Raw genomic sequence first — 115091 nt, forward strand, 5'->3', positions numbered from 1 at the left:
TTCAGTGTTGTGTCCTTTATTTTAATTTTAAAATGTAGTTTTTTTACCCAATTAGTGGTTTTAAAACTATATAAAACAGTTCTTAAAACATTTTTGTTCATAATTTACATAAAAATGTTTAGATTTTTTTTCGTAATCTTTTTTTTCCAGTACTTTTCCTACAACTAACCTTACCCGTTAACTTTAATTGTTTTCAGTGTTTGTTTACTATTAGTAGTTTTTCAAGTGAGAAGGTAATGGACAACTTAAAATTTGCCCCTTCAAACAACTCAAACTGTTTGGATTTTGATACCATAACTAATGATCACAATTTATTGTTCTAATAAGCAAAACAATGAACATCATTTCAGGAAAAACTATTTCTAATGACGATGTCAATAATCAAAACGAGTGGCAAATCGAAAACAACTAGAAACAAAAGACATTTGTCAACAGCCAACGTTTCAGATGTTAAGAAACCTTGTAGACCTACAGAGTACGTTGCAAAAACTGCTAGACCTATTGAATTGCACAACAGAATTTGAAATGCTGAGTAACGCCAACCTAGGCTCTGAAGAAGAAACTATGAATGACGACAAATGTAGGACGAAGGTGAGGCCTCCACCTATATTTGTCCCCAACATTGTCAACATAAGTAAAATGATGGTAAACATTGAACAAGTAATTAAAAAAGAGTCATATTCATTTAAATGCATAGCTAGAGATAAAGTAAAAATTAACACTGATACTATTGAAGCCTACCGCGCATTAGTCAAAACATTTAACTAACATGAAAGTAAACTTCCATACATACCAAATAAAGGGTGACAGAGCTTATAGAGTAGTGCTTAAGAATATGCACTTCTCTACGGAACCCCAGGAAATTAAAACAGCTATAGAAGCTTATAACCACAAAGTTAGGAATGTGTCGAACCTTAGAAGTAGCAAATCTAAAGATCCACTGTCAATTTTTTTTGTAGACTTAGAGCCAGCATCAAACAACAAAGACATTTTTAAAATTGAATTCCTACTAAATGCCAAAATTGTGTTTGAGCCCCCTTACAAACGTAATGATGTGGTGCAGTGCAAGAAGTGTTCAAAGATATGGGCACACAAAGGCTTACTGCTGGTACCAAAACCGCTGTGTAAAATGCGGCTCAGATCATGATACTAGCAGCTGTAATAAATCTGTAAATGTTCCTCCCAAATGTGTATTATGTGGTGTGAGCACCCAGCCAACTATAAAGGTTGCTCTATTTACAAAGATATTAAGAAAAAGGCTTTTCCACCTCTAAGACCAGCGTTAAAAAAAGACACTCCTCCTCCAGTGCAAGATCGAGAAGTAGATAGACCTATATCTGTTCGTACTCAAAATTCAACAGGTAATCAGTCTCAACCAGTATCACCAACCTTAATCTTATGCTAGAGTGGCATCAGGTCAATCAAATGTAGAAGCAAATCACAATCTGAATCAAATAATTGATGGATTTTTAAATAAGTTCGAAATGATGATGTCTCAACAAGCCCAGCAAATAGGTACATTGATTAACCTATTGACAACTGTCATATCAAAACTAAAATGAATAGATTTTATAGGATTGGACTCTGGAATGCCAATGGCTTGGCCCGACATGGCCAAGATATTCAACTTTTTATTTCAATACACAAAATAGATATTATGTTAATTTCTGAGACCCACTTTACAAACTTAAATTTTTTTCAAAATCCCAAATTTTACTTTTTATTCTACAAACCACCCTGACAATACGGCGCATGGAGGTAGCGCTGTGCTAATCAGAAAACAAATAAAACATTATGAATTACCTAGATTTCAAGAAGATCATATTCAAGCTACAAGCATAGTGGTTGAGGACTGGATGGGACCACTTACATTTTCTGGTGTTTACTGTCCCCCGAGGCACAATATTACCAAACTTCAATTCAACGAATTTTTCGAAACTTTAGGGCCTCGTTTTGTAGCAGGTGGTGACTTTAATGCCAAACATGTCATGTGGGGTTCAAGGTTGATTAACCCTAGAGGTAGAAATTTGTTAAATTGCATGAATGACAATCACTTGAGTTACGTATCTACAGGGGAACCAACCTATTGGCCTTCAGATCCCAACAAAATTCCAGATCTTCTTGATTTCTTTGTTACGGGAGGTATTTCTCCTAACTATATGGAGGCTGTTTCATCTCTTGATTTGTCGTCCGATCACTCTCTCCGGTCATCCTTATCAATAAGTTCAATCATTTGTATTGAAAGAAAAGGCACCGTCCTTATCGAATAAAGGCACAAACTGGGTGAAGTTTCGTGAAAACGTTTAAATGACAGTTTAAGTCTTAATATATCACTTAAAACAAGAGAGGAAATAGACAACGCTGTGGAAATTTTTAATTATACTGTTCAGAAATCTGCTTGGAGTGCAACGCCTGAACTTAATAATACAACGTGTGGCAATATCAATTACCCAATATATATTAAGCAGCACATTGCTCAAAAACGTCGCTTACGAAGAAATATGGCAAAATTCTAGAAATGTAAGAGATAAAACAATGTTTAACAGAGCATCAAGACAGTTAAAAGATTTTGCTTAAAAACTTAAAAAACATATGGTTTCAAGAATTCACTTCAAAATCTCTCCCCAACTGAAGCAACAGACTATTCTTTATGGAAAGTAACAAAAAGCACAAAGAAACCGCAAGTGCCCATTCCTCCAATATCTAAACCAGATGGTTCTTGGGCGAAAAGTAACAGAGAGAAAAACTGATTTGTTTGCTGCATATTTTAGTAATGTTTTCAAACCATACCCTGTAGATAACAACTTTGATAATAGACATGTTGTAAGGGAGTTTCTTGATTCACCTAACCAACTCTCACTACCTATTGGCTCCTTTAAACCCATCTGAAATATATGATGAGATTAAAAATCTTAATCCCAAAAAGGCCCCTGGTTATGAGTTAATAACAGGTAAGATACTACAAGAGCTTCCTAGGAAAGCCATACTCTTTCTTACCTTCGTATTTAATGCTATTTTGAGGCTTGAATACTTCCCATCACAATGGAAGGTGGCTCAAGTTATTGTTGTTCCTAAGCCAGGAAAACCTCAAAACGAAGTAATGTCGTACAGGCCAATCAGTCTACTACCTATACCTTCTAAATTATTCGAAAAGTTATTTTTAAAACGACTTCAGGTTTTTTTAAACTGAATGCAATTTAATTCCCAATCATCAGTTTGGTTTCAGAGTGCACCACTCCACTATCGAACAAGTCCATAGAGTAGCTAATATAATAAGGCAAGATTTGGAATCAAGAAAATTTTGTTCTGCAGCATTTCTCGATGTGAGTCAAGCCTTTGACAAAGTGTGGCATGAAGGGCTTCTATTTAAAATAAAAAGTCATCTACCTCACACTGTTTACAACATTATAAAATCTTATTTAGAACGAAGGTATTTTCAAATCAAGTTTGATGATTGTCTTTCAGATCTGAAAGAAATAAACTCTGGTGTACCTCAGGGAAGTGTACTAGGACCAGTGCTGTACTTAATTTTCACTGCAGACATTCCAACTAATCAAAATTCTTTGACAGCAACATTCGCCGATGACACTGCCGTACTGGCATCCCACTCCAACCATGTTTGTAGCGTCACAAATTCTACAAACTAACTTATAAATTCTATCACAGTTTGGCTTAAAACTTGGAGAATTAAAGTGAATGAAACTAAATCTGTTCACGTCACATTTACGTTGAAACATGACACCTGTCCACCAGTGTTTTTAAACAACATTCAAATTCCTCAAAGAAATGAAGCTAAGTATCTGGGTGTACATCTCGATAGGAAGCTGACTTGGAAACCACACATATGGAACAAAAGGCTCCAATTAAATTCAAAATTCTCAAAAACTAAATTGGCTTTTTGGGAACAAATCCCATTTATCAATAGAAAGCAAACTGTTGTTGTACAAGACTGTTCTAAAGCCCATCTGGACGTACGGAATTCAACTGTGGGGAGTTGCTTCTACATCAAATATTGAAATTATACAGCGTTTCCAATCTAAAGTTCTCCGAAAGATATTACAGGCCCCATGGTATGTTCGTAATGAAGTCATTCACAGAGACACGAATATCCCCTTTTGTTACTGAAGAAATTCCAAAGTTCTGCATCAAGTATCAAAACAAATTAAACTCTCATCCTAACTACTTGGCTATTAATCTGCTGGACAACAGTGACCATCAATTTCGGCTAAAAAGACATGATTTCTTTAAACTTAGCTGAATCGATTTTAAAGATGAACAATCTCTTAAATGTTTATGTTAATTAAGGTTAATGATCTTTGATTAACCATGTCCTTAAGATTTATCATCAAATTTACTTATTGTTTGTTGTATATATAAACAGATTGTAAATAAATTAAAGTCAAAAAAAAAAAACTGTGTATATGACACAAAGAAAAATGAGACACCACAACAAAGACTTGAAAAGTTATTAAAGTACCAAGATCTTTTTACAATGTTGTGGAGTTTGGAATCACGATAAAAATTATATAAATTATGACACCGAATATACCTATTTAATTAGAATTCGATTAAACTACAAGAGTAGTTAATTTTTATTTCCTGAAAATCGTTTGTAAACTCTCTCCTTAGGTATACTACATTCGATTTGTCGACAGAGGAACCGTAGACATTATCACGATTTAGGAATATATATTCCTTTGAGGAAACAAGCAAGCGCAGCGCTCCATTTACAATTGCAATTGTAGTTACAAAGAAATACAATATACACAAAGTCAATTTTTTATTGAAAAAAGTCTCGAGGGGGCAGCGGGTCCTTTTATACTGTTGAGGGATATGATCAGTGCCGTATTTCTAATAAAGCCGTCTAGGTCTGGGCTTAGGGGGGAAAGCAAATCTCCGATCATTAGCTGCTAAAATACTACAGCATGTAGCAGGATCAACGAGTAGTGTCGTAAATATAATAGGTGACTCATTGTAAATTATTAATAACTGATGTACGCCAATCAGAACGTGGTACTATTATTGGAGCTCTTTCAGTGTGGTACGCAACTAACGGCCACACTTAGAAAACATTGATCATGTTCCCCACAGCCAGGTTCCATATGTGAGTTAACTGTGGCCGTACTGATAACTAAACAAATTTTAATAAAATAAAGCTACGCTTTTCTTAACAAAGACAAATAAATCACATTTTAATAATCCACGACGGCTTTTCAACTAAGATTGGCATGGTTGTAGTAAAGTTACCAACACTGTAGTTGTGCTGTAACTTTAATAGAGATTTCACAATTTTATAATACTATTAACCTTCAATTTATGCTTTAAGGCATTCAGAGACAACACAGAAAAGCCGTATTCCACCGTAGATCAATTTTCTCTCAAAGGGACTGTATATTCATGTTGAGATTTGAGGGTTGATGGAATGTTTCAGTCAATAAAGAGTAAGATTTAAAACATGTTTTAAACTACTTATAAAGTTTGTACGAAAATTAAACAGAAATATATGTAAATGTTGAAATATATATGCATCTTCTTGGAAAATGGGATGTGCGAGATAAATTATTAAACCTGTTAAGAATTGCCCTCAATACTATTTTCTCGAATTAATCAATCGACTCCGTACATGTACTTCCGTTAAGCACGGCGCCCACTGCGATCGGCTTGGCCCAGCCCACCCGGGCCGGCCTTTTATACTATGTCAAAATGCATACGATCAAATGGACCCCCTCCCACTGCGACCAGTCCGGGCTGGGCTGGGCCGGGCCGGTCGCAGTGGGCGGGTATCCATTTCATGGATTGTATTTCGACTTCACAAAAATGCCGGGCCGGTTGTAGTGGGGGCCGTGCTTTAGTCCAAAATGCCAACATCATATAACAAGGAGTACAGTTCTTCTTCCTGTGACGGGCTTTGAAATGTCTATCGCAGCTGACAACTTCACAAACTATTTTCGATTTCGCACTTGCAGAAGCAAATCTGGTTCGCATGAATGATAGTTTTAGTGGCATGGTGAAGGCTGTCTTGTTACAAAAACTATATACGTTGGCCCTGGAGGACTGGATGGAACGATGAATGTTCCTCTCCGCCTTCTGCCGGTCAGCAAACTGCACGCTGCGCGAAGTAATGCACAGACGGTCCAATTCAGAAAAGGTGGAAAGGCGACCAGCAAAAACCAGACCGGACCTCTCTTCAGGATTGAGACCTTCAAGAATGGTGGTGACCACAGTACTTTCGGGGATATCGAGCCTTAACACCCTACCAGTGTCCCTCACCTCGGCCACAAACTTTGCCAAACTCTCTTCGTTGCCCTGAGGCCTAAAGAATTTCTCCACACGGAGACGTTCCCTCAACGGACCAGGAACAAAGAAATCCAATGCCTTCTTATGAAAATCATCCAGGGTACCACCCCTCTGGAGAACTCGAACCAAACAGTCACCCAAAGGTGGCCTACAAAACGGAGAGATAACATGCAGGAAGCTTGCTCCCTGAAGGCCAGGCAAGTCATGCAGTCGCAGGATCTCAGATAGAAACCGCAGCAAGGCTTCAGTATCTAGACCATCCACCGTTGGTAGTCGCTGCAGCAACGGGGTAAGTGGGTTTGGAAGCTTGTGATACTGAACAAAGGATCCCGTCACCACAGTCCCCAGTCCTCCAGATCCAGCAGGCATTTCAGTCACAGGCCCCCGGGCCCCGTCCACACCAGACACCCCCGACGCCACACCCACATCAAAGTCCGCAACGACTGACCCAGGGATCTGGCCTTCACCCTTAACAGCCGCAGCAGAGTCAACCGCAGTCAAAGTTTTTTCAGGAGCCTTCGCCCCCTCGTCCCTCTCGAGTACAGTCAGCAGGCCGTCAACCAAGGTGATGCGTTCCTCCAACCTCTCCTTATCACAAGAACTAGTAAGCTTGGCTCTAAGTAGCGACAGCCTCATATGTAGATGGGTAAGCCGGGACAAATACCTAGCCCTCTCTCGGCCAGTGGGCGGCGACTCCAACCAGTCCTCCTGACTATTCTCAAAAGTCTCCAACTTAGCCTCCAAAATAGGCCTCTGTTTCTGGAACGTCAAATCTCTAGGCCAGGTAGTGTCCAGGTTCATATTATCTCGCAGTTGCTTCCGCATAGACTCGCAGTCGGAACCCGGAGTAAGCCCACGAGCCAACAACTCAAAATGGAGATCCTCCTTCAATAAGTACTCAGGCACCAGAGATACAGGCATGATAACAAAGAAAGACACAGACTAACAAGCAACACACTGACTCGAAGTCAACGACTAACAAAGCAATTTAACTAAGGCGACAAGTGAATAACGCAGAGAACAACACTCTCAGCAGGGTCCCCAGAATTCCTGCCGTCCACGAAACACGGCAGCGAATCAAAAATACACAACAAAACACTACGCCGTACCAGAGCAAAACCAGGAAAAAAACAACGATGACAAGATATAACAAAAACACACAAGTAACAATAATCAGAAAATAATAAACAAGTTCACACACTTCATGTTGATCGGCGATAAATAGCACAGCGAGACGCCACAGGCGCAAGAAGTCACAATCTAACAAATCCAACTCATCCCTCTCACCACCAGTGGCCAAAAAAAACCCCGGGCACGCAGAGGGTAAAAACACGTAACCACGCTCTGCTACCATTTTGTCCCGAGTTAGCGAAACTAGACTTCACCGGAAGTCTCCTCAACCGCAACAGGAGGTCTCGGAAGCGCGCCCCTCCCAAACTCGGAGCAAGGCATGAAAAAAAACCACATGCCACTAGTGGGAAGAGAGACAAAGAGAGACAAAAATTCCAGTACATAATATAATTAATTAGGTGGCAAACATTTTCACACAAAATACAATTAACTGCAGCACCACGGTGCACCGCGTAACTTACAAACTAAATAACAAAAATAAATAGAAATCCAATATTGACAATAACATAATAAATAGAAATTTGACATATAAATAACATAATTTCAGGTACGGCATGTAGTAAATATAAATTTTGAACTGTTAATTATTATAAACTGAGGGGAGGGAAAAGGTTGTAGAATTTCTAGGCCCACTAGTTTTTAAAAAGTAATTTTGTTTCAAGTTTGTAGCCAAAAAATAAAAAAAATATTTAAAGCCGATTTTCGAAGGAGGCGGGGGCTTAGTTGCCTCCACGAATCCGAATTAAAGATGAAATCCTCCCCTTCAGATCATGTCACTAAACTAAATAAATACTAGTTAATCTTAACACTGGCCCTCCTCCAGATATAATATCTGGCAGCGCTCCATAAAACCAAATCCTCTCAAGTTCAGTACAAGAAGAAGGAAAAAATCATTTTCGCTCCAACCTTGTTCAAGACGAAATGAAGTACAGACAGTCCAGTTGGATGACGGTACAGTAGCGCTGGCAGGGCGCGGGCATTCAATTTTGGGTTTAACAGTGCTGTTTCCATAGGGCAGACTCGCCGCACCAGTCATGTCGACGGCACCCCCGTGAATGCCAACATAACCAGTAGATATTCAGATAAGTTTTACTGTAACCCGAGAAATAATAAAAAATTAATTATGTTTGGCACAAAGTGTATATAAAATATTTAAATTTAACAATTAAAAATAACCATCTGTAGCTAACAGTACCTTTTAAGTATCGAAAAACTGTTTCCCGAAAATAACTCAAGACACCAAGTATTATAAGATACACTACTTGGTGACAGTATTAAATATTACATACAAAACAAATTTTCAAATATTTAAACATTTACTTATAGGCTAGAATAACCATACTAAATTATTCAGCTTGGTAACATTTACTTGTAAAAATAATTCACTGTATTTTATTCAGTCTGTAATATTAATTGTAATGTATATTATGTAATTTACAAATAATAACAGTACATTATTTCCCAAATAACAATAATTAAATTATAATCCAAAACAAAACTAAGCCGTTCACGCTACTATAAAGCAAATAATTAATTAAACAATAAAATAGAAATCATGAATGTTGCCACCCAATTTTTGCACGCAACACAAAACACGAGGTAACAAAATTTACAAAGTCTGTACCGTCTCGCTTACACTAAATAAAGACAAAGTGATTACTAAATAAATAATTTCCGTTCGCCGAACGGATCAATTAGAAAGCACTAGCGCAAAATATAATAAATTTAACTGGCATGGATAAATAAAATGACAATTTAGAACGTTACGAAATGACAGGATAGAACACTTTGCGACAAGAAAACGTACACAAGGAACACAAATTACAAAATAATAAATAAATTAGTTTTAACGGATCAACGAAAATATCTGTCTGCGTGGGAGAGAAAAACCGCCAACTATGTTAAGAGAGAGAATAAGCAAAAAACAATTACCTGCCGAAAGTCGGAGAACTAGCCAGCCATGGGCATCAGGACGACCAAGTAGACAGCACGAGATTCACGTCGCCTCTGCCGAACGTGTCCGACCGCACCGATCAGTAGCCGCTGCCGGCAATCAGCTGGTCGGTAATCAGTCAAGGTCAAACACCTGACCTCGACCAATCAGTCCATCCAGGCATAAAATAATCAATACGATGACGGAATCACTCCCCCACCGACTGACAAAAGTGGCCGAGGTGGGAAAAATAATAGACAAAAATATCCAAACTGAGCCCCGGCTCAGTTTGAGAGACCTACTATCATAAGCTTTTACTTCTCGTATTATAATTTATTTTCGGTGTAGCGTTGGAGTGAAAAGTTACAACTTCCGGATATTCCTGATTATTTTATATAACAACTACATTAGCCAATGCTTTCCGCTGTACGTCTAATTGTGCAGACAAAACTAAGCGAACACAAAAATCGTGCGTATGCTCGCTGAAAACGTTTTGGTTTATTGACTGCTTAACTTACTAATACAAACTATGCGTAGACTAACTAACACCGAGAGGGAATCAGCTGACCTTAGAAATCCATAATTGTAAGAATATTGCATCCGTACAGACCAAGTCCAACCTTATAAATAAGGTAAGATCGAGATCAATGGACATAAAAGAAATAACATTATTTTCGTGAAAAATTGCAGAATACTTCACACATTTTTAAGAAAAGCACACACACACACACACACACACACACACACACACACACACACACACACACACACACACACACACACACACACACACACACACACACACATATATATATATATATATATATCAAAGGAGGTCTTGTTACGGAAAACGGAGTTTAAAAAGTTACCCACCTGGAAATATGGATTAATGAGATATTAAATCAGTAGATCAATTTATGTCATTTAATTGTTTATGTGGCTTAGAAGAGTCTACCATATTTACAGGATAGCTTGAACTTTATCGTCTTTCTTAAACCAAAGACTTCAATAAACAAAAATATTAATTGGTTACGACATTTATTCACTGCAACTTTGAAACACACACAACATTATAAAAAGAAAGGAATTTATTCTGGGAATAATTCTTTGGTTGTAATGTTCTATGTATACTGTTAAAAATCAAATAAATTTAAAATATTAAGAATGGGCATACATGAGCCTATTGATATTTTTTAGAGTTTTGGATGGCGTAATTGTATCTGACTGAAAATTAATATTTATAAGTTAAAACGGAATATTATGGGGATTGATCCTCCATATCTTCCCTAGGCACTAATTGTGAAAGTATCTGCATGCAACTATATCCATCTATTAAAGTAATATCGCAGTTCTTTATGGGTTGGTTGATTTCAGTCATTATAATTCCTCACATAGCTTTCATTTTATTAAGGATGTTTGACAAACTTACTCCATAGGTTGCATGATTTGATGATTCGGTTTACATTTCTATATTATTGTCCAAATCCGTGCGGAAAGCTTGCCAAGAAGTAAATGGGGGCCATTTTGAGCATTTACTTTGAGCTTAAAAAGGTTGAGGTAAGATTTCAACTGTAAGTTTAATTATTTTATTTTAAATTTAATTTAGCACTACTTAGTATTAAGAATAAGTCTGAACATGAGTTAAGAAAAATAGTGTTTTTTAGCGTAACTTTTCAATAAAACTTTGACAAGTCGTTGTTTCGTACTGGATTGAGATCGAGACCTCTAGTCTGTGGCATTGTTCTTCTTTTATAAATACCTTTAAAATGAAGTGTCATTTGATGGGGGTTTGCATTTAAAAATTTTGAATTGACCCCTTAACCCCCCATTTTGGGTTGAGGGGCTAAGTTCTCATGTAACGCAAAAATCATCATTTGTCATTATATAACTACCCCCCCCCCAAAGGATATTGGTTTGTTTAATTCCGTTCAAAAGTTAGAAGGGGGTGGGACTTTTGGGATACCCGGTATATTGAACGACTTCTTCCACATACTATTGCAAATACTATATTGAAACTAATAATGGTGCTACATATAACATGTGTACATATAAATGAACCAAAATAGATAAATAGCATATTCAATCTTTGTTTTAAAGCATCCTGTGATGTACATCTGTAATGTAAAATCGGGTCAAGGCTTTACTATAATTCTATCGAGTTCATTAACATATCGGCAAAAAGGAGCATAATCAGCGACGTTTTTCAATTTCTTAGTAAGGGTAAGTTTTCCTTACAAGGACGTTTCAGTCAAAGATCTAATAACAATCTAGCGGGAACTCCAATTCCCGACTGAATGCAAGAGAAGTAATTATGATGTTACCTTCATTCTTAATTTGGACACCTTCCTCCTCAATAAAATTCACTAGGTTAACGTATTTATTCGTGAGGACGTAGAATTGCACCCAATACGAACTATGGTGCTATTATTCAAATAGCGGAGTTCCAGGATCTCAGGGTTACCAGTGGTTCCGGGGTTATCAACACCTTCAAGCGCCAATCACTGTCGGAAACTCCAGAAAAAATTGCTGAACATTTTTGTTTATATTCTCAGTTAATTATTCAATTCTTGTTTCTTGTTACCATTGTCTTTATACTTTGAGTTTTGTGTTTTCTTGAATCTAAATTATAATTATTGATCTGTTCTCTTTTGTGGTTTATACTGAGAAAACATTTGTAATGTTTTGTAGCGTTGAAAAATAAATAAATCGGCAACCACAAGATGTGTAAATTTTAATTTTGTAAAAGTACTGCAATCACTGTACTTAATATTTGAGCTTCATGTATGATTCAAAAGTCAAAGTGAAATGAGAAATTCCATTAAATGCTGAACTTTAGGCTACGTCATAGCCTACCTTTAACTAATCAATAGACGGTCAATATTATTGCGCAATATTTCGGGTCAAGCAATAATATTGATGGTGTGTAGACAATATTGAAAGATTGCGCAATGTAAAGTGTGATTGACGAAAAACAATATATTGTGCCGGCTGTTGCCAGTATTGCGCAATATCAGTCAGTTTGTAGGATTCACAGTTCAAAGTAACGATGTCATATTGACTGAGTTGAAAACTTGAGGTCTTCAAAGCTATTTTCTGTCGTGAAGTAATGTAGAGATATAGACAAACGTTGATTTTCAGGAATAGGATCATGCAAGGCAGTGTCCATTTTTGGATTTGAGGAATGACCAAAGCGAGGAGCCATCGAATAATTTATTATCCATTCATCCGTGAATCAGGTCCAACGATTCTGTATACCTCTCCCAATCGATAAACCATTGTTGAGCCTATTTCTTTCCTCTCCTTGGTTTCGTTTTCTTTTTTAAGCTTGTCCCCACAGCAATTAAAACACAGCACAGTTCGGTATTATCACCGTGACCTCACAACGTCAATGCACTCATGAGACTCTCCAGCGCGAATGAGCAGTATGAGAAGTTTGCACAGCATTCCCAGGAGGTTACACAATATACCTTTTGCGGTACTTTGGGATTATACCGACCACACCAGTATGAAGAACACAAAAATATAAATTTATAGAAACAAACATGATAGAACGGAAAAAGAACTCTTTAATTAAAAAATTACAAACTTACAAGCATTTCCACGTATTGTGATCGGTATTGTTGTTGCTGTTATCTTATCTTTCTCGAGAATTCCGATTACGGCAGGCCGCGCGGCATCACATGATTTGCACGGTACATAATTGCCTTTCCATTACAATTCAATTTATATTTCTGATCAGACCCTCTAGAATTTGATAATTTACTGATAGGTACTATTTCGAGGGATGTTTTTCTTTCGCTGATGGCCGGAGGCACTCGCATTTTGGGTGGCGGAGTGTGATCATGAATAAAAACAAGTTTTGAGTGTTTTTTCAATAAAGAGTTTAGTTTTAGTTTGGTAATGTTTGTTTTTATTGAATATTTGTGTTTGGAGAAATGTAGAGGTAAAACACGGAAGTACAAAAAAGCGACGCACCAGCTGAACGGGCGGCGAGACTCTGCAATCACGTTATCTACTAGACCACTCGACTTTGACCTCTGTCTGAGGATGGGGAGCGGTTTGCGATAAGACAATTCTTGTTTTATATTGACGAAATATTGTTCTACGCTAATCTAGTAATCGGTAGAAGCAAAATGTCAAATAACGATTCATGTCTGGGTGTGGTCGGTATAATCCCAAAGTACCCCTTTTGCCAAATATTGTACAACCCATAATATCGCCTGCAAGGAGTTCCAAGGTATTGCACAAACCAAAAAGAAATTCATGTTAATGTACTGCTTTTCCTTGTTTATTTCCTCTTTCCTGTTTGACGTTTGTAACGTACATGGGGTTGTTCCGATACCACGAAAGTATCGATACCAGTACTTGTATCGGTATCGGTAAATAAGCACTCGATACTACTCAGGTCTTGGATGAAAAGTATAGATACCTGATACGGTACAAAGAGTCAATCCACGTCCGTCTGTAGTCATTGGTGGTAAACTTCGTGTTAAGGAGTTGTCTTCATACTGCTGGTTAATACACGGTCCGGCGATAAAGACTGTAGCCATTAGATCTTTTAGTGATACAAATTTCCAGTGGTTTTTGGAATCTGTGGCAGTCCAGTTCAGTTCTTGGCACGAACTTGCTCTATGTTTTCCTGCAGAAGCTGTATTTACTAGTTTTTTCTTAGCTTTAAGAATTGATACTTGTTTTCCTGTGAAGCTGAAAAAACGTATTCCTACTGAAGGCAAAAATGGAAAAAGGCATTTTGCAAACTGGTATACGCCGGATTTAGCTGACCTACGTAGTTTCGCTGGCATAATGTGTGATATGTCTAAGAGTAGGCTCAATCTGAAACCTTGGGTGCAATATCTGAATCTGAGGAGGGAATACCGTGCTAAGGTTATGGAGGCCAAACAGTCTGCCGTGGGAAAAGTTATTGCACAGTCTCAAAATCTATGGAAGGCAGCCTGGGACTATATCAATAGGAGTAAGCACCGAGTGTCTGCCCCTGACACCAATTTTGCCACAGCAAAAGTAGCAAAAAGTTCTACTGCTGTACTGCTACGCGACCTTTGACGTACCTTCGATTGCGTGTCGCACAAGATCCTCTTGAAGAAGCTGGAAAGGTACGGCGTACGGGGTTGCGCTCTGAAAATCTTGAAATCTTACTTACATCAAAGGAAACAATCTGTAAGCTGGGATGGTACAACCTCAAACCCTTGGTTGTTGAGCAAGGAGTGTCTCAGGGCTCAATTCTGGAGCTATTATTTCTGTTTATCATTTTTATTAATAATATTTATTACAATGTAGCGGGTAATATTCTGTTGTATGCCGATGACTCGACCCTGTTTGCAACTCATAAGGACTGTACAACCGCAGAAACACTTGTTAATAAGAACCTTTTTACAATTGCTTCATATTGGTTCAGTCATAACGGTTTGTGCCTAAACCAGGACAAGACTCAGGCAATTACTTTTAGCTTGTGCGACAATGGTGCTAATGTGGAGGGAGTGAAGTTGCTTGGCTTTAATCTTGATTCGAAGCTTGTCTGGGATAAGCATGTTGATGCCTTGTGTAAGCTAAATAAGGTAATCTTTTTGCTTCGAAAGCTTAAAGCAGAAATGCCCTTTGAGTTTGTTAAGCTAGCTTACTTTGCCTTTTTCCACTCCCACATTGTTTATGGTACCAGGCTTTGGGGACACTCTGCCAATGTAATTAGAGAGTTCTTCGGTTAAAGAAAAAAGCCCTTACAGGAAATGCCGTGATATAGATGTAAATAGATCTAGGGTACAAAAGGTTTCAAATTGCTTCTCTATTATAGGCACTAAAATGTTCAACTCCATGCCCCTTGCAGTTAGACAGCTCCCGTTACAGAAATTTGGTCCTGTCATAAAATACTGGTCGTCAAACACCCCTTTCAACAGCATAACTGAATATTTTGAATCTGACCATTCCCTTCTGCTTGGCTATTTAAATGGACTTGTTTTATATTTCTGCATGTGTTTAGTGTTATTATCTGTATATTGGTATACTCTTTCGATTGATATATGGACTTGAATTAATGAGCCCTGATTAAAATAGTGGTTCTTAGTCATATCATGACTGTTTTGTATTCTTAGATATACTAGTCTTTGACAAAATATATGCCTAGTTTTAGTTTTAATATTCACATTTATGCCTAGTTATATTTATATTTGTACTAATGAAGGGCCTGTTATATATTAATTAATTAATTATTCCAGGGACATGAACTAATGCACATTGTTGGTAACTATTAGCCAAATCTTTATTTTCTTACATGTAGTCATTTTTTAAATGTTGGTTAGTGTTTAATTTTAATACCTGCATGAATGCTTAGTTTTATTTATATTTTTAGTAAATAACATGATGAACATTTTTTTGTGCACGACCTCTAATTATTGCACGCAGGTAAGTTTTGTAGTTGAATGTTGGTTTCTCTAGACGTAGCCTATTGCAATGTGTAGATCGGCTGAATAAATCATTTGAATCTTTTACAAGGGGGTTTGTTAAGAGATTTTCTTGGAGCCATTTTTAAAAGTTATTTTTGGCAAACAACTCAACTATAGCAATTTACAATAAAAATTCAAGTTGCAAGTGTTCAAACATTTTAAACAACACTAACAACAGGCAAAAGTACTCTTATGATTCGATAACAAGTACTGTATTTCCGATACCAAGTAAGTATTGAAACAAGACTATCGATACCAAATGTACTTGGTATCGGAACAAATGTATCGATACTTTACTTGTATCGGAACAACGTTAGACGTAGATTGACGATTGACATTTATTGTTGTTGGTCTCAACTTCTGATACTGTTTACGTTGATCGTGCTTTTGTAAAGTTATAATACAGTACAGGTACTTATATCAATTAATTGAGATATTAAGTGTATTGTTAGCATAATGCTATAACTCAGTGACAATGTTTGTGATAAAATAGAGAATCTTGATGTACATTGCAAATTGAAAGAAATTATAATAATTTAAGCAATCTAGTTGTGCAATATCACCTGGGATACTCATGTTCTCAATTTGACTAGGAATAAGCTATCAGGTAAGATTAAGAAATGTTATAAGTAGGCTCATATTGTTGCTTAGTTTGGAATATAGTCTAAGGCAATATTTAGGTTAATCACTTAGTTAAAGCTTAGCCTGTATATATTTTTGCATTTATATGGCACCTTGTATATTAGAAAAATAGTGAGAATCCTATCTTGTTTCAGACGAATTTATAGGACATTTTTAATAATGTTTACATTAGCTTGTTAGGCCTAGCTGTAATGATCATAAAGTAGTGTTTTCATTTCCAGAAAGAACTTTTAGACTGTTGCAATTTGTTGTGCAATAATTGATATATTTGTAATTTATGTTATATCCTGAATAATCCATCAATCTAGACAAGGTCAGGTGTGGTTGCTGGCTGGTTGACTGGAACACTTTGGTCCTGCGACTGTCTAGCAGCTGGTTGATGTGCCGCTGTGGGGGACAGTTACTTCGAAGAGCCGGGTGAGGGAGGTTAGATGAACTGCTGTCTCGGCCAAGACGGCTTGTAAGCTGTGCTGGGCGGGGAAGGCTGCCGCTGCTCCCGTCACCTCTGCTTGTTGTGGCGGAATAACTGTGGTGATTCGCCACTCCAGTTTCTGCCTAGGCGTCGCTCTGGGCCTCTGTGTGACCGGCAGGTCAACCACAGGTGGCAGTGAGCAAGGCATTCTTATCGCCGGATTCTGATGTTTCCTCTGGTGCCTCTTCCTTTACAGTGTGTCATCCTGGGCCTTGCCCTCCTGGTCGGAGGCCACTGGGGTGACTTTTGGGCTGGTCGAGCCAACTGGGCTTTTGGTCGCCTCGCCGCCGGCTTGTCTCGCTTGGACTTGTGGACCGGTTTAACAGCTGTCATTCTGGCCTCCTGGCCTCCTTGTAAGCTGTACACCCGCGATAGGTATCATTGTGATCACCGCCGTACTTGTAGCAGTGATCCTTCTCTGTCAGGCCTTAGGCTACTCAGGTGGTTCTCCCTACAGCGTACGCATTGTCATTGCCTCCCACAGTTGCCGGAGCCGTGACCTAAATCTTGGCACCTGTAGCACTGCGGTGGGCCGGCGGGATTCTTCTAGGGCGTGATAGAGACCCTGACGTAGAGCAGGTTTCTTTCATTGTAGATTTCACAAGTCCGCTTCATGTCAGAGTTCTCTCGCTCACTGTCACTGGTCAGAATGATCAGCCAGCTCCCAGTATGTCCTCTGGCCGTCTGTAGTCTTACAACCTTGCTGACTGCGAAGCCCTCGTCTGTTGGGACATCGAGGAGCTCCAGGTCGTCAGTGTCCTTAAGGCCGCTAATCACAATCTTGAGTGTTTTTCCATGCCCCATGTTGTGAGTATAGAAGGGCAGTTTTTAGACGTAGAGATACCACTGGACTGCCCTGAAGTCCTCCACAGTGGTCACTTTCAGGTGATAGTGAGCATCGCGGAATGTAATCGTTAGGCCGCCCCTCGCAAACTCATTAACTTCTTGGCGTGGGTGGGCTAGTCCAGAAATCGTTGGTTGTCTAGTCCAGTGCGTACTTGTTGGTTGCCTTAACAATTCCCTCTAAAAAAACTATCCGCAGGCAGTGTGAAAAATCTAATTGGAGATTTGTCGTCTGGCAAAGGAACTAAAAATCCTTTCTGTCTATTAAAGGGAATATCTTTCATTCCAATCCGGTTGTAAGAGCTCTATTGGGGTGGGTTGGTCTCGTATTCAGGATCCTCAACTTCCGTGTCTGTCTGGTACTTCATATCATCCATGTTGTCATTCTCAGTATCTAAACTGGCTCTGTTGTACGCCTAGAACTTGATTATTGTACACCACTTGGTCTAGGGTTTTTTTTCCTCAGGAGGAAATGCGTTACGCACCTAGGGTCTCCGCTTTAGAGCTCCCCGTGTTTGGGACTCCCTTTTCTTCTCTTTCTCTACGATCCCTAGGTTTAACCACTAAAACCTCCTGCGCTTCATCTACTGGAACTGGGATCACCAAAAGGCATTACTTCAGTCCAGCAGGGTCTCAGCAGTATGACATATACTACTCTACTCATTCTAGTCTATTGATGTCCTTCCTCCATCTTCTTTTGCATCATGATCTTCTCAACCATTTCTGCCACCATGTCCTACTGATCTTTGGTTTCAATCATCTTAGTTATGATGTTGCCACTCGTCAGGATGCCAAGCTCCACCAAGTACGGTCTTCTCAGCTGGTCCCACCTCTCACAATCTAGTATGGTATGCTCTGCCGTGTCTACATCCTGACAGTATCTGCAGTTCTCGGATTCTCTTTTCTGCATACGAAATAGATATTTTTGGAAATCCCCATGCCCAGAGAGAAACTGTGTAAGGAAGAAATTCGGTTCGCCATGTCTTCTTTTGACCCACTGAGCAACATCAGGGATGACTTGGTCTTGGGTGAAGATCCATTATGTTACACAATCACTTACTACTAAAAAAACTTTATAAATCATTAAAAATAATGAAAAAGTGTAATGTGAAAACAAAGTGCATAAAAACACGGGAAAAGCACCTCCTAAGTAGCGAGAAATTCGGCGTTGTGATAGCTCGAGTGCTGGCCGCACATTGACCTCATTTCGCAACACTCTATGGTAACCATAGTTACCACCTGCTCCTAGCACAGCGTAGCAGTGGTAACCAGAGTTACCGCCCGCAGCGAAGGTGTTAAGTACCATGAACTGTCCCGTGTAGTACCCTTCATTGCCTCCTCGATAATAATGGTGTCTGTTACTAATCACGGCGTGTTAACTCTAATACAGTTAATTATTAGTTTTGAAAGTTATTTAAGTGTTTTATTGTGGTTACATGAGTAGTATTGGGAGTCTACAGTATAATAAGCATCCAACACTCGAGTGATCGATAATATCAAATCATCAATATTCATGAGTAAATAATCCTTGCTACAACTATTTATTCCAAATTACGTTGTATTTTAATTACATTTTATTTCAAATTACAGTATAAAAAGTAATAATGTTATGGTGAATAAAAAACATCTAGGATTTGTATTTATTAAATAGGTACTTTGATATTATCCGGAGGCCTCTATTTTTGATGAGTTTTCTTTATCAGGGACAAACATAAATTACAGTATTAATAAACAGACTTTAACCTATTTTGAAATTTACAAATCATTATAATGAATGTTTATTGGCGATGTCGGTAAGAATTGAGTTGAATGCATCGCCACCAGTCGCCGCTACTCACGATTGTTACATGTATACTGCCAATAAAAAACTTTCTTCTCCAGTTCGAGGTAAAAACCAGAGGCGATGATAATTATTCATGATGAAATTATAAATTAATTAATCACGTGACAATCAATGAAAAAAAAAATTAAAGAAAACAATTAATGACAGATCATTTGTGTGTCTTGGCCTATTTGGAGGCGATTTTACGACAGGAAGTATTACTCATTGGGTATTTTTCGATTCATTATGAAACAAGGAAAGTACTAGTAACATATGTTGTTTATTTTGGTCTCCAATAAAGAAAACTCGTCCAAAAATATTGGCCTCCGGATCAGCCGCAGCATGCTTTGAATAGGTGGCCTCCTTTTAATCAGAAAGTACCGGAAATTCTGTGGTAACCCATTACCGGGATACAGCTGTTTCAGTAACAGCTGGGCTGAATGATTTGTTCTCATAACGGTTTTTGGTGTTGGTTTACTCGATAGTCTGGTAACAGTCCAGACCATTTCGTGTAAGCAGTGAGGCATATATTAGCAATGTTGGAAATATTACTACACTACACAATGTTATTATGCAATATAAGTAGGTTTACATGAGGTTAGTAGGCCACCCCATAAAAGGAGAAGTACCAAATTTAAACATAACCTGACCAAGCACTTACATATAATCTGAGCTTGTATTTGGGTACTATCTAGAGGGATGTTCTTCTTCTTCCGCCAGAAGTGCGGGGTGGCACTAACGAAGCCCGTACTGACGGCAAGATGCATTTCCAACCATTTTTAATACGGTTAGGTGAGTTTATAATATTTAGTAAAAATTATTTATCACCCTTTTGAAATTTTATATTTTACTGCTGCAGCACATGATTGTGGCCGGGATGCAATACTGTTCGCCCGTTCTACTAGATGCCTTTATTTTACAAGATTAATATTTTTCTAAAATTTTATTGTTATATTTTTTTATTTCATTTTAAGCATTTTCCTTTTGAAAAATTAACAAATATTGTGAATTGATCAAAGTAAACAATTACAGTTTTGTTATATATAATGTTTACTTTAACCACTTCCCACTATTAGTTGTTTTTTCAAAGGGAAAATGTTTAAACCTAGAACTGGTAATGATAAACCTCTATACCAGTAAGTCATTTTTGGCAACTTTGCAAGGTATATTTCAAATTCATAAAAAAATATAGTTTTCATACTCACCCGATCGAGTTGCATACGGCTTTATTCATAAGGATATGTTTTTTCGTTTTATATCATAAATAAAATTATTTTTAACTGTTTGGGACTCTTCGGTACTTTGGTATTATCCGGAGGCCCCTCTGTTTCTATCTATTGGTGTCTGGCTATGCAAGTAGGTAAATACCTATGTACGTATTATAAATAGAAAAAGTTAACTTATACAAGCACACGTGATCTGAGCTTGAATTTAGGCACTATATCAAGCGATGTTTTTCTTTTTTTGCCAGGATTGTGGGCCGTTGAAGTCCGCACTGATGGCCAGGTGTATTTCCGATCTATACTTTTCTAACCTCAGATCACATCCTAGATTGTCCAACTTTTCCGACATTAGATCATGTTGGACGATCTGGCATGTAATCTAACGTTTGGAAAGTACTAAGTGGAAATGCCCCTTGCCATCAATGCAGACTTCAGTGGCCCACACTTCTGGCAAAAAAAGAAAATATACTTCAAGATCGTACCCAAATTCAAGCTCAGATCACGTGAGTGCTTGTAAAGGTTAAATTTTTAACTTACTAGTTACATATTAATGATAACTTATTCCAAACCTACTTTCATCGCATAAACAGCGACAGAGTGACCTCTATAAAATACCGTAAAACCCACTCTTCTTATGTGTAGAACAAAAAAATATTTTGTTGAATGAAAATTCCTAGTTCTACTCGTTGAAAAAAATAGTAAGAAATGTTGTTACTATTTTGCCTGTGTTTATGTAAAATTTATTATATACAAAGATAGTAAAAAATGTATATTTATAGGTATAAAAAATAAATTTATGTGGTTTTATATAGTTAAAGTAAACTTTTAAAATTATTAGAAGTCTACCATAGTACCAAAAAGTACATATTTTGTTACAAATTTAAAAATATAAATTATTAACATAATTATTATTATTATTTATACATTTCAATTTGAAGAAAATTAGTTGGTCCACAGGAGCCATCGTAATTATACTGGATAAATTTGTATTTTTTATTTCATTTTCACTGCTAAGTCAGAAGTTTGATTTTGTTTAGGTAAAAAACAAAATAATTCTTTTAAAGAATTTCCATATTTATTGGTTTGTGGAACTGCTGAAATCATAGATTGGTAGGCCTCATGGTGTGCTTCCGGGGTGCGCAATAGGCCCTTGAGACTTAGTGGATGTGAGGCTAGGCCCTTGGGTTTCGTGCATGGCAATAGGCTGCCCCATAGAAGAAGAAGCAAACAATAAACCACCTTTCAATCCTGTCTTTATTACTTGTTTTAAAACTTACCAAAATGTATTAAGTAATTGTATTACAATGGTGAAAAAGGACTATTTTTTTAATAATATTAACTTAAACAAAATAACAAGAAATTTATTTGGAAAAAAATAACAACATTTCTGATAATGCTAAACAATAAGTAGCTACTCAAAATAGAATCATTTTTGGAAGGAAAAGGTCAAGCTGCAAAAAAGAGAGGCGTTTAAGGTTGCTGACTTCTTCAATTATGTTTACAAGTGTTGGGGCAGGGCCGGCCAGTGCTGTCTCTCCCGTAATTGTACAAGTCCCTGATTGTTGATGATAGAGACTGTTGTCTACTCTGCCCTCTGGCAGGTTACTCTCTCTGATGGTGATCTATTACAAATTAATAGGACTCCTACAAAAATTGTGAAAGATAATATTAACATATTTTTAAAAACCATTGATGCATATATTTAATTGTAGTATTTCAAAAGGGATTTATCTAAATGTCTTTAAAGTGGGTAAAATTGTTCCGATTTATAAGGGGGATCCAGAACATCAATGGTGAGCTAAATATCTTTACACTAGCAATATGTGCACTAGCAAAAATCTTATAGAATGTTATTGAAAACCAACAACTTCAGTTATATTTAACAATTAACAATACAAATGATCAAAACCAATTCAGATTTAAGAGCGATAGAAATTTGAATTGCAGTTTATTGTTGTTGACAAAAATTTACATAATACTACGGACAAAAACAGAAAGTGCCTGTTGGGTTTTATTGATTTTGCCAAAGCATTTGATACAATTAATCAGGATTTGTTAATTGAGGAACTAAATTTATTGGGAGCTGATGCTACAACTTTGGATTAGTTTAAAGACAACTTCTGAGATAGAAGTCAGGTGGGCATAACCTTTCCATCTCAGACATTTTTTTTTAATTTGTTCCAAAAATTCCAAGTATTTTTACTATTGACATACCCAAAAATCCCAGGCTCTTTTAGTTAATTTTGTCGCGTTTTACTAGAAAACCCATAAAAAAATAATTTATGAAGTAAATGTATTAGGTTAAGTGTTATTAGCTTCCTAAATATATTATATATACTATAAAATAAATATAAAAGGACATGCAAATATTTACAATAACTTTTTTTTAATAATATGTACTTACCAACAAATATTTTGAGAATCTTTTTACTTTGTTGCGTTGTGGATGGGCATAAAAAAATTATTTTACCAACATTGATAACACTTGACAAAACAACATTTAACAATCTTCAAAAAAATCTATACTTCACACTGATATGTTGAGAAATAAAAAAGTTCTGGCTTTTTTAAAAATCACTCTAGTTCGGAGTTTTCCCCAGTTATAACAACAATATGGCAAATCATGCTCCACTTCTACATAACATATACTTCTAACCAAATATATTGAATGTCAATAGGCAAACAATAAACTATTTCATATATTTAACTTATAAAACTCCAAATCGTAACAAAATAAAAACAAAAAATTACCACCCGAATCAATAAAATTTTGTTTTTGTTTACAAATATCTGTGAAAAGGATAACATTTAGTGTGAAGGCCTTTTTTGCAGTTAACACATGTAAAAGTAGACTTTTTTCTTTTCCCTCCATTTCTTGTACTTACTGCACTGCACACACAGCAGTTTTTTTCTTTATTTTCTGGTATTTTTTCAAAAATTGTTTTGGTACCACTGTTGTTTGCGTTACTGGCTTCATTTTGATGAGTACCTAGGCCCACTCCTCTCACATGTGCCCATTCAACTTTTAGTTCATCAACCAAGTTTGATATATATTGAAGCCTACTTACAGTATTATCTGTGTTGTTTTTGTACAATGTATATGAATTTAAGACCATTCTAGAGATTATATTAGGTGTAAGTTTCTTCCAAAATTTGATGGTTTTCCTTTAATTGAAATAATGATATAGCATCTGATCATTTCCATCAATCTCTCCCATAAAGTCATTGTACTCCCTTATCATTTTTGGTTTACTTGTTATACTTATGTTATTACCCCTCTTCTTTGACCTCACTTCACATTATCGCCTTTGTATTGGTAGACAGTAAGAGAACAGGGTTTTTTACATTGTCTCTGTCTATAACCTACCATTAGCATATTATTTTGTCTGTAGTATTTTTTTTCTCCTACCTCGTAGGATGTTTTTAGTCCATCAGGAATACCTTTTCTATTATGCCGGATAGTCCCAGTAATGAAAGTGCACTTAGCATACAATTCTTCAACAAGTGTGATGGATGTAAAGAAATTATCAACACAAATGTGATATCCCTTATTCAAGTAGTTTCCTAGCTCTAAGAGCTTCATCACAACTGTGTAGCCTAGGCCATTTTCATGTACCTGTTGCCTGTCAGAGTCCATAGCTCCCTTATAAACTAAGAAGCTTAAACAATAATGTGTCAGCGCATCGCAAATCATCCATAGTTTCACCCCAAATCTGTGGCGCTTACTCGGAATGTACTGCATCGTAGGGTTGTGTGATTTTGTGGAAACAATACTCTCATCAATAGATAAATATTTATTAGTTGTAAAATGGTGTCTTGAAACTGTATTCATGTGGTCTATCACGGGTTGAAATCTTGAACATGGGTCATAATTAGGTTCTAGGTTTGGACAAATTTGAAGTATCAACCAAATGAAAATAACTTAAGATATCCTGAAACCTATTTCTTGTAAATTGTTTACCAAACCATGGTATGCTTTGATTAGGATTTGTCCACCAGTAGCTAGCAATAGTTGGTTTTCGTGTGACACCCATGTTGATTAGAACAGAAATAAAGGCCTGAATTTTATCAACTGTAACTTTTAGCCAGGGTTTTGCATTTGGACTGATTGGGTTATGTTGGATTTTGGCAGATACAACATTTTGAGCATGTAGGTTAGTGTACTTGACAATTCTTTGAAGCAATGATAAGGTAAAAAAGAGTTTGAAATATGAAGTTGCATTTGAGTTGCGAGGTGGGCAATGTTTGACTCCAGGTTTGAAAACTAAAGTTAGGGATACACCCTGGATCATTATCTTCATTTACATTGGACTATTGTACATCATTATCTGAGTCACTAGAATTATTAGGGACTGGAATATCTTGCCTTCTTGGGCGTGGTGTTGTAGAGTTCAATCCATTATCACTGTCCGCATCAGAGTCACTACTACTAACCAAATGAGGTTTAGTAGGCCTTTTAGGTACATTAGACAAAAGTAAATTTATACCTGAAGTGCTAGGCTGATCTAGATTCCAATATCATAAATAAAATTATTTTTAACTGTTTGGGACTCTTCGGTACTTTGGTATTATCCGGAGGCCCCTCTGTTTCTATCTATTGGTGTTTGGCTATGCAAGTAGGTAAATACCTATGTACATATTATAAATAGAAAAAGTTAACTTATACACGTGATCTGAGCTTGAATTTAGGCACTATATCAAGCGAGGTTTTTCTTTTTTTGCCAGGATTGTGGGCCGTTGAAGTCCGCACTGATGGCCAGGTGTATTTCCGATCTATACTTTTCTAACCTCAGATCACATCCTAGATTGTCCAACTTTTCCGACATTAGATCATGTTGGACGATCTGGCATGTAATCTAACGTTTGGAAAGTACTAAGTGGAAATGCCCCTTGCCATCAATGCAGACTTCAGTGGCCCACACTTCTGGCAAAAAAAGAAAATATACTTCAAGATCGTACCCAAATTCAAGCTCAGATCATGTGAGCGCTTGTAAAGGTTAAAATTTTTAACTTACTAGATACATATTAATGATAACTTATTCCAAACCTACTTTCATTGCATAAACAGCGACAGAGTGACCTCTATAAAATACCGAAGTACCCACTCTTCTTTATGTGTAGAGCAAAAAATATTTTGTTGTTGAATGAAAATTCCTAGTTCTACTCGTTGAAAAAAAATAGTAAGAAATGTTGTTACTATTTTGCCTGTGTTTATGTAAAATTTATTATATAGAAAGATAGTAAAAAATGTATATTTATAGGTATAAAAAATAAATTTATGTGGTTTTATATAGTTAAAGTAAACTTTTAAAATTATTAGAAGTCTACCATAGTACCAAAAAAAAGTACATATTTTGTTACAAATTTAAAAATATAAATTATTAACATAATTATTATTATTTATACATTTCAATTTGAAGAAAATGAGTTGGTCCACAGGAGCCATCGTAATTATACTGGATAAATTTGTATTTTTTATTTCATTTTCACTGCTAAGTCAGAAGTTTGATTTTGTTTAGGTAAAAAACAAAATAATTCTTTTAAAAGAATTTCCATATTTATTGGTTTGTGGAACTGCTGAAATCATAGATTGGTAGGCCTCATGGTGTGCTTCCGGGGTGCGCAATAGGCCCTTGAGACTTAGTGGATGTGAGGCTAGGCCCTTGGGTTTCGTGCATGGCAATAGGCTGCCCCATAGAAGAAGAAGCAAACAATAAACCACCTTTCAATCCTGTCTTTATTACTTGTTTTAAAACTTACCAAAATGTATTAAGTAATTGTATTACAATGGTGAAAAAGGACTATTTTTTTTAATAATATTAACTTAAACAAAATAACAAGAAATTTATTTGGAAAAAAATAACAACATTTCTGATAATGCTAAACAATAAGTAGCTACTCAAAATAGAATCATTTTTGGAAGGAAAAGGTCAAGCTGCAAAAAAAGAGAGGCGTTTAGGTTGCTGACTTCTTCAATTATGTTTACAAGTGTTGGGGCAGGGCCGGGCCAGTGCTGTCTCTCCCGTAATTGTACAAGTCCCTGATTGTTGATGATAGAGACTGTTGTCTACTCTGCCCTCTGGCAGGTTACTCTCTCTGATGGTGATCTATTACAAATTAATAGGACTCCTAACTACAAAAATTGTGAAAGATAATATTAACATATTTTTAAAAACCATTGATGCATATATTTAATTGTAGTATTTCAAAAGGGATTTATCTAAATGTCTTTAAAGTGGGTAAAATTGTTCCGATTTATAAGGGGGATCCAGAACATCAATGGTGAGCTAAATATCTTTACACTAGCAATATGTGCACTAGCAAAAATCTTATAGAATGTTATTGAAAAACCAACAACTTCAGTTATATTTAAACAATTAACAATACAAATGATCAAAAACCAATTTAAATTTAAGAGCGATAGAAATTTGAATTGCAGTTTATTGTTTGTTGACCAAAATGTACATAATACTACGGACAAAAACAGAAAGTGCCTGTTGGGTTTTATTGATTTTGCCAAAGCATTTGATACAATTAATCAGGATTTGTTAATTGAGGAACTAAATTTATTGGGAGCTGATGCTACAACTTTGGATTAGTTTAAAGACAACTTCTGAGATAGAAGTCAGGTGGGCATAACCTTTCCATCTCAGACATTTTTTTTTAATTTGTTCCAAAAATTCCAAGTATTTTTACTATTGACATACCCAAAAATCCCAGGCTCTTTTAGTTAATTTTGTCGCGTTTTACTAGAAAACCCATAAAAAAATAATTTATGAAGTAAATGTATTAGGTTAAGTGTTATTAGCTTCCTAAATGTATTATATATATATATATATATATATATATATATATATATATATATATATATATATATATATATATATATATATATACTATAAAATAAATATAAAAGGACATGCAAATATTTACAATAACTTTTTTTTAATAATATGTACTTACCAACAAATATTTTGAGAATCTTTTTACTTTGTTGCGTTGTGGATGGGCATAAAAAAATTATTTTACCAACATTGATAACACTTGACAAAACAACATTTAACAATCTTCAAAAAAATCTATACTTCACACTGATATGTTGAGAAATAAAAAAGTTCTGGCTTTTTTAAAAATCACTCTAGTTCGGAGTTTTCCCCAGTTATAACAACAATATGGCAAATCATGCTCCACTTCTACATAACATATACTTCTAACCAAATATATTGAATGTCAATAGGCAAACAATAAACTATTTCATATATTTAACTTATAAAACTCCAAATCGTAACAAAATAAAAACAAAAAATTACCACCCGAATCAATAAAATTTTGTTTTTGTTTACAAATATCTGTGAAAAGGATAACATTTAGTGTGAAGGCCTTTTTTGCAGTTAACACATGTAAAAGTAGACTTTTTTCTTTTCCCTCCATTTCTTGTACTTACTGCACTGCACACACAGCAGTTTTTTCTTTATTTTCTGGTATTTTTTCAAAAATTGTTTTGGTACCACTGTTGTTTGCGTTACTGGCTTCATTTTGATGAGTACCTAGGCCCACTCCTCTCACATGTGCCCATTCAACTTTTAGTTCATCAACCAAGTTTGATATATATTGAAGCCTACTTACAGTATTATCTGTGTTGTTTTTGTACAATGTATATGAATTTAAGACCATTCTAGAGATTATATTAGGTGTAAGTTTCTTCCAAAATTTGATGGTTTTCCTTTAATTGAAATAATGATATAGCATCTGATCATTTCCATCAATCTCTCCCATAAAGTCATTGTACTCCCTTATCATTTTTGGTTTACTTGTTATACTTATGTTATTACCCCTCTTCTTTGACCTCACTTCACATTATCGCCTTTGTATTGGTAGACAGTAAGAGAACAGGGTTTTTTACATTGTCTCTGTCTATAACCTACCATTAGCATATTATTTTGTCTGTAGTATTTTTTTTCTCCTACCTCGTAGGATGTTTTTAGTCCATCAGGAATACCTTTTCTATTATGCCGGATAGTCCCAGTAATGAAAGTGCACTTAGCATACAATTCTTCAACAAGTGTGATGGATGTAAAGAAATTATCAACACAAATGTGATATCCCTTATTCAAGTAGTTTCCTAGCTCTAAGAGCTTCATCACAACTGTGTAGCCTAGGCCATTTTCATGTACCTGTTGCCTGTCAGAGTCCATAGCTCCCTTATAAACTAAGAAGCTTAAACAATAATGTGTCAGCGCATCGCAAATCATCCATAGTTTCACCCCAAATCTGTGGCGCTTACTCGGAATGTACTGCATCGTAGGGTTGTGTGATTTTGTGGAAACAATACTCTCATCAATAGATAAATATTTATTAGTTGTAAAATGGTGTCTTGAAACTGTATTCATGTGGTCTATCACGGGTTGAAATCTTGAACATGGGTCATAATTAGGTTCTAGGTTTGGACAAATTTGAAGTATCAACCAAATGAAAATAACTTAAGATATCCTGAAACCTATTTCTTGTAAATTGTTTACCAAACCATGGTATGCTTTGATTAGGATTTGTCCACCAGTAGCTAGCAATAGTTGGTTTTCGTGTGACACCCATGTTGATTAGAACAGAAATAAAGGCCTGAATTTTATCAACTAACTTTTAGCCAGGGTTTTGCATTTGGACTGATTGGGTTATGTTGGATTTTGGCAGATACAACATTTTGAGCATGTAGGTTAGTGTACTTGACAATTCTTTGAAGCAATGATAAGGTAAAAAAGAGTTTGAAATATGAAGTTGCATTTGAGTTGCGAGGTGGGCAATGTTTGACTCCAGGTATTTCTTGAAAACTAAAGTTAGGGATACACCCTGGATCATTATCTTCATTTACATTGGACCATTGTACATCATTATCTGAGTCACTAGAATTAGGGTTAGGGACTGGCATATCTTGCCTTCTTGGGCGTGGTGTTGTAGAGTTCAATCCATTATCACTGTCCGCATCAGAGTCACTACTACTAACCAAATGAGGTTTAGTAGGCCTTTTAGGTACATTAGACAAAAGTAAATTTATACCTGAAGTGCTAGGCTGATCTAGATTCCAATGAGGATCGGGATCTGAATCATCCATGATATTGGAAGAACTACCGCTATCTTCAAACAAGTTGTCTGATTAGTCAATCTCATCAAAAATACAATTACTAGTTGTATTATCACTAATTGGTGACCTACAACGTTTACAGCTGACAAAAGTTAACACAGTTGATGACGCAACACAAAGAGAACGAACTAAATAAGTTGATGTGCAATAATAAAACATTATAGCATAATAAATCAATGTTTTTATAACAGTAAATGTTATTTCAAACATTTATATATAATTTATATAAATATTCCGACTTAATAAACATTAAAAAAAATTCTAAACGTCCGGTAAACAGGACACTGGGATTTTTGGAACATATTACAAACTTCCTGAAAACCGGACGCTGGGACGGAAAGGGTTAATCCGTGGAAAAGCCAAGATCGAGGAGGACCATGCAGTACAGAGTAGCTCAATAAGCACCTTAGGCCCTATTTTATTTTTGAAGTGTCAGAACAATTCAGGTAAAATTAATGTAGAAAATAATATATTTTTTATATAAATCCTTTGTTTTAAGGAGTACAGCTGGAGGAAGATATTTGGCACGGCCAAGCATGAACACTGCATGGTGATGGTTTGGACTAAAATGGGCTCACCCTCAATGTAAAAAAAAAATTTTTGCAGTGGCACTGTGGACAGTTCGTGATCCAGATGATTTAAACCTGAGGCTACACACCTGTGGCAGTATGGCTGGCTGTATGTTGTGTGAATTGTATGGTTAAGGGTTGAGATTTTGTAAGTGAAGTTATCCTCCCTAGTCACCTTATTTAATACAATTTTGTATTTTGATGATTAGGTTCTCAAGTGACAAAATGAAGTATGGATTGAGTAAAACAAACCCACCTCCAGAGGAGGATGAACGATGGAAAACTGTAATGAAAAACAGTATAGACTTTCTCAAATTTGAGATAGGTCTCTTGAAACTAGAACTTCAAAAAAGCAAACTGAAAATAGAAGAGCTCACTCCCAATTATCCAGGTATAGTAAATAAGTATATGATTTGTAATGTATTATAGATTTCTACATCCATATTTTTTACATGTTTATCTTTATTTCTACTATTTCTACCTTGTATAGTACAATACTGGCAATACAGAACATATAAAATGTATAATATTTGTGATATTATAATCACTTTGTTGCTCTATAATCATAATTTCACAGTGATAAAGGCCCATTCTGTATATTTGTATTATATTTGCACTTTTCTGTTCAAGTGTATAACATTAAGGAAGCAGGCATACTTGTAAATAATTTATGCACATGTTTAAACTAGTGTCTTTTTATACAACAGATTTAATTTTTTCATCTCATTTATTGATCTAACACTGGTTTTACAGAGTTTTAGCTTCATCATGAGATCCATTTTTAACCCATTGCGGATCACTGACGAGCTGGGCTCGTCAAGCAGCGGCCGGGCCTAATGGCCGTAGATGACGAGCTCAGGTTGCAAAAGCGGTCTGCTTTTAAGTTTCCCTCCAAATAGTTCTATTAATGTCTGATAGATCGGGCGATCGTCTTCACTTGTCAACTAAGAGTGTTTAACAACGGTCTACGTTTATAGTTTTCAAAAGTGTTATAAATATCCTACAGATCGCAGTTGTATGTCGAAGTTGAAAAATCATTCATATGAGTTTACTCTCTGCTTTTTAGCGCTTCTGATTGGGTGGTTTCCTCAGTTGTTATAATACTTTTGAGGTTAGTTACACAAATAGACGACGCAGACATACATGTTGGCAGGTTTAGTCTAGACTCTAGACAATGGCCCGGATGTTTTAATCGCTTCGCCCGACCCGCTTTATTTAGACTATGATTCAGACATCATCCCTGCCACCCCGGAACCGCATGTTATCGTTCCTACATCACGTACCATCACCCCAGCAGGCCCATGTTCCATCTGAACGAATACCTTCACAGCTGAATTTTCTAGTATACAATAGCGAGCGATACTGTGACGCACCATTGCTTTTCGTGCGGCCGCTGACCGTAAATTAATTCGTGCCCGCTGGTGCCTGCGTGCCAAAACAATACGATCCGCAATGGGTTAATATTTATTTGAGTTAAAATAAGTCAATTGACATATTGAGATAATGAGCTGAAATAATTTAATTTCTGTCTTTTCGCACGGTATTTCGAAAAGGAATGGCCTATTGAAATTATGCATGACTCAATATTGCATATTGCATGATATCATTTCTATACGAGGAACACTGAGTATGGTTATGGTGCATGTCACTTCATGGGATTTGGGTGAGCGTTAGTGAATAATTTTACATTGGCCTTATGGATAATCATGACGCCAACAAGAAAATGGCAGAATAAATAAATTTGTAAACAAACTCACTATAACCATACGAGGTTTTAACATCTGACATATAAACACATTTTGTAATCTAATTATTCTAACACATCCAACATCACTTTATCGTAATTTGGTCTGTGTAGACTTTTACTAGTTAAACACTGATGTGGAACACAATTTAATGAATAAATATGGAAATGTATTATGTTGCAAGATATCTCAAAGGATTTCATTTGTAGAATAGAAAAGAATGAGTTCTATGATGGTTCATACCTAACCACGGAATTTGGCTGAGTGTCATTGAAGATGATCGCTCACTCAGTATACTAACACAATTTCTTTTTTGTTTGCTTTGGAATATAAAAATCTCTTTGCCGTATGATTGTATGTTGTGTCAATAATGAAATGAGCTATAGTATTGAAATTTTACAGTGAAGCGTGGTGTTACATGACATATGGTGTGGTATACTCCTACCTTGTATATATTTATAGACCTTTGTGGTGAAAATTCCAAGCTTAATTAATAATCATTTTAGTCTAATTTGTTGCTCTTTAAAAATGACAATCATTTTTCATACGGCAGCTGATACAAGGTCTGAGACAAACGTCAATGGCCAGACTGAGGTAGCCAATTGGTAAAAATGGTGAGGGGGTTAGGTGACTCTGTGGTGTAGTGTTTGACCTTGAGGCCCACGCTATTGTCTGGCCAAAAAATCCGTCCTTGTCAGATTTTAACTCGCCCTCGTATTTCATACTGAATATAAAGGAACAAATTATTTATCTTTTAACAAGGATATTTCTGTTGTTAGTAAAAAAATGGTGAACTGTGCATTCAAAAGAGGTTTCAATATTCGTGACACCATTAATTTTTACAACTATTTTATTTTATTGAATGAAATTATTTAATTAAAATATTTGATGTAAATAAGCATAATAATTTGTTTTACTTCATATAATTATTACTATCCAAGAAAAAGGAACAACAATTTTTCAGGAAAATTCATTGACAGTGTTAATTTTTAAAGGACTAGCTGTTGCCCGCGGCTTTGGACGATATTTTCAAAATCAAAGTCCTTATACTACTTAGTAAATGAACTTATGATATAATATGATGGTCTTCGGAAATTGTCCAAACTTAAGTAAGCTTGCATCAGGTACATATTATTGCAGTGTTAATTGTTAAGTGGATCAGAGTTGGACCTGACCCTGATATCATGTTTTGTATTACTACAGAGGCATTGTACCATAAATTTACTTGAATTTGACACTGTTGTCATAGTCAATGATTGTTAAGTATTTTTTGTGTCACTAGGTTTTCAGAATTACGGCTTCCACCACCGAGCACCTTTTCAAGTTACAAATGCATGGCCTCAAAAACCATCAATTGACATCAGACCTTCTTGTAAGTACTGGGAAATGTGTGTTCATGATACAACCTCTATATATGTATATATATAAAAAAATATACTAGCATCTACCCGTGGCTTCACACACAATTTCCTGTTGAAAAACATGAATGTCATAGGCACGTTCCTTTTTAATGGCATAACAAACTCTGGAGATAAGTAGTAGTGACCGAACAAGTTTGTAATTTAAGTTAATTTAAAAACCCATCTTCAGAACATCACTGAATCAAATATAACAGAACTCAAACTCAACAAATAGGTTAATTAATAATAATAAGCATATGAATATCATAACTGCAATATCAAATTTCCACCAGCTATTATGTAGAATTATTTATGTTTCGACATAAAATACATGATACAAACAATATACAAAAAATAAAATTTTGAGAGGAAAAATAGAGATCATTTTATACTTAGATAGTCTGCTTGCCTGGCTTTTAAAACTAGCTGATGTGCAATTTTAACATTCCTTAAGTTAGGTTTGGGATTTGGTTCTACATGATAAATTCCTTTCTGGTTGAAGCAATTTTCGAAATCATTTTGCTTAATGTTGATGTGTTAAGGTCTCTCTGAATTTTAGTGAACAATGTCAAAACAATGATTAGTCGTCACTCTTACTCCTAAAAGAATGTTTGGTTTGGTAACATAATCTTTGGGGCAAAGTTTACAGGTGTATACAAGATGTGTTCAAAAGGTAATGGGAATTTTCAAGATTTACGGTTTGGAGAGTCTATTTGTAAGGATTAAAAAAATTATATTAGTACTTATACTAATGAAGTGTAATACAATTTCCAGCTGTGTTCAATAAGAATAAGAATAAGAATATGTTTTATTGTCGTTCAGGCTTACAAAAGCATTGACAAAGTTATTTATATTGAGCAGTAATGCCACGTCACTAACCTACTTAAATAAATAATTTATAAAGATATTTAAAGTTACAACAAATAAGTCAATAAATAAAAAACAGTTAAAAATGTATTACTTAATAAAATCTTAACAACTTAATTAGTGCAGTCATTGAAGCATTGTTGGTCCGAATTTTTTTACTGTGAACCGAATTGCATAAAATTTTGGAATTAGGTTCATCTTACCCTTAACTTAAAAAGTGAAAATGATTTAAACTCCGCAACCACCCTGGGGGTGGTTGCCACCCCTTCTCGGGAGTGAATTTATTTTTTTCAAAATAACCTCGGATATCGATAGAAGGCCTAATTTTAAGCAAAAAATCATCTATAACGTTTTTCGAAAAATCCAATACTTTTCAAGTTATTGGCAATTGAAAATTCGCAATTGTTTCACGTTTTTCGTCGGTTTTTTGCAAATATCTCCAAAAATATACGTTTTATCGAAAACTTTATAAAGAACACAATTGTAGCTGGTAAAACAATGAACAATTTTGTTTTTTATAAAGTATTCTAAGTGCAATATTAAGCTAGATATTAAAAATCAAAGCAGTTTTTTATTTTGTCTGAAATTTAATCGATGTGGTCAATGCCATCTAGCGGCGAGCAGATGCATTTTAGGCATTCTAATAAAAAAGAGTTTTATAGTGCTTGAAATAAGCTTTAAAATGAGCACTATTAAAAGTCTTTTGCACGTAAAATAAGTGAGCTGTATTGCAAATAAGAGGAGCATCTAATGTTTTTTCTTTTAAATCAATGGGTTTCATAAGTGCCATTTCCATCATAATTAAATTTAATCGTATTCCGCCTAGAATAAACTTTATTATGAAGAGTTTAATAGATTGTATCAGTTTGGCTGCTTCAGGACACATATTTTTCAAAAAAGTCACGATTAAAAAAAATTTCAAATTTTTAAAAAAAACCACCTTTTTTCATAATATCTCAAAAATGACGACATATACGAATAAAAGTGTTAGTATGAAAAATGTAGGTATATTTCTGAAAAACAATTTGGATTTTTTGATTTTTCTGTAAAACAAAAATTAACGGAAATATGATTGTTTAAAGAGCGCGTGGCAGCGCAATCACAGCCTCTCTTAAGCCCTTTAACCCTTCACCGTTTGAGAAAAAGGTTTTTTTACTATATATTGCAATAGGATGTTGTAGCTCTCTTAATTACCTTTACAATGGTTTTTTATAAATTGTGATAGCATGAAAATTGAAGGAGTTATGGTCAAAAAACTTATCATATTTTTTTCTACTTAGTAACTGAAAATTTCCGACTGTGAATATTTGGAACAATGTGAAAGTACGCAGTATAATAGAGACCCAAAACTATTGTAATGTGTATATATATACATAATATGGCTCATATATTTTGGAAACGTAGGCATGAATACATACCAACTTTCTTATATGTATATATAACACATTTGAGTGAATTTTGTATAATTTGTAAATATTTTATCCAATAAATGGCAATTTTTTTACTCTAAATTAAATTATTTTTAAATAATATGTAATCATATATATTTACTGTTTTAATTTAGGGGTAGTTTTAAGGGTAGAAAAGCTTAAGAATATGATAATCATTTTCGAGAGTGTGGAATAATATTTAAATCCTTTTCATTTCATCAACAAAATTTTTAAAAATTTTTTTATCAAGGGGTAGTTTTCAAGGGTTGAAAGGGGGTTAAAATTTTGATAATTATTATAGAAAATATAAAATATTACTAACTCTATACTTACATCTTTTTATATCATACCAAAGTATTTTTTTGTGATTTTTTTCAATTTAGGGGTTGTTTGCAAGGGTTTTAAGATGTTCAAGGGGTTGAAAATGATTTTAATATGAGGTAATTGTGTTAGAAAACACTTTAAAATTTCACCACGTACTATTAAACATGTTTTCTAGCGATAAAATGGCTCAATGTCGATTTTTCCATTAAGGGTTGTTTACACCCTTTAAAAATAATAGGCGGAGTTCAGATCATTTTCACTTTTGAAGTTAAGGGTAAGATGAGCCTAATTCCAAAAATTCATGCAAATCGGTTCACAGTAAAAAAATTCGGAGGTAAGACCGTATTTTTCGCTTCAATGACTGCACTAAATCTCTATGAAAACTAGAGATCAAAATAACAATAGAAACAATATAAGTTATACATACATAAACAAAACATAAATTTATTTATTAATAAAATTAGACAAACACTTATTATAAAACGTTAATAAATAATTAAGTACAGTTGCACAGTATAAAAATAAATTCTTAGTTTAAAAATTGATCACAGACAGTAAAAAAAAATCATTTAAAGAATAAAAGGGATTGTTGAGTAACCACTTATAAAATTTGTGTTTAAATATCTTCACTGAATTTTCATTTATAAGGTGAATAACCTTGTTGTACACTTTAATAGACAATACAATATGACTAGATAAAGATTTGCTTAGTCTGTGATACTCAATTACTGCCTTATTCTTGTTACGAGTATTGTGGTCATGAATTTCATTTGTAAATTTTAACAAGTCATGATTCTTCAAAATGAAAGTAATCAAATCAAATATATATAAGTTTATGATTGTTTGCACTTCTAATTTAGTGAACAAAGGTCTACAGTGAGCTTTTGTATCTGATTTTGTTATTACTCTAATTGCTTTTTTTTGAAGAATTAAAATTTCATCCGATCCTAGAACAGTTGCCAAATAAAATTAAACCATATCGAAAAACTGATTGAAAATAAGCATAATAAGCTGTTTTCAGATAGTGAGTTGGTACACAACGTGTTAATTGTTTTAAAAGATATATAACTCTTGATAATTTTGAGGATATATAATCTATATGAGCCTGCCAACTTAACTTATTATCAATGTAGATTCCTAAAAATTTAGTCCTGGAAACCCTATCCTTGTCAATATTATTGCTGTCCATAGTTCTTAACGTAAATAACATCTTTTGAGTTTTATTTTCATTGAGCAAAAATCCATTTGTTCTGAACCAAGAAGCAGCATCTGTTATAGTGGCTTGAGATAGTAAATTAAGTTCATTCACATTATTGGCAGTATTTAGGAATGTAGTATCATCAGCATATAAAAATGATTTTGTGTTTAATGAGTTTGGCAAATCATTAATGCTAATTAAAAATAAGAGTGGTCCCAACACAGATCCTTGAGGTACTCCCCATTCAACAAAAACATCCTTGGATGTTTCACCATTAACTGAAACTGACTGCAAACGGTTCTTAAGATAAGATTCAAAACATTTTAGAGGTGTACCAGAAATACCATAATATTTCAACTTCAATAAAAGGTCATCATGATTTACACAATCAAAAGCCTTACTCAAGTCACAAAAAGTAACCTGAGCAAAGGCTTTATTTTCAAATGTCAAAAGAATTTCTCTTACCAGCCTGTCCACAGCATCAATTGTCGATCTTCCCTTTCTAAATCCAAACTGAAAAAATTGTAGGTAGTTATTATTTTCAAAGAAGAAGCTAACCTGATCATATACTATCAGTTCAAACAGCTTGGCTAATATAGGGATTAATGATACTGGACGATAACTCTCGGGTTCATCCCGCTCCCCTTTTTTAAAAATCGGACATATTTTTGATTTTTTTAATTTGTTTGGAAAGACACCTTCCATTAAACACTGGTTGAAACTAAATGACAGAGGTTCAGCAATAGTGTGTATTATATTTTTTAATAAATTATTAGAGATGTTGTATATATCTTTACTATCTGTATTGTTAAGCCTTTTTGTTGCATGTATAACATCATCCGCTGAAATTAATTTCCATTCAAAATGTCTATGATCAATATTAACCTTATTTACTAACTCATTAACACTTATGCTTGGTTTACTTATGCTTTGTTTAACTTCCTTAACACAATTGATAAAATAATCATTAAAAGTATCTGGTGGTAATTTAATTTTGTGATGTCTGGAGCTATTACTATTATTATTTATTATTTTCCATGCGGCCTTGCATTTATTATTACTTTTTTCAATTGTATTTGCATTGTACTTAAGCTTGGCTTCACTAATTGCATATTTATATTGCTTTTTCAACACTGTCAACTGTGCTACAGAGTTATGTGTTCTCAGTTTACCTAAAAACAATAACTTTTCCTTCATTTTTGCAAGGTCAGTGGTATACCACTTGTTATTTACTTGTCTGGAAGAACTGGTTCCAGCTCGTTTTAGGACTATAAAAAATTGTAAGAACCTCAATACTACTTCTAATATCATTTCAAAAATCTGGTTTGCATCTTTATATGTAAACTTGAGATAAAGACTATTCCAGTCAAATGAGACAAGGCTGTCTATTAAATCTAACACAGCAGAGTTAGGTAATACAAACTTAAGATAATCTGTTTGCATACAAGTTAAATTATTAAAACTTAAATCTATACAATTAATACAAAGTAACAAACCAACATGATCCGAGTATGGAAAATCAAAAAAGTTACAAAACTCTAACTGATGTCTAGCACAGTTAATAAAAATATTATCCAGGCAATACTTACCCCGTGTTGCAGCTGAATTTAGGCAATAAAAATTGTTTTGTCTCAGTACATTAAGAAATTGTTTCACTGTTTTTGTACAGTTATTTATATTAAATTTATTGTTTACGTCTCCACCGGCTACCACTGTATAATTGGGATATTGAGTTAAAAGTGACAGCATTTTATCCAGGTTATCAAGAAAAATATCTGCATCTCCTGATGGGGAATGGTATAAACAAACCACTATCAATTTTAAATTGTCAATAATTACTGCAGAAGCTTCAAAATGTACCTCCACACCAATGTTTCCCAGATCAAGGGACCTTGCCTGAACATAATCTTTAACAAAAATTACTGTCCCTCCTCTTAATTTCTCTTTCCTGCAGAAGGCACTAACACAGCGATAACCTACTGGAAATGTTAAACTAATTTCTAATTGTTTTAGCCAATGCTCCGATATACAAATAAAATCTAATTTTTTTAAGTTAACCAGGAAACTTTCTAAAAGTGTTATCTTACCATCCAGACCCTGAATATTTAAAAATAAAAAACCTGTTTGTGCAAACTGTACTTTTTTATGTTCAGTTACTAAACTATTTAGCCTACTGTTTCTCACTTGTCTAAAAAACCATTATGTCCAGAACTCAGTGTCTGTGCTGGTATTGAAGAATGTTCTAAATTATGCTCTTCCTCTTCTTCAGGTGGCTTTGTATGTTCTTCAGATTCCCCTCCATGCAAAGATACGCTCGCTCGTCTCTTCGAATACTGACTGCTCTCCGTCCATTCTTGCTACAGCCTCACAGATCTTCTGCACAAGCCATTGTTTTCCTTTGTTGTTAAAGTGCATCCCGTGTCTTGTATGAAGTTGTCTATCCGCCTTGCTAGCCTCCACCAAAGTTACATTTTCGAGTCCATCACACAATATTTTTAACTCAATATTGACTCTTCGTGTTTCAGCATTAACACAGGACCAGCTGGCCAAATCATATCTGTTAGGTAGGTCTATGAGAACAACCTTTGACTTTTTATAATTCTTCAACCTGTTACTTACAATGTCAATCATTGTGTTACCTTCATTGCGTGCTACATCGTTTGTGCCACAGGAGATCACTAAAATATCATCAGAGTTTAACTTTTCCCCTTCAATGTTATGTTGATTCAAGACTTGGGCAGCACGACCACCTGGCTTGATAAAACCATAGGCTTCATATTTCTTTACATGTTTGTTTAAGTTCCATGCTAAATCTCTTCCGTGACTGTCAGCTAATAACAACATTCTTTTATGTTCCATTGGTTCTACTTTATCAGATCCTTCCTTATCATGACAAATACTTTCTTGCTCATCTGTAGAGCTGAGTATGTCAAATGGATTACATGTCTCTAATGTATCCTGTGAGCAGGTTACATTCTGCAACCCTCTTGCATTCCTTACGCACTCAGAAACTTTACTATTCCTGCGTTTATAAACCACAGTTGTGAAATCACTGTTGTTAGTTAAGTCACAATCTGATGGTGGAGGGAAACAGTTAAGACACACTGAACCATGTTTATCAGTATATGATACTTTGCTCTGTAATTCCTCATTATCCTTCTGCAATATCTCAATTGTGGCCTCGAGAGATTTAATAGATGATAAGATATTTTGTAGTTCATCTTTGTAGATCGTACATTTTGTACAAAAATTATTCTTTTCATACAGTTTTAGTTTTAATTCCTCTCTCTCATCTTCAGCTTGATAAATAATTGCTTCTTTTTGTTCCTCTAATATTTTTAATTTATTTTCAAAAGAATTTATTATTTTGATTTTTTCTTCTTCGTCATTTTTTAATTGTCTTTTTAACTCTTTGATAAGCTCGTCTTTTTTAATTATTTCTACTTCAAGTTCAGATTCAAGAGTTAATTTCCTGTATTTTATGTCATGCAATTCCTGTTTCAGACCCTCATTTTCATTAAGTAGAGCTGTCCCTATTTCGGCCGCAAGTGTTAGGGAATGTTCCAGTTCAGGATTATTAACTTCTATCACATCATTTTGAAATTCTCCTTTTGTCAATTGCTGCACACAAGAGGGACATTTCCACTCTTCTAATTCCCTTTTGCTTAAACTTTTAACAGCTGAATAGGGCAAATTTATACACCTAAAATGTAGCCATTTGTTACAATAACCTGTACAAAATACTCCTCCATGCTTTACGATCCGTCCACATTTCCCACAACTTTCCTTGTTAAGATCAGCCTGATCCATTGCAGTATAAATACTGATTACTCTTCCCTTCACAATATTAAAATTTCACTTAGAACTTCAATTTATATGCCTAATATATTAATTTTATAACTTTATTAAAAAAACAATTAATCAAATGTATTTAAAAGGGATTCACACTCAGTTCAGTTCCGTCTACGTATATATATACAGAGTATATTTTTCCTTTTTTACTATAGTATTTTATCCAGCCAGTTAAGTTTAAACAAATAATAAATTTATTAGCTGTTAGTTTAAAGTCTGAAGATAAACATATAGATGTAAAAATTGATCAAATAAAAATAATTTTTGTGAATACAGACAGTTGAAGGAAAAAACAAATAATCTTTATGAAGCAAAAAGTTCAACTAATGTCTTGTGGAATTGAACCTGGTATCTTCAGTGTACTAGTCCTGAACCTTACCACTCAGCTATCATGTCTGAATAACCGAAGTCTGTTACAGGTGCATATTAAAAAGATCACTGTATTGATAATCTTATGAGATAAGTTCAGGCTCATAAACAAAGGCAAAGGTCAGTTCAGATCACTTCACTTATCAGTCCTTATCTCAAGACCCTTCTTATCTTCTGTAGGAAATAGATATAAATGTAAAAATAATTATGGAAAAACCTAATTTTGCACCTTCCTGTTAAATTTTGCATAAATAAACAATGTAATAATGATGTGGGTTACTTACTGTTCACTTTCATATACAATTTATATAAAACTTTTTAATAAAAACCAACAATATTAACTAGAAAAGAAAGAGCAGATCCTGCACACAACCTGCACAAAACACTGCAGGTACCTTATGCCAATGTTTACTTTTTCAGTGGCATCTGCTAAGATTTGACTTTTTTTAACCCGGGATTACTCGCGCTATTAGATTGAATCTAACATTTTTAGTTCCTCTGAAGAAATTTTTTTTAATTATGAATATATGTGACTGAGCGTTGAATAATGGTTTCGTTAGTAGCCTAACCAACCACCACAATAGTTGGGGAATTTTAGTGTGTTGGGGATGGTAGCAGTGGAGGGGGGAAGGAGCGTGCTCCCCTTTGTTAGTGTCCGCCTAACTGCGCGAGCGTTCATGTGACTGCTAGTGTTAGCCCAGATCTAACGGCGCGAGTGATCGCGGAACTGTCCGTGTGGTGATTGTGTTTCTGACGCGTGGATGTGTTTTGTTCAATATGGCTCAATATGTTCAATTTTTATATTCTATATTGTTTAGAATAAGGTGATTTGGAAAAAGTAAAAGTTTGGAAATTTTTGTTCATAAATGCATTTTTTATAAACAAATAAGTTAAAAATTAAAATAAAACATGTTAATGTGTGATTTGAGATGTGTTAACAATTATTAATTCTACATTATTTCTATATTATACTAAATTGTTATATTCTATATTGTTTAAAATAAGGTGATTTGGAAAAAGTAAAAAGTTTGGAAATTTTTGTTCATAAATGCATTTTTTATAAACAAATAAGTTAAAAAATTAAAATAAAACATGTTAATGTGTGATTTGAGATGTGTTAACAATTATTAATTCTACATTATTTCTATATTATTTACTAAATTTTTATCTATCTATATATATAAAAATGAATGTTTGTATGTTTGTCCTTTATGGAATCGTGAAACTATTGGACCGATCATGATGAAAATTTGTACGTATATGTATTTTTCCACGGAGAAGGTTTATAAGCTATGCCCATCCCTTTCCCCGATTCAGGATTCCGCCCCACTGGTTACAGAAATACCATAAGAAATGCATTGCAGCAAACATATTATGTTAACGTCTTTTCAAAATTTTTAATCAGCTGTTCTTTGTAAACATATATTACACTTATAGTTTTAAAGCATAGAGTAAGCTTAAGAGAAACGACAAATTTTGTTTAAACTGTTTTTGCAATCACTGTTAAACATAGACTTTACTATCCAGATAATACAATTCAAATTTGACGTAAAAATTCACCTTTAACTGCAATATTTATTTAATATAAACCATGCTTGATCAGAAGAGTAATGCAGATATCATAATTACTATCTTACGTTGGCTACAAATATAAAGAATGTTATAAATCAACTTAGTTGTTTTTTTTGACAGAAGTATGGTTCTCAAAACTCCGTGTGTACATATTCTCTCGATCGAGACAACAAAGCAAGCTCAATCGTGGCATCGGAGATATAAACTAATTTAATCTAAAATTTATTGTAGTAAAAAAAAAAATTTACTAAGTAATATAAGGACTTCGGTTCTTAAGATTTGCGTGCGAAGCCGTGGGTAACAGCTAGATAGAGGCAGGAATATGGTACATACCTTCATAATACGCCCAAGAGGCTCACGATGGAACGACTATCAATTATCTCAGCAATGTTTAGAATGTGATAGAAAAAAGAATAAGTGAATATAGTGTACTGTTTTCAACGGGAAATTGCGTGCGAAGCCGCGGGCAACTTTTGCAAAAAATTATTGAAATGCGCAGCAAAGCGCGCCGGGCCCGCTAGTATTCTACACACCTCAAAAACAATTAAAGGATCACTTTTATTGGGTCTTGTAAAACAAGTATTAATAACAGAAGAATGTTTTGAACTTTGCACACTGATAAAGGAACTCTCGGTAGCAAAAGATAAATAATTCTTGTTTATTTCTGACTAATTCAGTAAAAGATAAGAGCGATTATTTCGATATCATGTCCAAACAAGAATGAGATAAGGAAAGGTTCAGGCTCAGTTTTGTCAGAAGTTGATCTCGTTCAGTCTGGATTAGACTTCTATAGTTAGGCCTGTGTGTTTTTATTGTTATGGCGGGTGTTAGACGGTTTTTGTCTGAGAGTGATGTCAGTAGAGCTGTTACTTTGATAGAAGTGGGAGTTTCCCAACGAGAAGTGGGTAGGCGCTTAGGTGTGAGTCAATCAGTAATTTCAAGATTATGGAACCGACATCAGGAGCTAGGAAATCTTCAAAGACGCCCAGGACAAGGCCGCTCGAGATCTACCACGCACATAGAAGAGATCGATTTTTACGAGTTAAATGCACTTCGTAATCGATTTTTAACTGCTAGAGAACTTCAAAATGACCTAAGCCAGGCGACTGGAAAATCTCGTGTGTCGGATCAGACTGTTAGAAATCGACTCCGGGAAGCTGGATTGAGATCTAGGAGACCTGCCCGAGTGCCGAGATTGACTGTGCGTCATAAGGAGAGCCAGATTGCAGTTTGCAAGAGACCATAGGCGTTGGCAGCTGAGGACAGTGTGGCGTAAGGTAATGTTCTCAGACGAGTCAAAATTTACAATTTTTGGTAATGACGGCCGCGTGTCGAGTGTGGAGAAGAGGAAATGAACGGTTTATTAAACTGTTGCCTAGCTCCCAGAGTTCCGTTTGGCGGCGGGGCTCAGTATTAGTGTGGGGTGGCATAAACAATGGGACGGTCGTACAGACCTTGTCATAATCCGAAACGGTACTTTGACAGCCCAGCGTTATGTGGACGAGGTGTTAGTCGTTCATATTCGTCCGAGAGCAGAGCAAGCAGGTCAAAATTTTTTTATTTATGCAAGACGGAGCTCGACCACATGCAGCAAGATTGGTCGCGTGAGTACCTGGCGAACACAACATACCACTGCTGGAGTGGCCAGCCTGCAGTCCGGACCTAAACCCGATTGAGCACGTCTGGGACCAACTAGGACGAAGTATCCGGGGCCGCCCAAACCAACCCAGGACTTTGCATGAGCTGGAAAATGGCATTACGAGAAGAATGGGGAGCGGTTACCTCAAGATAGCCTCAGACGACTCATCAGAAACCATGCCACAGCGTGTTCTTGCGGTTATATCAGCTAGAGGTGGCAATACAAGGTATTGAAAGTGAGATTCAAAAGACCAGACCATTTCTTATTACATTTGTACTTTATTAAGAGAGTTGTTTTCGTTTTAATTTTGCGGTTTTAAACTTTGTTTATGTTCTAGCCTAAAATAAAATATCATATAAAAAAAACATATACGATGTATTTTACTTTCAACACCGACTTTGAAATAAAAAAAAAAATTATTAGGAAAATTTCGAACCGTTAAACCGAGGTGCATTCTGTTAAAAAAGTGATCCTTTAATTGTTTTGAGGAGTTTATATTGTTTAAAATAAGGTGATTTGGAAAAAAAGTAAAAGTTTGGAAAATTTTTGTTCATAAATGCATTTTTTATAAACAAATAAGTTAAAAATTAAAATAAAACATGTTAATGTGTGATTTGAGATGTGTTAACAATTTATTTATTTCCTATACTATGTGTATATACAACATATACATCAATTTGTAGAAGAATGTCAAATGTTAGGAGCACCCTAACGGCGCGAGCGATCGCGGGAGTTTTACGGGCGCGAGTAATCCCGGGTTAATGAACTCGGCGATTTTCGATTGTTTAAAAAAATGGATCAAAGAATTTGTATAAAATTTTGTGTGAAAAATGAAATAAAGTGTAACAAATTGTGGGAAATGTTAACAAAGGCCTATGGTGAGTCTGCTATGAGTAAAACAAGAGTTTACAAGTGTTGTAAATTTTTCAAAGATAGTCATGAAGACATTGAAAATGACAAACACTCTAGACGCCCTAGCACATGAACAACTGGTGAAAACAGTGGAAGAAATGGTTATGACCGATCACGTATTGTGATCAGAGATGTCGCTGATGATGTTGACATATCAATTGGCTTACTCCATGACATTTTTTTGAATGTTATGAAATGTATGGCAGCAAAATTTGTTCCAAATTGTGAATAGAATTTGCTTAGGAGTTACTAAATGAATTCCAACGACGATGCAGAATTACTGAGACGTGTTATAACGTGACGAAACAAGGGTTTACGAATATGACGTCAATCATCCCTGTAGAAATATTATGGATTGCCAAGACCAAAAAAGGTTTGACTGGTACAGTTGAATGTGAGGGTTATGCTCAGTGTATTCTTCGATTTTAATGTATAGTGTATCACGAATTCTTGCCACAAGGTCAAACAGCCAATAAGGAGTATTACCTGCAAGTTCAATACCGTTTGCATGAAGCAATCTGAAAAAAAGTTCGGATGTGTGCAAAACAATTCATGGCTTTTGCACCGTGATAATCCACCTGTTCACATTTCATTGTTTGCTTGTGAAGTTGTGGCCAAAAACAGTACAGTAACGATTCCCCAGCCTGTAGAGACATGGCTCTGTGTGACTTTTTTTCTTAAAAAAAAAGAGATCCTTAAAGGGCCGTCGTTATACAATCATAGATGACATTAAAAGTGTATCGCTGAAAGAGCTGATGGCTAATCCGAGTTTGAGAAATGTTTTGAGGAGTGAAAGAAGCACTGGTACAAGTGCATAATATCTAATGGAAACTATTTTGAAGGTGAAAACATTAATGTAGATGAATAAATAAATATTTCGTTCAAAAAGTGAAAATTCCTGTTATCTTTTGAACATACCTCTTAGACAAGCATATATGTTGGACTGAGAATCCTATGACAGTCAAAAAGCGTTCACTTTCAGCGCTTGCATTCCATTTTGGGTATAAGGGGTAGAATGAAAAATTCTAACTACCGGCTGTGTCTTGCTCCCCAATAGACCTACATTGATGCTAAATCTTTTTACTGCACGTCAAATTTTAGTTTAATGGTATTGATTTTCAAAGGCTCTTGCTTCCAATCTCTGCTTGCTATATCATCCTTTTTTCTTGGTTCATTGTAGGAATTAAATCAATATTTTTACACTTAATAAGTTTTATATGAGTTATTTTGCCTATCTTTACATAAAAAAGTTTTTATATTTGAATTTTAAGAGTATTCGTGGGTGATAGTTTGGACTAAAAATACTAAAATTGTTCTATTCTTGTATATGAGTAATGTACGTGCAAAATTTCATCCAAATTTATTTAGGCTCTGTGTGATTAAGTAACAAACATCCGAACATATTCACAAACTTTCCACATTTATAATATTGGTATTGTGGTTGGTGTATGTAAGGTAAATTTTATTATCTTGTCAGCTACATAGAAAAGCATTAAAACAATGTTTTTTAAATACTAAAGCATTATATACTTTCGTCAAGCAAAGAAAGGTATATCAGTGTAGCTCCCATTGTGAAGCCAACTCAAACTCTTTAAGATAATATAGATTGTTTAGCCTAGTAATGCCTCTGAAAAACAGAAGGCACTTGTTAATTACTCCTTTTGAGCTCAGTTTGAGACATTGCGTTTCAATTACATCTCCAGTTTCCATATTGAACACATTATGACACAAACAAGTTTATACATATTATGTCTCCTGGATTGATGTTTGACTATGAATACATTAGGCTACATACCTTTCCATCATCAATCCATCGTTTTTAGCTATACGACTAGTGTTAGAAGTGCTGTCCCAGTATTTTCTTCTTAGAAAAGTTTGATTCACGACGAATAGATATGTAACATAAATTATTCATAGTTAGATACAAAGAACAGAAAGGGTGGCAGAAAGAAAGAAAGCATGAGTATTTCTGGACGTCCAATCTTAGCAATATTGATGATAGGAAAATCTTAGTTGGTCATTTGATCTAAAATGGTGTCTAAATCGTTATTTTCGGTCTCTCATCTCGTCGGCTGATTCTCATAACCATTGTGTATGTGTCTTAATGGTTGTTATTTTTGAAGTTTAACAAAAACAAAAATAAAAAAAACTTATATTATTGGATGGTTTGTTTTAAATTCATATATAGTTTCCAATAAGAAAAGAGCTTCATGAATTTAAAAAAGACATGTAAATTTCTCTTTTGGCATTTTCAGTCCTTTGGCTACTTTCTCCATCTTGATCCCTGCCAAAATTAGTGTGTTTTATGACAACCAATTCCTTTTTTTTGAAAAATTTCCTTTGTAGATTTCACAAAAAACTATGTATGTTGATATACATTGCAAGTTGACTCTTGATCTGCAAACTGTTACAAATAAAGAATGAAGTGAAGGATTCAAAATTCATTTAAGTATACGTAAAGAGAATGAATTCAGTTACTATTTTATAGAAAACTAGGGAATAAGAGTTTTTACTGTTATTCTAAAAGAGCAGCAAAGTCATTACATGCCAGAACTAAGAAATTAGCATGACATATCTTTGTTTTTGAAATTTTTTGACATTTCTCTAGTGACAATGTATTGTGTAGCTAAACATCCAAAATTTGCTTATATTGTCAATTGTACTCAATGTATTGTGTATAAAATATGAATGTATTGTTAGTTGGACATATATAGATCAGATTATTTACTAATTCCCAAAAATATAAAGAAAAATGTGTTTTTTTGTCTATAGGTTTCCAAAATGATGGCACCTACAACACCGATCAAAACCAATTCAATGCATTTTCCTCGACCCCAAGTGAGTGGCCTTCAAAACCAACTGTTGGTTGCAGACCTTCATGTAAGTATAGTATCATGGAGAACGGTTTATATATAGTAACACTGTAATGAAGTTGGAAAATAAGCATAAGCTGCTCGGGTGTGGTGACATACTGAAAAGTCAATCAATATGAAATGTCTCAATTAAATACTTTCCAACAATAGTTACAGTTAATACATTTCTGCTTGTTAGATTCAGAAAATTACAGCAATTTAAAAAATGAACTAAACATTAGTTTATCATTTAACACTTTTACCGTATCATGAAATTACAATCACTTACAGTACCATCCGGTCTCACAGACCTGAGGGAGGTTTTTTGCTGTTTTTGGGCTATTCTTGTTTTTTTTTTTTAGTTCAGATTTAAACACAAAATATATTTACAATTATTCCCTGTTGATAACAAAACTACAATTAATATTTTTTTAATTTTTATAATTGCAAAAAAGTATAAAATTTAATAATTTGGGGAATTTAGGATGGAAAATAATATTCTAGAATACTGGTATAGTATAAAGCTGTATTTACAAGTATCAGAAATACACATACATTTTTCCAAAGCAATTAAAACTTAAAAAAGGCATAAGTACGTACAAAAAAGTATCCACAGATTTTAGATATTCTGAACACATGAAATGCACAACTTTCTACTGCACTCCAAACAGATGGGTTGTCCGCATTTGATACATTTGTAATTGGTTTTTCTTTCCTTAGCAGCTGGGCACTTGGAACATGTCTTCCGTTTTTCCAGTTTGTCACTAGGAACACATTCATTATTATTTGCAGCTTCTGTTTCTCCAACGTACTCCGTGATGACGCGTCTAATGTCTCTTGGCAAATTTTTAATTTCTAGGCATCTTGTCATGTGAGGCTTTATAAGTTTTAAGGTCAGACGTTTTATGAATTCAAATCTTGTAATGAGTGGATTGTTACCTAAGGCTCTTTCTCTTGCAGCAGGCCCGGGTAATGGTCCCCTCAAAATGTTATGTTGAGGTGTTCTGCGCTGCTTGGGTGGCTCCTTTCTGCACCATACGCTACCATCTTTCCCCCAAAAAAAGTCATCTTCAGATTCCTAAACCAAATAATTTTTGACACTATAGTGGATGTCATCTTCATCGTTCAGTTGGGGTTCATCAACAGCAAAACTATCATCACTTTCACTTTGATTTAGTTCGTTATCAGACACTACATAGTTTGGATCTTCATCCGAATCGTCAACAGGTTCATCGTCACTATCATCCCCTTCAACGTTATGTAGGAGTTGTAAAAGTCGCTCGTCTAATCTTCCATCGTTTACTCTTAAAATTTCCGAGTCACTCATGATTATAACAAGTTATAATAAAACATAAAAACTAATATATACAAACACGTAATAACTATTCACACTTTAACCGTATCACCCGGTATGGCAGACCGGTAGAATAGTTACAGTAACTGTATTGTCCGGTACAGTAGACCGTAGCGCTCACAAAATAACTGGACTGATTCAAGGTCCAACGTCCTAGACAAACTAAAACCAATCAAAAACGGCTCAGGAGAGAGACCGGTTGACAGCTACTGAGCGTGGAGGGGGCAACCGAACACCAGTAGTGCCTATTTCAGAAACATGAAATTCCCCTCCGGTCTCAGACCGGTGATACGGTAAAAGTGTTAATAACAATTGCCTAAAATAATCTAACAGCATATTCAAAATAAATAAAATATGAGTCTTTGAGTGGCACGGTCATTTCCAAAAATCATATGAAGTACTGGGTCGTATTTTATGCAAGTATTGGAAAAAATAGCTATTGCCCAATCTAACTGACTTTTTTGACAATAAAGTAAAAAATATGATAGTTACATACATATAGGTTATGCTACTACAATTAAGAAGTACAATTTTAGATTTTAAGTTACATCATTCTGAAATTGCAAGCCTGTAGAATGTTATTGTAGACCTATAGTGTTATTACAAGCCTATAGAGTGTTATTGTAGGCCTATAGTGTTTTACCAAATTCATCAAAATAAATAAGGACAAATAACAGATTTAGAAGTGATTAAAACTGTATTAATGAGCATAGTGCTGTTAAGTAATATAATTTTAGGAGGAATTGTTTAACAAGTAATTTACACAAGCAAAAGTTATGTATTTGTGTAGTTCATTTATTTATTTATATTTTGTTATAGTGTTATTTATTTCATCTTTTATTGTATGATGTATTATTTTTGTCATACCTCCATTGTAAAACAGCCATAGTGTTCACGTAGTTCATACAAACTAATAAATTTTCATATACCATACACTTTTCTGCAGTGAAAAAAAAAAAAACAAATTGTATGCTACTAAAAGTAGGAGACATGTACATTTTGACAGTGACAATAATCTGGGAATAATTCTATGAATTATCCCAATGGCTGCATGACACTGTATACTCAAAGTAAATTTTTACATTGACATGCAGAATATGGAAATAGGTTATTTTCAAATAATTATTTCATAACTTACGATGTCAGTGACAGAAGGCTGAATAATTCCTGTGGCTGACAGTACGCGGTTCATGAAAATCTCCGCATTGAAGCGCTAAGGATTATTATTGTTGAAATTGGTGGAATTGCATTGGTATTGATATTTTTTTCATAGCATGCAATTTTTTCAATGCCCCTATAATTAATGTGTAGTGTAGAGATTTGTGATGTCTAAAGAAAACCTAATAGCTGTGAATAATTTTTCATTGGTAGCAGGGTGGCAGTATCCTACATGCGGAACCAAATCTGCGCCATACCAGACTACATGTTGCAATGAATTTTCAAACTTCAAAGATACTAATCAGCGTTACATGTGCATCACAGCTATGGAACAGTACAAGAACAAGTCACTGGAAGAGTTGCGTTACGAAGATTATATCGCCAGAGATGGTTTAAAGTCACATCAATTTATTGGAAGAAGTAAGTGGTTCTTTTAATACTGTAAACTTTGCTATGCTATAAAATTTTTTCATTACTTATTTCTTGGTTGATTTTTGAAACGTATTTATTATAGTTTATTGGCTGAGTGTTAGCGTAGCCTATCAATCAAGAGCCTGGAAAAATTTAATTTCTTTCTGTCCGCATGATGTCTTAAAAGACAAAATTACTTAGACATAAAATTTGTATGAAGCTTCATTTCTCTATTCGTAACATCGACGATGGTGCATGACATTCTTTAGGATTGGATTAGCGTTAGTGAACATTTTTACATTGGTCTTATGGATAACCGTGATGGCAGTGAGAAAATTTCAGAATAAATCAATATTTAAACAGAGTAACTATTATACGTCATTTTAATATGAGACATAGTAACATATGTAGCTATTGATTTGAAATTTTGCAGCTAGGCTCAGCAAAGCCTGTCATACAACGTGTGGTGTGGCGTACTCCTGTTTTTTATTTTTATTTACACACAGTAAAACACCATTTTACAAGGAAAATCCTTCTTTATTTAAAAATTACAAAAAAAGGATTTGTTGAGAAAAAAATGAGATAATCATGCAATAGTAAAGGGCTATTAAATTAATGGTAGCAACTTATAATAATACAGATAAAAATTAACAACAATAATACAAGGACGATATTATCAACAAATAATAACAAGGACAACATTGAAACATAAATTATAACAAGAATAACGACAATGAAATTCTGAGATCGGCACAAAAAAATCCAAATCTTTGACAGTTCCCACATGATTATTTATACATAATACTGTCAGAGCTGTGAGTTTCAAATATAACTTGTTTGTTGCGTTTGTTTAAATTGGGTTTGTACACTGCATTGTTCCATTCACTGAGACCAGAGCGTACCATTTCAATATCCAAAGCGAGATGGTGAGACTCAGTTATCAGTTATAGGTTAGAATACTTAATAATTCTACAGAAAAAGTTAGTTCCTGCTGAGATCCTGATGGATGGTCTTAAGTTTATGCTTTAAGCTTGTGCTGCTGTGGTTCCGGAAGAAGTCAACATAAGGGGTAACAGCATTGCCAACTAAATTAAGCTAGGGACGTTGTAAGTGGTACGTTTGATGAAGAGATCTTGGGATCTTGTGTTAAGCAGGATTTTAAACTATTGGGATATTAACTTGGTGGGACAGTTCACCTCGCTTGTAAGTGTAGTCATAATGAACCCACTGAACATTTTGTAATTGTTAGGTTGAATTGAATTGTTGGATAAATACGTAGGCAACCCAATTCTGATTTAAATTCTGAGATATATTTGTTGCTCAAATGATTAAAATCTGTTTGTAGTGTAATGTTCATTATTGGGAGTGGATGATTTGAAAGGAAATAATGGTATTACAGACAATTGCAATTTTTATGTGTTGTAACGACAGAAACTAAACGTTTTAGTACAGTACTAGCCTCTACCCTCAGTTTGAAATGTCAGATAACTTCCTTTATCTATTTTTCCTAACCACACCAGTGCTTTGAAATTACATGAAACTTAGTTTCGTCTATGCTATATAAAAATATAAAAAAAACTTTATGATTGTTGCACACATTTTTTAAAACTAAACTATTGTACTTTTAAGACAATGCTTGAAAATCCACACAGTGCCCTTTATCTCCTACAAAATTAAAAACAAGATGTTAAAAGTTTTGCATGCATGTAAAAAAAAATTAGATAATTTAAAAGTGCTCATATTTTTTGCACACATTTTGAAATCAAATACAAAACATTCACAAAGAAATATTTTTTATTTTGAACATGAATATAAAATTAAATAAAGTTAACCCTTTGGAGACCAACCTCCGGTATATCAGAAGTTTTGTAATAAATGTTTTTCATTTATTCAGTGACACATTTCAATCAAATTTTCACAAAAAAAGTCTAAATAGATAATCAAAGTAACAAAAAATAATAATTTTGTAAATAGTATATTTGATTTTACGAATGTTTATTCTCTGTATGTCATGCAATGTCGCCAGTCTGCTTCCTTAATGATCAGACTACGTGCCAGTCGCTGCTCCTGGGAACTAAACAAACAGACAATGATACTTTAGTATTATCTGGAGGCTACTATTTTTGGACAATTTTTCCTTATCCAGGACCAAAATAAATTACAGTATTAAAAAGAACAGAAATTTACAAGTCATTATGATGAACAGTTATTGTATTGTACCTCCCAAAAGAAAGCAATGTGGGCGAGAATTGAGTTGAATGCATCGCCACTAGTTGCCACCAATAACGGCATACCAACATGACGACATTATAAATTAATCAAGCACACGACAATCAGTGAAAACAAAAACTAAAAGAACAACAATTAATTATTCGAAAGTGATCGGTGATACGTGCGTGCGTCTAGGCCTATTTGGAGGCGATTTGGCAACAGGAAGTATCAGGTATTTTTCGATTTATTATGAAACAAAGAAATTACTAGTAACATATAATGAAGTTTATTTTGGTCCCTGATAAGGAAAACTCATCCAAAAATAGTGGCCTTGATAATACCAAAGTACTCAGATTGCTAAGACAATTGCTAAGATGTGTTTACATTATAAATAGCATTATTTACGCTGTGTTTCCTTTGATTTATGTGAAGAACAATGAGTCAGTGTACTGAACTAGAGTAGGCCTATCTGGAAAACATTTGGTGTACTTCTTATGAACCCAATTTTATCCACCATTGCTGGAAAACCCAGTACATAGGATTTTGTACAAAATTTATATAATATTCCTAACTGAGAATTTTCTTTTTTGTCGTACTTTTTGTAGTTGTATATAGACATATTCACTGTTAGAATACAAATGGTTTTATGCCTCAAAATTTTTTTATCGCTGGTCAAGAGTGGTTTGAAACTATTTTTTTCTTAAATTTCAAATTTACAATACTTATTCTAAGTATTAAAAATGCATACTAGTATGTGTTTGCATGTAAATGGCATATATTCTGCTAGCCCATTTTATAATATACAATAAAAACAAATAATCAAAAAACAGGTAAAGGATTTGATTTGTGATTCCTAAAATATATCCATTTCCCCAAAATTCTGCAAATCCCATAAAAATAGCCCAGTATTTCTGGTTTACTTTTTGTAATATAGACTGGTTTCCAAAGGGTTAATATAATATATGGTATATCATGTCATGGCATGTTTAACACATTCACTGCGGGTGACAAGCATGCTCGTCATGCGAAAATGGCGCGCCGGGCAGTGGATGAGCGAGCTCGGCATATTATCCATTCAGTTATTGTAACGATAATTTTATTAAAAAAATTTTCAAGGGGATGACCATATCAGTCTAAGTTGACAACCCAATAGTAATATATCACATATTAAGTACTGTGTATGACTGTAACCCACTTGTTATTTCATATTACAAGGTAGAAGGACGTTACACCATATGTCGTGTAACAGGTTTCACTGAGGTTGCATGCAAAATTTCAAATGTATAGCTCATTGTTTCTCATATATAAGTGATGTTGTTTTCGAGATATTGTGCGGACAGATAGATAGACAGATAGAAATTAAATTTTCCAGCCCCACGAGTGATATGCTTTGCTAAAACTCAGCCCATAAAAAGTAGAAACATTCTCTCAGATCATGAAAATAATCAAACATGTTGATCGTAGTAGACGCCCTCAGTATATAAGGTGTTAGCGCTGAAATCATGATTGTCCTTCTTTGTCATTGTCTTTTTGTCTTGTCAGTTTGTGTTTACCATTCAATACAACTATCTTCCTATCTGTATTAATTGTTCTGTTTAATTAACTTTCCCCTTTAGGCTTGATGACAGGGCAGATTATATTGAATACGTTTATCAAAACTGTGCTGAATGAATGATTTGTCACAAATGATTTGTTGTCTATTTGCTTAATCTTGCAGGTTCAGTTGACTTTTTGCACGAGGTTTTTAAGCTAGAAACTCTATACTGTAACCTAAACTCTACTGTAGTTAAAAGTTGGTCTTTTTGTTTATTTATTTGTTATAATAAGTACATTTTTAGGCTGTATAAATTATCGTGGTTTCAAAACTGCATTTTAGATGTGAGAACAATACTAATTGGTTGCATAACCACTCGGATAACATTGTATCTTAGGAAGGCTTTAGCTAATTTAATTTTTATGCATTGATTTTTCAAATATTTATTTTAATATCTAATGTATAATTATTATTACAAAGTGTGTTATTAATCAGGACATTGTCTCAAGGCCCTTTTCGAGATCGTGCTGATTTTTGTAAAACTTCTGAACATTTAGACAAAGTCATCAAAACCTATATTTTCTTTATTTATTAATTTAATTATTTTGAAATTAAATTTATTGTATTAATCTAGTAAATCTTGATTGACAGAATGTTAAAATTGAAAAAAATATGTTATACTTCGCTAGTTTTAGTTTTTAATTACAGATTAAAATCAATGTAATTATGTTCTTTGCAGATGCAAACTATGATCCATCAGTGACAGCTTCATCAGGCTCCAATGCCTTCGCAAATCCAAGATCTTGCTTTGGCCCGCAAGTGGCAGAATCAACAGGTTACAATCCTTTTGCAAGTCAAAGATCTTGCTTTGGCCCACAAGTAATAGGACCAACAGGCTCCAATATCTTCTATTCAAATCCCAGATCTTCCTTTGGTCCGCAAGTGGCAGCATCAACAGGTTACAATCCTTTTGCAAATCAAAGATCTTGCTTTGGCCCACAAGTGATAGGACCAACAGACTCCAATATCTTCTATCCAAATCCCAAATCTTCCTTTGGTCCACAAGTGGCAGCATCAACAGGTTCCAATCCCTTTGCAAATCAAAGATCTTGCTTTGGCCCACAAGTGATAGGACCAACAGGCTCCAATATCTTCACAAATCCCAGATCTTCCTTTGGCCCGCAAGTGGCATCATCAACAGGTTCCAATCCTTTTGCAGATCCAAGATCTTGCTTTGGCCCACGAATATCATCAACAACAGGCATGAATTGCTTCAGTGACCAGTCACAGAACTCGGTAAGTCTTTGATCATGTTGAGATTTTTTGTGCATTACAGAACAAATTAACCCAGAATAATAAAGTATTATTAACACTTCGAGTATTCTTGATTGTTTTGCTAGATGCAAAACAATCAATCAGTTCTCAGTTTAACTTCGTACAATGTTGCACACTGAATACTGTCTTCCAATATTAATGTAAATTCTAAAATTCGTCTTAATATAAAACTAAATCTAACCATACTTTAGTAATCTTGGAAATGTATTAACATGATCTTTTATCTTTTTTGTACGAGGAATATTTTTGATCACATTAAGAACAGAATGAATTTTCTAAAGGTTTTTGTTATTGATCTTTTTATTTAGATTTGTATAATCTGTAAGTGGACACAATTTACTAGTTGAGTATAAAACAGTGTCCTCTCAAATATTAAAAGTGAATATACTCCAGTTTTGCTTTGCTCAAGTCTAAATTTAAATGTGGTTCAAGTTTTCTTTTATATGTGATATATTCAACACAGTAACATAACCTATGACTCCACGAAATTATATCGGAGTTAATAACATAACTATGACTCCAGTATAATTCCATGTAAGTAAGAGTTGGTGATCATCAATTTCAAACACATTTAGAGCTTTATAAAAATTACAGTAACAACTTTAGTTTTGTCCGTTGAATTTATAACAGATCCTTTAAATCTAACTGCCACTGAACAGTTTGTGTACATTTCCTAAATCCATGTGGTGTGTTATCAATAATGCTATTTTTTTCTAAGTGGATTTTGAATAGCAGTTAGACATTTGTCCCGACGCTTACTAAAGATTTATTTGTGTGGACTGACACTATGTACACAATGTTCTGAGGAATAATGAATAATTCTGACCAGTAGAACTTAACATACATCGTTTGAACACTTCCTAGACACTACACAATAATACTATTATTCAAATACACCAAAAACAAAAATAGTTACTTCCCTTTATTCCCTTCATTTTCCATACCAATACTTGAGAATTGCTGAGTGGATGTAGGTGGTGAAAACTGAAACTGTGAATTCTGGGTAGCAAATTCCAAATTTTATGGTCTAACATAATGTAGTAATGCATGTACCATTAACCATAGACAGACTCCAACTAGTTTTAAGCCAAGACATTTTTTAATATTAAATAAGGAAAATCTGCTTCATCAGAAGGGTTAAGCACGTGCAAGCAGAACTACTTTGCCTCATTCACAATATATAAAGGTAAGAACGATGGAAATTTACAATTTTTTGATCAGACATTAAATTTACTACTTAATGTTTTTTAGTGCTACAGCATCGCTTAGAGCAACTCTGCAATTTAATCTAAAAGGGCGAAATATCTGTTGGCAATTCTACGCATCTCGTATGATTTGCCATATTTACATAATGTAAGTTACCCGCTAGAAGCAATTTTGTGTTCCAAACGGTTTTACGATTGATTTTCATACTTCGGTTGTCCATAGGTTGTTTACATATAACGTATGTGAGCGATAAAGCAAGTAATTTGTCTTGCTTAGTTCAGCTGTTTTGTTTATATTTCGACTTGCCGGCAAGCGATATATGTTGTAATATTTCACAGTTTTATTTACTGTAATGAATTTTATATTGTGAATTAGTATTTGGTATTGTGATTTACACATTACAATCGTGTGTTTGAGTGATGTGATTATGGTGTGAAATATGGATCATTACATTTAGGACATGGGTAATAGTGTCTTTTTGTTTTGTTTCGAGATATTCTATAATTTTTTGTTTTGTTTGTATTAATTTTTAATTGTTTGTTGAAAAGAAACTTCAGAAAAATTGTTTACATAATAGTATTTTACATAAAACTCAAAATTGTATAAATAACAGAAACAAATGTTTTTATTTTTGTAAATATTGTTTGGTATTAAGTTTTTACACTCAGGCCATTTATTTGATATATTTCTACTCCCTACGTTATGATGAACAAAACGAAAGAAGAATTATAAAAATATCATACCATAAAAGCATTTTACGATTTTTTCCTTAACCTCTACCCCAAAAAACTTTACGCCTAAATACTTATGGTAACTCATTGCTTTTGATAGTCTATATTTTGGTAACTCTTTGTTTGCATATGTACTCGCTTATGTTTCACATGCACATATTAAACCTATGTACATGTTTCACCTGTGTACTCTACATTTATCTCTATGTCTTGTCTCACAGCTATACACCATTTTCTCCATTTAGGCAGTGTTGTGTAATTTTTCTTAACTGATATGAAAACCGTTATTAAGTGAGTGACAGTGCTCTAGTGGTTTTTCATTCATAATTGTCCTAACAACCGTTTTCTGTTGAATTAAAATTTTCTCTAGGTCTGTACCGTTTTTCCATGCTATCAGGCCATACCTCACAATGCTTTAAAAAATGAGAACTAGGCCATTATTAAATACTTAAAACCAACCTGTTTTTTTTTATTTTTATTTACAATGAAATAAGTAACCTTAGACAGTTTTTTATACATATCTATATGATTTTTCCATGACAGAAGTATAGATTCTAATACTTATACCTAACAAAGTAACGGGAATTTTATAATCTGATATGTCTGATTTCAAAGATACTATTAAGTTTTGAGTCTTATCTTTATTCAGGAATAAATCATTTGCTTCAAACCAACAAGTTAGTTCACTGAGTGCCTGATCAGACGAAGATTTCAGTTGGCCTATATTTTTTTATGTACATTCAAAATAGAAGTGTCATCTACATATATTGTAAAAAAGATAAAAATGTTTAAACTAAGGTCAATTATTAAAATAAAAGAGTATCAGTCCCAACACCGAACCCTGAAGAACACCTGACTTAACATCTAAAATCTGTGAGATTGTACTCCTTATATCTACTACTGTGGTCAAATATGATTTAAAAACACTGAGGTTTTTACCATTGTAATTTAGCAAGTAGTATATGATGGCGTACAGTGTCAAAAGCTTTACTTTTATCACATAGGATTACTTGAGCAAACTTATCATTTTCAAGAGTTAATATTAACTGTTGTATCATAATATCTATGGCCTGAATAGTAAATCTGCCAGAGCGGCACCCATACTGACAATTACTAAATAAATTTAAAGATTCAAAAAAATTACACATCTGAATTTTCAGAAGTTTTTCATAGATCTTTGCAATGACAAAGTATACAAGAAATTAGTCGATAGCTATTGGGTATATCAAGTTTTCCCTTTCTATAGATGGGTACCACTCTGTAAAATTTTAAGTATGAAGGAAAAATACCTTCCAAAATACATTGATTTCAACAATATGTGTAATTGGCTCTAAAATCTCAACAACAACACTTTTTAGCAGCTCACTAGTGAACCTATACACATCCTTTGTAGATGAGCTTTTAAGTGACGTAATTATTTTCAACACTTCACTAGGTGATACAGCTTGTCGTATAAGCAAGTCAACTGCCTACCAGTCATAACTGCCTAAACGGTGTAATATTTGGCACCAAAAACATGACACGGATACAAGAACTTTTTAATTCATCTTCTTCGTAATGGCTGTGACAATTCCTAAATAAGCATGGCTTTTTGAGGCAGTTGCAAAGCTTTCACTGATGGCACTAATATTTCATTAAACCATTCCTTAAACAGTGACTGAGTCATTGCCTTCTTTGTTTTGGTGGTTTCCTGTTCTCATAAATTTATTCATTGCAGATTTACTAGATATAACACAAAACTAGCTAATACTGTTGACGAGTTGTGTTAGTAACCTCGATGAGGCATCTAGTTTTGGACTGTCATTGGATTAAAGTGTTCTTCAGCTTCTATTTAATTTGTGGCAGTATAGTGGTGGTTCTTTTTTACAAATTACAAAAATAATAAAAATAAAAAACACTTACATTGAGAACATTAACGGTTTTATGTGATACAAAGAGTTATGAACAATTATTTCCAGAATCTGTTACACTTAAATCACAGACTGTTATCGTGTAAATTGCTGTAATCAGGATCTTCAGTTAGAACTCTTCTGGGAGACAAGTGTAATTATGTGATAAGAGACACCAGTTTCTTTTGTGGAACATTTTGCTTAACAGTGTTTTCAGTGTGAAGGGAACGAGTTGATTTCCTGCTGTTCTGGGTTGTGAAATTGTAGGAACTTAGCTCATACTAACTTAGCCGTGAATTTTTAGTTGTAGTGTTTGCATACGGTATGAAATTAAAAAAAACTGTTGTTATAGTAAAAATAATTATTTCAATTACAGAATGCTTAAGACCAACATTTTCATTACGTCCTTTGAGTCATGCCCAGTAATCATTTCTTTGATGTTTTAAAAGTGTTTTGAATGGTACTGCTGTACACATCTACTGCCAATGACTGAGACCATGGAGTTACTGCTTGTTTCAGCACTTTATCATACTGGAAGTCTGTTCACGTCAGAACTCCTTGAGAGGTATCAGATCGGTATGCTTGGGGATGAAAAATAACATCCAAATTCCTCCTGTTGGGGGAAAATGTATGAGGCCAAATGTTGCTGTCAAGTAATTCAATGTCTGTAGTCAACATTCCATGTCTTATCTTAGATGTTCCTATTAATTTAAAATTATTTTTCCTTTTGTACAAACAAAAAGTAAATGGTATTAAGTAGTCAACATTCCATGTCTTGTCTTGGATGTTCCTATTAATATAAAATTATCTTCCCTTTTGTACAAACAAAAAGTAAATGGTATTAAGTATTTCTGACTCTTGGCAGCATTTCCTACTGTAACCAGCATTTTCAAGTATTGGCAATGAATAAAACTTTACTGCAGAAGAATTCAATTCTTTTTAATCAGAATACATTCAAATAATTAGAAATTTGGATGACTGAATATAATTTTGGCCTTGGGAAATTGGAACACAGTTGGAACCCTGCTATAGTATCTTTTATGAAATGAATGTTTTTGTATTTTATGACACTTGCAATATTTAATCCAGGTAAAACAAACAGTAGGATAATTCAAATTAATTTAGTTTCTGTCCAACCAATTAACTATTATGATAATACTTGCCAATACAAATTTATGTTGCAGGATGGAGCGGGAACCAATTCAAAACAAACAATTTTTCACGGCTTTCAAAATGGATCCATTAAAAAGCCCAAGATAGTTGACAAACCTGATTGTTTCGAAAGCTTGATACAGAAAGAGGTAATCAGCCAAATGATCTCAAAACTGAATAAGATGGACAAATATTTTCAAACCATTAACACCCGACTTACATCAATGGAAAGTCACTTGGACGATGTGAGTTCAAATATGTCCATAATGGTATCCCATATGTCGGCAATCGACATGCACGTAGCGATGCAGAAAGTTGATAAGAAATGGAAAGGTTTAAAAACCTGCCTTGCAAACCTTGAGGCTTCCCCACAGGATCAGGCAGTAGAGAGACTTACCTTCCATTGTCCTGCTGATCTACTCAAAGAAAAGGTTAAGACATCTACAGCCTTGGAGAGTGACCCTATAGAAGACATGTCTGTTTTGTCAAGCACTTTGAGTGCTTCCAAAGTTGATGCAACTGAAAAAGAAGAAATGTTACCCATTGACAACTCTTCAAATACAGAATCTAAGTTAGATTCAAAAAGCTACTCAAATTTATTCAAATTTAATCCAAGTTTTGGAGACCTTTGTTATGTGAAACCTGTTTCTTACTCTCTTTTTGAAAGAGGATCATCCCAAAACAACCAAGGTGGTGCGTTATTGTTTGGATGCACTCCTACTAAAAGAAGTGATTCAAGAATGGATATAAGTTCTAATAGCTTCAGTCCACTCAGCATTGACAAAAGTGAAAAAGCAAAAGATATCAATCAAAAACAAGAAGAGACTAATTCAAAGTCTGCTCTTGAGGCCGCAAATGTGAGTGGATCAAAGGATTCAACAGAATGTTCAGTTGCAGGAGAACAAGGATGTTCTATATCTTGTATTGATGAGCAGGATAGTTCTAGGGAATCCCAAGGTATTATTTTAGAACAAAAAGAGAATCTGATCACTTCTAAGCCATCAGAAAGTGTTACCTCAGGAGTATCAAGAAACTTGTTAGAAACAAAAAGTAACAATGGACATGATCTATTTATTACATTCAGTGCACCAGATTTTAACAATCCTAAAGCACCAGAAAACGTGTCTTTTGAAAACGTTACTTCATCTTCAGGACTTGCTACATACAATAGTATTAGTGCGAGTAACCAAATTCCTCTTGAGACCTTACCAGAGAATAAATGTACAGACAAACAAGGAACTACTTGTGGATATCAGACAGAAGATGTTAAAACTATTAAATTTATAGAAATGGACAGTCTTTCCTTCAGTGTAATTAAACCTAAGGATCTGAGCACTCCAAAGTCACTTGGAGAGACTGTAGTAGTCACTACTAATACAAATAACAACCAAAGGCCTAATGTTCTCATTGACCCAACAGAGAATTTGAAGATGTCAGAAGGGTCAAACAGCCCTTCCAATGTAACAAGAGTTTTTGAAACTTGCAGTCAGTATAACATTCTGACTGATAGTTCTAAAGAAAATGAAACCAAAACTGAGAAAATGGCAGCAGTAGAAGATCAGAGCAATTGTTTAATCAATGGAGAGAATGAAAGTGATGAAGAAAATGGCTTTGTGATCGTTGGAAATGAACAGTGTTCCGTTTTGTCTGAAGCTTCAACAAACAAAAGTACATCTTTCAAGGCTTTTAACGATATAACAGAATACTTGGAAATCAACCTTGGAAAAAAGAAGGATGTTGTGTATGAATTTGGCTTTGAAGTTAAACTGGACAGTCCAACTTTGGGGTCAACATTAGAAACTTCAGTGAGAGAAGGGGATGTGAACAACGCGCATGGAGATAACAGGGAAAAAGATGATTCGTTTAATGCATTTACTAGTAATTTTATAGCCAACTGTTCGGAAAAACAAAGCTCTCCTTTTCCAAAAGAGAGCATAGGATTTGGTGGTAATATAAAAAAGAAAGAAGAGCCATTCAATACATTTATAAGCCATTTTGGTACCAATTCGAAAGAACAAAGTTCTCCTGCTACAAATGAACAAGATAAATAAAAGATGATTAACAAAAATAATCAACCTTCTTAATTTTAAGAAATTTAAGTTTTGTTCAGAAGTTATTTTCTTCAGAAGAAAATGCGTGTTTAACATTGTTATCAAACATGTATTAAATATTTATTTTTTCTATCCAGAATGATGGCTTTTTAATTAGTCAACTCTAGCTGTGTAAAAGTTTTTTATCTCTGTTTTTTTAACAAGGCCTGCTAAAATATTTAAATTTCTGTGCTATAACTTGCAATATTGAACCTCATTTGAGGTAATTATTGAAAAGTTGAACTTGAATATGTATTTATAGCTCCAAATGGGCAGTGTTAATCCGAATATTTGTTTACTCGAGGCAATAAGATTATTAAAATATTCAGATTGCCAATGAAACACCAATAAAACATCTGAAACACTCTAAAATTAATTCACTCAGTCATAACATTAAAATCTACAAATATCGATTGATTGTGGCTGAAGGTGGTTGGAGTAGTATAGTGTTCGGATTAACGCAGCCAGCCTGTATGTATGTGTTTAATTGTGTAATTAATTGTAAGTTCCTGTTTTGTATCTACTAAGTTTTTCAATACACTATACCAAAGTATAAATACAAGTTTTGATATTGCAATCACTTTATCTAATTTGAATGTACTGGAAACATTGTAATTGTATTTGCTATTCTTGCAAAGGAAAAATATATAATAATTTGTAAAATGTTGGTTATAAGATATTTCTAATAGATCGTTTAAGATAATAGGCAAACGGAACTGTCTAATCAGATCCTATTACTAAAGGTAGTACACAGAATGTGTAATCTCTGAAGGTACATGATTCATGTATATTTGTGAACAAGTGAATACCTTTGTATAGTATGTTTCTCCCCGCTATACGAACATGAAACATTTTCTCAATGGAATCATCTGGGAATCTTATGTACAGCTTTTAGTGTTTTTGTCGTGGTTGATTTAATTGTGCTGCTTTGGATTTTTGTTTCCTGCATGGAGTCCATTACAATTTTGATAACAACTTTGAGAAAATGTCAAGTGTAATAATTATTTTTCTTCCATCAAAGTAGGTGGAGTGTTGAACCTTCATTCCATCTCACAACGATACCTCGATCATGCCTTCACTGCGGTATTATAATGAGTGAGACTGGTTACTCTTAATCTGGCTCTGCACCGTAAGGCATCTGCCGTAGTTTATGTTTGAATATGAGTAATCGCTTCTCATCAATGACTAATTACATTGATTTTAATGCTAAAATTTAAAACTGTGAAAATACAAATGTATTGTTACAAGCCAATGTATGTAATGAATTTTTTACAAAGTTATATTAAAAAGTAAAAATGATAACCAACAATTACAATTGTTTGGTGTAAATGTAGTTCACTTGATAGCAATTCACTAATATCTTTCTCTCTATAGTTTGTTTGGCCTTGTTCTTTATTTGTCATTATTGTTTTTACTGTTTTGTTTCTGTTCATCTATTACTTTGTGATCTTGCGAGTACTTGTTAAGTTGTTTTTATTTGTTCTTTTATGAAATATTTAGATGATAAAGTAAATATCATTATGTTAAGTTATGAAACTTGTTTTATTACATTTAACATGTGAGCACACTCAAATTCTTTTAGTGCAAGTGCACAGCAGTACACAATGTGTAAAGTTTTAATTTTTTGATACGTTTTAAAAATACATTAATGTAGCTCATAGTTGTGCCCTGTCAATAAATTACCACAGTCTTTAATAGTGCTGTAATTATCTGTGTCATGTTTTATGATATTAATAGTATTCTAAAATGTGTTCATCTAACACCTGAAGAGAACACGGCTGCAATCTGCATTCATGTCAGCAAACAAGAGGTGTTACCACACACTCTAGCAGTCATTTCATACGGTGGGATACTTGTCTAGCTCCCTACTGACCGTTTGCGACTATAAGTTGCAACATTTGCCATTTACATGTGCTCACGTGTTAAAAAACCTTTGAAGACAGGATATGTCTGTAACAAAGACTTTTTGTAAATATTGTCAGTACAATATTGGTAGTAAATAAACATTTATAATATTTATTATTATGGCTTTTTTATTCTCCTAACGCTTTTTATTTTGTTCTTATATGCCGAACAATGTCGCAGATTTAGATAACATCGCTAGAAGTGGGTTTTCTTGGTATTGTTGGATACCTTTAAAGAAGACATATTTAAAGGATTAAACCACTGTTTTAATTGCTATAAGAGATCGGGTTCTCAGTAAATCCTGAGTGTAAAATATAGTTTGTGCTGAGATCACCCAGTGCCGATTTATTCACAGTGCAATTTTTAGAGCAAAGAGTTATTCACAGGTTTTCTATGCCAATTAGGGGTTGAAAACTTACATGTAAAGTTGGTACTTTTCTATTAATCAGAAGCCATCCATTCAGAGCATGTTACGGCTGTTATGATCTGGTGAATATATTGTAAATTGTGTTTATTTTTCTCTTTAAGATAGTTATGAATATTGGGAAACCGCACTGCGCCAGTAAAATATTTAACCACTTCAACTGAACACGTTTCCAATATTAGAAGCAAAATATTTAACAAACAAATAGGCGTATTGTTATTCAAGGATTGTATCGTTCAACTTACAGATTGGTTGAACATAAGCTAATTTTAATTTAATTAGAAATATACCACAACTCATCATCATCTGACGTTTCCGTTATCACGGGTTGTCGTACACAGCCTCCTCCACTTTTGTCTGTCATTCCAGGTCTCCTTTCCTCCACCTGCACTTTCTGTAGTTCCCTCTCTCTACGTCTTTCCACACTTGGTCCTCCCATCTTCCTCTCGGTCTTCCTCTTGGTCTTCTTCCTCTTTCCTCCTTCTCCAGTGCTACTGACAGATAAATTTAAACTATGCATTATAGGAGATGTTAAATGCCTCAAATTATTCTTTATCGTATACAGGAACTGTGGGAGCTCATTCCATGTAAAAATAATGAAAAAAGTGTATAGAAACATGGGTCCGGAAATGCTTTGTAAGTGAGTTACAGCTAGTGAAAGTTTTTGCCCGGATTTCAGCTGACCATGTAAAATTAGGTCATTTTGAAATTCTGGTAAGATAGATTAAGTTTAAGATCTGTTAACCTACACGGTGAGGTCAAGATTTTTCTATAATTTTATTGTATAAGCAATATTTCAACTCATATCCCGGAAGACTTTCATTTTAGTTGGAACATGTCATTCATAGTAATGGTCCAGGTGTTGTTCCTGATGATGGTAATGTGGAATATGCCTGAACCAATGAAACAGAATCACTATACGTTACCTCAGAGTTGCTGAGGGGTTTCCTACTTTACATTAGGGTTCCAAATAACGTTCTTGTAGGTGTCTGAAACATGACAAAGAGCACCCCCCCCCCACCCCCCCCCCCCCCCACCCCCCCCCCCCCCCACCCCCCCCCCCCCCCACCCCCCCCCCCCCCCACCCCCCCCCCCCCCCACCCCCCCCCAATGTGATTTTACAGGTGTGTAAATCTACTTTTAGAGCAAATGGACCGTGAGGCTGTGGAAAAAGTTGAGGATGGAAAGAGCAGGAAGATGCAGAAGATGATGTCATGGAAGAAGAGGATGATTCAGATGAAGAGAGGGAAGATGATGGATTTGATTCAGGAAGAAGATAATGATTTGGACAAAACACTGTGGGGTTGAAGTGTATACAGATGGAGATGCTTTCAAACTTCCAAAAAAACACCTGTACAAGAGGAGACAGAGGAAGAAGGTGCAAGGACCAAACCCACAGAAGAGAGGTCCCAGAATTTGTCAGATGCCGAGAAACATCTTCTTCATGGGAGGAGTTTAGAGTCCAATATGTTCTCAAGTTTTTCTCGAAAGGAAAAGATACAGATTTTGAGCTACAGGGTAAATGTAATAACATTGTCAGTTAGTTAATACATATTATTGATATTTTATTAGCTTTTTTTAAAATTCTTTTTTATGCATGCCTTCCAGAGGGGAACATTGCTAGTACATGCACTTGTATTGATGCTCTATTAATTAGAGTTGTATGATGCAATTTTTCACCTTCGTACTTATCTATTAGTGTAGTCAATCCAACTTTCCATATTATTATAGCGTGTGGGAAAAAATTATTGCTTTTAAAAACAAATATGTGAACCACATTCAAAACTTAAACTACACAAAGTTCTGGGATTAATCAAATAAATTTTAAAAACCCCACGAACGGTTCCTATAACAGTCAATTGTTTAATTTCACCTCTACAACTAGTATGTGTTATAAGTCTATTTTTTTTTATTGACTGCAACAGTCCATTAGCCCTCGATAGCTTGAAAATGGACTGATTTTACCACCAGATCACAGTAGCCACCTGGTAGAAACCACTGACTCAAGGTCGTGTGGTGCGCGCATCGCTTTGCTGTCAGAATATGCTGCCACATTATACTAGCCATTCCTTGTATACTGCATACTGTGGCCATATTTATCTTGTGAGAGTGACTTATACTTGTTGATCAACCATCTAGCTTGTTACTTTAGTCTAAATGGCAGACAATATTGATCGAGTCTGTCGTAGTGAGGAAATAAGACATTTGATTTTGAAAAAAGTACTGAAATATTGACTTGTGGAACATTTAGTCCTTTTTTTATTAAGTTTTCAAATGTAAATAAACGTTTTTTAAGATATTTTTAAAGCTTTTTATTTTTTACTCCTTTTGGTAATTTTTTTGATTACATCCTTTACTCATTTTAGCTTATCAAAAGAAGACGTCATATGACGTTCATATTCCTTAAATGGTTATGGAATTCACAGGGCCTTCTTAAAATCATCTTGATGTCCGTCTGTGTGTAAATCTTAATAGAAATTAGAGACTCCAAATGATGTATATAGGTTCTTCTACTCTCAGGAGGAGCATTATCTATCAGGGATGCTACATGTCAGGGAAATCAGGGAAAAAAAACAGGACTGGAAATCAGGGAAAAGTCAGTGAATTTCGACGTTGGTCAGGGAAAAATATAAAATCCCTTTACACAAATAAACTTACTGCCGCCGTGCCGAGTCCAAGCCTGCAGACGACGCGGCGCATAATTTACTTCTGTGTTGTAAAAGATCATTTAAGTCAATCTTTTTGTACGTATTAAACTGTGTTCACTTTATTTTTTGCTTTTTTATATTTGCCACCCTGTTAGCCTCAACACCGCTTTTTTCCACCCGTTAATTGCCAAAAACCCTGGGGATTGCGTCGAAAAAAGTCTGGGAAAAATGAAAAATTTGGTCTGGAAATCAGGGAAAAGTCAGGGAATTTCATTATTGGACTCCTGTAGCAACCCTGTCTATATTGAGAACAAAAGGTTAAAGGGCAATCTGCCTGATTGTCTTTGAGATAACTCTTGAGAAAAAGGTCCTAGAAACTTGAAATATCGATTCCTCTTAGTTTAGGGTTAGGTTTAGTTTAACTCTATTGACTTAGGTCAAAAGGTCAAAGGTCAGTCCATTCGTCTTTACAATAACTCGTGATAGAAGGGTCAGAGACTTCAAACTTGGTGTATAGGTTTCTCTCGGTCAAAGGAAGAATTGCATTTTGTTTGGGTTAAATTGTCAAACAGCAGTCCATTCGTCTGTTCTTTAACTCATTTGTCACGTTCTGTCGGGTCATTTTTATACTCTGTTGTATCGTTTTAGTTGTGATATAAATGGCTCCTGTCCTAGCAAAGTAAAGAACATCTCAACGGTTACAGCTTGTGTGTTTATATTATAAAATATTTGGTGGATAGTGTTACATCATCATGAAACATCAAGGTAGAGTCTAGATTGGAAAAGGTGGGTGGGGACAAGTGGTTTGTATGCAACAAGAGTAAGTATTGTAATAATCAGTCATGATGTGTCTTTGTTGTACACCTTCATTCAGTCCTGAATCTGGTTGTGTTAGAGCACAAAGTTCCTAATAAAGTTTGGGTCCCACATCTCAGCAATCACTGACAGGGTTTTCTGAGCCAGTCATATGCATTTCTATAGGTATATCAAAGTGACTATCACAGCTGCAGAAGCTGAGCAGGGTAGTCAGTCATCTCTTTCTGCTTTCATCGGAGCTGCACTGTCCGATATAAAACATAGGCTTGTATCAAAAGTTCAGCCACTGACTTCCAGAACAGTTGTTAATAAGAACTAATACCGGGTGTCTTATAAGTGTTCCCCCCTCCCCTCTATTAAACTTGCTTATGAATAGAGATAGAATGATTTACTTTGGAGGGAGTGTTTATATGACCAATTAAGGAGTCTTTTGACGTATGAAAATCTTTAAAAAATGGGGTATTTTGGGGATAAGTCAAATTTTTCAAATGGACACCCCTAGCGAGTGGACACCTCATTTTAAAGGTATTGTAAAAAGAAGAAGAAGGCAGCAAACTAGAAATCTCTAATGTTACTCTATCCAATTTTGTGGCCAATTAAAGTTTAAATTTTTTATAAAATCCTCACAGTTTAAGTTACATTTAAAGTTATTTTAAGGCAGATAAAACATTCACTCACTAGTTATTTTCAGAACAGGACACAAAATCATAAGCAAAACAATACGTAAATGTATTTTAATCTCTTGAGACAGTTCAAATTCACATCTTTGTGTCTTTCAGCCAGGTGGATTACAACTCTGATTACGATGATTTGGAGGTCCAAGGTCAAGATGAGGAGGAAAAGTACTTTGACGATGAGAGTTCTCAGGATGCCAGCTGTAACAGGATGTCCGATGGAGAGGATTTACTTGAGCAGTATATGGATAATCTGCAGCCAGAACCTACCCCGCAACAGTTGGCAGATAGAATGAAAATTCTCACCCATTGTGATACGTTGAATGGACTATTGTTAATAGTGTCAGTGCTTGCCTTAAAAAAGATTTAAAAACTCTTAAAATAGCCAAGCTATATATTGTGCAATTCCAGAATCGTCTTTAGGAGCTGTATGAGAGGGTATTTATTCAATTCAGTTAATATTAACTGGCCAAACTTGGGAAGGGTTTTTTTTTTAAATAATAGATTTAACTGGAATTTATGCCTTGTTTGAAGTTTTGTTTTGCTTGACAAAAAAATGTTCTTTAACTGTTGATTGTGTTAAAAATACTTACAAGAATCGTACTAAGAGAAACGGCTCCAGAATGTGACTGGTTTTCATGTTTAATTCTTATGTGAACAGTATCAATATTGTGTCTACTCTGTTCTGTTTTTCAGCTCAGCAAGATTGGTGTTGGCTGATGACAGATTTATATCATTGTCTGTCAGAAGTCTATCAAATTGTTCTTGTAAAACAGCAAAGTACCAGTGAAGAAATTATTAGATTCTCTCTGTAGTTTGGGTCTGCTAGACAAAATGAAGGATAGCAAAGCCCATTATGAAATTTGTGTTTAAAATTTCAACCATGACCATATTTCATATCTGTCTTCGCAACTGTTTTGTATAGTCTTTATGTGTGGCAGACTTTAGCAAAATACTTCCACCTAACATCCATTTCTCATTTAACCATGCAAAAAAAGATCAAATAGAGGATGGTCAAAAAAACAGTGTTTTTATGATGTGCAAGAGGTTTGAAATCCTTCACAAAAGCCATAGTTTAAACAGAAATGTGAAAGTGCTTTCACAGAAATATTTTTTTTAACTTTACTGGTACACTGAACTCAGAGGGAGTTGGTGTGTCATTTTGCATTTTGACAGATCTTTGTGTATAAATTTTGCTCAGCACGCCCCTTTATTTTCTACAAGCTAATTTTTCCAGGCTTTAGTCTTTTTTCAAGCCCTACAGAGTGCCTTCTGGTAGAAAGCAAATTTTGAAAAATCAATGTAAAATAACTAACTATAAGCTTCCATTGTAAAGTGTCACAGTTTTTAAAACATTATTAAAAATTTACCAAGAAAAACACCATTAGTTTTTCTCAATTGCATTAAAACATGCCACAAATTTTGCAATGTAATTTTTAGACGCACAGTTGGAAAAGTATATGTTTAATTGCATTTTTTAAGTTTTTTCCTTAGTTCTTGAGTTTGATTTTTTTAGGTTTACCTGTAGTCTAACGTGTAAGAAACAAAATCAGTATCATAAGCACGGTTTAAAATATATTAATTTTGTAAAATACGTAGTATAGTCTTATGGCTACAAGCTTATACTGTATAAAAAACAAATGTAAATATTTTGTAGTAATACTAGTACTAATTAAACCATTTTAATTATCAGTAAGTAATTTCCATTTATTGATTTTCCTGTGAATTAAAATCTCAATTGTTTATTAAATCTCTGTTTATTTTATGTTGGTATAAAAATTGTCAGCAGTGCTGGTAGGTAATTCAGCAGATCAGGATAATTATACTTCATCACTTGGGTGAGCACATCTCAATTAAGGTTTGATAATTATGCCTATTGGTTTGGCTTGAAGTTATCAATACCATGATAATAGTTAATTAATCGTTTTAAGGCAAATAAAGTAACACAACCTCACAGAATTAGTAGAATCGTAATAGCATGAGAGATAAAAATAATCAATTCTTAAATATTGTTTAATACCTATTACAATAAACAACGTTCAATACTGAATCACTAAATGAGGTTAATTAACTATATTATATAAGTGTTGTAAAATAAAGGAAGCAAAAAGTCATTATTTAACAAGAAAGATTTGATTGAATAGGGAGAGCAGTACTGTTTATAAGATTGTAAAGTTAGGTCCTTTTTCTGTTTGATACTGAAAACAAAAATTGATTATTTCATACTCACTGGGCAATTTTTTCAATTACAGAGATAAAAGTGGTAAAAGTAAGTCTGCTCTTCCTTAAACATTTAAAAAAAGATATTGTCAATAGAAGTCTCCGAAGTCAATGTTATTCTTCATTGGTTTTTGAGGTTAAACCATCTTGGACATTTTAAATGCATGAGCCACGAGATTGTACCATTACTTAACGAGTCATTATTATTAAATCCCTGTTAGGCGTAGATTGCAACTAATACTTCCGAAACTAGCCCTAACTCTATTTACTAGAGGTTTGTTCATAGTCTCTGGATAGAAAACTAGAACTAGGCTTAGGAAACCCTGGAATGTGATGAGGTGTACTGTTCATTAACTTGTGTCTATCATCAGTGTAAAGAGGATCACTACTCTTAGAATCAACTTTATCAACACTTATTGTAATACAATGGACCATAGTGCAGAAATGTTGTCCATGACAATTGCTTTTAAAAATTCTGTTATAGTTTACAAGTTTCACCTGACTCATAAGACTTTCATTCAAACAGTGAATTGCAAAGTTTTTCTCTGGTAAATCGTATCTGAAAGGTTCACTAACAATACGGAGATTGGTCCTATTACTAACCTCAGTAATCCTAGTAATCTACCTCATTACAGTAAAACAGACACCCAGTTTACAGTGTTATAAGACATCTTTACTTTGCTTTACTTTTACAGTCATTACTACTGCCGCTTACAAAAACTGCATGGTCCACCCTTATCGAAGTTGGTTGTCAGTTCATCCAAGTTTTTCACAATATCATGTTCTGTGGACCTATTTTTAATAAATTAATCTTTTAATTTTTACTTCAAACTTGATAGTCTCTTAAGATAATGTATTATCAAAAAAATTTTCATTTATAGGAGTGTTTGATCATATATTAAGCATTTAGTTTCCAATAAGAAGAAAGCTGGTAAAAATGTAATTTATTATAGTTTTAAATTAATACCAAAAATTATGAATTTTATATTAAATAAATGATATTTTTATATGGGCAAGTTATTTGACAGTTGAGACCCTTGTAGACAAAAGCCTCATGCTTTGGAAGGGAACACCATCGTTTTGCCAATATATACACAACAAACAGAAATGGTTTTATATAAAAAAATGTATACTGTGACTGTGAAACTGGGTGTCGTTTTAGACAAGTTTATGCCGGTAGGGGTATAAATATTAACGAAGGCCGTTGTAACAATAGTATCAAAAGTATTCTAAGACCATATCTGAATATCTAAATATAAACTTTTTGACAGATTTTCTTAATCGTGGCAACAAGACAAACTTAACATTGGTGATGGAAATATAATTCACTTTGGAACTAGAAGTGCACATACACGGGCAAAGCCTAAGAAATTGTGTATGAAGCCCGCGGGTAATTCATTATATATATATAAAGCAATAAAGAATTTTTGATATTACTTACGTATTGTTAATTGTACTTGAATTTTATACATAATAATGCATAATTTGTACATTAATATTAATCGCATAACAACCAAGCCACAGCAAACTGTGGCTGGATCAACTACTGTGAATATATATATATATATATTGAACTTTTTAAAAAGTTCACATATATGTTTTTAAAACCATAGTATTCTATAGCTCTTCTCTTCTTGTGTCGAAGGATTTTTCCAGACCGGTTAAAAATCTCACAAATTTGTCTAATATATGTGAAAGGACCAAGAAATGAACTCAAGAGTTGCCGTCCAATTTCAGTCATAACAATTATTTCACTTCTCAGTTTGGGTTCAGAAGGGATAAATCTACTGTAATAGCAATTGATGGCCTTAAAAAAAAAAATCATAAACGCTTTTGAAAATAAAGACTTTGCCCAAGCCATGCTGTGTGATTTATGTAAGGCTTTTGACTGCGTAAGTCACTCTGATCTTCATAACTTTAAGTTTTATGGTGTTTCAGGATTAATGTTAAAATTTTAACAATCTTATATGTCTAATCGTAAAAAGAAAGTTTTTACCAATGGACAGTGGTTAGAAGAGGCTTGGGTAGAATGGGGCATACCCCAGGGAGCTGTCCTTGGACCATTGCTTTTTCTCCATCATAAATGACATCCCTAATTCAGTTTTAAGTCTTCAACTTTTTTATTTGCTGATGATACTACTTTTTTCAACAAAAGCTACTCTGTAATTATAATTATGTAATATCTTCTACTTTGTAATACTTGCAAAGAATACTATCAGTGACGCAGCTTTTTGTTTTAATAGTACCAGTAATGGTTTCATTCAAAACTCAGAAAAAACACAGAACATCTTCTTTACTCTTAGACCTTACGATGAGGTTGTACATTTACAAAATAATTACAGTTCTAATGTGAAGTTCTTAGGGGTTCACATAGATAACTGCCTATCATGGAGTGTCCATATTGATTATATTTCTGGCAAGCAGTCCAGAGTGAAATTTCTTTTAAGCTGTTTAATAAATTGTATAAATAAGGAAATTCTCAAAATAGACAGAACTAATATGTACATTAGGTACAATTGTACGATATATAATTAATATTATTTTTTAATGAATACAGTAAAAAGTAACAAGTAACATGTGATAGTGCGATACAGATATGAAAATAGATATATAACAGTTATAAAGTGGCTACAAGTAGATTATCCTCCATATAGCAGTGATAACAACAGAATGACAAATATTAATAACAAGTAATAACAACACAAAAAATTAAATAAACAAATAATAATATAATAGAATATAGGTATAATTGATAACAAGACAAACATATAGATAATACTAAGTGGACTTTTGTGTGTGCATACGTGTGTGTGTTTGGAAAACTCCCTTTGTCACGAAAGACATCTATAAGTATGTTCCCAGATATCCCTCAATGCTGGAACTTTGGCATCTGAAGGTCAGTGATGAGGAGCCAAAGAAGTCCATAAGGTCTGGAAGGCCATTGCTGTGACTCTGTATTCTCAGCATGCTGTTGACACTCGATCGGTGTGGTGAATCTCTGCATTCACCAGACAATAGAGGGAGAGAACATCCTGGATGTTAAACGACTTGTCTCCAAAGTTTGTAGGTTAAGAAAATTAGCTACTAATTGAGTATACTAATTAGCATACTTTGCCTTCTTCATAGGCATCGCTTAATATTTTATGGAAATTGGTCTAGAATAAGTAAAATATTAGTTTTACAGAAGATGGCTTTAAGGATTATCACAAAATCACAAACCTTTACAACATTGCAAACCTCTTTTAATTAGTATGCAAATTCAGCCAGTAAATAATCTATACATTTCGAATTATTAAAATATACATTACAAATCTTAGATAAACAAAACTTTTTATCCAACGCCCATTTATACAATATTAGGAATAGGGAAAATGGTGCAATAGATTTGTATAGGCTCTAAAACACCCTTAAGTCATGTGACCTCTTCAATAAATTAAAATATTAAATTGGTTTATATCCTGCAAGTCTGTTCATACGTTTTATATCTGGTTGTTAAGTTATCTGTTCTATTCACTTGATGAGTTCTTTGAACAAGAAAACATTTTATTGTGATGATCTGTTTCAATTAACGTCAAAAGAATATCAATATAATTGTTCAATGTGTGTTATTTTAAACTTGTATTTTAAACTTTTTAATTTGATTGTGATGTACTTATATTTATTTGTTTAATTTTATAAAAGTATATTTATATGACTTGCTGTAATACAGTAAATATATTACTACATATTAATTATACATTAATACATAACAATGTCAATGCTTGAAGAAGTTATATGAGAAATAAATATTTATTTATAAGTAATTAAACAGTTTTCTGTAAAAATTTAAATATTTTTTCATTACTCCTTTGAGGTTAGTTTTGGAAATATGACTCATTTTTTATAACCACTGCACGATAAAGTAATATGATGTGCACACTCGCCAACAGGTTAAATCTTTCTGTAGCAGCTATTGCAACAGGGTTTTGTTTTGTGCAAAAGGTTTATATTTATGTTATTTTTTTTTTATCTCATTTAAACCTCAGCGTTAGCTATGCTGGCTTCGAAGTGCACTGGTTTTTGTTATTATTACATTTTTGGACCTCCCCGGGATTCGAACCCGTGATCTCTTTGTTAGAGAGCCAAGACTATAACCACTAGTCTACGGAGGAGGACTATTTTTTTATTGTTAGGAGTTGCTTTTCTGAACAGTTGGTAACAACACTTGTACATGCATTAAGTAGAAAGTCATACATTTTGTTTAACTTCCCAACCGAGTGCGTAGTACAGTAAATACTACAGTTGTCCAAGTATATATTTCATACATTATTAAAAACTTCTAAAATGCACATTTTTTAGCTGAAGTTTCACTTGAGTTAAAAGGTGAATGCACTATTTACCTCCATTAGAGTATTAATATGAAGAGAAAGATCTAGTTTTTAGCTACTACTGTCATATTCTTCATTATTTTTCCCTTCAACATCATCTTTTGGGATATTCTTTAAGCGTGCTACCCACCTTGTTATACATGTTAAAATACTTACAATAACAATTGAATTCCTCACAATTTTATGTGAACATCCAACAATAAATCTTTTGATAATTTTTAAATTCCAGTAAAGCCAATTCCTAGCAAAAATGTTTGATATTCATAGGATTGTTACAGGTATGTGTGCAAGGAAGTACAGCAGAAATAGCATCTCCAAACGATTAATTTTAAAGGCTTCAGCCTTCCATTGGGCAGGTATTAAATAAACAAAAAAAATGTTATCAGCGCTTTTAGACTGATGTTTAAATATTCATTATTTATTTTTTCTGATGAGCATTAATTAATCTTTTGATTCGCTAAGGACAGAAATATCTTAAATGAAGTTTTAGTAAAATATGTACTATTGTACTGATATAAGAAACAGAAAATACTTTCCAATGGTTTAAGACTTTTAAATTCGCTTCTGTCTTCACATAACAATTGTGGGGTTTACTAAATCTTAGTATTCTTTCTGAAAATAGTTATTACTAATTCAATTAATATACAATCCACTTAACTCCTTCTTGGCTTTCAAATAGAACATATTTAAGAATCAGAATAAATTTTTGATCATTCTTGTGTACATTTTGAGAAAATGCATGAATCTTACACAAAAAAATCTTTTCTGTTGGAAAGATTTTATATCTAAAGAAGATTCTCTTTTGTACATGAACTTTCAAACAGACTTTGGAGATTCTTCCTTAGAAGGATTGAGGTAACTTTCAAGGGATGTGGAAGTCTTAGCAACTTCGCTAGATGGACAGATGGAGTCCTTTTTTTGGATTTTGTTGGGGCACCTTAAGGTTTGCATCAAGGCTGGTTTTTATGTCCTTGCTCTTCTTACCCACATTTTCCAATGTTAGTTCTTTATCAATTGCTAACAGACGTGATTGTATCATTGACAATCTTAAACTTATATCGCCCATACGACAGTCGGTGGACGTAATATGAGTGTTGAGGTTTTGAAAACAATCATCCATCTTATTCAGTTTCGAAAGCATATTGCTGAGCTTATCTTTCTCTGTCAAAGAGTTAAAAGTATCAGTTTTATGAAATGCCTTGAAGCTTTCCTTGGATGAACTTGGAAACTCTTTGAACATATTGTCTTGTTTTGTGTTGATATTAGCTGCGTCCTGCAACATGAATAATGGAGTTTAATCGTCAATATAACATTAAAAACAGTTGTATGATCTGAAAAAATTACACTTTTTCTATTATTAAAATGTTGCTGTTACATATATATAAAAGAACATTTGTCAGCTATAAAATTAATAACTGTGTAGCACTCTGCTATATTATTTATTTAAAATTAAATCAGATTTAAATTTTAAAATAAAATGAAGGTATGGACGAATTTAAAACATGTTATGTAATTCCTACAGCAAAGATTGGAGTTCATGTTGGGGGTGATGTTTAAATAAGGCTTAATAATCAAAACCGGCTTCCATGATGTTGCATTATGGTCAGCTGTTCTTCTCTGTACCATACTTGCTTTTCTTGTTAGTACCCCACTTTTGCCTGTACAGGTGCACTTCCAGTCTTATGTTTTGGTCGTAGACCTTAAACCTATAAAGATTATAACAACTAAAAAAATCACAACCAAAAAAATTCTTGTGATTGTGTTCTTGACCTCTCGTGCTTGGGACTTGTATCTTGTACAGTTATAACACCTGGACTGGACTCCCAATTAGTTTTTTTATATGTTTGAATCCTTTTCTTTTCTCTATTTTTGCACGTATTAATATCTAACCACCTGACAAGAAGGATAGATTTTAATCCTCAAAACATTGTGTAATATGTAATGATGGCAAAAGTCTGAAATCCTGTTATTCTTTCAAACTTTCCTTCATCAATAACAAACTTTAAACAAAGAAAAAATTATCTCTATTGTTACTGAACTGCAGTGGTAAATAAATTGTTGACTAAAATATCACATACAAAAACATTTAACACACACACACATACATACAGTGTGAGTTAAAAGTATGGATACACTCTGTTTTGTTTTTGATGGATAAAGATAGAGGAATGGAACTTTGGACACCTTTCCAGGAAAGAAAAGTGAACTTTTTTAGTCACTGTTATAACTGCCCTTTTGGGAGGTAGGCTCAAAATTTTGTAAATGTAAAAAGACCTATTAATAATTAATTATTATAACAGGGTAAATTCAAGGTCATTTCACTCCAATTGGCTCTTAAATTCTCATAGTATGAGACATTCTGTTGATCAAAAACATCGTTTTGTTAGTGATTAAAGTAAGAGATCAAGCTCATACCACAAGAGTTACAAACAATTTCAGAAGAAGATGCTAGTGATATACAGGTCCTGACACCAGCTACTAAACAATATCAAAGTATGGGACAGTTGACCAACTAGTGGAAAAATAAACCAAGGCATTGCCAACAAAGTATGAGGCGTGTGAGCGTTTTAACCTTTTGAGGAGTAATGACGTCTTGGAACGTCACTAGGTTCTGTTCCACAGGAGTAACAGCTGAAACATGAAAATACAACCCAGGAGTAAAAACAAAACACATTAAACGTTTTTTTTTAAATTGATTACAAATAAAAATGTACAAAGTTGGAATGTTGACATTTTTTTTTGTGATATTTACAAATTTTGTGTGTGTGAAATTCCTCAAAACAAGGGTAAATACACAATGCTACGAGTTGTATATGCAGTCCTGGGCAGTGAAAATGTGGTAATTCCTTCCTCTTTCTTTTCACAGGGTGATTGTGTTGTAGCATACATAACACCGCTTTTTGAGCTTTCCTTGCTTGACCTTCAGGAGTAGAAGGGGGCAGGCAAAATGGTGCGCTGTCAGGCAGAGCGGATGTTTGTCTCCACTCTTATTTGCCGATTATTTTTCTGCCTCAAAAATTAACACTACCAACTATGGTTTGGTTTAAAATTGGTTTTAAATAACTATATGGTTCTAAATGGATGCAAATAAAACAAAAACAAAAGAAAAAAAAAATCAATTTCGTAACAAACAATAAATGACGTTCTGGAACGTCACACTACTCCTTTTGGCTTTGTTTTTCATTTGACGTTCTGGAACGTCATTACTATTTTGAAGCAGTTTCCCCGTACTACTCAAAGGGTTAAATGTAAAATTCGAAAAAAAGTGAAAACTTGAAAGATGATCGTTTATTTATTTAGAAATATTTAAAAACACCTTTTGTAGAGTTGGCCAAGTAATAGTTAACTAATATATTTACAATTTTGCTGTATAATATTTAGGCATTTTATAGTCCCCCACCCCCCCCCCCCCCCACCCCCCCCCCCCCCCACCCCCCCCCCCCCCCACCCCCCCCCCCCCCCACCCCCCCCCCCCCCCACCCCCCCCCCCCCAATTCCCTGTTTTTTAAACTTTTTGTACCCGAGCCCGGGAAAAAATTTTCCATTGGAAAAAAATTTTTAAAAATTTTTAAAAATTTACTTTTACAAGTTTTTTACAGGCTTGGCATTTTTAAAATTAAAAAGAAAGTATCCTTCTTTTAAAAAATTTAAAGGGGTTTTAAAAAACCTATCATTTTTTCGTTTAAATTTTTTCCAATTTTTGGCAGGGAAACCAAAATAAAAGGCAAAAAAATACAAAAGGCAAAAAAAAAAAAAAAAAGTTTTTTCCCAATTTTTTTATTTGCAAAATAAAACCCAGATTGGGTCAAAATTTAAATTTTCCCAACCAAACCCCAAATGAAGGGGGGTTTGGTCAACCACAAACCTTTTTAAAATAAACTTTTTTTTAAAAAATTAAAAAACACCCAATTTAAAAATAAAAATTTTTTAAAATATCAATAATAATTTTAAAAATTTTTAAATTTTAAAAATAAAAAAAAGAGGCAAAAATAAAATGGGGGAAAGGGTAAATGGCTACAAAAAATTAAATTAAAAACCCCTATTTAAAAATTTTTTTGAACTTTTGATTAATGCCCAATTCTATTTTTTTTCTCAAATTGCAAAAAGTTTTGGGAAGGCTTTTTTAAAACCCTTTTTTTTAAAATGTTACAAAAAAAAAATTTATCAAAATTAATTTCAATATCAAAAAAAAACGTTTTTTTGATAAAACCCTAATATTTTTTGAAAAAATTTTTTTGGTCGGCGGTTCTTGGGGGTTTTTTTTGATCAAAATTTCCCAAAAATGCTTTTCCCTACGCTTTAAAGTAACAAAAATTTTTTGCGTTTCAAAACCACACCCTGCCCCAAAACTGGAAATAAAGTTTATGAAGGGGGTGGAATTTTAACCCCCCTATTTTAAAATTTATAAAATCATTGTTTAACCAAACATCTTGAAAAATTTTTTTAATTAAAAAAATTATAAATTTTTCAAAAGACCCGGTGCAAAAAAAAATTAAGGGAAAGGCCCTAATTTGTTTATTTAATTTTTATTAGAAATTCCTTTCTCTCTTTTTTTAAATTATTTGAAAAATATATATCAAAAAGTTCAGAAACAATTTTTTTGGAATTTTTGGGGAAAAATCAAAGATGATTAGATTTTTTTAAAAAAAATGCCCCCAAAAATTTGTTTAAAAAATCCGGAAAAAAACCAAACCTTTTTATTTTTTTAAACCCCTTTTTTTAATAAATTTAAAAGTTTTTGTTTTTAAACTTTCTCATTAGATTTTTTAAAAATTAAAAAAAATTTACAGTAAAAAATTTTAATTTTAAAAGGTTTTAAAAAAAAAAAAAAAGGGCCAAATTTTCCGGTTGCTTTTTTTTTAACTCAACCTTAAAAAACCCAAAAAAAAAATTTAAAAAGTTTTAAACCAAAATATTCTGGAAAAACCCATAATAACAATGCGTGAGTTTACTGTTCCCTTTTTAATTTTCATTAGTTTTTGGAAGGGGGGTAGGAAGGAAAAACATTTTTTTTAAATTTTAAATAAAATTTCCCGGGGAAAATTTCATCTAAAAATGGTTTTTTCCCCAATTGTTAACAAAATAATTCATTAAATTGTGGGAAAGGAGACCCCCATTTTTTTTTGCCTCACAATTTTCCAAAGTAAAAAAAATTCAATAAAAATTTTGGAATCATTGAACCCCCCCCAAAAATAAAAAAATAAAAAACTTCTAACTTCACTTTAAAAAACCCCCTTTTCCCACCAAAATTTTTTTGGGGAAAAATTTATGAACTATTCTAAATAAAAAATGAAAAAAATATTTCATGAATTCAAGGAAATTAACCCCACCTTCCCCAAGGAAGGGGGGAAAAGGGCATTTAAAGCAAAAAAAAAAAAATTTTTTCAACCCCTTTAAAAAAAAATACATTGAAAACCCCAGTTTGTAAAAAAAATTCGGGGGGGGTTTGTTTTTTGGGGGTGGAGCGAATTAAAATTTATACCCTAAATTTTTTAAAAAATTTTTAATTTTTTTTTAAAAAAAAACAAGTGAATTTTAATTTTAAAAGGGCTTGTTGGTTCAACCAAATAAATTTTTGAAAAGGGAGTAAGGAACGAATTTGGGTTTTTTAAATAATTTTGCTTCCCGACCAAGATTATAAATAAAATTTTTCATTTTTGGCAAATATTTCAAATTTTTTTCAAATAGCTACTTATAAGTTCCCCATTCCAAAGAAACAAAAAAACCCCAAAAGTTCTTTTTACCCCATAAAATTTTTTTTCATTTTTTTTTAAATTTTTATTTTGTTGGTTTTTTTTTAAAATTTTTTTTTTTTTTTTATTTTTTAAAAATTTAAAAATTTTTTAAACTTATTCATTTTAAATTTAATTAACTAAAATTAGTCTATTTAATTTATTAAAAAAAATCTTGACTTTGAGAAAACAAAAAAAAATCATTAAAAAAAGTTAGAAACCTTCTTAAAACAAAAGTTTTGTTTGGGGGGGCTTGGAGGAGTTTGAAGAAAAAAACCCCACCTTTTTTTTCTAAAAAACCGGGTTTTTTAAAAAATTGCTTTCCCTGCCCAACCCCCCGGGCCCCCCGGGCCCGTTTGGGGCCATTTCCGCACAGTCTGGCGACCCCGGGGAAATGCAACCCCCCGCGTCCCCCCCCCCCCGGGCCCTCACCCGGGTTTGCTGCGATTCTTGGGCCCGGAAGTACCGCTTTCCCAAAAATTTCCAAATTTACCCCTCAAAAAAATTTTAAATTCTAAAAACCTTTTAAAAACATCAGGTACAAAAAATTTTGGCCCAGGCTTATCAGAGGCCCCAAAAGGGGGTGGGGGGGGATAATGCGGGGACCAGGGGGGTTAGACCCGGTCTTGTGGCCCCCTAACCCCTTTAAAAATTTCCCTTTAAGTCCTTTGGGGGGGGAAAGATGGGGTTTGGGGGGGGAAAAGGGGGGGAAAGCAAACACCACTAGATGTCTGGGTAAATAATTAAAACATAAGGCCCTATCAAAAAAAGGGGTAAAAAACCTTAAATTTTTAAAAGAAGAAAAACCCCCCAAAAAAACCCAAAAAATAAAAAAAAAATTTTCAAAAAAAACATTAGAAAAAAAAAAAAAAAAAACCCAAAAATTAAAAAAAACCCCCCTTTAAAAGGATTTTAGGGAAGCCCCCCAAAACCCCTTTAATAATAAGCACCGGCCCCCCCTTTTGGATTTAGCCCCGGGGAAAAGGACCCCCCCAAAAAAATCATTCGTGGAACCACGGGTCAAGAAAAAAGGGGGGGGGTTTAATCTTAACCCCCCAAATACCTTTTTCCCTCCCCCTCATCCCTGTCCCCCCCCCCCAAAAAAAAGTCCAAATCTAAAATATGTGGGATTGTGTGAACCAGGGGGTGGGTTTTAAATATTTTCCGGGCCTAAATTTACCCCTTAAAAACACAAAAAAAGGGGAAAATTTTTTTTTTTTTTGGGGGTTTGGGGTTTTTGGGGGGGGGGGGTTTTTTTTTTTGTGAAAAGGGGGGTTACTCCATTTTTTTCGACCTTTCCCCCCGGGGGTGGGCTTTTGGGGGTTTCCCACCCCCTCCCTTTTGCTTCCCCCCGGTCGTTTTTTGGGGGGGCCATTTTTCCCCCGGGGCCCCCCCCGGACCCCCCCGCCCAGGCCAATCAAAAAAAAAAGCCCCCCCCCCAGTGGAAAATTTTAATGCTCGCCCCAAATCAAAAGAAGGTTTTCGCGGCCTTAATAACTTTTTTTTGGGCCCCCCATCTCCACCCTTAAAACTGCCCCCCAGGGGGGGTTTAAAAATTTCAAAACAAAATTCTCGATCCCAAAAACCCAAAACTGTCAAAAAATTGAGAATTAAAACCTTTTAATAAAAACCAAGTCTTTTTTTTAAAAGGGCCAAAAAAAAAACATTATTTGCAAAACCCAAATTTTACTGGCGAATAAATTTTGAAATTTTCCAAAAAGGGGGAACCAAAATTTGTAACAAAACCCTTTTGGAAAATTTTTAGGGGAAACTTTTAAAAAGATTTTGAACCCGGGAAAAAATTCCCCAAAAACGTCAAAATTTTTTTTTTTAAAAAAAAAGGGTAGGGCAAAAAAAAATTTTTTTTTTAACCCGGTATGACCCTTGAAACCCAAAAAACCCAAAAAATTATTTATTTTTAAATTCCCGGTGGAAAAAAATAACCCCAAAAAGGTTTTTACAAAAGGTTTTTCCTTTTTTGGATAAACAAAGCAGGGGGGAAAAAAACAAATTAAATCAATCATAACCCATTTTCCAAACCTTTTTCCCCCCCCAAATTTTAAACCCACAGGCCAAAAGGTTTAAAAAAGGGCCAAAAAAAAAAAAGGGCCCAAAATTAAAAAAATTAAAAGGAAAAACCAAAAACTTTTCCCCAACGTTCCCTTTCCAAAAATTGGGAAAAAAAAAACCCATAGACCGTTTTAAAAATTTTTTAAAAATTTTAATTTTTTAAATTTAATTTCCAAAAAAAAAAAAAAATTTGCCCGAAAAGGCAAAAAAAAATATACAAAAAAATTTGGGATCAGAAAAAAAATTTTTTTCCCCAAAAAAAAAAAAACCCCAAAACAATTTTAAAATTTTTTTTGGGAATTAAAAAAGAATTTAAAAAAATAAGTGCAAAATTGGGTTTTAAAAAATCTCTGTAAAAAATTTTTAATTTTTAAAAAATAAAAAATAAAAATGAATACAGCCCCAAAAAAAATTAAAAGGGAATTTTAGGGAGAGGGGTCAAAGTTTGTTTTTGGTTTCCTTTGGAAGAGTTTTTCCCCGCAAAAAAAAACCCCCCCCAAAAAGCCCTGTTTAAAATTTTTGGGGTATTAATTTCCAAAGAAAAAAGCCCCCAAAAAAAAAAAATTTAATTTTGTTTTGGGTCATTAAAGATGAAAGCAAAGGGGCCTTTTTTTTCCATTTTTTAAAAAAATTTTTTTCCTTAAAAGCAAATAACCCCTTTTTTTAAAAAAAGATTTTTCCCCTTCCCAAATTTTTTAATTTTGGCATTGACAAAATTTTTAAAAAACTTTTTTAGTTTTATTTTTAAAAAACCTAACCCCTAAAAAACCCAAATTTGGGTTTGGAAAAAATGAAAAAAGATTTTATTTTTGCAAAAGGGTTTAAGGGGTTGAAAGTGGGGTACATTTTTTTTTTTTCCGAACAAGGTTTTTACTTTTCCCACCCAAATTTTTCAAAATTGAATTAGGCCGATTTCCCCAAGGGTTTAAATTTTTTAGGGCCCAAAACAAAAATTTTTTTTCCAAAAAAAATTTCAAACCCACCCTTTTTTTGGGTGTCCCCAATAAATTATCCGATTTTTTTCTTATCTTTAAAATGCTATACATACTATAAAAAACTTTAAAAAAATATGAAACATTTTTTCCAAAAATCAAAAACTTTCAACCAGCAAATTTTTCTTGAAAAAAATTTTAAACTTAAATAACCTAAAAAATTCTTCAAAAAAATTTCTACTTCCCTTGGGGTCGGTAATACCCCCTTTTTTAATTTTTTGGGGGCAAATTTTCAAAATTTTTTAAATTCGGTTTTTTTAATTACAATTTTTTTTTCAAAAATCCCGGGGCACTATGTATAGGTTTTGAAACCCCCCAAAGGGGGATTTTAGGTTTTAATGGTTATTACCCCCATCCCTGGGTTTGGTCCCGGGGACGGGAAATTAAAAATTTTTTCAGGTTAAATTTGGGGAAACGATTCCATTGAAAAATTTAGAAAACCGGAAAATTTTAAAAAAAAAGGACCCCTTTTAAAAAGGGGAAAATTTTTTTTTTCCCCAAAAGGCCCATCACCAGACAACTTTTCGTATAAAAGGCAGAGATTCAAACCGGGGAAGTACAAAAAGGGGTTTAAAATTGCTGGGCGGGGTTTTTTCCCAAAACAAGTTTAAATTCAAAAAAAAAACCCCCCCCCCGAAAAAGGCAAAAAATTTTTAAAACCCTTTTTACGTCCCCCCCTTTTTAAAAAAATTTTGTCCGGGGGACCCCCAAAAGGAACCGAAAAAGGGGAAAAAGGGGAAAAACAAGAATTTTGGGGGGCATAATTTTTTTTTTTTATTTCCAAGGAGTTTCCAAATTTGAAAAATGACTTTTTTTAATTTTTTTTTTGGAAAATAAAAATGTTTGATTTTTTTTTGGGAAAAGGGTGGTACTTTTCCCCAAAAAATTTTGCACTGTATGGGGCCATTGCTTCAATTTAAATTTTTTTAAAAAACTAGGTTAATAGAAAAATTCTTTAAGTTTGGGGGGGGGGAAAGGGGGCCAAAGCCTTAGAAGGATTTTAAAAAGCAAAAAATTTTTAAAAAATTTTGACGGGTTTGTGTTTTTGTGGGTTTTCTAAGTGGTTTAAAATTTTTTGGGATTTTGGCATAGGGTTTTTTGTCAGTGGAAAATTTGTTTTTTTTCAACTAAAAAGGGAAATATTTCATCCCTTAAAATTTTTAACCGATTTGAAAGGGGGGGGAAAAAACAAGATTTAAAAAAAGGATGCCAAACCAAAATTAAAGGGGGCCCAAAAATTTTTAATTTTTGGGGTGAAAAAAAAAACTAAAAAAACCCGGGGGAAAAATTTTATGCTTCCCGGGGCCAAAACAAAAAAACGGGTTAAAAAATTTTTTTTTGTTAATTCAAGGTATTAGTCTAAAAAAAATTGGTAATCTGAGGAATGGGTTTTTGAAAAATGAAATTTTCCCGGGGTTTTTTTTGGGGGGAAAATAAAAAATTTTAAAATGCCAAAAGGGGTGACCTAGTGGGCTTTTTAATTTAAAAGGGAAATCTGCACCCACATGGGTTTTAAAAATTTTACGGCCTTTTTTGGGTTTAAAAAATTATAATTTAAAAATAATTAAAAAAACCAAAAAAGGGAATGGGGGGGAAAAATTTAAAAATTTTTATTCAAAAGGGACCGAGCGGAGAAAGGGGTTTTAAGGTGTTTTTTTTTTTTTTAGGTATTTTAAAACAAAAGGGGAATATTTTAATGGGGTTTTTTTTTAAAAACTTTTTGCAAAAAGGCCCCCAAAAAAGGGGGGGGGGGGTTTGGAAGGTTTTTTTTTCCCCCTTTAAAATTTGTTGTAAAAGGGAAATGAAAAAAAAGGGTTTGAAAAAGGTGACTTTGGGGGTAAGGGGAAAAAGTTTTATAAATAAATAAAGGGGGAAAAAAAATTTAATGTGGACCGCTTTATTTTTAAATGGTGGTTGTTGTATCACGAAAATGTTTGGTAAACGTTTCATTTTTTTTGTATTTGAAAAGGAAAGGAATTGAAAATTTTTGAAATTGTAAAAAAACTTGAATAATAAAATTTAAAAGCTTTTTTTTTTTTAAAAAACCCAAATTTTTTTAAAAGGCTTTTAAATTTTAAGGTAAAAAATTTAAAAGGGTTTAAAAATTTAATTAGTAAAAATTTTATAAATTTTAGTTTTTTTTTAAAGATTTATTTTTTAAAAAAAAATTTTTTTAAAGTTTTTTAAATTTAGGGGGGGTATTTCATAAAAATTGTGGTGGGATTTTAAAGATTTTTTGGGGGGTTTTAGAAAAATTTTTTTGGATTTGGGGTTTTGGGTTGGAAAACCCCGAAAAAGGGGGGGCGGTAAATTTTTTTGGGGGGGTTTTTAAGTTTTTAAGGTTTAGGCAATTTTTTTTGGTTTTTCCCCAAATTGGTTAATTTTTTTTCAGGGGGGGAAGTGGGGGTTTGTTCACGTTAACATGGGTTTTTTAAAAGTATGTTATTTAGCCGAATTTTTTTTTAAGGGGAAAAAATTTTTTTTTTGGGGGGGTTTTTTTGGGACCCCCAGGGGCTTTTTTTTTAAATATATTTTTTTAAAAAGGTTGTTTAGTTTTGCCCCCTTTTGGGAAAGTAGCTTAAAGTTTTAAAAGGGGAATTAAAATTTAAGATTTTTTTTGGGGGTGTGGTAAAGCAAAAGGGTAGGGGGAAAATTTTTTTAAATTATGGAAAAAAGAGAAATTTTTTTTGGGGGGTTTTTGGTTTGGTTTTAAATAAAAATTTTTTTTTTATAAATTTTTTTTAAAAATTTAAAAGAATCCCTTTAAGGTTTTTAAAAAAAAGGGTTTTTTTTCTTTTTAAAACAAGAAATTTTTAAAAAAATTTTGGGGATTTTAATTTCAGAAAAAGTGGTCATAAATAATTTTAAAAAATTTTCAAAATTTTTTTTCTTTTAAAAATTTTTTAAACAAAAAAAAATTTGATCTGCTTTTTAAAATGTTTTTTAACCCATTTTTTTTCCATTCCCCAAATTTTTGGGAATTTAATAAAAAAAAAATTTTTAAAAATTTGTTTTTTCAGTGAATTAATTTTTTAAAAGGGAAAGGGAAAAAAACAAAAAAAACAACCCGAAAGATAATAGGTTTGCCCCAGTAAAAGAAAAGGGGTTTTTTGGGGATAATTTTTACCCCCCCCAACGGAGTGGAAAACCAAAAAAAATTTTTCCCCCTTTTTTTTTTAAAAAGAAAATTTTAAAATAAAAAAAATGCCCCCACATTTGTTTAGGGGGAAAGCCCGTTTTATTTCCGGGAAAAATCAGAAAAGACCTTTAAAAGGTTTTTTAACCGTTTTGGATTAATTTTTGGCGGGGAAAATATTAATTTCTTGAATAATTAATTTTTTGTTTTTCTAGCGAATTAAAAAATTTTTAAATCCCCCCAAAAAAATTTAAATTTTTTAACGTGGATTTTAAAATTTGTATAAACCCATTTTTTTTTTCCCATTTTAATTTGGGTAAAATATTTACTTTTTTATTCCATTCGAAAGTTTCTTAATTTTTTGGGGGGGAAAAAAATAGGGGGTCCCCCAAAAAAATTTTAAATTTTTAAACTAAAAATATCATCCCCCACCTAAAAAAATATTAAAATTTTCCAAAATTTTTGTTTATAACGGGGTTTTTACGGGGAAAAACCATTTTTGAATGGAATTCCTTCAAAAAAAAAGGTTAAAACCCTTTGATGGAAAAACTTTTTTGCAAAAATTTGAAATTTTCTTTTTTTTAAAATACCCCTAAAAAGTTTTAAAATTTTTCCAAAAAATACGGGTGTTTTTTAAAGGGATTGTTAATTTATATTTCTCCCTTTTCCCTGTTTCCCCTTTTTAAAAGCAAAAAATAAAACTAAATTTTCAAAAAGGTTTGGTAAAACAAAATACAAATTTTTAAAAAAAAAAAAAAAAAGGGGTTTTTAAATCCTAATTTGCCGTGTACAAACTCCCTGGGCTTCACTAAAACTTTTTTTTAACACAAAAAAAGGGTTTGACATAAAAAAATTGGTAGAATTCTTAATGAAAACCCAACGTTTTGGGGCCATCTACAATTTGGCCCATTAGCTTTCCCTTTGAAATGTCCTTTTTTTTTTTGCTCGGTTCTTTTTCCCTTTTTGGGACCAAAAATGTCAAGTTAACATGTATTTAAGGGTTTGGGAAAAATTTTAAAAAAAAAAAAAAAAAATTTTTTTTAAACATTAAAGGCTTTAAATACCAAAAATAAAAAACTAGTAAGTTGCCCTAAAAACAGTTGCTTCGGGGGGTTCCATTTTGGTAAACCACCCCTTTTTTTTTAAGCGGGGTTTCTTTGAGAATTTAAGGGGGTTAAAACCAACAGAAAAAATTTTTTTTTGGGGTTTTTTTGAAAACCCTCTTTTCCAAAATAATAAAAGGGAAAAAAAATAGGATTTTGGGGGGTAAGAAATAACCGTTTTTTTTCCCCTTTTAAATTTTTTTATTTTTTTCTTTTTAAAAAAAAAGGGGTTCCTTTTTTATTTTATTTTGTTTTTAAAACCAAAACGCAGCCAAAAAATTGATTTTTAAAAATTTTCCAACTCATTTAAACGCCCCCTTTTAAAGGTTTAAATTTTTTAATGCCCTTTTTGTCTTTTGGGGGATGGTTAATAAGAAAAATTTTTTCCCGTTAATGAAATTTTTAAGATTATTTAAATTAAAAAAAATTTCCTTTTTCAATGAATTTTCTTTAAAAAGGCAAGCTTTTCCCCCTTTTAAAACCATTTCCAAATTAATTTTATCCATCCATTTTTTTAAAAAAAAAAGAACCTTCATAAAAAAAAAATTTAATTTTAAAAGGGGTTCAAACCCCAAAGGGTTTTTTGTTTGCAACCCCGGCCAAAAATTAATTTTTGTTTTTAAAAAAAAAAGACACAGGAAAAAATTTTTTTCCCCGGAAAGAATTTATTTTCGGAAAATAAATTTTTTAAAAAAAATTTTTTAACATAGTTTAAATTTTTTTTTTGGGGGGGGGGTTTTGTTTAAAAATTTGAAATTAAATTTTTTAAATTATTTAACCCCAGTACATATTTTTTCTTTACTTAACGAAAAAATTTAAGTAGGGAAATGCTTAAAAAAAATCCCCCTTTTGTTATTTTTTTGGGAAAGAAAATTTTTTACCCGGGAAAGATTAAAGAAAAAAAACCAATATATGTTTGGGATATTTTTTCCCCAAAAGTTTTTTGGCGAAAAAACATTTTTACTAAAGTTGGCCCCCCCTTTTTGGAAATTTTTGGGAAAAAAAAAAATTTTTCTAAATTTTTTTTCAAAAAAATGGTTTTTAAGTTAAAACTTGAAAAAGCCAAATTTTGGGTTTTTTTTTTAGTTTTAAACAGGTTTAAAACTTAAAACATTTCTATTTGAAAAATTATTAAAAAAAAATTTTTTTAAAAGTTTTTAACATTTACCTAATCATTTAAAATTTTTTAATTTAAAAATAATTTTGGACTATTCTTAAATTTTAATGTTTAAGTATTATAATAAAATGGATTTCATTCAAAATTATTTTTTCCGATTTCCCCCCCAAAAAAATTTTTTTTTAAATTTAATTAATTTTTTTAAAAAAATGCTTTTTTTAAAAAAACAACCATTAAAAGGTTTTTTTTGGGCCAAAAAAAAATTTTTAAAAAAATCGAAGGGTTACCCTTTAATTTTTAAAAAGGTTCCTAAAAAATTGGAAAATTTAAACCCTTTTCCTCTAAAAAAGGCTTTCCCATTTTATTCTAAAAAAATTTGGCCCTTTTTTCTCAGATAGGGAAAGTGTTTTTACTGTTAGTTTTAAATTCCTGCCAAAATTTTTCTTTTTCTGCCCTTTTTTCCAAAAAATTTTTTTTAAAAAAAATAAATTTTTTTTACCCTTTTTCTTAAAAAAAAAAATAAAAAAATTTTTTAAATTTTTAAAAATTTAAAACTTGGGAAGTTGTTGTTGATTATAAGTAGCGCCCAATTCAAAAATTTTCATAGAGTTGTCGTCACATATTTAGTAGAAAGAATGTCCTGTACTTTTCTGTACGTGTTCTTAACCAGAAACAAAACAAGTATGAGCATTATAAAACAGAAGTATAAAATTGACGAAAAATGTTGCTGTACTTAAGTTAAAATTGAATAAACATTTTCAAATTAAGAAAAGTAACTCTCACAGAAAGAAAGCTAGAACAATAAAGTACTTGCAAGGCTGACAAGACTGAACAAAATTCCCGTTAGGGGTGGATATTGACACCACCATTTTATTCCTTCACCCTTTTTATCACTTTCTTACTACTAATTCCTTCAATGGAGGGAATTCATAGTTACAATTACAGAAAAGAAAACAAATTTCAAATAACTGTTGGTTCGTAGACCATAGTATGAATTGGGATTAAGCGAACATAATACACCAAGAACCTCATTTCATTACAGATTAAAGCTTCATACATTAGCTGTGCACTGCGACAAAATTTAAACAGTGTTAATTCGGTGGAGATATCGGCTTTGTAAATGTACTCGAACTAGATTGGAATACATTCCTAACTTTCATCACTGTGTAATTTACTCTCCACAAGATGTACTGAAAACAGTCAGAACGATTGTCTAAAACAACAAGGAACAGCAGGCACCTTGCGCGTGCGTTTTATTTTTAAAACACGCGTCGGGACGCGATTTTATTTCGGACGCCGCGAACCGAGACATCGACGACGACGTTTTACAAACGACCGGAGTAAACTGAGCGCAGCAGCTATTTGCGTCGACCTTGGGTCGTTTGCCGCTTTCCTGCTTTTGTCTACGGGAGATGACCACGGATGTCCGCTTCTGCCTTCAAAGGTGACAAAGGAAACACCCCTGGGGGAGCGGTGGGGTGCCAAAGGCGTCCTTCGTGATTATGAAGATCTCAGCGCCGTTACTTAAACTAGAGGCCAAACATTGTGGCACAGTAATACGAAGTAAAGTTGTATACGGTTTAAGGTAAGCCGGCTGTAGTAAAGTATCCTTGAGTTCTTCCCCCTAAAGAACAATGTTAAACCTCATGCCATTTTGCGCTCTTATTTTTAGTCGTAAAATTATGGAGAGATGTCTATATTTCTATATTTATGTCTATCATTTTAAAGATAAACATGCCGTTTGTTTATACAGATTTCAAATTTTCTTGATTTCAAGCAAAAAAAAGAGGTTAAATTGCGTATAAATAATATTTTTATAATGGAACCTCTCCCATAACGGTTGATCCGAATTAGAAACTGCAAAATTTTAAGCCTTCAGTCCAATGTTAAAACCTCATGGAATTTTACTCACTTATTTTTAGTCACAAAATTGTGGGGAAGATAAGCATGCAGTTATTTTCAATATGTTTACAGACTATCCAGAATAAAATCTCAAATACGCTTGTCTTCATCGTGTTAGAAAATATACGCTTCACAAAACAAAACTTTGAATACGTATAAATAATATATTTTTAATGAGACCTATCCGATAACGGTTGATGCAAATTGGGGCGAGAAATTGCAAGAGGTTTAAGGCTTCTGTACAATGTTATTCAGTCTCATGCAATTTTACGCACTTATTTTTAGTCGTAACATTTTTGGGAGATACCGTGTTTTGAAGATAAATGTGCTATTTTCTATATGTTTATGAATGAAACTTTTCAGAAGAAAATCTCAAATATTCTTGTCTCAGCGTTGTAGAGATTTAAAACAAGAAAAGGAGTTTGAATGCGTATAAATAATGATTTTTATAATGAGACCTCTCCAATAACGGTCGATCCAAAATTATGGGCGAGAAAATGCAAGAGGTTTAAGCAGGCCTTCGTTGTATTTTACAGTGCAAAAAACATAAACGGAGTAAATTACAAACTAAGGAAAGTAAAAGAGTAATTTCATAATGAGAAGTTGGTACCATCATACTGATCTTTCTTCAATATTCAACTACTTTGGGTGCTGTTAAAAAATTGCCCTAATTACACCATGGAAATATTTTTAACGTAACCCGGGCAATATTATTTATACATTAAATATTTTATGACAGTAAATAGATGAACAATAAACTCAATGAAATAAATTCAATTAGTGTCTATACGTATATATGATGTTTACAAACGGGTGTCACAAACTTCTGTGGCTGATAGTACTCATTATTCCAAACAAAAATGTATGAGCTTTATAAAAATACCAAAGCAGTTGGTATCTTTTAAATTTTTTGACTGATTCTAATTTCTTGTAAAATGTTTGTTGCTTCCGACCTATGCAAGCATATCTCTAAATTTGTCGTGCTCGCTTATGCGTTGATGGATTTCTTTTTTTTTACGTACCATAATGTTTTTTTAATAGTTCTAGAGGTCTCAATGGGGGCTAGGGGCTAAATGACACAAACGTATGTTTATAAAAAATGTTATGTTTCGACTAATGAGTACTATTACCCACAGAAGCACCCTTTTGTTTGTGTCACTTTTTTGTGATCATCCTAATAGTTACCATAAATACGAAAAGTTACAACTTTTTGAGGAGGCAGCAAACGTCTATAAACGATAACGGAGTTCCAAACTATTTAAAATGATTGTAGGTTTATGAATTAAATTCAATTAAATATTTTTGTCATTTATAGGAACTAGACATTTAGCATTGTTGCTCTGTCCGAAACATTTTATAGATGAAACATGACTTTTAAGTCACACGGTTTCTAGTCTCTAAAGGTACGGCTGCTTTAATCCTATATAACTTATTTATATATAGACCCGACAAAAAATACAGTGAAAAATAGAGAAATACCTTGGTTTTTTACGCAAACGATACTTATTTACATCACAGTAAGTTTAAAATTCATAGTTTTGATTTGTTCCGTTTTGAACTTCAGGACTATCAACCTGGCATAACGTCACAAAGCCATTTCATATATTCATCCACGACACATAATTTGAGGAGAAAGGTAATTTATAAATGACCTTTAAAGGCCATTGAATGTAATTTCCCTTCGTGAGAAAACTAATGAAGTAACACTTGCGAAAGTTGACATATAGTGTAATATTGATGTTTATTTAATTACCGCAACTGGTTCCTCAACCTCTACCTCAATTATCTAGCTCATTATGCGTTAATTAGGTTTTATAAATGTAAACATCATAAACTTTACGTCAACGTTAGGCAAATGTTGTGTTGGCGCCATAACGCAGACTGTTGTGCGCTCTCAAATGTGTTTTTTAGACTGTGTAAATATGTGGTGATATTATTCCTACAATGCACTTTCTTCCATGTTATTCTTTAATTTTGAAAACAACCGTTTGATCAACATACTAATTACCAAAAGCTAATGTCGGTGTTGATAACGTTAATGAGCGCATGTTTTTAAGTTTGTACAAACAACGTTGAGTAAACTTCCTAGGTAATACGACTTTCTTAAGGTCTCTGGTTACAGGTCTATTCTTATTTCCGAATACCCTTCTGGGATACGCCCAAATGGTCTCCAAGTTGCGTTATTAATATTAAAACAATTATATTACATGTTAAATGTAATCAACTGCTCTGCGTAAACATCTTTATAACACAACACAACCACAATTTAACCAAGATTTACAATTTGTTTACATTTATAGTGAGAAAGCATAGATTAGGCTTAATAGCAACAACACTTCTTATTTCAACCTTTTCTACAATCGCTGTTGAGCACAGAGTAAGAAAATATCCAGATAAGAAATTTAAAAGGTTTAGTAAAAAATAAACTTTCCTCTATAAATCTTAACAATTATTAAGAATTGCCGAGCTTATGTAAATTAGGTATTAAAGACTAATTTACTATCACATTTTTAGTACAAATTTAGAGACTGTCATAAAACCCATCTTAGTTGTCTTTTGACAGAAGTAGGCTTCTAAGACCTGTATATGTATATATGTTTTCTTAAACGGAAAACAAGGCAAAATTAACTATAGAACAAAATGTAATAAAACCGGAACAAATAAAAATTGCGATATATCCTACACTTTTGACAGACTTTATTGATTGTGACATCAAGGCAAACTCAACAATAGCGTCTGAAGTATAATTCACACGAACTAGAAGTGCTCATATAGCCTACGACATTGCGTGCGATCCCGTGGCTAAGTAAGTTATAAAAGTTAAATATAATCAAATAAATGTCATCGATTCAATTTTGCGCAAATGTATTTAATGATAATATTTCCGATATTATGAAAAATCTATTATTATTGTACACCATAAACATTCCAAAAGTAGACGATTTCCCTTCATCACCGTTCCGCTGGGCACCTTCAACTGGAATACTATGACTGGCCGTAGGATCGCGCTGTGAACAATGATTACAGTTAGACTTGCATTTATCTTTGCTGTGTTCCAAACTATGAACAGAATATATTTCTATACATACAAATAAATGTTTTGTGCAATAGCCGATTAAATCGTGAAATTATTTTAAAATCAAAGTTGTAATGGTTTTGTAACCATTAAATGTTTTAGATAAAAAAAAAAAACTTAGAAAATAAACAATAATTTCTTACTTTTTACCGGCTTGAAATTCATTTCTGAAAATATTGTCTTTACAAGCCGTGATAAAATTATAATAACCAGGAGGGCTTTCTCCTATAATGGATATACTTACAACCTTTATGAAGTGTCTAGAAAAGAAGTACATTATTGAACCCACGGTGATAATGGAGCACCAATATACCGTTCCCCGTCTCTGTTTAACTTTTTCCAGTGTTGTTCATTCCAGAAAACTCTGAATTTCTTTGCATTGAATAAAATTAAACAGAAATTATGGAGAAATAAGATGGGGACAAAGATGGATGCATCCTCTAATTTTTTGATCTACAACAATGTCTAAGTCACTGTCTTGCACGGTAACATAATTAATTTATGTAGGCGCAATTGTATGCTGCCGCAATCGTATCACGTACAAAGCGATCACGCGACCTCAAACCACATAGAAGTTACTGCAATAAAGAAATTTTCCTATCTTCTTTCTTGCTTGTCTAGGTAGGTATTTTCGCTCTTAATAGAATTCCTACTCTCGTGTCACAAATGAAACAACTTGTATATCGCTACTTTCATCTGTGTAAATTCTACTAAACACGTTCATATTTATGCTTAATAGATATACGTAAACAGTAAATGCATGATATAGAAACGGAAAATAAAATTCTAGCATAAATGTAGATGCTGCGGGATTCCAACAAAAACAAGTATGTGTATCTACGTACCTTTGGAGGATAAAGTAAAGAAATGTCTTATTTTACCAGGCAAAGTTAGCGCTAAAAAAGCTCTCTGTAACAATTAACCCGGATTTCAACGGCTTAAAGATGACTTCCGAACCACCACCAATTGTCAGGCAGGCGAATTGCCTGCAAGGACAGGAACGCACAGCGGTCACCCATCCAAACAGCAGCCACGCTCGACTTTGCTTGATATGATTATCGCGCGATAACCGTCGCACTCAGTACACCGCGCCGTTGCCAATAAGAATAATGACGACGGAGCGTACCAGCAATGCCACTGACATCACACTGAACTGGAATAACTAAAATTCTCAACATCCTCAGCGTAAATCAAACGATTAATTTTCATTTCTGCAACTAACTCGATTAGTCTCTAATTAACCGAGGCGCAGGTTTTTTTTAATAATAAAGAAAATTTTACGCAAAAACGTATTATTATTATCAGTTATTTCAGAAAATTTTACATCCCCTAAGACCTATCAATAATGTTCAAGGAAAAATGAAGTTTAAACTTGAAATTTGATTGATAATATTAAACGTACTTATTCTAATGTACCTAAAACATTATAAGAACAAATATAAAATAGAAAATGAAAAAAAAAATGTTGTTTATCGTCACAAGTATGTGATGCTATAGTCGACCACAGGCCTACGAGTTAAGGATACTTTACATAAAACAATAATAATAAAAGTACTATTTATGAACGTAATGTAAAACCTGATTAATAATTACTATCAAATTACAACGATTTAGCTTTCAAGCAGAATAATAATTTGTCACAAAATAATGACTTTTGATAATGATGTTTACATTGTTTCAATATTTATACTATAATCATGACCTCTTTGTTGCATTGTTTTCCTGACGTTACGCTCTATTGAAACCGTTAACAGTTGTATTGAATTAAGTTGGTAGAAGCCACCTAAACTATCACACACGTTCACTCCTACATGTATACGTTCTTTCCGACTCGAACTGAAGTCAGGTCCGTCAATTTCATTTATTATCCAAGCAGCTCGACATTAATTTACCCATAGATCACAGCGCACTGCAAACCAAAGGGCGTTTGTGGTACGTTTCAATTTTATTTTGACTGTCGGAAGATTTTATTCCTTCAAATTGTTGCGGGAGGTGTTGAGACAACGTTGCAGTATCGGCAATGTTACATTTGGACGGATTTAATATTGATGGAAGTCCACGCCGCGAATCAGACGCAGCTACATCTGTAGAACATCACCTCAAAAATATAGAGGCAGTCTAAAGTTAAATATGCAATGCTCTAAAAGATTTCTTACGTAACATTCTGTAATTCATCTTCTCGATGGTTCCGACGGCATTTTTTGAGCCTTAAAACCATCTTATGATGGATACTGCCGTGGCAAATTAACTCAACACACAATATATGGCCAATGGCGCTGTGTAGCGGGTACAACAGCTATCGCAAGATAACCGGATCAAGTAACGTCAAGCATGGCTGCTGCTTGGATGGGTGACCGCTGAGCGATCCTGTCCTTGCAAGCAGCCCGCCTGCACGGCCATTGGTGGTGGTTCGGAAGTCACCTTTAAGCCGTTGGTCCCCAGGTTAAGTGTTAGAGAGGGCTTCTTAGCCCTAACTTCGCCTGTTAAAATAAGACATCTTTACTTTACTTCAATATATGCATGTTTAAGGCCATAATGGAGCATTACTAATTTATTACCGGGAATAAAACTGCTTATAGATCTTCGATGTAACTCTACCTCAAGCGTTGAGAACGATACAGCTCAAGGTTAGCCTTCATAAACACATATTTCCAGAATGTTTGTGGAGTCAGTATTTTTTACAAAAACACCAATTTATAAAGATATCCAGCCATAATATTCAAAGCAGTTGGAGAAGACACACTTTTACGAGATTTTACTCCAATTCCCTGTGTATATTCAATTCAGCGTGTAAAGTTCAATTCATTTGTTGGTTTATTTTTAAAACAAAGAGTTGTATCGTCGACGATTTCGTTTCTTCCCATTACTAACATAATTTCCGGTCCACATCATCGTAGACCAGAAATAAAAGATGCTTAAGATAGAACCCTGATGGAGATGGTCAGATGCTTTAATTTTGTTTTAAAGCCCATTAGAAATCTTGACGCATTTATGTTGTTGATCATTAAGGTAAGAAGTGATCCATGAATGTGGAAGACCACGGACGCCTCAGGATCAAAAGCATGGGTAAATAGAAAAATATCCTAAGCTCTAGTTAATAGTCACTAAAATACATCTACCATACACAATATACGATTGTTAACACATTTTTCACGCATTTTTGTGGACATTGGAAGAATCGAAATTGGCCAGTAGTTCGTACATCTTAGGATATCCTGACCCCATTTTTAGTCGGAATCGTACGATTTTGACCCCATTTTACTCGTCTTGTGAATCCAGTGATTCCCTTAAACAAACACATTGAAAATGTATTAAATACAATTTTGTTATTATGGTTTTAGTTAATTTTATTCGCTATTACGTAATTTAAACATTAAAATCTTGATACATGAATTCCTGAATTTGAATGAGCGTTTGAAATGCGCTGATCGAGCAAATCGCGTCAGTCTAAGGATAAATTGGATTGATCAAGGTGTGAGTACACGATATAAAATCCCCTTTTTGAGTACATCAGCCACTAAAATACTTTTTTCTCGTCAAATGATCTCCTTGGGCTACGTCAGGAAGACTCTTTGAAAAGATTATATGGGACTAAACTCAAGATCGTCGAAGGATACTGGCCCTCTTAATAATGCAAATTAAATAAATTAATAAGAACAGCTAATTTCTAATTACTAATTACTTAATTTGATTCTAATTACTTTACTACTACTGATTATGCGACATGCAACTAGCGCAACTGGTGTTGAGTGAGCAGCACTACTATGCATAAATATTTAGGTGATTCTTCCAAACCTAAACCGCAGTTTTCGGCAATTACACTACCATTGTCAAAAATACCTTAGTTCGATAAAATGTGATTCGACGTGATTTCTTTTAACAGTGTAATATTTTATGTGACATTACAATATTTTTTAGAATCATAACATTCTTATTTTATACTTATTTTAAAAAAACAACGTTGATTAGTACCCGTAAACAGTGTAAAATAATAAATTAAAAAAAAAAAAAAAAAACAGAAAATCCAGATATGATAAAAACACTTTGTGACTAATAATCTACAAAACTGAATTAAAGATTCAATAACTTATTACTAAAACAATAATGGTACGAGTAATAATGTACATGTCTGGTTAGTTTATTAATAAATGACTGGGTTTTAATTTTGTAAAGGTTTCAGTACATTTAATACAAATCCATGCATCGAGGATATATAATGTTACAAGCACCCAAGTGTATAGTGTGAAACAGCAGCCGTGACTGATAGAATATAATGGGGATTAACGTGCCATAACGTTGTGTTCCTAGCGCCTGCCTCTTTACTGGTTTATCCCTGTTATTGTCTAAGCATTATGCATTCATTACATAATATAGAAACATTATAATAGCTGTTAATAATACAACAGTAAACATACTAAAGTATAACAACGTATACATCTGTAATGTACTTCATTGATATATGACGGGGTATTAAAGATAAAATAAATCAAATGTATTGTAAAGTATTATTGTTAGCTAAAATTAATCCCAAAGTCGTTAAGCAAAAACTGGGTATTTCTCATGGACAGAACGTTTGCCTTCGTTCTCTATCTGAATAAAACACAAGAATTTGCAAAATTAGTAGAAGATGACAAGTTGTAACAGAAATGTTAACGATGCACATATTAAGTAACCACAGAATTAAAAAATGAAATACCATTAAAACTAATTATTCAAATATAAATATTATACACAATGAACATTGAAATTGAAAATCGATTTTCTAAACCTTTAATGGTTCTTTGAGAGAATCTCAAAAGCAATAACGAAACACAACAAATTATTGACAGGAGTTCTTCAATCAATGCTTACTACAATATAATGACCAAAATGAGGATTCATAATTATTCTGGTAGTGAAACTGCCAGTTAAAAAAATTTTTTTTTTTAATAAATATAATATATCATACTAAAACCGATAGACCAAAACCATGAAAGTTTCATTCATCCTTTACTTTACTTGTTTCACACTTTTTATTTCTCCGCTTCCAAAGTGTTAAGGAAGTTCGGCTTCAAAAGAATGTTTTTAATTTAGGGATTTATGTTTTTAGTTATATATTTAAAAGATAACAATCCAGTTATTAATAAACATATATTCTAAGACACAAGAGTAAATTGCCACTGTATAAGCACACAACTTTGCTTTTCTTGAAATCGATAGAGGAATATTTCTTAGGAAATAAATTGATCGCCCTCGGCCGCGCTAGTTTTTGGTGAGGTCGAAAAGGGAAGGCGCCAATAGGGTTAAAAATATAGAATGATAATTTTTAACTTAGATCACTTTTTCAACTTATCAATTTAAACTCACCTCATGCACGGACATAAATATGAAAACATTGTCAGATAACCGTGTACAGACAATTTAAAGTCTCTATCCAATCTTATAACGTAAGAGAAAACCTTTCTATCGATGTCAAGAAAAATACGTTATGTTCTTGTAAAATGTAAACCGTTTTCAATAGATAGCACGATATTATAGTTTTCCTTCGCTTACATCCAGATGTTCCATGTGTTTTAAACCACTTTTAAACTTCTAATGGACTATAAACAAACGTGGTTCGTGATAACCAGATAATTTCTAAACCTACTTAAGGTATCTATCACCATCAGCGTCAGAAAAAGTGGTATCCTTTGTGGTAATTTCTTTTCTCTTCTACAACAAAGGATTTCAAACGCAGGCGCCCAGCTGCCGCTTTCATACATCTTTCAGATCCTTTCGCTACTACTTCCTCAAATAATCTTGTTACTGAAGCAACGGAAAATGGTGGATATTTCGTACGAATTCCCCTCTACACTCCACGACCAACACTGGTTTTAGTTTTACGGGTATATAGAATTTACTGACCTGTCTGAAAATGCATTGCAATAAACAAACACGATCAGTTGTTTCTGTAAACACATATAAGTGGATTTGATTTCAGTCATCTGTTTTGCGGACAACATGTAAATCAAGCGGACAGTTATGTTCGTAACCACGTCATAGCGGGAACAGCTGGTAGTCAGCAGCGATATGGCAACAGCGCTTCAAATGTCAAAAATGTTTGTATGTATGTCCTTTATAGAATCGTAAACTATTTGACCGATCATTATGAAAATTTGTATGCATATGTATTTTTCGACGGAGAAGGTTTATATGCTATGCCTATTGATGTATCTCGCCACCAGGCGGCACTGCAAAAGTTTAACGTTTTTAAAGCGCCTGTACACTATAAACTGCGATTACGAGACAGTTAAGTATATTAAATAGCGAAAAACTATTTGAAGGCCTTTGATGTATATTTGTCTTCAAAATACATTTCTGCTTGAAATTAAAGCTTGAGTGTTAGACCACTTTATAATAAAGTACATGTACGTAGACAATGGCTATAAACATACACTTTTGACAGATTTTCTTGATCGTGGCAACAATACAAACTCTACATCGTCGTTGGAAATATAATTCACTTGAACCAGAAGTGCACATACACGGGCAAAGCTTACGAAAAGCGTGCGAAGCCGCGGGAAACAGCTAGTTTTATATAAAATCTAGCTCTGAATCTAGGATTTGAAATACATCGACTATTAGGGACCTGCCCAATAGCTTCCAAAGTTCCAATGTAAACCTTATGAGAGCATTTTTCTCTAGTTTAAACATATGTTTTGTTTCTCACGCAGTTATTCTCAATTAAAAAAAAAGTAAAAATCAGCTGATTGATTACAACAAACATTAACCAAAATAATATCTACTTATTTCTTTATGATTGTTTACACTCATTTATATTTACAAACGTTATTGTTAATTTTTGCGATTGGAAAATCTATGTTTGGTTTTTTGTTTTTTATGGAAGTATTGAAAAAGGTTGTAATAAAAATAGCGCGGAGTTTTATAAAACGAAAGAGTAATTTTGAATTAAGTTTAGATATTGTGACACAGTAAAGAGAAAAATAATATTACATTTGATCATTTATGCTAGTTTATTATTTATTACGCCCTATCGGAAAAAACACTCTCCTGTAAATTATGTGCGAACTGTATGTAAATACCAAATTATTTGTTACGTGCGAATTTGCTTCCTACCAAACACCATGCATAGTAGGTTGTTATGACGTCACATTTACGACAACTAGTAACGTATATGGTGGCTCAAGGAATCCTATACCGCTCAGAATTACCACCTTTCTTGAGATATGACAATGCTGGTAGCACTGTAATAGCAGACACACCACTTCTTACCACTTCATTTATGCTAAAAATAATTACCTACGGACTCAATTTGTACTAAACATGATTTGTGGAAACTGATGACTGGTCAATTTGTCCGAAATGCAACATCTGACATGGGTCAAGACCCAATTATAGCCAAAGTTTATTGCGAAAACATGTTAACATTTATAGTAAACGTCTAGGAAATTAAATTAAAATAATTTTGTCATTTATACCACAATATCCATTCAGACATACAGTTTTTGCATATTTTCAGTCCCTTTCATACGCAAACTCTACCCACTTCCACCGTCGGCGTCAGTCTTGTAAACGATCGGTCTCCCAGTTGTGTTCCATAAATTAGCCTACATTACTAAATAATGCCTTTGGCGCTAAAAACGTTTGAGGCGAATTTTTAACGCTTTGGGCGTTGAGGCACTTTTGATGGAATCTGGTATATCTGTTGATTCCAAGTATGGTCGTTGATAGTAGATATTGTATCGTTTCACAAACATTGATAGTAATTATGGTCGGTGGAATAGACTGCTTTCGGGGTATTCATACTGCCACGTAATTTTAAGTAAATTTATACTAATTACTAATATGTAATAAAAACATTACATACAAATCTTTTAATACTGAAATAACGTTAAAAATTTTAAGTGAAAAATGTTTTACAAATTAACTTTTAGTGCTTTATTTTCAACAATTTCCAGAATTAAATAGAATATTTATGTATTTCATAAAAGACAACAACAATAACTAAGCATAACAAACTTAAAAAATGCTAATTATGCGTGTACTAGCACATTCCACCATGAACCCATCTACGGCCTAACACCGATTAATTAAGGGGAGTCGGTTGACTATATAGCGCACATGTTAAATTAGATAAGTTTAGGAACATGTTTCTCAATAACCAATAAACATATCAAGATAAGGTTTGTTTTATTTGAATCTGCTATTTCTTACCTACATTTACAGCACAGCAAATTTCCATAGCATAAATTTAAATATTTAAAATATTTTTTTTAATAGAAGTCAATTTTTATCAATTCTTTTAATAAATAAACTTTTTTTATTATTATTAGACTACATACAACAATTTGCTGTGCTATAAACATTGCTCTAATTACGAGGAACAAAAAATTTTTTTTAATCATCAAAATATATTGGGTTCTAGAGAAACGTGTTCCTAAACAAAGAAAAACAAGAATTTTCAGAAAACTCTTTTAAAGATTGCATATACATTAATCAGAAACTTAACAACATTTAATGCATTCCAGGACCATAACTAGGGTTGTCAGGATCCTCTTCTTGTCTTAAGTGCAGGAAGTCTTCTAAATGCCTTTTAGCTGCATTTACTTTCTGGCGACACTTTTTCTCGATCTCTTCCACAGCTTTCTGCGCTTTGTTGATTCGGGTGGACATCAAATTTTTTTCATTGTTTCACAACAATAGCATGCAGGTGTGATCCCTAGTTTGCTCAACACTTCACATTTTATTATGTTCCGTTTGTTGAAACTTGCCACAGCATCAAATACACCTAGTTCTAACGTTTCCTTCATCACGAAGATTGATTTTGGAACTCGCGACCAAATTATATTGTTCAGTGATTCACTGGGGTTTTGAGTACCACCGTGCAAACATTTTGATAACAATGATGGATCTGATAAATCTCTAAATATTTGTTTCATCTCTTTCATGACAGCAGGAGCAATGTGATTGTGATTGTTGTGATCATAAGTTTCATCATTTATTTTAGCTAGTTGGTACTTACACCAGGTATCTTGGCTAGTACTTATATCAGACTAGTACTTGGTTCTGGTTCTTGACATTCACTAGGCACAATTACTTTTTTACCACCTGGATTTCTTGTCCCTGTACAGCACTTTGCTTTGTTTTTGAAGGTTTTATGTGCTCTAGGCATTTTCACAAACAATAAACTACACATTATAACTAAATATTATAACTTAGACTGAATGAAAGCAAGAAACACAATGTATGTGACAATAATAAACAAACAACAATTAGGGTTATGTCAAATCTCAACTGACTGTAAACAGATGGGTTGACAACCTTGTATATTCAAAGCAGCATGAAGCGGGTTGGCCAACATAAGCCTAATAATAAATATGCGCTTCAATAAGGATTATGTATGACAATGATGCAGAGTACATGAATTTTACGAGCCAAAATATGCTGAAGCCATTTACATAATATTATACTTGGGTGTGATATTGTTGGCCGATTTGAATAAAAATTGCACCAAATTAAACAGGAGAGTCTAAAGAGTAATAAAAGCAAATAAAACTTTTTTGTTTTTTTTTTTTAAAGATTTTTTGTCAACCGACTCCCCTTAAACACAATTTGTTTTCTGAGAAAATCTACTACTCTCAATTGTCTTCAAACCGCGAGGCAAGACGTTGTACAAGCGGAGAGCGGAGTCGTAGGCACTCTTCTTTCTGACGAAGAGTCACTCTTTGAATGGGGAAAACTACATCCCCTATAACGAGTGTTGTAGAAATGCAATCCTGAAAATACTGAGGGTAAGCCAGTCATAAATACTTAGAAGTGTGTTAAGTCCCACTTATTACACGTACAATTCGTTTTTGAATTCCAAACTCTTTGGGATTCAGAGAAAGATCTCCAAAAAACAACAGCACATTTTATTCTGCTATACACGTAAGCGTAGTAAACACTCGGGATGGCTTCTTTTCTGACTATGTGAACAAAGCTGCTGAAGGCAAAATAACATAGGTGTCAATCTGATTAAACCAAAAACTCAACCTTTCATCAAAAACAGCTCCAAGATGACAAGCAAAATCTAAAGGACTCTAAAAATTATAATCCTATGAACCCCAAAAGAGTTATTACAACTAAGTGGCGTAAACACCATAATGTTCGCCTTTTTTCCATTAAAGTGGAGACCATTTGACGAAGCTCAATGATCAAGACTTGGGTATGTGTCACTCATAGACTTCTTAAAATCCTTTTAGGTCTCGAGGGCGAAGGATATTGATGTAGTGTTGCCGGCGTAGCATACAATTTTATTGGCTCGAAGACCGATAACATAACCAAAAAAAGGACCCAACCTCAGTTAAAGATTACCTGTGATTAACTCTTACAAAATAAATTACAACTCCAATAATAACTGTTAAAAATTTTGAATTGTTACAAGTTCAGTCACAATCATTTTATCACAAAAAACTGTTCATAGCCGCAATTTTAAAGTGAGGTTTTTGTTGAAGGTATCTCTCCCATAAAAATTAAAACTATAAACCACATAAAAAAACCATTTTGGAAAAGTAAATTAATGTAAAATCACAAAACAACTAAAATCTTAAATGTGTCTTACTTGTGCTCAGTAAATAGCAGTCTAATACTTCAGTACTTAGTTTTCTCCTCGGAAACTATATCAATAAACTAGGTATTACTATACTTGAAAATGTGTTCTTTGATAAGTTGCCGCTTTAAGTTATAATATATATAAGCATTATGTAACTGTGCAAAGTCAGTGTTGCCCCCATAAATCAACAACAGGCAATCAATACAGGATAGGCCCCTTCTTTGACAGCCGCCCAGATAACCCGCCGCTTAATTGGTCTTATTTGCCCTTTGCTTGTTTATTTCTTAATTAGGAACACCCAATTAATCTCGCACTAAAGATTTAATTTGTCAAGTCAATGGAGCCGGCATCATTTCTCACGAAGTCCAATATGCAATTCCGCGATATCAAATCGCTGAGCGGTCGTTGCCCTAAACTGTGTAGACGTCAACGAATGAAAAACATTACGAAAAACCGGAGCGAAACAAAAATAAACCATCCATTTATTTGTTAATTGATAAAACTAGGAATTACCCCTGCGCGCTTCTCGCCGCGATCACTGCTAGCTGCCTTCCTGCTTTCGGCATGGAAAAGTTCTTACACAGTTGCAGGATAATAAAAGGTCAAAAAAGAGGAACCTAAACAATAAATTTCAATTATAGGTTTATTTGAGTCACCACATTCTCAAGTTATCTTCGGTTAAGTCATCACAGTTAGTTGTCGGGCTAAACATACTAACAGTAAAATCTTATTTTCGAAATAATAATGATCACGTAATTTTGGAACAAACAGCACTACAAAAAGGAGACAAGATAATTATTTTTAGTTACCGACCACCTCAAAATTTAATTAACAAATTGTCAAATTGACGACATTTTAATATACGGGTTGTCTCTGTATCGTGATTTTCTATCAATAATTTTAAAATCTTCATGTGACGTTGTGTGATCATTTGAAGACATCTGAGATGGATTTCAAAATTATCAATCCCATCAAAATGTGGGTGGGGGCAGCTGAAAAATGTTATATGGGATGATCCACTTTAGGTAATATTTTGTAAAGGCTAAGAGGGTTATATGAAATAATCGCACAAGTATTGCTTCTCTGGATTATAAAATCTCTTCACCATCGCCAAATATGAGAGGAAAAATTAATAACTAAAATTGAGTGAACCATTTCTCATTGTTAAGATCTCGATGAGATAGAACCAATGGTGTCAAGAAATCCGATTCTGACCAATCTATTCAAAATAGTTACCGTTTTAAAAATTCCAAATTCCTAACATCAATTTCTTAGATGGATTTCAAAATTATCAATCCTCATCACAAAATGTGGGTGGGAGTAGCTGAAAAGTTTCATATGGGATGACCCACTTTAAGTAATATTTTTTAAAGGCTAAGAAGGCGGTATGAAATAAACGCATACGTTACGGTTTTGCTGGTTTTAAAAATCTCTGCCTCCTCACCAAATATGAGAGGAAAAAATAAAAAACGTTAAATGGAAAGAACCATTTAGTAATAACTCATTGTTAAGATCTCGATGAGACAGAACCAATGGCATCAAGAAATCCAATTCCAACCAATCAATTCAAAATGGTTACCGTTTTAAAAATTCCGAATTTCTAACTTTAATTGGACCTATGTTGGACAACCACTACTTTAATACCTCTGTGGCATTTATAAAGGAGATACTAATGGAAACCCATATGATAAATCTAACTTGGATGTTTACTCGGTGCTAAACAGTACTATATCATAACATCTGTAGCATTTATTTACTACTCATTGAAAACTACACGATAAATCTGACTGCGATATTTTCTCAGAACTGACGGACTACAATAGTCAATAAAAACACAAGACAAAAATTAAGATATAAATTCTTGGCAGTTGTTATATAGAGGGTATCGTGTGGACCGTAAACTGCTTGAGACATTAAACTGGCAGGGGTCTAGACCCCCGTGGACTTTAATGTTCTATAGCGACTATATACGACTCGAAAGGTTGTGAAGATCGGAGCAGTTTGTTAGTGGGAGTGTGATTTAATAGATTTAAATTTGTCGTCGTATACGAGTACAACAAGCTTCACCGTGGAATCTTTCTGTGTGAAAGAATATGATGATGTGATATGAACGAATACGATATGGGAATTTGTAGTTATTTACAACGTCAGTTATGCCCCGTGTTTTCCATTTTTCCTGTCTGATGGGCATAATTAGAGAGCTTAATTTTCTTGCTTTTTCAGCTCTTAGTTTTGTATTAACCTAATGAATTTGTTATAAATTTGCCTTACTCGTTACATTTTGTTTTTTCTTTTAACATTTTTATTGGCATGGCTTTGTATTTAAACCCAGTTAAGGCTGGTTAAAAAAAATGTATTTCATTTTCAAGTCAATAACTTGATACCATTATTCGTAATACACTTTTAAGCTCTTCGTTTTGTGTTAACCTGATAAATTTATTGTTTATTTGCCTTACTTGTTACATTTTGGGTTTTTATTATTTTTTTATTGAGATGACTGTTATATTCAAACCCAATTACAGCTGGTTTTAAAAATTGATTTCTTTTTGAAGTCAATAACTAGATAACGTAATTGTTACTACTTGTTTTAAGCTTTTAGTTTTGTATCAACCTAGGAAATTTGTTATGTATTCTCCTTACTCATTAAATTTTACTTTTTCTTAAAATATTTTTATTCAGATGGTCCTTAGTAATACTAAATTTTTCTTTTGTTAATACTCCTTGATAATAATAACTACGTTTGCCCGATTAATACCGGTACACTATTGGAATTCTCATAGTTTAAGTTTGAATGTCTATCTCTGTGTTATTTAATCGGAATAAATCAAGTAAAATATTATTTACCTGAACTGTATGTTAATCTTTTTGTTCTTTTAGTATTCAGCGCTTTTTCTTTGTGGCAAATGTTATACGAGCTGTGGTCATAAGAGCCTTTATGAAAATACGAGTATGTGTTACATAATCGTGTTTTAATTTTTTAATGTGGTGTAATATTTTTTTGCTTTGCTTATTAAATTAAATATAATACTAGAAATGGTGTTTGATAACAAATGTAAAGGTTACTTGATATTCTTCTATTTTTCAGTTATTAATTGATTTTTTTTAATATCGTCTTTGAAAACTTTGATTTGAAATATCACTTGTTAGTCTTTTATTAGAACGTATTTAGAGTTACTCCTTAAATTCGTGTACGAGAGGGCAATTTTGGAAAATATTAAACGGATTTTAATGTAAGTCATTACATATGTTGAAGAACACTGCTTCATTAGTTCAAAACTCTGAATTCTCAATTTTAGTTTGTCTATTATTTTCTCCACGTCACAATGGGTGTGGTGGGAGGGGGAGGGGGTTGGGATGTGCGCCACTGGAGGGTATAGCGTACGATAACATACGAGCCGACTGTCACAGGATGACGTGTGGAGCATAGTTTGTCATCGTAAGCCTCGCATCGTGAATCCTCTGACGTCATACGTCACGTACCTGTGTTGTGTGGAGCTTTAGGTACACCACCTTGCCACAACGTGTTCCACAATGTTCTACAACAAACAATTCTGAGTCCAAACGTTCAATGTTCTGGAAGAATATTATACTGTACACGATACATTTGTAATATTTGATAGTACGGTAAAACAATCAATATGAACGCGTGTTATTTTTGGTAAACTATCGTGGCATATCTCTTCCACGAATACAAAATCGTGCGAGCTCAGTCCGTAAGCACTAATTTTGCGTTGCATAATAGTTACTAAGCCTATATTCTAATGTTATTAGAAACCTTATATTGTACAATAAATTATGAAAGTAATTTCATTGAATCTGGTTATTTTTTATGATTAAAGTCAGCAGTTAAGGTGCACGTGCTGAAGCCTTGTGGTAAGGCATTTTTTTATTTAACGAATTATTCTCTCGGCTAAATGTTAATTAGTTTGGAGTTGTTTTAGGCTACGTGCGTTCATTGTCAAGGATTTCGTGGTAGCAAAATTTTGTGGTATTCATCATTACTTCGTGGAGCCAAGTATTTATATTAGAACATTCTTTGGGAAAGGAAGTGTGCAAGGCTTAGTACTGTCTTCTAAAGACAATGAAAGTACAAAAAGACAGCGTTATTTGTCCAAGACAAAGTGTCAGTACATAAAATTGCAGTTCTGTAGCGTAGACTTATTTATTAGCGTGTAACCTACTGTACTTCAATATAACATTTTGTTTTCAAATTATTTGTAAATCCTCAGAAAATTAATTTGACATTTTGTATTTAAATTTTTAAACGGTCAAATACAGGTACTATTTGAAATGTGATATTTTTAAATACCTTTTTTGTTTCATTGCATTATCGTTTACTAAGCAAACATTTTTATAAATGTGATTGTTGAAAAAAGTTGAGACAATATCGCTTTAAGATCGGAGAATCACCATTCACGAAACTTGCTTTGTGCTTATTCCTGAGATTTCCAGCGCGATCCAGAACCTCCCGAGAGAAAGATTGTCCAGTGGTGTGAGGCTTCTCCATAAACAACGCTCTACCTCATGTCTCACGTCAAACTCAAGAACTGCTGACAAATTTTGGCTGGACTATATTGTGCCCCATCCCCCCTACAGCCCAGACCTAGTCCCAAGTGATTACCCATTTATTCCCAAAATTAAAGTGATCACTTGGGTGGCCAACGCTTCAGTACCGATGATGAAGTCAAGGAAGAGGTTACTCGATTCCTCAAAGGATTGGCGGCAGAATTCTACAACATGGGGATAGAAAAGTTTGGAGCATTGTCTACAAAAGTGTTTTGACAGAAAACGGTGATTATGTGGAAAAATAGCTTAACTTTTAATTTTTAATTGATGTATAACACTAAGTAAAAATATAAAGCTGTTTATTTAAAAAAAATCATGGGAACCTTAATTTTCTAATACCCCTTCGTATATATAATATATATATATATATATATATATATATATATATATTATATTTATATATACACTTAAACACAGAAAAATAAATAAAATAATTTATTTTACTATATATTTTATACCCCCCCCCCCCCCCACCCCCCCCCCCCCCCACCCCCCCCCCCCCCCACCCCCCCCCCCCCCCACCCCCCCCCCCCCCCACCCCCCCCCCCCCCCACCAGGAGCGGCTGTTGCGCAAGCAGGAGAGTAAATCGAGCAAAACAAGCGGCAAGAGTCGAACCATGCGACGCCAAGTTCCATCTGTGACGCTCTGTTACAGTCTGGACAACATCACCATCACACTGCCTCCAGATGTGGACTTCCCGCTGGCAGCAGTCAGGTATGAAAGACAGGTGGAGTGAATAAAGATAATCAATTCTCACAGTGACTGTGAGTAACAGCTCATACAAATAATTACATTTAGCATTAACCTGAGAAGTAATGTCTGCCATCTCTGAAATTTTACTAAAGATGGCACTTCAGATAAAATTTTAAGTCATCTGACGTCTTCTAATATCTCCTAATCGTTGAAATAATACTAGAAAATTTTATTAATTCAATTAACAAGGAGATGAATATGACAAGAAAGGGTATAGTGGCAGAGATTCAGACTGCGCAAAAAATGTGGTGCTAACAAATGACACGCCATACCATTTTGGTCAATGACTATTCTCACACAACTCGTCATGGATCAATAATGATTGCATAACAAAGAACACTTTACTATGATTGCAGTGAATTTTTGTTAAAGGTTGACAAGCATAAAATTGGCAGATCAACCATTAAGTCAACCTTATTTTGAGATTAGGTCTCTTTGGCTGTCAATTACTTCAACAAGGGACCCCAAAGAAATTTTAACTATCAATTTGAATGTTGAGTTTAGCTATGAATAGGTGTCTCGGATGTCAAAACGAGGTAAAGGTTCGTTTTGAGCTTCTTCGTCGCTGATTTTATTTGATCTCTTCAGATGAACATGACTCCAGATTTCAGGAGTGAAGTCTGAGACAGCGTTAGATACCAGACGCTGCAATAAAAAGGAAGGTAAACTGGAGCTAAACTCAAAATTTAAATTGAATTAACTGTTCCTATCATAGATGTGTGATAGGAACAATCAATCAAACCTCAGTTAATAAAATTCGTGCTCACACTATCTTTTCTGCCTTTTACCTCTCCTCCTCCCGACCATCACCTTCCTGTTCTCTTTCTTTCAGGTGATGTGCCTTGATAGCACAGGAAGTGTCAACATGTATTTCATAGCAATCTTGGTTCTGTGACATCGCTTGAATTCTTTCGCACCAGTCTGGACTTGATGCTGTTGTACAAATCAGGAATTGCTTCGTTTTTTTTTAACTTTTTGTGCATGTTACGCTTGTGTATCAGGGTTTATTGATACCTGAGGAAGAGGGTAGATTTCAATCCTCAAAATGTAGTGTTCAATGTTTGAACATTAGCGATGGAAAATTTATGAGATTCTGTTATCCTTTCAAATCATCCACTGTAAGTAACAAGGGACAAGTCAGCGGATTGAGAAATGTATTTTAGTACCCGTAATGTAACTAAGTGGTAATGGAATAAACTTTTCAGGAGTGTGGGTCCGCCACCAGCTAAATTGTGTGGAGTTCAAGGCTGCACAAACCTCAAGCGATACTCTTGTTCCAAGACTGGTGTCCCTCTCTGCAGTCTTCAGTGCTATCGGAAAAACATTAATGGTTCCAGAAGTACATGAAGGAATTTTTCTGTGGGAAATGTGCCAGTCTCTATTGTACATTATGTAAATAAATATTTAAGATACTTCACAACTGATTACCATTATACATTTTTCTTTTCTTTTCTTAATTTGTTTCATAATAAAATTAACAGCAATGTTATTTTAAATAAAAAATACTTTTGGCATTAAAAATGCCCATTTGTGTGCCAACTCTGATAACAGACCAGTCCTATTCTCACAATTTCAATATACTCTAATTAAACTTAAGGCATACTTAACCCTTTGAACCCCGGCCATTAAATCAAGTGATGTGCCAGAAATCCCAAGCCATTTTCAGACAAAATGTAAGGGTTTTGTAAAAAATTCATAACTCAGTTATTTCTTAAGATATTTAGGTAATTCTTTTTTTGTTTTACTTCTTTATACATGTAGCTTACAGAAATATACAAATAAAATTATTATTTTGAAAGTAATTTTTTTTAAATGCATATACATATATAAAAAATAAATAAAAATGAAAAAATTTCAAGTTTGATCATGGAAACCATATAGATAAAAAAAATATTTGACACAAAAATACCCATTTACTTTATGATATATTTAATCCTTAATAAAAGGAAACAAAAATTATAGGCCTACCTTATTTACAAGTAGAGTAACATCAATTTTTGTAAAGCCGTGTAAATTTTTCTTTTTGCCATTTCTGGGCAAGGCAATGTAACAAGACCTTTGAAATTCACAGTACTTAAAATAAACATAAAACCAAAGTTATTTCTGACAAAATAACTAAAACTGTTCATAATCTAAATTTTAAAAAAGTTTTAAAACAATATTTACATCACTACAAAATGTAAATTTTCAAGATATCCATCACTCAAATCGTCGTCACTAATCACATCCACACCATTTGCAACTAGGTTACTAATTATTGTATTTTCACTTACGGGAGACTTTGAACAATGTCTTTTACTCATATTGAAATAAAACAAATAATAAACTAAACTTTAACTGCCGTACTTTATACTGCTTTAACCTAAAACTGTGAAGAAAACGGAATATTCACAACCACGTGATATACAGCTGTCTGCAACAAGCGTGAGCAGTCAGTCGAGACGAACTGCAATTGCTCAGTCACAGACTGACAAAATACGAAGTCAAACCATTACAAACTAATATATTTCGATGCAAAATATCTTTGTGCACAAGTCTGTGAAATTTCAAAGCATTTGGTGAAATAGGTGGCCAGTAAAGTAATAAAAAGTGCACGTCCGCACTATACGGACGTCGGGAGTTGACGCCATTTTTACGACGTCCGTATAGTACGGACGTCGGGGTTAAAAGAGTTAAAGAGTTTGTTTTAGTTGGAAATGTGTCAGTTTCTTTTGTACATTATGTAAATAAATATTTAAGATAATTCAGCACAGACTATTATTATAAATGCTTACCTTCCTTTGTTGCTCTGTTTCACAATTAACAGGAATGTTGTTCCAAATTTCTAGAAATATTTTTGGTAATGAAAATGTCTGTTCCTGTGCCAAATCTGATGACAGGCCAGTCACATGTCTAACAATTTCAATATCAGTTATCTATTTGGACGCATCTATTACAAATTTTCAATACGCATTTTTCAATTTATGTACAAATAAAAAAAAACTCTAGTAAGTGCATATTTTTATTATTTAACAAAGAAAATATGTTATTTATCTAACAAAAACATTGGTATATAACACTTATTACTTAGCATTTAGCATATAAAAAATAGGCTACCTGAAAAATATGCTATGTGAATAAAAGAACCAGTGTATCATTCTGGGAGTTTCTTATTATCATAGGTTTAAACAAGACTAAACAATTTTAGAAAAATATTTTGAGAAAAAAATAATACTTCAAATTAATCTTTTTCTTGAATAAAATAATACTGTAAATTGGAATTAGA

At 33.6% G+C, this 115091-nt stretch overlaps 2 protein-coding genes across 5 annotated transcripts; both read left to right on the forward strand.

Annotated features, from left to right (window-relative positions):
• Nucleotides 1–16119: 16119 nt before the first annotated feature.
• Nucleotides 16120–65776, forward strand: LOC124367574. 4 transcript variants are annotated; one of them, XM_046824510.1, is made up of 7 exons: nt 16121–16423; nt 30733–30914; nt 33551–33640; nt 48604–48711; nt 51409–51615; nt 56091–56647; nt 61697–65776. In XM_046824510.1, the coding sequence occupies exons 2-7, from the start codon at nt 30749–30751 to the stop codon at nt 63713–63715; spliced, it is 3147 nt and encodes a 1048-aa protein (XP_046680466.1). In that variant the 5' UTR covers nt 16121–16423; nt 30733–30748; the 3' UTR covers nt 63716–65776. The 4 variants fall into 4 exon arrangements, with proteins under 4 accessions (XP_046680468.1, XP_046680469.1, XP_046680466.1 ...); XM_046824511.1 differs by having other exon boundaries at nt 51412–51615; XM_046824512.1 differs by lacking the exon at nt 33551–33640 and having other exon boundaries at nt 16120–16423.
• Nucleotides 65777–111634: 45858 nt separating this feature from the next.
• LOC124367578 (INO80 complex subunit B-like) lies at nt 111635–113251 on the forward strand. Its single transcript, XM_046824521.1, has 2 exons — nt 111635–111787; nt 113032–113251. The coding sequence occupies exons 1-2, from the start codon at nt 111690–111692 to the stop codon at nt 113171–113173; spliced, it is 240 nt and encodes a 79-aa protein (XP_046680477.1). The 5' UTR covers nt 111635–111689; the 3' UTR covers nt 113174–113251.
• The last annotated feature ends 1840 nt before the right edge of the window (nt 113252–115091 follow it).

The sequence above is a fragment of the Homalodisca vitripennis genome, chromosome 8 (genome assembly GCF_021130785.1).
Source record: "Homalodisca vitripennis isolate AUS2020 chromosome 8, UT_GWSS_2.1, whole genome shotgun sequence".
NCBI lineage: Eukaryota > Metazoa > Arthropoda > Insecta > Hemiptera > Cicadellidae > Homalodisca > Homalodisca vitripennis.

What these genes read in the sequence shown, in the direction of transcription:
- LOC124367574 (XM_046824510.1), top strand. Translation starts at nt 30,749, where the DNA reads ATGAAGTATGGATTGAGTAAAACAAACCCACCTCCAGAGGAGGATGAA. An exon ending in GCTCACTCCCAATTATCCAG is followed by an intron (nt 30,915 to 33,550) that starts GTATAGTAAATA and finishes TTGTGTCACTAG; the next exon opens with GTTTTCAGAATTACGGCTTC. An exon ending in ACATCAATTTATTGGAAGAA is followed by an intron (nt 51,616 to 56,090) that starts GTAAGTGGTTCT and finishes TGTTCTTTGCAG; the next exon opens with ATGCAAACTATGATCCATCA.
- LOC124367578 (XM_046824521.1), top strand. Translation starts at nt 111,690, where the DNA reads ATGCGACGCCAAGTTCCATCTGTGACGCTCTGTTACAGTCTGGACAAC. An exon ending in TTCCCGCTGGCAGCAGTCAG is followed by an intron (nt 111,788 to 113,031) that starts GTATGAAAGACA and finishes TAAACTTTTCAG; the next exon opens with GAGTGTGGGTCCGCCACCAG.